Here is a 144,179-nt window from a genome sequence, read left to right as displayed (position 1 = left end):
CCCCACTAAAATAGCAGCGTTGTTTCATTTTCCAGCTGAGTAATTACTCCTAGGAGCCAGTGAGAAGGAGGGGCTTGGAATGTCACTTGGAAATGACTTCCCCCCCACACACCTCCACAATTTTTAAAAGACTTTCCATGCAATGAAGTCAGTGCTTAATTCCAAACAGCACCCAAAAGGTGATCAGTATACAGTATGCAAGAGAAATATCTCTTCAGAACTGCTGGGGGACTATTTTAAAGAGAAAAAAAAAGGGAAAGAATCACTGAATCATAGAATGGTTTGGCTCAGAAGGGATCTTAAAGACCACCTAGTTCCAACCCTCCTGCTGTGGGCAGTTTCCACCCTCTAGGTCAAGTTGCCCAGGGCCCCTCCCATCCAGCCTGGCCTTGAATGCCTCTAGGGATGGGAGCACCCACAGCTTCTCTGAGAACATTTTGCCAGTGCTTCAGCACCCTCCAAGTAAAGAATTTGCTCCCAGCATCTAATTTAAATCTCCTTTCTTTTATTATAAAGCTATCCTCCCTTTTCCTATCACTGTCTGTATATTCAATCTCAATCTTTTTTATAAGCCTCCTGAAGTACTGGAAGACCTCAATGAGGTCTCCCCAGAGCCTTCTCCACACTGAGCAAGCCCAGCTCCTCAACTTTTCTTCATAGGAAGTGAGAGAAGCCAATTTACATTCCAAGTTGTCAAAAACATGAACATACATCCAGGGTCCATTCTAGCTTTTCTGTACTACTAGAATGGCAGAAAATTGTCCCATTAATTCGGGCCAGATACACAGTATGTCAGTTTTGTATTTTTATTCTTAGGATGGTCCATCTTAAAAAGGATGAGATACTATCCAATGCTTTACATTTTACTTGTTATATAAAAAAAAAAAACAAAAACACCTGAGTATTTAGGGTACTCATTTGTGCACTCTAAAAAAAAAAGCCTTCCTTCAACTTTTCCTTTTTAAAAAAAATCTTCCTATTCTGGTTACTGTTAGTCTCACTACCTAGGTTTCTGTTCCTGGGCTTTTTTCCTCCTCAGTATTGAATTTACCTGTTTATGGGATTGGTATCCCTGTCTATCACTACACTGTGCAAATTCTTTCTTCAAAACTCAGCTAAATGCGTTCTAGATTTCATGTTGTTTCATGTGTATATTGCTCATTTACAAATCATGCTTAGGTAGAGTTTGTTGAAGATTAGGAAGATGTATGGGGTTTGCTGAAGACAAGGACTGTGATGTGATGGAAGGCTTTGCTGCATTGTGGTTGTGTTTTCCCAGGGAATAAAGCAGCTTCAGAAGCTTGTTGATAAGTGTTCATTTTCATTTATGTGGTTTAACCCACTGAATGCTTGAGAAAGTAGGAGCAAATTTTCAAACCATCTTCCAAAGCCTCTGGAAGGGGATGTTCACAGTGGTCTGAGGGGATTATAAAGAGGACAGAAGAAATTTATTATACCTTAAAGGTTGCTTATCTACAGCAAATAATAGAATCATAGCATCATTAAGGTTGGAAAAGGCCTCTAAGATCATCTAGTCCAACTGTCCACTTACCACCAGTACCACCCACTAAACCATGTTCCTTAGTACCACATCTTCACTTTTGTTAAACACCTCCAGGGATGGTGACTCAAACACTTGCCCAGGCAGCCTGTTCCAGTCAGTGCCTGACCACTCTTTTGGAGAGCTTTTTCTAATATTCAACCTGAACCTCTCCTGGCATGACTTGAGGCCCCTTCCTCCTGTCCTATCACTAATAGATCACTACAGATGCGATTTCTTGCTAGTGAGTTATTCTGAAGTTGTAAAATGGAGGCTGCCTAATGTTGTTTTCTACCAAGGAATAGGTTGATCTTCATGAAGAAGAAAGGAATAATCTTCCCAGCAGATCAGAGGAGGAAACTGATTCTCTTTGGGCATCCACATTTAGCAGAATATCAGTCAGTGCCACATAACTTTGACATCTCAGCTGGCTTCTAGTATATTTTCAGGCATTTAAAATCTTTTTCCCCAGTCTGAATAACAGTGACTCAGTCTTGCCTAAGCTCAGCTTGAACCATACTTCATCTAGGAACTGATTTCCTGTAGATGTTCTGCCTTTCCAAAAATAGCAATAGCTATAGCTGTTGAAAATAAGCATCTCTTGCACTGCTATCAGCTATACCTCACCTGGGAGTATTCAACAGTGCTCTTGTGCAGCTGTTAAAAAAGATTAAGGATATAACCTGGGGCCCCATGAGCAAAGACTTGGACAGAAGATGCCGTTATCTACCATTCTGAGCTTTGCTTCAAACAAGACGTTGCAAGTACCATTGTGCAGGATCTCCACTTTGTATATGCAGTATTTTTGGCTTATTAAACCCCTGCGCATGGCTGTATATGGGAGTATCAGACTTCTTTCTATGGTAATAATGGGCTGAGTGGCAATAAAGACAATCTCTATTCTGTGTCCTGATGTGAACCCTGACTGCAAGGTCTTCAGAAAACTGGCAGTTGTATACTGTTGGCACGTTAAGGTTTCTGATTTTTTTAAAATAGTTTTGCCCAGGAATGAGATGGCAATAGCAGAGATCTTCAGGGGATAGTGTTTCCTTCCTGAGGAGTGGAAAAACTACTTATTTTCCAAGGAGCTTGGTTGGTGAATCTCTCTGACTGAAGTACTGGCTGTTTCCACCTTTGGCAGGCAAACTTGTTCTTCTCTGTTACCAATACTGAAAGCCATACAACTGTTTTGTAGTTCATGGTTCTGTTTTTTTTTTCCCCCTCATTTTTCTTGAGCTTTGCCATAGGTATATGGAAGTCATTTGGAAGTCATGAAAAAAGTGAATAGTATCTGTTGAAAGATGGAACCTTTTTTCCCCATGAACTTTATCTCACCGGTACCAAATATTGACAACTATTTGCAGCTTCCAGGTCCTCAGTCTAACATCACTGCTGAATTCTTTGGCTTGATGATCTAATTTAGGTACTGAAGTAACTATGCAGGTTGTAATTGTGCTATACTTTTTAGAAAGTAATTTTTGGCTGTCTGATTCATTTGTCATGAGCCATTTCTGAACCATGATGTATTTCCTATCAGTGTGGGCAGTTTGGAATTTACATGTTATTGACAACTAACATCATGTAGTTGGGCTGCTGGTTAAGACATTAATCAATATTCTGCTCCTGTAAGGCGAGTAAACTTTCCAGAGAGGGCGTTCTTTTTGGAGCAGACCTGTTTGGTAAGAAAGCTTTGAAGCCCTGAGAAAGCAGTGGTGAAAGGAGGAACTTAAGCTTGATAATGTCCTGATCTAACCAAATAAGTGGTATGTTGGTTTTGGTCCATCAGCCACTCTTAAGCATTCAGTCAGATGTGTAAGATCTGTACAGCACTTGTTCAGTGCTTTCTGTTTGACCACTTCCAGTGAAAACCTTATAGGTATTATTTTCCTATTGGTCCCCTGTCATTAAAAGATTCTGATGTCAAGTGGCTATTCAGATGCAATCTTCCTATCTTTTATTTGCTGTCTACACATTCTGTGATTTGTTCTCCCAGAGAAATCATGACTTAGTTAACATGAGAAATGGTGTTCTGGACAAGGCTGGCTAGTCCTTGCTCAATATGCCAACATATCTTAGAGAACTGTTAGTACTTCATATGCTACAGCTTAGCTTTAGAGTGAGGCAGAGTTGTGGGGAATTACTTTTTGTATGTGAGTGTATGTGTTGTGATTTTTTTGTTGTTGTTTATTTTGTTTTAAATGAGAGCTGTGACTCTATTTCTGGAAGGTCTGAAACTTACTTCTGTTTCTTGCCACTTGCAACCAATTCCAGTTTTATAAAATATTTTGTAAACTTGTATATTTTTTGTTTCCTATGATAACCAGTGGGACTGAAAAATAAATACACATAAAAGAGCCAGAAATTTGTCACACCTGAGATTACTGCCATTTACAGCATCTGAAAGTTCCTGTTCTTTTCACTTACTGTATCTTCAGCTACTGTTTTTTGTTTTTGTTCTTCAAGTTTAGTCAAAAGCATGTTGTTCTTGTTCTAGTTATCATAGCATTATAGGATCACCAAGGTGGGAAAAGACCTTTAAGATCATCCAGTCGAACTGTCTACCTATCACCAATTAACACTGTTGCCATTAACAGAACACACAACTTTTCTTTTTCAATCTTAATCTCATTATGGTAATACAAAGTTACAAAGGAAATCTAAACAATGGAGAACCTCTATCCAATCATTAAGTTCCACTGCAGGATACATGCTTCAAAAGCCCCATATATGCAGCTGATCTGACAATCAAGCAGTTCTTCTATGACTCATTTTAAACTACTGGATAAGGTATAATAAGAAGCATTTCCCAAATTATGTGAGGAAAAAGAATGCTTCACCACTGGGAATCTCCAGACACTGGTTACTCAATACCCACAAGTGGAGGAATGTAGCTGTGCATCTGCCCCTCAAATGGTATTCTGGGTCAGCAAGAAATTCTTAAGGCTCTGTAGGTGTGCTTTCTTGGACTCTTCCAAAGGAGGAAAAAGACAAGCTAGTTCTTAAGACTGTATCTTCTCTTCCTTTTCTTTCTTCTGTCATCTTCTTGTGCATGTAAACGTAGGGTGCTGATAGTACTGCTGCAGAGACAGCTCTTACATTAGCGAAGGAACTAGTTTGCTTACCTCCATTGTAGGCTTGTAGGTGTGGGAAAAAAATATGAATGGAAAATGCCATCCTGGCTATTAGACTTGACTTTAATTCTCTTTTGGAATATTCATGTATGAGCCTTTTAAACAAGTAATTATTGTGAGCAGTGGAGTTGGAGAATTATTCCTTCTTACGGCATAAATCTCTTTGTCACTACTGTACATATGATCTTCTAAAACTGGATTAAATTTGTGGCTTGGATTTGTGGGAGCTGTTTGTTTTTTTTTTTTTTTGGCTTTGTTATGTAACTACCCTTATAACTATGCCAAACAGCCTACTTGATGGAATGATAATTCACGAGAACAGGAGGGAGAAGAGAGAAGGGTTGAAATGCCATTTCTGCTTGGCTTTGCAAATATGGCACCTCTTACCCACAAAGTATTTGCAAATGTATAGCTACCAGTGTAGGTGGAAGTTGTATAGCATGCTTCAGAAATTATTTCTGAGGCTTGAAAAGAAATACTATGGGCTCAAAAATCTGCATCAACATATTGGTGTTTATTAAATTACCATCTGTCAGATGACACGGTAAATCCAGTGTGAATGCCTTTAGCCCATGGAAAATGTAAGGCAATTTGACATAGCTTTGACTGCAAAGAAAGATGGCCAATAAGCCATACTACCATGTGTTTGAACAAACTGAAAGTGCGAATCCAGCTATTTCCTGGGCCTCAGCTGATTAATGATAGCTTGACCCTTGATTGTGAGTCCTTCTGCACCTTCATCTACAGCCAAATGATAGTCAGAAACTGAAATCTTGAGGGATAGCTAAATATAGCCAATTTTTAATTTAGTTCAACTTCTTTGGCACCAGAAAATCTTTCTGAATTTGCTCTGGCAAAGATGCATGGAAAGATTACTTCTCTGACAATGTAACGCTGATGATTTTATGGTTTTCCATGTAGAGGTCACTTTGACGTAGCAAGCACACAGGAGATACCCTCCAAAATCTCTAGTGTGATCTTATGGGAGAAGATTTCAGAGAATAACTTGAGAAAAAAGGATTCAGGCACTTGCTTTTTGCTACTCAACGTTGATTTCTTTTGAAAACTTGCAAGGAAAATTCTTGAGTTGAAGTGTACAACTTGCACTATGCAGTATATTACTAAATACAGTGCTGTCTTGCACAACGTAAAGTTTGAAAATCACTCTCCTGGCTTCATTATAATGGGAAATGAACAGGAATTAACGTTCACTCATGTATGAAATGACATTTTTCTTTGGAAATTCAACTTCTGATAGATTTTATTTTATTTCATTTCATTTTTAAGGCTAGAAGGGACATTATGATGACCAGTCTAGTCCCATTACATGACAAATTTTGCAAAACCTAGTTTTACAATTCTTGGTTGAAACAAGCCTAGGATCTAAGGAAGGTGAACACTGAAATTTTGAAAAAGGCCATTTTTAAGAAGAGAAGTTGAAAACCATGGGCTGCAACACACACTAACTTTGGAGGAAAGTGAATATGATCTAGGAAGGTCGATCTGAAAGTAATGCCTCCAATTTCATTATGTTGGCCCCTTATGTAAGAGACAGATGTTGGTGGAATGGCAGCAGAGACTGAACCTTCCCACCAATATTCCCTTACATGTTGTTGCAGTGTGACACATGGCAGTAGAGGGGTCACTCTGGCAAAATGTTGTCTGACATGGAAGTGTGTAATGAAGAAAAGGTGTGTCACTGAATTCTTGCGTGTGAAAAAATTGTACTGATTGGCATTCACTGATGTTTGTAGATGACCCAAGAGTGGATGTGAGCACAGTGAAGAGATGGGTGGTGTGTTTCAGTAGTGGTGTGAGTGGATCACCTCCATTGGTACAGATGTTTTCAAGCATGGCATGCAGGCTCCTGTTAACTGCTGGTGAAAATGCATAGATAATAGTGGTGACTGTGTTGAAGAAGAGTGTTTTGTAGCTGAGAATTTGTTCTATCAAACAGTGTTGTTGTGCTCTTTGTATCTTTTGTTGTTTCCATGGAAGTAAAGAGGGGTATTACTTTTGGACCTACATAGTTCTGAACTTTATGCTTTGGCCTTAATTCAATTTTTTTTCCAAGTAAAATCAGCCTTTGGCAAAAGTACCCCAAACCCCTTGCTTATTGGGTAATATAGTTCATTAGTCATTTAAATAAATGTAAAAAGATATACTTGGGAGGCTTGGAAGGATGCAGAGTACCTCAAAGGCACAACAGTTCCTGCTATATTTTGAAGTGCAGCAGTATTATTTTGAAAAAGCAACTGATTGCAAAAAATTCTGATCAAAACCAAGATAAAAGTAATCTTGATCTAGTCAATCTTTGCTAAGGCAATGACCCATTTGGAAAAAAAAAAAAAAAAAAAAAAAAAGAAAGTTTGGATTTAACTTCAATTTTTTATTTCACTTAGTGTAGACACTAAAGAAGGGAATTGCCTGTTTTTACTAGCTGATTCTCTTTCCTTCCTTCTTGGCTCATGTGTCTCTCTGGTGAGTAATGGGGAGGTTGCTTCTCTGGAACACAAGGGGAAAGTTTCAGTAAATTGCAAAAGCATGTTTGTTACTTGGAAGTCTTTTGGCACATTTTTGACCAAAGTTCATGGAAACCTTAAAAATATTCTGAAGAGAGACTTAGAGGCTACATTATCAAAAAAAACAAGCAACTACGCATAGGGACCTGCTCATGGAGAGTTCATTGCAAGATCAAGAATCTAAACTGTTGTGCAGTCAAACAGGTGTGCATAAAATACACTGCTGCATCTGCAGACGAGGCAGTTCTCCCTATCATGGAAACATACAGCTCTCAATTTTGCATGGATGTCTCTGTGTTTTATAAGGGTGGATTAAGCGCATGGTTCTGTCTGAGAATTAAACTCTTTCCTTTCTTCTTTCCCTGACCCTTCTGTTTTCATTGTACACAAACTGTAAGTTCTCCCTGCAGAGCAATTCAACAATTCCAAAATGCTTTGCCCTCAAAGACATCACATTGTGAGGCATGGTTAGTAATAAGCTCAAAGTGAAGACTGATATATTCATAAAGAACCTCGATCTCAATAGAACATCTAAGTCCTGCCACAGTAACTTGGGTTTTATATTCTTGCTTTGGGAAAACTCATTAGAACATAAGGATTTCTAGGGAAAATAAACAGATCTGCAGGATGGCAAAAGGAGGTTTTGAAAGGGAGGGAAGGACAGGATGGATGTTCTCTGGCAGGGTTTGAGGTCTAGATAAATATGCTCAAGCTAGGCTTTTGGATGGCTGGATTACATCTGCAGCTGCTCATGTGCTCTCTGTTTTATGTGTTTGCTTGCTCACTTTAGTCACTCTTCTTAAAAAAAACTCCTTAAAATAATCATTAAAAACAAATATTGTAACTTTCTGAAAGGTGCTAAATCGGCATGCTGATTTATACATACATACATAGAATAGAAAGATCTTGCTACCAACATCTTTCCCACTCAGGCTGGAGAAAACAGCTGTAATAGAAAAAGGAAGCTTCATTTTCCATAGTTCTTTAGGTCTTGGCTTCCCCAACAAGGAAGTCCTATTAACATCTCTGATGATGGCTTATGTGATGCAAATGGACCTATGATGAGAATGGAACTGAGTAGACATCTTAATTTCATACAATTTTTATAAATAGATGTAGGTGATCATTAACAAATTTTAATTGAAAAATTAGCTTACATGCCAGCATAATTTTCCCGAGCTCCTTATCATTTTTTTAACTCAAACATTTTTACCTGTCTTAGAGAAGAATCAGGAAACTGTCTCAGAGAAGGTTACAGCCTGTCTGTCAGTCATGTGTCTGCATGTTTGCAGTTGACTTAATATCTTGCAGGTATGCAGGTATGGCTGTTGTCAGCAGTTTGCTCTACCTTCCTTTGTCCTTTTTTTTGCAAACTCACATAACCTGCGAATTCTGTGAAGACTTTTACTTCACTTGTGATTTACCTAACTATTTTTTTTTAACAAGTCATGTCAGAATACATCAGCATGGAGTTTGTCTTCTATAATATACTTTCCTTGAGGTGAGGATAGGGACAAATGGATGCTGAAGTTATTGAAAAATCAATGTGTGTGATTTAAATGTCCTGTTTTGGGAGTACGTAGGAACATAAACCACAATACAGCAAGCAAAATAAATTTGAATAGCAAGTGAGAGCTGCAGTGAGAGCTCACATAAGCAATCTATCTGCCTAACATGAGAAACATTAATTTTCTAGAAATGCCCCATACGTGCTGACTACAGCAGCCTAACCCTAGAAACATTCATACACAAGATTTTACACGATTCAAAAGAGTAACAACTCTGACACTGGGTGTTGCCTGAGAATTAATGACTGTCCACGATTAATAGCCCTCAACTGCATTTGAGCCATCAGCTCCTCCCAGCTAGTCATTAATCCCTACAAACAGTTCACAAACTCCTGTTGTCCATTTGAAAAAGGGCATGCTGAAAATACACTGTCTTTAACCAGTGAAAAGCTTGTAGCAATATAAACATTCAGTAACTCTACTGCTTGCTTCAGGCTTGTGCTAGGGCAATTTCTGCACTGAGTTTGGTCCTAAATTATGTCTTTACATACCTTTTGATTCCCACAATTAATCACTGCACAGCACTATGGCAAAGGAGGAATTCCATATGCTGCAGTAATAAGAAGCTTTTAAGAAATGTGACTAATAAAGGAAATGTGCAGCTTAAGCTGTGAATTAATAATTGATGTGAATTGCAAACAGGATTTTGCATATGGTGCTTGTATGATTACAGATGAAGCTGAAATGCAAATAAAAGGCTTTGCAAAAAACAGTTGCACAACTCAGGACCCAGCTCCATTCAAGGACGTGCCCTTATAACATGGAAAAGACAGAGCTCATTCATGCACAATTTCATCTGGGCCTCTGACTTTGGTTTTAGAGAATGATTATGGTACACAGAGATGCTTCCAGTAAACCTGCATTCTTATTTCCAGCTCTGTATGTAGAATCGTATCTGCTAACCTTGGAGACATAAACCCTGAGCCAAAAGGCAGCAGTAATGCAGGAAGCTGCAGAACTGGTATTGGAGCTGGAATGGGATGGAAGGAATCAACCAGACACTGCACTGCTTTAGGACAGGAATGAGTTAAAAGGCATGATTTCCATGTCATGGAAAATATTGTCACTTCACAAATTGCTTTCCTTCAGAATGAAAACAGTCTGAAATTTCCCATGGAAAGGAAATATTCTGTAAAAATGTGTCACAGTACAAACAGAAGACATTCCAATCCATAAAATAAGAATTTCTGCCTTCTCTAAGACAGAGCTGTCTATACATAAAACAAAATAACAGAATATCAAAGGTACTGTAAGTCTTTTCATGCCATATGAGACAGTACTGTGACACTACTACATGAGATGTCAGTAAGAATATTATTGAAATCCCCTCAAACAAATGGCTTTTCGTAACAGATACAATTTTTAAATGCTTGTAGACTGTTTTTAATTTTAGGGCAATTTGAAATCTTTACAAAATTAAGTCATTTTGGCTTTAGGTAAAATAAAAACAACAACTTTTTAAAGCTCTTACAGACTAGTGCTTTGAAAAGATAAAGCCATGCCAATCTAGCATGGAATAGCAGTGCTGGTACATCATGTGAACAGGGCAACCAAACTACAGAGCAAAGCGCATTGGATCTGTTTTGAATTGACTCCTGTCATGGTGTCCATCATAATGGTTCTTTTGTGAAGAATGGTGTCTGCAAGTCTGAGAATGTAAAGTTGCTTGCTCTGCGGCCAACCTCTAACTACTAATAAGGGTTAGAGAGAAAGTTTCCTTGGAGGTGGTTCATCCCCTAATTGCTTGCACAGATTTTCTGAAGCTTTTCTCAGATGAAGCTAGTGTTAAGTACTGTCAGAAACAAAGATTTAGGCTTTGTGGACAACAGCAAATCCTCTGCTTCCATGGCCTGGCTGTCAGTGCCCTGGGACAGGTAGAGCTTTTGGTAGAGGTACACTTTGCTGGGGCCAGCTGCTGGCACAGGCAGGGCAGAGCAATGTCACAGTAGCCTAGAGGCAGCACAAGGTGCTGCAGCCTGCTGTGTCTGTCAGATCACTTTCCTCCTCACAGAGGAATCTTTACACTGCAACTTGAGCCCTTGACAGCAGGCACTGGGAAACGCTGTAACCACTTTAAGCCTTGATATTAGTTAATTAGTATTGTGTATCAGAAATGTTGCTATCATTATACACACCAGAACTTCTGAAATATGTAGGTCTCTCCAAAAATAATGCCTCCTAATATCTTTTTTTTTAATACTTGCTGTGAGCATAGTTAAACCTGGCAGCAGCATCCAGTACAAAGTCATCCACTGCTTATTATCAACAGTTCTAATTAATCTCGTCAGCTCAACCTAAACAAAAAAAAAAATACAAAACTAACAATAATTAAAAACAAAAACAAAAAACTTGCAGTCAATCTGCAGAAGCATTCTGTAGCATTTGGTAGATTCTCCCTCCTGCAATATTCTTATCAGTCAGTCTATCTGACAGACCAGAACTGTTGTGAGCTCCTCAACATTGTTTTCTATAATAACAAATCAGCGTTTACAAGATGACATGACAAAACTGCAAAGTGATCTGAAAATACTTCCTTCCAGTGGTTCAATATGTGATTGATAAAGCAAGGCAAATGTGAAACAGGTGTAAGAGGGGTGAAATGGCTTAACTAAGGTCAGCCTGTGTTAAAAGATTAGGGGCTCAAAAGCATCAGTGAGGTGGTGGTGGGTTGGAGTTGTTGCAAGGGCTTGGGGGTATGATGCCGTCTTGATGTAAGCGAACCATGTGCTTGAGTCATAAGTAACTATAAGCTCTAGAACTGGAAGCTATTTTGTTCACGTTCAAGTGGCCTGTGCATGGCTGTGCAACAATGAAACTTTGGCTGGAGAATTTCTACACAGTAGAGACAGGCAACTCTGCCAGGTACTGTAGGAGTGGTGGGGTGGAGAAAACTTGGACATGAAACTGCCCAATACTGACGTGAGATAGGATATCCATATACATTCCTGGCAGATAGCTTATCATTAGTCATTATCTGGATTACTGTTTTCAGTTTTGTATTCCCCAGTTCAAGAAAGACAAGAAACTGCTGGAAAGAGTCCAGCAGAGGCCACAAAGATGGCTTCAAGCATCTTTTGTACAAGGAAAGGCTGAGAGACTTGGGACTGTTCAGCCTGTAGAGGACAGAGGGGGGATCTTATCAATGCTTATAAATATCTAATGATCAGGTGTGGATAGGGCCAGGCTCTTTACAGTGGTGCTCAGCGGCAGAGCAAGGGACAATGGACACCAACTGGAATGTAAGAAGTACCAAAAAAACACAAGGAAGAACTTCTTTACTATGATAGTGACAGAACACCGGAACAGGCTGCCCAGAGAGGCTGTGGAGTTTCCTTCTGTGATGATAATCAGAACCTATGTGAATGCTTTTGTGTGTGACTTGATGTAGGAGAACCTACTTTAGCTGGAAGTTGGAGTAGATGATTTCCAGAGGTCCCATTCAACTCCTATGATTCTGTGTTTGTGTGAAGGAAGTTATACATTTTTTTTTCCCCAAGAGGTTATTGCAGTCTTTCCTATCTCTAACTGAAATCTGTGCTTAATAACTGAGAGCCAACAGTGTACATATGTGGAGGAATTGCTCTGGGGATTGTGACACAGAAGGAGGAAAAATCTGTGACCTACCCCTGCTGCTGCATGGGTTGCTATGTCTCATGAAAACAAGATCAGTTTGCCAAGTTAATTCCCCAAAATCTTTGAAATTTCAAAAAAGCTTAAGTTGATCACAATGAAGTCCACTCAGCTCTGAAATAAGCTCGCTTTGCCTCTTACAGAGATCCTGGAGTGCAAAGCTGGAAGGCAGAAGACAGAGAGTGTGTCATATCTTATAAAAACAAAGTTATGTCAGTTTCTTAGAGAAGACTCGTAATGGTCAATGCTCTTTTTTTCCTGGAAGGCAAAAAATAAATACAATTATTCATCAACTTGGCCAATTACAAGAGGAGATTTACTGTAAAATCTCTACTGGCAAGAGTCCAGCGAAGAGTCATCTGTGAAGATGATGAAGGAACTGGAACATCTCCTATATGCATAAAGGCTGAGAGAAGGTGCAGGGGAGGCCTTTTCTATGTATATAAATATCTGAAGGTGAGTGCAAAGAAGTTGGAGACAGGCTTTTTTTTATTAGAACCTAGTACCAGAACAAGAGACAGCAGGCACAAACTGGAACTTTGAACATCAGGAAGAACTTTATTGTGAGCTTGCTTTGGGAGTCTATGGAGTCTTCTCCTTGGAGATCCTCAGAAGCTGCTTGGACAAGGGCCTGGGCACACTGCTCTGGGTGGTCCTGCTTGAGCAGTGGTTGGGATCAGATGGACACAGAGGTCCCTGCCAAACTGTGCTTTGCTGTGATTCTATGAAAATATTTTCTGTTGTTAGATGTGCTGTCTTAGACTTGTTTATTCAGGACTCCATTTATCTTAGTAATCAACCAAACAACTGCACCAACTGCATAAAACAAAAATCTCCAATCTTGATGTTGTACTAGGGTACGTTTCTTCATATCGCCCTTCAGTTTGAATCAAAACAAAAATATTAGTTCTAAGTTAGTAAGAAGGCCATTCGAACAGTGAACTGGGTTAGGCAATGTGAGAAGTAGTCAGTCCTCAACCTGTTGCTGCAGCTCTGTGACTATAAGCAGGTGCCTTTCCTCATGCTTGTCCAGATGGAAAAAAGGAAAAAACAAAAGAAGCTATGCAAGCTGAAATGACATCTCTTGTGTGGTTATTCAGAACTGACTCAGCATCTGTTAGATGTGGAACTGTAGCCCTGAAAAGTGAAAAGAGGGGCTAGCATGAAATGGCCCAGTGGCTTTTTGACTTGTTTTGAGATGGATCATTTTGAGGACCTCCTTTCTGTTATTTTACCGTTACCTGAAGCACTGCCGAATTTGAACACTAGCTGTGATTGTGGTAGTGTCATGCTTACTTCCTCTTTCTTTAAATAACTGGTTAGAAAGAGACCCTTAGCAAAGTAACTGATTTTGATTGCACAGCTTTCTTGGCTATTTCTTCAGTATTGAAAATTCTCTCTCTCTGCCAGGATTAAATACTGTTTTTTCATGCATAAAGCTGAAACTCATTTTATCAGAATAATATGTTGCTTTCGACCATAGCCTATTTTCACACATGATGCATATACACACATCTTTCTTTTTACTGTGAACGAGAATCTGTATTTTCCCTTTTTATTTCTGTACTTTCATTCTCTATAGAAGCAAAATTAAACATTTGCTGTCACAGTGTATTAGTAGAGATTATACTTCAGTTAGATAATATATAGATTTTTGAATTTGGGAGCTCCTTCTTACTAGGATAGGAGTGTGGATATTAAGGACAGTGATGTCACTGATGTCTGCTATTTTTCCTTCTGCACACATACATGTTTTAAAAGAGTTGTATAGAAATCTTACGGCAGTGAAAACCAACAAAAATGGCCCAGTCTATATTTTCAGTGCTATTTTCAACATGTGGTTATGGCTGCCAGGAACACGGTTTCACCAGGCACACCCTTCTCCTTTTCCCAGCTTCCTCAAACAGTTCCTTGGTGCTTGAGCAGATTCACTCCACGTGGAGCAATTGTGCAATCTTGCATCATCCCTCACACTTCTCCTCCCCATTCTTCTTATCCTCCATGAAAAGATTTGCTCCAGTATATTCAGGACATAACCAGAGACTTGTTTTAATCAAAGGCCATACAGTAGGCATTGCTGTAATCGATTTGCATATTTTCTACCTATCAATTACCTACAGTTTCATTTCTCATGTATGTGAATTTCATATTGGAAATTTTTTTAACAATCTTTCTACCTCTGGCAGAAATTATTGCAGAAGACAAAATTTTGTTGGATTCTTTTCTCGCATGACTTGGAATTCAGCAGAAAACTTAAAAATTTCTTGCTGAGTTATTGGCATAGGTCTGCAGAATTGTAGCTGGAATTAGGAGTAAATGACAGGGATGAATATGGAGACCTTTCTGTGTTAATTTCAGTTAATATTGACATCTGCCTAATTGCTATTATATATTGCTTGTGTCAACATTGTACCTGGTCATTAATACATCTGTTTTAATACACATTCCTATCACACAAGGAAATAGTTCTATTTAATGGATAAGGATTGAGAAACAGAAGTTAAGCAACGTATACAAAGTCACACAGGAAATGTATGGCTAAACCCTCATCTCCTGAATGACAGTGTGGTGGTGCAACTACAGCAGCAGCCATCTGCTTGCCAAAAAATGAGTTGTGCTAAAGGTCTTACCTCAGCTATTGTAAAAAATCAAGGTGATTATTAAATTCTAACGTATTAGGAATGATGAAATGTATAGCCCTCTATGTAGTAATTATGAATCCTAGTTTAAATTCTACCAGTCATATTGCTCCAAACTGCTGCTGCTCAGAACACAGGGTTTTGGATGAAAATCTACAAAGGTTGACGTACCATTTTGGCAAGAAGTGAATGAATACTTTCATCACTGTTATGTAAAAAAGATATTTCCCTTCTGTTAATGTAAAGTGCAATTCTATAGAAAACTGCTTAATAAAATTGTTTAATGAAACAACTTCTTGTGACTCTAGTTACCAGCTGTGGTTGATGTGTGCTTATGCTTATGTGCAGCATTCAGATTACCTTGCTCACAATATCTCGTATTCCCATGACACCGTTGAATGTTTTAGAAATATCCTGGTGGAACACAGACATTGGCTACTATTATAAGATTATTTTCAACAGCTTTGGATAGAATATTTAGATAAATTCAGCTGTGAAAGTACAGTTGTTTGTACACCCTCTTAGACTTAATATGTTTCTTTAGTAATCTATGTAGTGCTTGTATAACCAAGGGCACGGGCTACTGTGCCATTCTTGTTGGTCCCTTGACTCATGTCCCCTCATGACCATGAGGTACAAGCGTGTTGAATTCACCACACGACAGTCCCTCTTACAGCTCCTCCAAAACCTCTTGTTCAGGTTTTGGTTTCAGTTTACCCCTTGCCTTTTTATTTACATGCTCCCACCCAAGTCCTGTGAGGCTGTAGGAGGCCTGCCCATCTGTTCCCTCTGCTGTGCTCCATCTGCTCTCTCACAGCCTCGGTGGGATGCTTGTTGTGGATCCCGGGCACAAGGAGTCTATTTTCATTCTCTCATCTGTTATGTCTCTGGGCAGAGAGCCTCTGCACAACATCCATCAGTCCCTTGGTTGATGTCAGAGATCCTTGGAAGGGTGTTTCTTTTGGTGTCCAAATAGGATTTTTCATTTCTAACCTATGACCATGAACACAATCCCTTTCTTTCATTTGTTGCCCCCCATCACTGTTTTATCTCTAGTTTCTTTTTCTTTTGCTTACACTCTTTGCCTGGAGATTGTGGGAAGAGGGTGTTCAGCTTCCTTTGAGATTGGCTAAAGCCTGTAACTTCTGGAGGAAAACCCACTAGCAACAGTGACCAACTCCAGGCGCACTCAGAGGAGTGTAAGAACAGGACAGACAACCAGCAGTATTTTCCAGATTGCTTCATATCTACCCACTGACATGTAGTATTTCTGATGTATCTGTAGGTCACTGTTCTCCTTTGAATATGATAAATTTGCTTTACTTTTAGGTAGAAGTCATTTGGAGGTATTGAGTAAGATGTAGATTTGGGTACAGGTATTATTGCAAGCCTCTGGGCAAAAGCATCAGGAAATGTTCTGGAACAAACCTTTCTGATGGGAAATGAACACAACTTTTTTTTTTTTTTTTTTTTTTTTTTTTTTTTTTTTTTTTTTTTTTTTAAGTTCTGGGTGCCTTAATAAAAACTCAGCTGATATTCTGTACAGTGAGATGATGGTTCACATTAACTGGGCGTAAGGCCACTTGCACAAGCTTCCTGTATTAGCTTTCATGTCCAAAGTGAATATTCATACAGATTTTCAAACTTCTTTAGCCACTCCAAATAATTTCACATCAAGGAAAAATGCTGAGAAACTCAGCAGTGAGGTATCCATGAGTGATATTAAGTGGACAGTTTCATCCTTTTTGATTCTTCAGTTATCTTCTTGTGGTGGATACTTAGATATTTGGGCATAAGTGACTAGTGAAGAAAAGGAAAAAGCGAATGGAAGCTCGGAGGCTTCAAAAGTGAAAGTATCAGTGAAGAGTCCTTGTGAGTGAAGTAGTGATCCCATGAAGAACATGGAACAAATTCAAATGAGCGAATCAGGGCTAACAGCATGATTACTAGTCTGACTGGTGTATTAAGCAAGGATGAAGAAAGAATTAGGTCTTAGAGCAACTATTCTGTGCTATGTTGTTGCTCAGAGGTGGTGCTGGGGGAGTCCCTGATCCTTCCGTGCTCTAATAGGCTGCTGACTAATGGAGTGTTCACTACACTGGCACAGGGGAAATGAAACTAGAACTTGCAAACTATCAGATTTGCATTGGAAGCTTTGGAAATAATATAGAAGTTGACAGTATCACCCTGATCTTACCTATATTCTTAAAGAGGTTCTAGAAAAACATGCTGATAAAATGATTCAGCACCGAGTAATACGTGAGAGTGTTCCTATCAGGTGTTGACAACTAGCATCAGAAATACATTCTTATCAGCTATCCATAAATCCCATCTTCTCTTTCTCCTCTATTGGGTGTGTGTTCATGAGGTTTGACTAACCTTGGTAAATAATGCTAGGTAAAATCGTAGTATTTGATTTCATGACAAGAGGAGAGTAAATGCTGCAGTTAGTCAGCTTGAAATAAAGTCCTACCACAGCCAAAACGCTTTTCAAATGAGGTAAGTAGCCAAGCAAAGATTGATTAAGCTCTGTGTGAGGTCTGTTGTCTCTGATAAGTACAACTCTCCTAGTATTGTACATCAGTATTCATCTTTATTATTGTCACTTTGACAATCCAGAATTTCTGTTTTGAGCAGACCCATGGTATCTTGTGCCTGTAAAGATACTCCTTGCCTTCAAGATTTCAGTTAAGTACCAAATTTTTTATGTTGCTTGGGTACTTGCTTTATTTCTCAGACATCTCAAGGAGAAGTTCCATCTTTCATGTGAGTTACCTAGATGAGTGAGAACCTGACTCCGGAATGAAATGCTTCAGCTGGATTCTGTTATTGGCCTTATTTAATATATTGAAATAAAATAAAAAAACAAATAATTGGGCAATGTCTATCTGAAAAAATTTTTTACCTAGTCACATAAGGAACAAGATAGATAGCAAAATACCCTGTAGAATAAGTACTAACACTGTTAAATGTTAAGGCTATTGAAGTGTTGGGATCCAGATGGAATCCCCTGGAAAGCTTGATGAACATAGAGTCCTAGAATCATAGAATCACCAAGGTTGGAAAAGACCTCTAAGATCACTCAGTCCAACCGTCCGTCTATCACCAATGTTTCCCACTAAATCATGTCCCTCAGTACAAGATCTAAATATTCCTTGAATACTCCCAGGGTTGGTGACTCCACCACATCCCTGGACTGCCCATTCCAGTGCCTGACCAATCCCTTGGAGAAAAAGTATTTTCTAACGTCCAACCTGAATCTCTCCTGCCACAACTTGAGGCCATTCCCTCTAATCCTATTGCTAGTTACGTGGGAGAAGAGGTCGACTCCCACCTCACCACAACCTCAGGTAGCTGTAGTGATTGATAAGGTCTCCTCTGAGCCTCTTCTTCTCCAGACTAAACAATCCCAGCTCCCTCAGCCGCTCTCCCTGAGACTCCTCCAGACCCCTCACCATCTTTGTTGCCCTTTGAACACACTCCAGGGCCTCCATATCTTTCTTGTAGTGAAGGGCCCAAATTAACATGTTATAAGGTTTATTACCTGTGTTGTGAGAAAGGAAATCACTACACAATTTATAAAAACCTTGGGGAACATGGGTCAATTTACTGTTAGCTCTTTGGCCAACAAGACAAAGTCCCAGCATGCTGACAAATACACTGAAAATGGAAATTAGGTCTAAGCACAACTCTAATGAATAGCGAAGGTCTTAAAATCTGTCTTCTCTTAATGACTGGGTCAGGCAGATTTTACATTTCATCACAGTGACAGGACAGAATCTAATCTGAATCTGATCCACAACACTTAAAAGATTACTCTAGAGGTTCTGCAAAGCATCATGATTAGCAGGACGTAGCAGTGAATTAGCACATGACATGATAAGTGGAGCTAAATAGCACTTTCATTTTCTACCCTAAAAAGTGAAAAGGATAAAAGAGAGTGATGGTGGCGGAAAGCAATTCAGTGTTCATAGAATTCAGCCATATGAACAAAAGATGCAGCTGGTATTTGAGTTGGTGTTACAAAAAATGATGACTTCATATGGGGATGCATTATTATATATCTCATTTCCAAATTACCTAGCTTATTCAAGCAAATCTTACCAAAATGTATCAATTAGATTAGCTCAGTGCATCAATCAGCAGCATTCAAGATGTGCTGACTTCAGTTTTTGTGGTGTCTTCTTTGCAGCATTGTTACTCTTACAAAAAATTGTTTCTGTGGTCCTTTCAGATTTCCAAAGCTGGCTGCATCCAAGTTTTTTCTAGCAGTGGACATTTTGGGTAGTTAGGAACAGCTATTTCCAAAACCACATTTAATTTATTTATTACCTCATCCCAGAACTTATTTTACCCTAGAGCACAACTAAAACATATGTAACTAATTATCCTGAGAATGTCCACAGCTCCCACAGCTCCAGTAAATACAATTCTTTTTTCCCCTTTTCTCATTTTTTTTTTAATCCTGCTATTTTTCATCCTTTCTGATGTCAGCTAAGTCCTACAGAGAAATTTTCACTGAATAAATTCCCATTTGCATTCATGTGCAAATTCATTTATGTTTTAGAATATTGTTTCAGAATATCTTCTTCTCTTCGAGTAATAACCTAGATTTTGGTCCATGAATCCTTAAGTCAGTTTCTGACACTTAGGGATATCAAACCAGAAAGTCACATAATGAAGACACCAAGGCCCAGATTTAGACCGTTTAAATTCCTTTTTAATCTCCATTCCTGGTAATTTCTCTTGGCTACACATGGCTGAAGGTGCAGGGCCTGCCAGGAAGAAATATTAGGCAAGAAGAATAAAGTAAAATTTAGCCAATATAAATGAGATTTTGGGTCTCTGATTTTGATTAAAAAGCAAACCACAAAAACTCTGAGTTCTTCAGGAAAGAAAGTTGTCCTATGAACCTGAAGATTGTTTAAACGCAGCTATTTTCACTGTCCTCCTTCCCAATACAAAAAAGAATAAACACAAAATACTTAGTGAAACGCAGTGGAATCATAGGAGCAATAAAGTCAACTCATTCTGCTTAGAATTCTTTTTGATGGAATATCTGTGAAGTTTGGGTGATAAAGTGAATCCCAATTCTCGGACTGTGATAAAGTGTTTAAAAGCAAACAAGAAAAAAACCAATATAATAAAGTTTGAGGACAGTTTCAGTCAGATGAGTGCTAAAATTTTCTCCACAGATTTTCTGTTCTTCATTGCCACAGAATAGACTCTTCTAACTTGCTCGTGGGAATCAGGAGGGTTGCACATTAGAAGTGTGTTCTGGCCCTACTTCAATGCAGTGTAGAGAACCAAACCTGTTCAGTCGAAGAATTAGAAGCAGCTTAATTCTCATGGAGAGGAGTTCCAAGTATGCTAATTTATCTTATCAAGAATGCTGAAAAATTAGCCTGAAGCAGCCCTCACCAGTCTAAAAAACAGATGTGTGTACCGCAGAGAAGTTAGTAAATACTTACAGGTCTTGTTTACATTACAGAGGACCCAGAAGCTCAGCACATTTCATATTCAGGCTCTTGACCAGAGGTAAAATTCTAGCATCAGAGAAATCAGTGGCAAAGCTCTCCTGAGCTTCAGTAAGGCAAGATCAGCCTGATTAGGCTAATAGAGGACAAGGACTTTTTCAACACAAGAGCAGTTTCATTGCAGTATTCAGAGTATCTGACAATGGAATATGATTCTGTGGCTGATTCCGTTAGCATTGCTATGTGGGAGTGAGTTGTCATTGAAAGTGTTTCCAATCCTGTAAACAAAGAAATTTAATCTTGGCCAATCTATGTTTGTAAAATCCCTTCATATTTTTTCTATGAATATGGAAAGGAATATTTTGCATTCCTGCTTTTTTTTTTTTTTTTTTTTTTTTTTTAATTAGTCAAATGACAACAGTATGTTTTATTCCATAAATGACTTGTAAGTCAGTGTGTCCCCAGAAATATTAATCTTCCAGACAAGAAAAGTGGATTTAATGGAAGACATAGAATAAGGATCTGCCCCAGATTTTTAACTAACTGAGTTTTCATATACTCTGTTGGACTTTTGGGGTACAACTGTCTTTGGGAGTGTGAACTACACTTGAGAAAATTTATACAGAAACTTATCCCACATGTTCCTGCTGTGTGTGTCATTTGTTTTACTTGTTGTCCACTGAAGCTAATGAGCCTATCCACAAGAGTAAACATAAGATGATAAAATTTTCCCTGTTTAGACCCTAATTCACATCTCAAGATGTGTGACCAAATGTCGGACATTCCATTCAGAAGTCCAGATGAACTCATCATAGATAACTCACTGTGTTTCCATCTGTTTCAGATTTGGAGAAAACTATTTGGTTGGAAGAAGAAAAATACATTTTGTATCATTTTAATGCTGAACAGATTTAGTGACATACTTGCTTATTTAATCTACAATATAAGAGAATCTAATGAACTGAGTGAGATACATATCTTGGCTTCAAATCTGTGCTAAGAGACACCAGAGAAGCTCCATTTGACTTAAATGGAATAGCATTTTTGTTAATGAGTGCAAAATGTATTCCGATGAAAAATATGTGCAAGCATGAATATAAATATTTCAAACTATTGGAAATTACTTAACAGTTCATCTGCATCTTGTATGTGTGTTTTTTTTCAGAGGAACAGTACTGTTTAGTCAATAAAGAAGTCTGTTTTTCTCCACTGAAGAGTGACTCCCACTCACAATAGCTGCAGAAATAATAGCTAAGTGAATCTTCCAAATGCTGCTAGGAGAATGAAGTGCAGTGCTGTGCTGTGCATCAGACACTGCTGTTGTGTGTGCCAGACAGGTTACCTTTGATAAAACACAGCCTGGGGCTGTCCAATGCCAAGCACCTCTTACAGAGCTCATGGCCATCTGCAACATATCGGGAAAATAGGTTTTCTCAGGATGGCCCCAGTATGCATCCTTTCTGTTGTACTGAATACACAGAGGGGTAACTGACATAAAAAATAGGCCTCCCCATAGACCAACTTTGCTGGGGAAATTTGCAGCTTCTGGTGACTGTGACTGGAGAAGCTACCAGGTTTCTTACTCCTTTCCCAGCACTGCTGCATCATTTGCTCCTGTCACACGCACCTGGGAGGCCTCAAAGGAGCAATGCCAAGGTGCAAACTGAGCTAAAGCTATCCTGTTGTTTGTCTGTGTGGGAAAGGACCATACAGACAAGGTACAAAGGTGGGAAAGAGAAGTATTAACTGCATCAAGGGTTGAGCCATATTCTTAGTGGTTGTTCCATTTTGCACTGGTTTAAAGCATGGCCCAGTAGAGCTGAGAGTACGTTTTCAGTTACCAGCAGCAGGTCCACAACTTTCTCAGATCAGCGACTGTAAGGCCTTGTTTTATAGTCCCTAGCTCAAAATTCATCTATACTTTCATTTGTTTGCAATTTTTTTTTTTTCTGTGCTAAGTAATGCCTATAAGACACTGCAAGCAATACTGCAGAACAATGCAAGGGTTCAGAAAAAAAATTGAGTCTAATTTTAATTTATGTGTTTGTTTTGTTGTGCAGTTCAGGTTTCTTAAATGTTGTGTTGTCAATTGGCTTCCCTACAGTTGTTCTGTCTTCTAAGTTGTAGGATAAAAGACACAATTCTTAAGCACTGAGACTGGAGTTCCTCCTTCAGCGCAACTGAATTGAGGGAAAAATCAGAGGGCTGCTTCTTTCAAAAAAATTATACAGTATCAAATTGTATAGAAGTTTATTTGGGCATTCTTCTATGAAACATCACGAGTGTTCTGGCAGATCTTCTTGTTAGAAAGTGTCACTTTGTTGTTGCAATCTAACTTTGTAATGCCAATTCACCAAAAATTGACAGGATATCTTTTCCAGATGAAGAATTGAATGGAGAAATCAAGATACGAGAACAGCCTTGGCTTTCTCCCAAGTGTGGGGGAACCAACTTTCCAAGTCCATTGTGATTACTGGAAGCTGTGCATGTCACACTCACCATTTCCTGGGGTAGAACAGAAAGAAAAATGTAGTTGAAAGTCTTATCAGCCACTCTGAAACCTGGCAAGCTTACTCTAGTATTGGGCTATTAAAGCCAGTGCTCTCAGTTATCTTTCTGGTTGCAAACTTGCAGCAGTGTTGCAAGAGAAAGTGTAGGACAGACTGACTAAACAGATGGCAGAATTAGAGAAAGATTAACCGAAGTGCAGGTGGGAAAAGAGAGATACAAGGCAGAGGCTGAGAACAGGAATGTGAGCCTTACATGCTGGATTTCATTCAGAAGCAGGTGGTAGTAGAAATGGGATTATCTTTTGTATCCTTTCCACTGACCCTGACTGTCCTTGTAATCTTCTGGGATCAGGAGACTTGGAGTATTACAGTGTCATAAAGGATTCTCAAATACTAGCAGAAGGTGGACATTTTTGGCCATGAAGGTGAATCTCCTTCCTTCCAGCCTCTGTGATGTAAAATTATGGTCACAACAGGGGCAATAAGCTTTCTTGTTGCTGTTCACCAGGTAGGTGAGATTTCCTGCCCATCAGTTTGAGCAGTTTGGGCATTTCTCAGATGTAATCTCACATAGCACTTCATTCATTAAGCCTGTTTTCTCTGAGCCTCTTCAATCTTGTTAACTGCGATTTTTTCTGGATATATACTGTCCTATACAACAGGCAGAAGAGACATTTGTTATTTGGACAGTGATATAAACGAGCAATATATCTTCACAGAATTATAGAGTAACAGAATGTCTTGAGTTGGAAGGGACCTTAAAGATCATCTAGTTCCAACTCCACTGCCATGGGCAGGGTTGCCACCCACTAGATCAGATGTTTTGAAGCAGTGATTTAACAACTAATAGTTTCCTTTAAAAATAAATAAAATATTCTTTTATAAAGATTTATTAATCATCTTCTAAAAAATCTGGTGTCTACTATCAGAGAGGACGATTTGAACACCGGTATGCTAGTAGTCTTAGGCTTCTGGTACAGGTAACTACCAGTTTCTAAAAGTGTATTTCTCTCACAGAAATGCCTTTAAAAATATATTGAGATCACTTGATGGAAATCAAAATGGAAGTGTTACTATACCGTGTGCCTGTCTCCTTATAGATTTGTAACAATCAGAAGTAAGTGAATCCTGCACTCTCAGGAGGATCAGTTATACAATGCTATCCAGTATTCATGTGATCGTGGGGTGACACTGAGGTCAGCCTGGGCACTGGGCACCTCCTGGGGCCTTTGCAAAAAGCCACTCAGCTGGGTCCTCAGCCCTCATTTGCTGTCTGGGTAAAAGATGTCATGGGCACACTGATGTCATGTAGCAATCATTTCTTCCTTCTGCCATGTGTAAATGGAATAAGAAATGAGAACGTTATGTGAAGAACACTGCAGGGAACACTAAGCAAAAATTGTTCTACAGTTGAAAAAATGTAATTATTAGATTTCCTCTTTCTGCTTCTATAAATTGCAGTGCAAGGAGAAGGGGAAATGTAGAAGGAGGGAAGAAGGCTGAAGTTCAGATTTTAATTAGCCATTTACATTGTAGTTGGAACATAGACCAAGAAGTCTTCTGATCAGAAGTGATACTGCTTGAAGTTGTCTCAAGTTCTTAAAAGTTTAATGCTGAATTTTATTGCACTGTCTCAGTAATGCAATGACCTCTGCAATGAAATGGTCACTCTCTAGTGTGTGGTGTGTAACTTCTTCAGTGTGCAGAGGATCACTTTGCTGCAAATAGCACTTCAGTCTGAAAGGCAGAAAAGTAGTGTTTTGCAAGTCACATTTTTCTTTCCCAGTTCATCTTGTGTTCCCTGTAGTTGATGGAAAAACTACCAAAAACAGTGGACCAAAGAAGGACAAAATGAGGAGATGGATGGAAAAGCTGGTAGTCTTTCATATTTAGTTTAAGACACTTGAACTTTGAGCATTCATGGTCCTGTGACTCTGAGTCATGTCTGTGTTCTCTGAAATATGTTGGCTTCCCTTCCAGCTCCTCTTCTCTGTGATGTCCTCTGGTTCAGTTACTCATACTAAATCACATTTCAAATCTGCTCTCTTGCTCTATTGAGTGCTGCCATGTGTACCACTAACAGAACAGCACTGGTATGGCTGCAGTGCCACGAGATGAGTCCCACGGCTGGAGCATGAGCCCTGTGGGAAGAAGGTTGGTCCAGGCAGGTGGAGCGGGGCAAGGAGCTGCTGTACACTTCAGACAGAACAGTGCATCATGGACCAGCGAGCACTGAGCCTCATCTACACATGTGGCTCACATCTGCCAGGTTCTGAAAGATAAACTAGTGATGACCATTTGCAGATTGATCAGTCCTTGTATACATGGGGATGTAGTTTGGTAGCATTAAGAAGAAGAACTCACCTTACATGCCTTTAACTTGTATTTGCTGGATATATAATGGAGTACTCTAAGTGAGATTCTAAAAATAAGAGCCAACTTTTAAATACAGAAAGTCTTGCACCCAGGAGAGGATGACTTAAAATAGGAGTTCCACCTAGCAGTGGAAGAGTGCTCAATGGTTTTGTTACCGTATGCTATTAGAATGGGGCATGAAATGATTCCAGAAAAACTGCAAGCCAGCTCTCCAAAGCTGAAAGCAGTTCCCAAGCATAGTTAATTAGGAACAGAAAATTAACATGAGAATTGTTCATTAAAATTAGTACTGTTTAAGAATCTACTGCTGTTTTTTCCATGTACTGCATAAAGGAGAAGTAAAAGGAAACAAGACTAAGTTACAAGTCAGTGTGTAGAGATGATAAAGGGAAGTAAAAAGAATAAATGGATTATTTAGAGATAATTCTGTTCCATATTTGCAGCAGAACAGGAATGCATATTGCCCCAGATGGATGGGAAACAGCACTGCACTGTACCATTATCTGCCTGACACAGAGCTGTGTAGCTGCCTTTAGTGTGCCTTGCCATTCTCTGGAGCTGGAGCATTAATCTGACATATGGTGGGCATATGGGAGGAAATCTTCAAATACTGAATTCCAAATGAATGGGCTTGTATATTTACAGGTTACCTACAAACAAAGGTACATTTATCGCCCTGTCACAGCAACGTATCTGTGTACCTATGAGTCTTCTTGGCTATATCACTCAGCACTGCCATACAGTCAGGCTGTTTCGTGCTTGGATCATTTCATGACCAGCTTCACTTTTTAACCCTACACTTGCACGAGTCAAGGAAGCAACAAACTATTGCACAGCAATTAGGTTATTGGTGATAAAAGATCCCCTACAGTTTAACCTAACTATACTGTACAGATAAGTTGAAAGTAAGGGACGGTTTATTCATGTACACATTATGTAGGTGTTAGCAAGTGAGAAGTGACAGGTTGCCATCCTGTGTGGTAGTAAAAGAAAGACACTAAGAAGTGATAATGAAAGAGGAATCAGAAAGAAATGGGGTGCAAAGAAGAACGGTCTCAATGCCCCTTAGATGCATCATTTGAGTAAACATTTAGAGAATACTGGAAAATTGGGAAATTTCCAAAGAGAGATGGGATTGTGCTGTCTACTATTTTAAGATCTAAAAAGAGGTTATCCAGAGGTGTCCAGTTCATATGAAACATATTTGAGATGTATTCTTCATAAATATAATTGAAGTTTCAATCGTGTATCAAAAATGTAAGTATAAAATTATATTGAATTCCATTTGATACAGTTTTTTAGTTTCCTTGAAAAAATTGATTTTCTGCAGTGGGATTTCTTGCAGGATAGCATGTGTGCTGGACGCTGTTACAACAGACTTCCAATCTGATATTTGTTTCGAGGGCATAATAAATTTGCAGTCAGAGAAAAAAAATGACACCTGAATCATTTAGATTCTCTTCACCAATTTAAATATCTTGAAGACATCATAAAATTCATCAAGAAATAAATACAAATACAAGAAAGAAATAAAATACATCAAGAAATCAAGTTGTTTCCCAGAGTTAATTTGGATTTTTCAAAGATTCATTTCTCATCAGTTTCCCACAGTTGACCAATGTCCAATTAAAGTTGACTTTATGTAGAAGTTTTGATGAAGACTTAGGAATATTAGTAAAGGGAAGACGGCCAAAGTCTGTTCTGCCTAGGGATCTCCTCTGATGGGACTCAGGCAGAGACTTGTCTCATCTGGAAGTACTGAAGCTAGCAGACAGAGAGGGAGACCTGGAAGTTTGTCTTCCAAGGAAAACTTAACCCAAGTCAGCACATGAGGCTGCGGGTTTGTTAACTGGTGTGGTATGGTGTGGTGTGGTATGGTATGATGTGGCTGTAGACAGTGAAGTCATAATCAATGCCACATCAGTAGTCATGAATGAGGATAGTGGCAGGAACTGACTGGTACTATTCACGATGAACATTTTTCAATAGGAAAATGTACATCTCTTGGGAAAAAATAATCATTCTTTCAGTTTTCTTTTTAAGAGTGAAAAATATTTCCTCCTTTCTGCTCTTCTCTTTCACCAGGGAAGATGAAATGGAAAGAGAACACAGGAAAAGAAAGCAAACCAGCAAACCTGTAGCAGATAGGGCATTTTTCTGACATGTTTTCTAAGAAAACATTTTTTTCCCTGGCTCTAGTAAGCCTGACAGACTTGCTGTGTTCTGGTGCTTCCTACACCATTCAGATGGCAGCCAAGTAGAAGTAAGGGTATTTGTTTTGGGTTCTTTTTTCTTGTGGTGTTTTCACAGAATTGTTCCGTCTTCATCTTTTTTATTTCCATTAGAACTTAACACAAAGCAAACCCTAATATTTGCAAGCATTTCCTTAGTAACTTGCACTTAAAATAGTAAAATCTCAGCATTGACCTCATTCCTTGCTCTCTGCTCTCCTTCATTTGATATAGAGGATTCTAAGAAAAGGAAATGGGATGGTCAGGCATGGTCCAAGCAAGGGATTAGCTCTGTGAAGACCTGAATCCAGGAAAGGGGTTCATCAGAGAAGTTGTCTGTCAGATGCTGCTGTATATATGCTGTTGAAAATACCACTTTTTCTCTTATTGCAACAAAACTCTATTAACATCACTATTTAACTTCCACTTTTTGTGTTTTCCTTGGAGAGAAAAACTGCCAAAAGGAAATTCTTTTGCCTACGGCCAAGTAATTTTATTCGAAACTCTTGTGTTGGAAAGGGGTTGCTAAAATCCCATTGGAATCTCCCTTCTGCAATGTTTCTGTACAAACACAGCATGGCACTATGTTAAATCACCATGGCTAAATGAGCTCTGCAATCCATGACCTCAGAAAAATAAACTGATCATATGGGTTGTATCACAATAGAAAAGATGAATACAGAATATATCTTCTTTAATTAGGAAATCTTTCTGTTCCAGGTATTCAAAAAGTGAGGCTAATTCGTGTGAGCATATTACATCTGGGCAGACTTAAAAATGCATCAACACAGAATATTTTAAAGTTGCAGCTTCCTAGGGGAAATTCAATAATTTTTTAGGGCCAAACACTGAAGCCAATAGGATTTTGTTCTGTAAAATCAGAATAAAACAAAACAGCCCCATGTTTCCCCTTGACTACTGATGACAGGCACCAGAGCTCCACAAAGGAAAACAGAAAATGAGCAGTAATGAATTTAGAAGTGATGTTGCCAAGTTACAATACTATCTTCATTTAAGTCTGTTCTAAGAATTTTTCCAAGGTATTCACAGGAAATAAATAGCTTATGAAATCAGCAGTATAGTTTCAGTGGAACCATTGACATACCCAAGAGCCCAAGTTAGGGCTCTTTCATGTGAGTGAGACTATCACCACCAGCAGAACTAAGCATGGTTCAACAGTCAGTTGAGTCAGTAAGGTAGTTTGGCAAAAAATGTGGGTACAATCACTTGCTCTGTCTGGATTTTTGCAAGTCTTTGGTACTTCAGGATGATCCGTTGTGTTCCATTGGATACTTTTACACACAATGACCACATCAACTCTTGACATTTTCACATCATGCTAATTTCTAAGGTCAAATTTCAGACACTAAAAGAAAGTCCACACACGAGCAGTCTTTGAAAACAGGATCATCACATTGGCAAGGCAGAGGTTGCTTCCTGAAGGGCTGACTAACTGCACTGTCATGGCTGTTGTCTTACCAGTGCCTGCTGTTCTGTTAACATCACTGGGTTCTTTGGATGTAAAATGAGAGCATCGATAACCTCCTCCTGCCTGGCATATATGTAAAGGGGAAAATATTACAAGACAGACAGGCATGTGGGTGTTTCTTGTAAAGGACGCTGTCTAGCATCTCAGAACTGTCTTTCTTACAACTCCGTGAATTTTGTCAAGTGGAGATGTGATTTCACAGTTTTATCCTTTGCCTTGCATTCATGCTCTCTTGCTCCTCTCTGTCACATCCATGTTTGAAGAGCACAGAATCCTGGAGGAGTGGTGAGGAAGAGACAGACAGCTGTCACAGCTGCCAATGCCGGGGCTGTGTGAGCTGCAGGCTTCAAATGCCACACTGGCAATGCCATTCAAAACAGTCATGAGTCATATGTTGAGTCGCCTGCTCAGGTTGAGGTTTGGATGGACATAATGACTGCTTCTGTACATAAACAAAGAAATATACTGTCCTACAAAGTAGGGAGAAAAAAGCTCTTTGAGGCTGTTAGAAGTCCAGGCAAATCTCTCTGCATCCCCTCTGCCTTTCTGTGGGTAAGATGCCTCATACACGATATATGTTCCACATGACTCATTTTCCTTCTCTTACTAAGATCACTTATAAAACAAAACTTTCAGTCATTAAAAGCAAGTCTCTGGCATTTTGTATTCAGTAAAAGTTAAATGACTTCTCTAAAATCTTTCTGAATTTCTCTACAGTGGGTTTGTGAGGTTGTGTCACAGATCTGACAGTCATAGTGAAAGAGGAATATAGCCTGCTCCATATACGAATGAGGAAGTCTGCTCTTTTACGTAGAGTCAGTATATTGCACATGAAAGATCTGGAAAGCTTGTCTTTTCCACCTCAAGCTGAAAATACCATAGCTCAGCCCAGAAACCTCTCTGCTTGGGAATTACAGAGGATGGGGTAAGGCAGTTCTGTGGCTCAGTGATTCAGGGCACTGCAAGAACGTCGCATGCTGATGCTGTAAGCCAAGCCAAATGAAAGTCTTGTAAGTGCTTATTGTATGATTTAAACACACTCTTAAACCTTTCTGCACTGTTACTCTGCTTTCATCTTACTTTATATTCGCTCTTTTAACAATACGTTTAAGATATTTTAACAATATATTTATATTTTGCATGAAGAGAACTTCATGCAAAAATTGAATAATTAATTAAATGATCTATGTCTAGTGCCATAAAGCAGAACTATGTCAGTTTTTATTGAATTGAATTATATTTTGCCTGCCCTTCCTAACTAATACTGAAAGTTCTCATACTGGAAGATGAAGAGACTGCTCTGAAGCTGAAATTTTCTCTCTGTGAACCATATAGCTATAATTTTAGGCCTTTGAGGAAAGTCTAAATGTCTCTCTGAACAAGTGCTGTAGCTGCTCTTGAGGTGTCTGATTCAAGCAGACAGCCTGTGTGTAATTGGTCCCTCTTGCCCGTGAGTCCTTCCCTCTAGGTGGAATGGCGAGATCTGAACAGGCATCTGAACCTCCATGGCATGTGCGTATGCAGGCTGACTGAACTTTTGCATGGTGGGGAATCGATGTTTCATGTTCATAGGCCTTTGATAAGGATCTTGAGGATCACTGATAATCTTATTGATTGTTCTGTGCCTCTGAGCAGGAGGGAGGAGTTAACATTAACCTGAAAGACAAGTGAGTTGGCTACAAGTTTCTGCTCTTGCTTGTTGCCTCAAACAGCTTCTAGAATACTGCAGTTAGAATACTGCAGTTTTTGCTTTTACCATTCAAGAATTATCTTAAAAAAATAATGAACTCAAAGATGATCCATAGCAACAGGTAAACAATGGGAGAATGTACAGAAAAAGATTTGAGGAGCTCTGCGTATTGGGTGGATGACAAAGTTGAGGGAAAGTCTGCAAATCATGCTCTCTGAAGAAGAAAAAAACATGATGGAAAGAAGGGCTTTGCAATCCAATGAAAAAATATGTAACTAAGTAAATGAGATCTGAGGCCTTCCCTAAAATCCCAACAGAAAAGAAAAGCTTTCATATGAAGTCCAGCAGCTTCATTTTTGGTCTGACAGAGATGAAAGCAGAGGGAACTGTTCCTGCTGCTGGGTCAGGTGAAGGCACTGCCTTGGCAAGATGAGGTGTGGCCATGGCTTTGGCCCAGCAGCAGTGGCAAGGATGTGTTGTTGCATTAAATGTGGAGATGCACTGGGGAGGTACACAGGAAGCCCAGCAATGAAATGCCTGTACCATTGACAGGACACGTGAACTGCTGCAAGCTTCTCCAGAAGCATGGATTGATTTTAGTACCCTTGGTAAAGCAATCCTTTCATCGTGTATTAAGATTGAGTAAATAAGAAAAAGAAATAAAAACTAAAAAGAGTAACAAATCTCTTTTTGGCTTTCAGAGAAAGTACTTTTTAAGTTTATTTTTTAGGTCAAATGATCAAATTTGACAATCTAGAGTCATAGGCAAAGCCACCAACATGCCAGGATACAGTTTGCTCCCACAAATGTCAGACAAATTCTGAAGAGATAAGGAAACTGTCTCCACTCTCATCATAATTCAGAATCAGCATTTCAGGTAAAAGAGGATGAGAGCATTTCAGATCTCTGACTGAACTGTGTATTTTACAAGTGTAAAATGCCAAGTATTTGGCATCTGCTATATACCATTTCAAATGATAATAGATCCTGCCATCAAAAGCAGCGCTGATCAAAACTCAGACAGCACACTGCCAGTGACTGCAGGAAGGGCCTGGCTTATAAAAATGTCTGAAAATTTTCTTGTGAAGTACAGAAAAATGGCCAGTTTTAGAACATTTTTTTTCCTTTTCTGGAAATGATTAGATTTGGTGATGAAAGTTATAACAGAGTGTAGAGACCGGAAAGTTTTTCTGGAATAATGAAGGAACTGCAGAATGGAAGATGTCGTTCCAAAATCTTTAAAGAAACTCCATAGCAGGTATGAATAAATCCATGAACAACTTGATTCACTTGATTCACTTTAAACTTGTTGTCCTAATGGGGAGAAAAGCGAGCTTCCAAAATTATAATCTCCGTATCGAGGAAAACTAAGAAAAATCAATTGCAGAATATTTACTGCCCTTAAAATTTCTCTATTAGTTTTTGGCAGAGTAAAATGTAACTGGTCAAAGTCAACACATAATTAAATCTATCTGAATTCCACTACTTGCCTAAGCTGACATATACTATCAAACTTTTTCATACACCTGTACTACCTGTCTTCCTTTTCTAAATACAATAATTTTGATGTATATTTTTTGAATTTTTTTGTTTTGTAAAATAGTTTTGAATTCTTTATGGAAAAAGTAATTCAGAATAATTACAGGGATAACTACCCACATGGTGCACAAAGCCTACTTTAGTTTGACACGAGTAATCACATAGAACTGTGGTGTTAGTGGGGAAAAAGGAATGTCACTTCATAGGTTACTAGAAGTGCAACAGTTTAAGTTGCACAGCTAACAGTTATCCTTAAATCATAATAGATTGACATTCATAACTTATTTTTCATTAGCAATGATTCACAATAATAAAAAACCTGAAACAGCACCTTTTTGTTTTTTTTAAACATACATTTGACACTAAAGTGAAAGGGAAGCCATTTAATAAAAGTGATGACCAGAAGAGACCATAAATAACCCATTTAGACATCATTAGAGGAAAATTAGAAATAATGAAGAATATACAGCAAAGTTCAATAAGTTGTTTTTGTTCTTTTTTCATGGGAGAGAAAATAAGTGCTCTATTTGTACAATTGATTGATGCTGTACTTTCCACTACATTATCAAAAGCCATCTATAATTAACATACAGGGATGGGAGCTTTTACTGCTCATTTATCCCACCTGTTCAGGACACCTTTCTCAGGAGAGACTAAATTACTTTCTGAAAGTACCTAAAGACAGAGGACATGAATTTCTTTCTCTGGATCAAATAACATGTATTATTATTGTAAAGTGGCCTTCTTCATCAGACTACAACAACAACAACAACAAAAAAAAAGAAGAAAAGGCTTTTGTCAGGCAGAGGAACAAAGTGAGCTGAATGTAGGCATAAGTAATCTCAACATGAATCAGGTGAGAGAATTTCTTTTTTAAAATCAGAAAATATTAATGTTCTTCATTGAGAGTCTTAGTAAGATGCTCTGTGGAAAATCTGTTTGCTCACATTTGAGAATTCAGACTTATACATGTACAGCAGGCACTTGAGTGAATTGTGAAAACTGCTCTTTGAGAGTAATGAAGGAGCTTGTCTTATTTATCACAGCAGAAGAAAGTCTGGAATGTAATGTGATTGCTTTCTGGGAACACAACTGAGGGCTAAGTACCAAGACAGATAGGTGAACTAAGGGCACATATGGGAGACTGATAGATAGATATGGGACCACTATTAAATTTAAACTTGTAATTAGGCAACCATTTTAAATCACCAGATTGGTGCAACTATTTTAGCAAAACCTAAGGGAAGGGTAAAAACATGAGAGATTATGCTGATGCTGGTACCTTTGTACCAGTTGCAGGACTATTTTATCTGGCTCTGGAGTTCAGCTAGCTCATCCTTCAACCCATACTGAGAGAAGCCATTGGCTCTGAAAACAGGCATTTTAAATCAAAGCGACTCCTTCCTGTAGCAGCGGTATCAGAGGCTGAAACAGTCAGAAGCTGAAACTAAACAAATTCAAATCAAAATAAGATGAAAATGTTAATTCTGAATGTAATTGTAGCAATTTGTCAGTTTGCATTTCCTCTAAGTAGAAACTTTGAAATCAAAATGGCATGTTTTCCCTGAAAGATAGTTTTTTGTTCATTCATAGTACTGGGCTTGAATCAGGAACAGATTCATGGAAATCGTGTGGCTTGTATTTTGCTGTGTGTCAGACAGATTACTCCCATAGTGCCTAAAACTTCAGTGCTATCATTCGACTTATTTACATTCAACCTCCTTTTAAAATGCAAGAACAGCGTAAATCAGACTTAATCAGTGTAAATGAGAGTTGGGGCCTACGGTTCAGCGCTTCTGTGAAACAAAAATACATTGTTTTATGATATGTCTTTAATCTTGAATCGCTTTACTTCATGCATGGTGATAGCTCGCAACAGTAGATTATATTCCAGTACTTTTTTGTGTAGCTTCCTTTGCAGAGGAGGCCAGCCTCTAAGTTAACTTCTGGAAGTAACTTTGGAAACTAAATTTCAGGCAATGCTCCAAGAAAAAGAGGCACATGTTAAGGAACTGACATAACTTTTTAACACCACAACCAGCATATTTCTTCAGAAAAACACAGCCAAAAAGAGTTGCCAAAACCAATATTGATCTAGTCCTCCATCCAATCAACAAATGCCATTGTTTATAAGATATAACTTTTCTTGGTAAAAGTTCAAAGCTAAATGCCAAGGATTTAAAAAACTATTAAAATAAGAGGATTTACATTTCCAGAAACTCTGGCCTGTTTTCAGCCCCAGTGAGTATTCGAAGCCATTAGAAAAGTATCCAAAAAAACCTCCTTGGTTTTTATATGGAATCTAATGGTGAAATGACAGCAAAAGAAACATGGGTGCAGGCACATAGGTATGTGTATGGTATAGTTATACATAAAAAAATATTTTAAAAATTTTGTATCCAAAAATGGCACTTCAGATTTTCTGAATCACCGAAATTCAATCTGACGCAAAGAAAAGAGAATTATGCGGTATGATCAAATGAAGTTTGCAGAATCTCCTGTGTATTGATAAAATGTCTGCTCTTCTAATCCAGCAAAATAAAAACTGTGTTGCGTTCAAAATTCCATGAGCTTAGGTTTTAAAATCATAAATCCATTGAATCATTGCATAGGCATGAGATTTATTTATCTTTTCCTTAAGATGCTTCTTAGCAGAATCAGTCAAATGTTCCTGAATTCTCCATGGCAGTAATAGATCCAGAACTAAGCAAACCCAGAATAAGTAGAGCAAACATTTATCTTTTTGTAAGAGATTTTCACAGTTCCTGTCAACAAGGGTGAATTTGGGCTTCGTTTATGAAAGACACCACAGGAGCTTTAAACTACATGTATTCAGGTAGGCTGTACTGCAAAAAGCCAACTTTTCAACTAATCTTCAGTATCCTCAACAAGTGGGAGTTGAGCTTTTGAAAGGTTGGAGCGGTAGTCTGTGTGCTAGATAGCACCATAAGAGCATTCTTGAAATATTAGTTTTACATCTAGTTTAACAGGCCTTTTAGGTAATGATGAAGTGTCCTGTTTAGACATTGAATGGTAATATTGGGTTTGTTTTCATAACCTTTAAATTCCTGGAACCCTAGTGTGGCCATCTGATGGTCAACAGAGTTCTGTGGAGCTCTGTTTGAGGCACTCCTGCTTTTTGCTTAGATTTAAGATTTTGGTGTGGAGGTGAGGTGACTGGATGTTAACTCCTAAGAAAGCACCAGTTTGTCTATTTGCTAGGAATCCTCATTATTTACTGAGCTGAGTAGCAACAGTACTTCCTTCTCTCTTTTGCTATTTTAGTGGCCCATGAGAGCCTCCAAAGAGACATAGCACATCCTCTTTTTTTCCTCTACATGCACAGGACTTAAAGTTTCTGTCCTGTGACACAGCACACAACAGTGGCTTGAATTCTGAGTGTTACATTGAATAAATACTTCTTATATATATACTTCTTATATATATATATAAATACTTCTTATATATATACTTCTTATATATATAAAAATACTCAGGTATTTTTCTATAAACAGGAATGTCTCCAATTACAGCGAAATAAATACAGATTGCATTGGTTTAAGTTAGCTTTTTGTTGTCTTCCCCTTCAAATATGTGACATGTTATATAAATGTGATATATATATATATTTGTATAATAACCAGTATCTGATAATGAGGATGTAAGATTAAAAGCCCAGCATATTACAGAGTAGGAATTTGGTACAAAAGTACAAAAAGGGTATTGTATTTTTAGGTATTCCAGGAGCTTTTGAGGTTTATCTGAGGTTTTCTTCCACGTGGAAAATACAAGAATCTGTGCTGTTTTCTGGTGAACTCTCATAGAAAAAAATTCTAGTTTTCCCAGAAATTGTGTGTTATTGTGGACTTGAACAATACCATAATTTAACTTTTGGCTTTAATGGTCCTGGCATAGATTCTTTAGTAAGATATACATCTTGTGCATCTCTTTGCACAATTTATTAAAATAAAATAAAATAAAACCAGAAGATTTCCCAAAGAAAACCCCTTGTCTCTATGTACTGGGTTTTTAAAATCCATCATTCTAACTTTTAAGTGTAGCTTGAAAACGCATCCTTCTCAGATACTAGTTGGCAGCAAAATACTTATCCCTGATCTGCAGGTGAAATGCCTTATTAAGAGTAACTTGCACTGGTTTGATGGCAAATGTAGATAAGGACAGTTATCAGTGTTGCCTTCTCCTCCACCTCACCATAGCCAGTACTCCAAACAAGAGCACAGGTTCTTTTTGTCAATCCCATGTAAGAACTCTGACCAATCCCATAAAATGAAGAAATATTAGACAGAAGGATGAGACCCTGAGGGGTCAGGATGGATATTTAACAGTAGGTGAGGGGCTCCTTGCCTGGCCTGGCTGGCAGGAGGCAACCCTGGCCTTCTGCAAGGGTGGAAAATACTTCACTGTAGATGAAATGTTTTTCATTCTGTTGTCCTCTTCTTAAAAGTTTCACCCATGGGCAGCTCTGAGGAGATATTGGTAGCATTTTAAGCCCCTATGGCAGCAAGGTACTAATCATCCCATTGGATTCTGTAAGACCTGTGAAGCAGTGATGGATTGGACACACACCACAGGCTGTGCTCACCAGCGGGAGGAGCTCCTCGTGTCGCTGCTGTTAACCTGTCCTCAGCTGTCTACCTGTTTTTATTTGATTCAGGATTCTCTAAGGGGCTCTTGCATAACTGCTTTGCTGTGATGAACAATTATTTATAAGACTACATTGGGTTCATTTGTTCAGCATTTTAAGATGAACTGCTTCTGTATAGAAAAACCTGACAAGCCTACCCGGTCACCTTTGTTTTTTTTTTAAGATCTTCCTGGTTCTTGCTCAAAACTAGGTATACCATCCTTTTTTATTTTCCTCCTCTGATAAAGAAAGCCATTCTGGAGTGGACGTTCAATGACATATTTTGTTTTCAGAGAGATGTTTAAAAATATTTGAAATCTATTGCCAGCAACTATTCATAATATTCCCTCTGGAAAATCTTGTTCCCAGAAGTTGCCATAGGTGACATGGAAGTTCAGGAATGATAAATGTTTCTTTTTGCTGATGATTTCACATTTTCTTCTTGCTGCTGACATTTAGACAAAGTTTTCTGCTGACATTAGAAAAAAAATGATTTTCCCTGTCCAGAAGTTCTTGGCCAAAACATCACTTTTGTGCTTGCTTTCACATTCTTAGGTTCCCAGTTGTCCTAAATGAATTCTTTTTTATTGATCTAATGATTACTAGGTTCAAATTCTCCCTGAGTATTCTTTCGCTTTATGCCTTAATTCTGTAGCTGTAGTAAGAAAGCTCATCTGTTTCATTTCAATGTTTGCTGTAATCTTCCCTTCTCTCTGCCCAGCCACACAATAACTTTCACTTGATTTTAAGTTATTTAATGCCAGGTGGCTACCCAAATTTAAATTGAGGTTTTTTCACCTCCTTTTCAATCTCGAATTACTGATTCTTTCATTCACACTCACTATTGAAAGTGTACATACACCATCAGTTTGGTGCTTTTGTTTATATCCTGCTCTACAGCAGTATGATTGCAATTTCCTTCTTTGCCACTCTTATATTGTCAGGCTCCTCTATTTCACTGACTGCATCTAGCATACTCTATTTTTCTCTCTTAATGTCATGCCTTATTTTCTTTAGTTCTGAACACAGTCAGTTCAGGCTGAAACTTAACGCTGTATAGTGCAATGGCCACAAAATAATATATTTTGTAATGGTCTTTCTTTGTAGAACTACTACTATTCAGTAGAAGCCTTATTAGTTCCAGATACTCTGAGATTTTTAAATGCTGCTAATTCAAAACTTTTGAATTTACTTTTGTAACACCCAGACAATTAAAAGCAGGCTGGAAAACAATGAAGAGATCTGGGACTTGTTATGACACTCTTGTTGTTATAACAGTTCTGGTTGTTTGTGTTTTAAAGTGAGAAAATTGAAAGTTATTGTGAACAAAACCAATGCTTGTGAATGCTAAACTTTTAAATTCATTTCAGTAATAGCATTTCAATGCCTTTTACTGCTATGAAAAAAAAAATCCTAAGAAAACTAGCAACCCATGACCAAAATCAATACTTGAGTACCATAAAGTGGCTGCTAATCAGTAACTATGCAAGAAGTCTGCAATAAAATAGAAAAGGCAAAAGAATATCTGCAGCCCAAATCCTAGCAGATTTGAAAAATTAAACTAGTGTAACTGCAAAAGCCAAGACTCTGGGAAGAGGCAATGAAAACAACCTGCAGAGAAGCCTATGTACCTCTGTAAGTGGGAAGGATTTGTTCCATGTATTGCTGCCACGGGAGAGGAGAAAGAGGACAGAAAGTTTTGCAGGAAGCCTGTGCTTGTTACATGGCTTTTTAACGCTCTCCTTGTTTATGCCCTAAAATGCTATTAACCCATGCACAACTGCTGCTGAAGAAGAAAAACCTCTTACAGTTGTAGTGAAGACTGAGGATAAACACCTTCTTTAAGGTTTATAACTTTATTCCCTACAGAAAAGTCACAACACAGACACCTGCTGACTCTCAGGATTCTGGATTCCTGGGATCAGCACCTGTATGTAACACAGCACAGTGCTGTGGAGCCAGATTCCCATTTCCATGCTTTCTGTTTTGGAAATTCAGTTGTAGTCTGTAGCAAGGAACTGTGCAGTAAAGAGGATTCAACATTATATTTTCTGCCCTCTAACTACCAACACCCTGTAAAAGCTTCTCATCTATGATACAGGATTGGAAAAAGTGGTATGTAATGGGGACACACTTGCCAAGAAAATTAAAATATTGAAGAGGCAGAAAAATAACGCAGTCTCCTAATTTATAGCACTGTAATCTCACAGTGCCACACACCACTCTGCTGTAGCACACTGCTCTGTTCCACCTTCATAGAATCATAAAATGGCCTTGGTTGAAAAGGACCACAATGATCATCCAGTTTCAACTCCCTGCTATGTGCAGCGTTGCCAACCACCAGACCAGGCTGCCCAGAGCCACATCCAGCCTGGCCTTGAATGCCTCCAGGGATGGGGCATCCACAACCTCCTTGGGCAACCTGTTCCAGTGTGTCACCACCCTCTATGTGATAATCTTCCTCCTAATATCTAACCTAAATTTCCCTAAACCTGTCTCTCCCTTCTCCTATCACTATCCACTTTAACAAACACAAAAGAAATCCTATTCTACTGTGTCTTGTTTGTAGCTGTAAGCCTTAAATACCTGGGGCACTGAAAACCCTCTTCATGAAGGCTCAGCTGTGGGCAAAACAGCACTGAAAGTGCATACAGCACTGTTGAAAGTGTATTAGAGGATAGAATTTTCTCACCTCTCACAAAAAGCCTTTTAATATAAAAATAATGAGAACTTCTAGTGGAAAATAGTAATCCAGAAATTTCCTCATTTTGCTTTTCTCTTCAGGCCACTCCTTGCATAGCCCCTACAAATGAAGCAATGTAAATTGGAATTGATTCATCTTCTTGGAGGTATAAAACTTGGTGTGTTGCACTGCATTTTGTTTATAAACTTGACACCTCACATTAGGTGACAGAGAGGATATATAAATAACAGGGAGTTTCCTGCTAAAACAGGAAACTATTTTTAATTTTTTTCAGAAGCACTGCACAGAGGTAGGGCAGCTACAAAGCAGTGATGCTTTGCTCCTTTTCTTCTATCCATCTGACCCCACACAGTGACTACAGGGTCTTCCTGGTTTGGAAAACCCAGTACTCAAGAAGTAAAGCTTTTAAAAATATAAATATTTAACTGCAGATGAAAGTAGTGCTAATGCAGTACGAGATGTTCAGGCAAATGGCAGCCTTGGAGCTTTCTGCAATGACATTTAGGTACATCCTGAAGTAACAGTGTAATCCCAAACTCAGCCAGGTACCACTGGGAACTCGCTTTCCTTCTGAACACAATTCTATATTGTTCAGCTGCATGAGCACAGGAAGTTTGAAACTTAGGAAACTGCACACTTTTCCTTATGCATCAACAGTGACTTTTCTGTTATGTGCAACTGGGCACTTACCTGCCTGCCTGAGAAGGAGATATTTTACGAAACTACCCAGATAGAGCATTACAGATGACATCTTACCAAATTATTGATAATCCTACAGCTGGGCAGTGACGCTACCAGAGTTGTAGGAAGAAAAAAATTACCTCAGTGAATTCCCAATTCTTGTTCAGCATTGCTCACTATTTTTGTTTAGATTAAAGACTGTGGAAAAGAAAAAGAAAGGAAAAAAAAAGAGGAAAAAACTGACTACAATCCCTTCACAGGATGATTTTCTACAGTTTTAGTATAAAGAAGGTGGAATATGTCAGCAGAGCTCTACCATTCCATCTCTTAGGGTAACCCTGTGCAATCTGCTGAATTTTGGACGAATTTCTCCATTTGAATGTATTCTATCTTTGTTGGGGTTTAAATACCCACACTTATTATGCTACAATGGGCAAACACCAGAATATCTGAAAAGGTGAAATGTTGGCTTTTTAAAATTTGTTTATGTGCAAATTAGAGTGGGAGGAAAATTCTGTAAGATTTTCTGTTGAGCAGGCAGAGTGGGGAAAAAAAAGGAAATACGCATATACAAAATTTCCAAATTGAAAGGTGATCTGCCAGGATCACAGCAGCAGTTTTAAGAAAGTCTCTGCCAGCTGAGGGTAAGCAGTAGTTCAATCAACAGGATTCACATTAGCATCTGCCATGGCTTCTGGTCTGCAGGCAGGTTGTGGGGTCCAGCAAGCCAGCTGGACTGGGATCCTGGAAACCCTGCGACCCTCAGCCCACACTGGCCTGAATCAGCAGCAAACCTCTTCAGCCTCCTCCATGGCAGGATGCCTGGCAGGCAGGCAGGTTTTGGCTTAAGCTGGGATTGCAAGCTGACTGTGATAGAGGTATAAGCCAAAATGAAGTTAAAGCCAGGGCTTTCATGGCTTCCTTGCTCTTGGCTTAAGTAGGATTCCAAATAACACACAGCACCAGGACTGCTCGTGTAGGGATGTTGTGGAGCTGCAGGCTCCCAGACAGAAACTGTATGGTGATGTGGCTGCATCACAGGAGGGAACTCTTCAGGTTTGACAACTTTGTAGAAAAATTTTGTAACTTTTTTTTTGGAACTTAACTAGCTGACTTTTAAAGCAGTGCTTCCACCCTGGCTACAAGGATGTGAAGTGTAAAAGGAAAGTAAAGTGCAGTGGATGCAATCCTATGGGTTTTAACTCAGCAAAATAGGCTAAGGATTTTTTCTACTGATCCTAATTATCTCACTGAGGCCAATACTGGGATTTTTTTTCTGATATCTGGATCACAGTATGCTATCAGCTAATGAAGTGTCCTGTGTCACCTGAAAATGAACTAGTAGAAGTGAACTAGTATAAGAACTTGCCTGAATCAGAAATGTCACTATGTCATTTTGCCACTAATGGCACTACCACTCTAGTTCTCTTTTTGTTTCCACTGTTCAAAGGACCATCTTGAGCTGGGAGTGGAGTATATTCTGAAGAAAGACCACACTACTGAATCTGAACTGCAGACTACGTTGGCATACAACACATTTTTAAGATGATACAGCAGTTCCCTTACACTGTAAAGGGTAAAATCTGCCTATCAAAAACATTATGAAACATCAGTGAAATAAAGTGATCCAGTTCAAGACACGTATACACAAATTTGTAAAAAAGAAATCAGATGCTGAAACTGCACTCGTGGATCTTGGTTGAAGGGTAATTCAATATTGTCTGTGAAAGCAACCAATATAATTTTCTCTTAAGGTATAGTACTTGGCTACTTCTTTCTGTGAGAGGGAGACATTTTGCCTTCACCAAGCTAGCTGATAAGCCTATGAAGTAGGTTGGAAGCCCTCCCCCCATGGTAATGTAGCAGTGGTGGCAAATGCAAAGAAATTTCAGAATGTAACATTAATTTTTTATTGACTTGTCTTTATTTCTTTCACCCTGTACGTGAACAAATACTCAAAAAACGTTTCCCTTATTACTTATCAGAACGACTGATTGGTAGGCAAGAGGAAGAGCTGAATTTTACATGCCATCATAGTTCCCTTTTTTTGTTCCCCTTCCACATTTTTAAAATGTGGGCTGAGCTTACTATTCAATGCGGTGCTCTTTACTGACCCAAACTCCACATTAGTCCCTCTTCCCATCTCACCATGCACTCGTAGAGCACAAAGCAGTGGGAAAGTACTGTGGCTGCTTCTTACTGATTACTGCATATTGATGCGATAAAGTGGTTTGAGGGACTATCATGATGAACTCCCACTGACTGCTTTCAGCCCAGCAATATTCCATACAACCAGGCACCAACCCTTGAAGCATTTCCTTCTTTCCTTCAGCTTTGCTGTAAGGAACACTGCCTACTTATCTGCACATCCTGAGTGCTTCTCTGTTTCTTTAAAGCAAGACAAAGAGGCATTCAATAGGAATTTGCCTGTATTATATAGCTTTGACTTCTGTTTTTGCCATTATCACATATCAGCTCTGCTTTTGTTCCCTAGCCAAGTTCTTCTCATATTTTCCAGATCATTCAAGTGTCTGCATCCAGTGCCCCAGCAAGGTTTAATGAACAAGTCAGTATTACTCTATAAGCAAGCAATTATTTTTGATTCATCTCTTTTCAGGTCTGTAAGGGAAACAGTGAATTAAAGGAAATAATGCAAATGAGTTCTTTTGCCATTACCATGTGCTGGCTATGAGCAGGCATCCACAAGAGTCATGAGCATGAAATGAAGATGGGCAAAGGCTCTTCAGTAAAATGATTAACTACTGGTCCACTTCTACTCTTCTCATGCAAAAGAGTCAGAAGAGCAAAACTCAAAAATATTCCTAGTCAGCCTGCAGTAGGGAACCAGGATATCCTCAGCCGGAGTTAGCTCATCCAATCTTTCCACCTATTCCCGAGCACACAAGAAATTCATAGACATGGGTAAGTTTGGGAGTTAGGCACAGATGATTGCTGGAGGTCATCTCCAGACAACTGGAAGAAAAGGAGGTTATCAGGAGTAGTCAGCACGGGTTCACCAGGGGGAGGTCGTGCTTGACCAACCTGGTAGCCTTCTGTGATGTTGTCTCTGGTTGGGTGGATGGGGAGAGAGCAGTGGATGTAGTCTACCTTGATTTCAGCAAGGCATTTGATACTGTCCCCCACGACATCCTTATAACAAAGCTGAGGAAGTGTGGGATAGATGAGTGGACAGTGAGGTGGGTTGAGAACTGGCTGACTGGCAGAGCACAGAGGGTCGTTGTTGGTGGTGCAGAGTCCGGTTGGAGGCCTGTAACCAGCGGTGTTCCTCAGGGGTCGGTGCTGGGTCCCGTCTTGTTCAACATCTTCATCAATGACCTTGAAGAGGGGATAATGGCCACCCTCAGCAAGTTTGCTGATGATACGAAGTTGGGAGGATTGGCTGACACACCTGAAGGCCGTGCTGCCATTCAGCAAGACCTGGACAGCATAGAGAGCTGGGCAGAAAAAAACCGGATGGGGTTTCAACAAAAGCAAATGTAGAGTCTTGCGTCTGGGGAGGAATAATTGCATGCACCGGTACAGGTTGGGGGATGAGCTGCTGGAGGGGAGCTCTGCAGAGAGGGACCTGGGTGTCCTGGTGGATGACAGGTTGGCCATGGGCCAGCAGTGTGCCCTTGTGGCCAAGAGGGCCAATGGCATCCTGGGGTGCATTAAAAAGAGCGTGGCCAGCAGGTCGAGGGAGGTGATCCTCTCCCTCTACTCTGCCCTGGTAAGGCCTCATCTGGAGTACTGTGTCCAGTTCTGGGCTCCCCAGTACAAAAAAAGACAGGGATCTCTTGGAAAGAGTCCAGCGGAGGGCCACAAAGACGGTGAAGGGCCTGGAGCATCTCTCCTATAAAGTGAGCTTTATAAAGGGCTGAGTGAACTGGGTCTGTTCAGCCTTGAGAAAAGAAGACTGAGAGGGGACCTGATCCAGGTCTATAAGTATCTAAGGTGTGGAGGGCAGAATGGCGAGGCCAGACTCTTTTCAGCAATGTGTGGAGACAGGACAAGGTGAAACGGCCAGAAACTGGAGCATAGGAAGTTCCATACAAATGTGCTCAGGAACTTCTTTACAGTGAGGGTGACGAAGCACTGGAACAGGCTGCCCAGGGAGGTTATGAAATCTCCTTCTCTGGAGATGTTCAAGACCTGCCTGGATGCCTACCTGTGCAACCTGGTGTAGGGAACCTGCTTTGGCAGGGGGGTTGGACTCGATGATCTCTGGAGGTCCCTTCCAACCCCTACAATTCTGTGATTCTGTGATTCTGTGAAGTGTCTCACATCGGGATTGGGTCTTGATGAAGATTTGGGCATATACATCTATTTATTTGAAGGTTATTTCTTTTCCCCTTTCATTGGTAAGGAGTACCTCCAGGTATGACATTTCTGCATGACAGTGTCCTAGAATCGTCATCCTTTAGGAAAAAAAAATGCTTGTCCATTTAACAAGAAAAATATGGCAAAAGTTGGCAGTTCCCTACCAAGTTCTGACTGAATAACATCACTTTTTTGTTCTCTTTTCACCTACAGTTTTTATAATCTCCTTGACATTTTGGCCTATAAGCATGACCTTGTTTTCTCTGTATCACTAACAGCTCTTTCTGTCTTGCTGCATTTGAACAAGTGATCTAGCAGTCAGTGCCTCTGAAATGACCACATCTCCAGTCACCTTGGAGAGCAGAGGGAAGTTGCATATGCTGTAACCTGTGAGCAACTTCACTGTGTAATAGTTGATCTTTGGTCTTCCTTTATACAGGGATGACACATTAAAACTAGAATTCCAGATTTAGTCTCCTGGATGTATCTCATTTAAATGTCAGAAGCAGACAGCATGATTTCCTCCACATCAATTTCTGAGAAGAATAAGATTATTGTCATTTTTCATTTCCTTTTTCTAATTAGAAAATATCCTTAAAATAAGTAGTCTTTTCAAAAGGAATTTTTTTTTTCAGTAAAATATCTGTACTTGATAGGACTGAGTAGAATTTAACAGAAAACCTGAAGTGCTCCTGTCCTTAAATGTCTCATAACTGGAAAGGGAGTAGAAAGTCGCTGTTTACACATTACAATGCCGGGAGATGATCCTTCTGTTTTGGTTTTCCATTTGGATTCTGACACCATACCAGAACATGAAGTGAATTTATCAGTGCTCTACTTCCACTGCACCATCCGCATGCTCCTGATGACCACGATGTCAAAAGAAATGCTGATGCTAATAATATTGCATCTTCTCACACAGAATTCATGTTAGAGCTCTTTACTACTGTGATTGCATTTTAGCTTTTTTTCTGTCTCTTTTTTCTTCATCTCTGGCTGCTGCTAATAGAAACGTCTAATACTCATGCTGATATAAAAATTTGAATTTGACTTTTTCTTATGTTGCGTCTCTTCAAGTACAGTTAATATTTTCTCTTCAAAAGTGACTCAGCATTTAAAAAAACAAAACAAAAAAAAACCAAACCCAGTATTGAGTCCAAAAATGTTCCTTATAGAAAAGTATATTGAGTCCTTATATGTTCCTTATAAAAAAAATTTATAACAAAATCTGAGAATTTATGAAGATTGAGCCTGGATTAGCAGGGATTATAGTACCTGAGGTGCTAATATGAGCTTGCAACTTTTATTTCATCCTGGTAAAGGTTCTTGTATTGTCCACACATACAGTGGGGCTGGTACAAGAAGATGAGCTTATACAGCATAGATTTAAACACATTTGTGTTGTCTCACACAGTTCAAGTTAGACTTTCATTAAACTTGCATTACTTTCTATTCCATCTAACATTTTGGTTTCAGAAGAGCTGTGAGAGCTGCCTTTGCTGACCAGGGGAATCACAGAATCATAGAATCACAAGGTTGGAAACGACCTCTAAGATCATCTAGTCCAACCGTCTCCTCATCACCACTGCCACCACAAGCACTAAACCACATCACGCAGCACGTCATCCAGACGCCTCTTGAACACTGCCAGGGACGGCGACTCCACCACCTCCCTGGGCAGCCATTCCAGTGTCTGACCACTCTCTGAGAGAAATAGTTCTTCCTTATGTCCAACCTAAACCTCCTCTGGTACAACTTGCGGCCATTGCCCCTTAATGCTCACCTTGCTATAATTCTGAGGCTGCTGGAGCCTCCAGCATGCATCTCTTCTCATCCCATTCTGGAACCTGACTGGAAGGCAAGAAATGTGCTTAGGTTCTAAGCTTTTTATTTTGGCATTGATTTCTATTTGCATTGCAAATCCATTATTTCATTGTCATTAAAAGGCCTTTATCACAGGAAAATGTGATTGTAGCTCCAAGCAGCATTACTTGTGTTGAACTTGTATAATCCACAGTATCTTACTATGCCTACAGGCAAGCCACACACTACACTCTGCATGGAAGTATCTCCCAGCATTTCATCCCTTGGTTCCAAACATAGTTGTCACTGCAAGTATTCTTCTGGACTGACTCTAATGGAGAAAAAAATAATAGTACAGAAATTTTTTAGGAAGGGTGTTCTGTTCTGTTCTGTTTTGTTTTGTTTTTAAAAAGAAAACAAAGCCTATTGACTGGAAATGATCTGACTGTGAATCTAGCCTCTGCCAGCTTTCTTGGCAGCGTGAGCTGCCAGCTTTCCTTTCCTGTTGTATTTTCTTTTTCCTCTGATAACATATGTAAACAATCAGTAGTACACATCAGAGGGTTTTTCTTGGGCTTACGTAGAACCTGCAGTATAAAGCACACACACGATATGGGATGGCGAAATCTATTCCATCAGAGATATGACTTGCTGTGTTATAGGGCAAATTTGCATTTGTATGATGGTAAAACAGCATGATAATAATGGAATGATTTGCAGTTCGGGGAAAGAGATGCTGAGGACAGGGTCAGATTACTGCAAACCTCTGCCCGAGGCACAGCATGACATGAAGCTTGCGTGGTTCTGGTTTCTCATGGCCATCCTACAGTTCATTCCCATTTGCCCCTCGTAGGCTGGTGGAGGCAAGGAGGCCCAAGAAATTACTCCAGAAGTCAATGTTTTAGTGAGTTTAATAGGGTCTTCACAAGTTTTCTCCTCCTGGCGCACAGAGTCATTCCATAAAGCTGTCAATGAGCTCCAATATCTCTACTTCAACTTCTTGATGCAGATCATGATTACTCACAGCTATTGTTCCAGACTGCACACTCAGACATCGGTATGGGCATAAATATTTCTACAAAGAGACTTATTTTTAAATGAAAACCAAGACTGTGATACAACCAAATAAACCTCAGGATGTTTTTGCCCCAAACTGTGCAAAGTAATGATACAAAGTAAAGATGTATCATATTAAGACATGAACAAGCAGATTATAGGCAAGATAAGCTTAGGAATTTACAAGGAATAAAATAGTAAATTAGGGGCTTTTTTTGTGCTGATGTGGCTACACCTAGAATGCTGTGTACAGTTTTGGGTGACACGGTCCAAAGTTGCCAGAGTTGAAGAAGTGTTTGGACAACACTCTCACATAGAATGTGATTTTTGAGTGGTCATGTGTGGAGCCAGGAGTTGGAGTGGATGAACCTTGTGGGTCCCTTCCAACTCAGAATGAATTCACATAAAAATAAAAAAGACATACATGTAACTACTTTCTTAGAGACACTGAGCCAGTGAATATCCCCAATATTAAAGAAATTACAGGGATACCATCAAATGAACCCCTGACTCAAGCAGCTAAGCCTTCATTATCTTTGACATTGTTTAAACAGAAGTGAACAATGCTATTTGTCACTTAATTTTTAGCAACTAATCCAGATAATTCTCACTCACAGAAATATAGGTTTCATTGTTAAATGTCATTTGCCAGCATATTTGATACGGTGATGTCAGTCAGACAGTAAGGTGAATAAATGGCAAAGTTAAAAACAAGTGGACAAAAGGTACTGTCCCTATACAAAGAAAGTTGCATGTAAGTCCTCCACTACCTCATCCTCCCAACACTTCCATGCTGTAGACAGAAAGCAGGGGCATAAAGAAGAGGCTTGAGAACCTGAACGGTCTATGAAATGTGTTATTCTTTCTGAAGAGCCTTGAAAGTATTTCACCCACTGGCTGTAAAGCCTACCTATTTTGCAGCTGGCAGCAGGCATATATGCTCACATAAATGTTATGCTCACAAGCTCACGCTTCCCCATATTCAAGTCCTCTTTTTCCTGTACACTCTACCTTTGCTGTAAAATGGTATAGCCAAACTATCCACATGCACACCTTCACTCTTACTATAAAACTTAGCATGTGGTAAGACTTGTGCAGTTTGTTTTCACTGGCCTACTCTCCTCAATAAGATAAGAATAAGGAAAAGTCACTAAAAGCTGGGCTGTTTTCATTTCATTTTTTCAGACTGACTCATATGCTCCAATCCTTGTCCTCAGGGAAGATACAAGGAAATGATGTAATTCTTTTTTTTTTTTTTCATGCTTTGGACTTTTTCTTTTGGCATCAACTGCACTGGGCCTGTTTTCTAATTAATCTATATAGACTACGCTACAGTAAAAGCCTGCTCCATCTGTCTCTGTGTACTCACTTGTAGTAGAGAATGTAATGGTTGAGGATAAGAAGTATTGATTTCAATGACTTATCAGGTTACCTATTAACAATTGCTCAGGGATTCTGCAAGCGCTCTTTGGAGACTGAAATAAAAAAGACTGACATCTGTTTGAGACACAGAGTTGTTGTAAGTCCTGCAACTCTAAATTTGTTGCAGGCCAGAGGTGGAAGGGAAGATTTAGGAAGGAAAAAAATCAGAAAACACTCAATATTCAAAATCTGGATGCTTCCAGTCCAGATTGAAACCAATTTTGAAACTATCAGTAGTCTGGCTATGAGGATACTTCTAAGTTCAGCAAAAATTAAGTGTTGAACTTTACAATAATTTCTTCTAATCAGTAAACAAATACACTTTTGTTCTCTTAGGATCAGAATGAAAAAGAGAGAGAAGGAGTATTGAGGTATAGGAGATGGAAAATGTAAATTTGAGTCCTCTTAGACTTGGACAGAAGATGAGCATGGCTGTCTCTGTAAGTTTCCTAAACCACAATGACATTTCAAGGCAAAGCACAAAATAACATGCCAGAAGCAGGTTTTAATTAGCATGAGGTCTGCTGGGAGTTTGGAGCCACAGCTGCCTAACAATGTCCTGCTCCTTAGGAAGCAACATCTATCATTTCTCCAGCCAAATTTTGCCTCTGGTCGGGGGACAGGGAAATTCCAGTGCATGAAGTGGATAGCAGACATTCCAACTTCTGCCTTTTAAAGAGAAAAAAATATTTACTGCTGCTGTCACTCATACCAAATCCTTCATGAGCCCAGGTGTGGCTGTGCTGAAACTGGCATCAGCTGGGCCTCACAGCAGTGAGCGGCAGGCTAGCAGATGCAGCTGAGGAAAAGCAAATGCAAACTCACAGAGGTCCTAAAAGAGCTTCCAGGTCAAAATGACACAGCTCTTGGTGAGCTTAGACACCTCCATAGCAGCTGAGTGTGTTTGCCTGAAATTTCCCCAGTGCCTGTGATTTAAGTGCTGGTGTTCTCTTTTGTGGTCAGCAAAGCAAAGTAACTTTGGAGACAGGTAAGCAGATGGGAGTATAATTGGTGGTGTAAATGTAGATGCTGTCTATTAGTAGAAGCTGAGATGGAGTTCTAGCAATGCCTACTTCAAGCATGAGGACAAATTGCTGTTTTAAGTGACAAACTGCGGATCAGATCCCTGTGGAAGAAATTCAAGAATATTAGAGCTAAGCCAACACAGCACGTTACTCTGGGAGTTCAGTCAAATCACTCTTCACTTCACATTCCTCTCTCTTGGTTTTTTGGAAATGTATTCACTCAACACGTGCCTGATCATTTGTTGAGAGCAAATGCAAAGATCACATACACAAGAGTTAACAGAAACTGGATTTTGTACTTATACAAGCAGCTGCACTAGAAAATTGCCTGAGCTACAGCAACCCAAACAGGGAAGAGAAATTACACAGATGAATGTGGCTGTAATAATGCAGCAATAATTCTTTCAAATAAACTAAAAATCAAAAGGTAAACTATTGTGTTAAACTTTTCCTTTTGATTTTTGAAGCATTAATGTCCCTTTTCTCAGGTGTGAGCTGAGAGTCAAAAATCATTGACAAAATTAAAATTGCCGTTTGGGAGTTCTGACTTCTGATCTCGTGGTCAATACATTGATGTTATATACTGTGTCTGCATTTCTGACATTACCTGTAATCACCTCTGGTAGAGAGAAGAAAGAACAAACAAAAGTTAACTAATTTTTCTGACTTCAGATTGGATGCATTCCAGGTTTTGACTGATGCTTTGGGATAACTTTTCCCTTGACAAATTTGGAAAGAGATTGCAGATTTCACTTTTAATGAAAGTCTGAAGCATGCAGCTCACTTTGCAAGGTTAAACATCAAAATAAGTGAGTCGAAAGGAAAATGCTTTTTTTTGTTCAAACCCTGAAATATTCTTATGTGTTGTACTTGTTGTTCAGAATGTAGGCAAAAACAGAAGTTGATGGTAAAACCTAAGATGGAACGGATATATTGCTTAGCAGCAAAACCAAACTTTTCATGTGAATGAAGTGTAAAATATCAGCTGCTTAAATATCCCAAGTACCATCATGTTGTTACTGGATCTATGTCCTTTCTTCTGCCTGAGGTGCACCAAGAGTGAAAGCTGGTCTGCTGAGGGAAGTGATGAGTACTGTGGTTATTTTTGATTTGAGAAGACAGAATGAACTGACTTATTTTGATACCTAGTATTTGAGTGAGTGAATTTTCAAGCATGTTGCTTTATACGAAGCTTACATGATTCCAGTCCTTTTTTCTTCACGCTTTGTGTTCTCATGAAGTCCTGCCTTTGATCATAGACAATACAGTATGCCTCTAAGTACCTTCCCAAAGTCACAAAAAATCTATGCGGTTCTATGTACATTAATGTTCTGGTTCAGAGCAGTAGGGTGGTTTTCTAAGAAAATCCTCATCGTCCCCACCTGTAGTGTATTTGTGCAGTTCAGAGAGCAGCTTTGGTGCACAGCAGCTTCAGCTTCTCTCCAGGGGGAGCCAGGCCAGCAACAATGTCCAATGAACAGAAAATGCACTCCAAACTCCAATGAGATGTAAGAGTCCAAACCAGCAGGTGGGCCTTTGGAGAGGTTTAAACCACTCACATGGTGAGAACAGTCAGTTGGAGGGATCAAGTCAAAGGCAGCCTGAAGTTCAAACCCCCAATGGACTTGTATTGAACATGCGAATTCTTAGCGCAGACTACTTCAGTGTGGTGATCTATTTCTGTTATGATAAATCACTCATTAACGCAGACATAGCAAGCCTACGAGACATACGCAAAAGAGAAAACAAATCCAGAGAATTACAGAATAGGCTTTTGCACAGTATTTTGAGAGTTATGTTTATGTTTCTTTATCATGCTGATAGTCCTTCTGCAGCCACAGCTATCACCTCCCCTTACAAAATAAAAGGTAGAGCTAAGTTTTTCCAGCTGAAGCAAGATATCTTTAAATAAACATACAGTTCAGTTAGAAATATCCTGAAATGCTGAATTCAAAAAGATGATCTACTATACATGAACTGAGCTGATGAAATGCAGTAAATACTATCCCATTCTTAAACTAGTATGCAATGGGGGATTTCTGAGGATAGACACATGGTAGTGGTTTAACTTTACAACTGCTAAAGAACCTGGAGGTTCTTTCAAAATTATGACACACTGCAACTTGCTAGTAAAAGCTTCTCCAAAAAAAATCAATTTCATCCCATACTATGTACCATTCCTACAAAGACAACCTGATAACTGATCTGAAAACTGGAGATTGTATAGATGTCATGAATAATGCTCAAATCAAATTTCCTTTGGAGAAACGACTATTGTACTGACCAATGCAGTAACATACTTTAAAGGAGTAATTTCCCAAGACTGAAAATAAAAGCCAACTTAACAGAGCAAAGGGAAACCATTTATTTTGAACCTGAATGATAACTGAGAATTTTTAAAAGCTGTTTTATTAACTCCAAATCTCCTGTCTTCAGGGCAGGAGACTTCCTTGGGTTAGAAAGAAAAATTCATTTACGGTGATCAAAGCAGTATGCTTACCAGGCAAACACGCAGATAAATCAAACTTAGCCACTTTCAGTGTAAGCAATACAGGATTCTCCCTGTATAGGGTTTTTGACATGCCTGTTGAAATTAGCAATGACATTCATATTTCTCCACCTCAATTTTTGTGGTGTACTTCTCTGACATCTCAGAAAGTACCAAGAATTCCCAGAAAATGTGTAGACGTTAGTGATCTCTCCCAAGCAATACTCTCTTTTGCAAGTCTATATTACCAAGTCATTCCCAACTTACTGCAGCTATCTAGATTGGAACTGCTGGTGCTGAAGACCCTGTGCTCAGTATGTGATTCACAAATTTTACTTTGACGTAGCTAGAGTAGGACCCATAGACTGAAAGGCCAGGAGTAAGGAGGGGATATAGGGGATCTTCTTCCAGTCCAGTTGCTCGGTTATAAATTTCAGTTCCTGTGTTCCCAGTCTGCCCTTCTTTCTGGATAAGAACAGCAAACAGAGGCAGCTGGGAGATTGCAGAAACACATCAGACACATCCTACGAGCTTTTGGGTGCCCCTCTCAGATGCTCCACAATGCAGCCAGGCACACCATAGTGATTTGAGCTGTCACCAGTACCCCAGTTTTTACTCTGCTATACCTTCTGTTTGCTGATTTAATGAAGTACAAAGGAAAGGGGAAATGGCTTTGTTTCAAGTAGCATTTGTTCTCATTCTGAATTTGTTATTCTGATTGTTATGCACACAAGCCCCTGGCTTGCAGAGGTCGGAACTCTTCCTTCTTCTCTCTGAAACTAAGGATGAGACTGTGAGCTCTACTGTTTGCAATGCCTGTACAGATCTGTTGGGAACTTGGAGAAAGGTTTTCACACAGAGGGTAGTGACACACTGCAACAGGTTGCCCAAGGAGGTTGTGGATGCCCCAGGGGGGTTGAAACTAGATAATCATTGTGGTCCTTTTCAACCCAGGCCATTCTATGATTCTATGACTTGTGAAATTGGGGGACAAAAACAAGCCTGCCTGTGTCCTGGAAAATCAGTGAGAGTGAATATTAGTAAAGTATTTGTTTTCTCAGATCTTGTTATCTCAACCATCTGCTTTGACAAAGCATGTCAAGAGGTGTTGAATGTGACGATTATGATTTATTTTTACCACCACTTTTGCAGATTAGCACATTCTCCTTTTGATTCTGTCGCACTGCCTTTAGCTTGCTCCCACAGTCCCATTTAATTCTCCCTCCTCCCCTCTTTTTTCCCCCTTCCTTGTTTTGTCCCTCTAAGGTTCTTTCATCGTCACATTGTGCTCCTTCAAATGCAGCACACATTTTGTCAATGGAGCCTCTGTAGTGGCTGGAAAGCGAGAAGACCCTGTGCTGCAGCCTGCCAGGCAGCGGGGGACCGCAGTTCTCTCAGTCTCCAGCTGCTTCAGAAGCAGCACTGATTGGTTTCTCTCAGTGCTGCAGAAAAGGCTGGCACACAGGAGCAACAAATTCAGCATGTCCTTCTGGCCTGTTTTCAAAAGATCCACAAGTGCCAGAACAGAGATCGGGAGCAGTTCCATGCTGCCTGCTCAGCTATCCCTCTCTACTTATTGAAGCAAACAATCACTCCCTTTGCCTTTCCATTCTCCCCCCCCCCCCCCTTTTTTCCCCCCCCTTCCCCCCCCCCCCCCCCTTTACTCCATCTACAATTTCTCTCTGCCACGTCTCTTTCCAGTTCACTACTCTAGCTACAGGACCTTCAAGACAACGTTTTTCTCTTGTGCTACTTTTCTAGCCTTGTTTAAGCAGCGGATGAGCAGGAAGAGCTAAGCAGCTCTGTGAGGGCATACATGGCCATTAATAGCGCAGTGGCTTAGAAGGTGCAAAGGAAATGTAATAACGTCTTTTGTATTTAACATAAAGGGCGAAACAAAAGTTTACTAAGTTGATTAAAACAAGACAATCCTTTCAGCAACTTTTCAGAAGATTTTTGTAACTATAAACAATGGAGAGAAATATACTTAAATATTAAAAGCTTTGAATCTGTTTTTCTCCCATATGAAATTTTAAACATCTTCAATATGTTTGGGGAATTCCCTGTATCCTGTACTTTGGAATTATTGCTCAATTTGCAATGAGGGAAATTCAAGGGGCTGAAATACAATGCTAGAAGTGGGTAGAGCAGGCAGTGAGAAGGGCCGGAGGATAAAAGACCAGAAGTCCACAATAACCATATGTATCCCTAGGCTTGCTGCAAATCACTAAACTATTGCTTCATAAAGCTACCTAATTATATTTAATGAATCCATTATTTCCTAATGGCCATTTATCTAGCCATTAGGCATTAGAAGCTTCTTGCAGACAGTATTGCGGAAGCAATTCAGAGAAAAGATTTGGAAGAAGATAGGTTATTAAATTTATAAATGAGTTCAAGACAGATATGTAAGTAATGGTATCTAAGCGGTTTGGGGGTAAAAAGTCAGGCCAAGGCTCCACCAGGCAGTAAAGCAGTTAATCGCGGACCAGAGATGTCACACCTCTTGGTGCAATGTCCTCAACTGGTACAGATTGCAATACTGGATTATTTTTGTTCAGAAAGGCAAAACATTGCACCTTCGCAATTCAGGTTTGATCAAATATCACCATTTCTCCCATAGCTGTCATTCAGACAGCATAAAGAATAAAGCTGGTATAAGCACTGTATTTTGTGTTCTGGCCAATTCAACAGATATTTCATTGTTCCTGATCTGGACCGAAGTTGTATTGCCCTGCAGTCTGGTAACTCACAGAACTACTCTCTATAAAAACACTATGTACAGCCTCAGAGATGAAGGGTGATGTTGGGGCAATGTATGAAAGAGGCAATATAATAAATAATAATAATTTAAAAAAAACAGCATAAAAACCCCACTGTTATTTTAGCAAAGATTTTCTCAACAGCTCATTTCCCAAGTATCTAAACAAAAAGTTTCCAGTGCAGCCAATGGATGCTGTGTGATTTCAGCATTTGCCTCTTAATCTGTAGTATCTAACTGAGTACCCCAGGATCAGGCATTACGTAAGTTCCTTTCATCTAAGCAATTGGTGTAACTCCTTTGTGTGAGAGGTACAGTCCTCCTCCCAGTATTTGCCTCATGGAAGGGCTTGCTCATAACCCATAGTGTAGTGCTCATAACCTCACGTAGCGCAGTGAGTCTTGACAGAAGACTCAGTGGCAAACTCTTTAAACTGAACTCTCTAAACTAAACTAAACTCTCTCGTTCACAGAATGACAGATTTATGAAATAGAAGTTGAGATTAGGGTTCATCCAGAGCACCGTTTCTTTTTAAGTATGCCACAATATGCTGGAGAGGGGATTATTGCACCAGCTTCATCAAAGAGCATGGTTTATCAGGATCATGCCGTAAGAGTAGCAGTTTAATTGTTCAATTGTTCATTTGGTACAAGCTTTGTTTTTATAAGAAAAAAAGTATTTCAGCAGGCCGGAATGTATCTGTTCTTACGTTTTTCCATTTGCTACTGAACATAGGAGTTTTGTAAGATATCTTCTGAATGCTGAAGTCCCTTATTTATGTGCAGAATACACAAAACCAGTTCTAAATTACTCCAGGATTGTCTGAAGGATATGTTTGACCTCTGTCCAGAAGGATGACTTGCAGGCTGAGAAACCCAAGCTGCTGCCTGTGCTAATGTAGACAGTGGATGCTGGAGTAAAGTTGCCAACAGAAGTGCAAGCAAGAGCTGAAAGGCATGACTTCCACCACGCAGCACCTGTCTATTGTGGACTAGGCACAGAAAAAAAAATATTTCTCTTGGATTACTGATGGGAATGACTTTCAGTCCCTACACATTTAGGGCAGATTTATATCTGTTTTCTACAGGTTAAAAGACTGTTCAGAGAATCTCTCTCCAAAACTATAGGCATCAAGTCATTTACACTTTGCATCCACTATGACACTTAAAATGTCCCTTGACTGCTGTTCTGCATCTTATTGCTTCATTCTCAGGCTGTGGCACTAGATCATTAAAAACAACCCTTTCTTTGGTTCTGATCCCACACTGACAGACTGCCTCATTGCGGTACGAACCAGAGCAGTTCAGCTCAGTGCTGAACGGCTCAGAGTAAGTGCTCTGCAAGTACAAATATGCAGTTGAGTCCCATGACACCCTGCAAAGGAGCACAGCAGTGCTGTTCCACATTTTCCTTGCAGGCTTCAGAACCAGCTCTGCTGCTCTGGCAGTGGGATGTGCTGGTGCCAGGAAGGCTGAGAGGTGGAGTTTGGAAGTGTGTAGGTGCAGCTACCTGGAGGTCTCCTGCTCCGTGTTATGTTTCAGGTGAAGTGTGTGCATCCAAGATGCTGTCAAATGCTACATGGACTCAAAAGGCTTAATGCAAAAATACCCAGAGTGAAGCTCTGTAAATATGAAAACAATCAAGGATAGGACCTAACAAGACTGGGTTTGCTCATACTAAAATCACTAATTATTAGATGAAATATCAAATATTATGTATGTGGTAGTGCTGTGACAGACACTGCAGCTATGTGAGGCAGAAAGCACAGCAGTCCGTACTGTCATTTTGCTTGTACAGCATGGTTTGCAGTTATTTGGCTGTGAGCCTCACTTAAAAATGCTCTGGGTCCAGCTCTGCTTGCTCTCTTCACAGCTTTCCAGGGCTGCTGCCCACTTTTCTTACCCTGTGTTGGCACTGTTGCCTGCTTTAGCAGTATAGATGCTAAGAACAAGCTCAGCTGAATACTGCTGAATTTGTCACAAGCCATGCTGATGTCTTTGCTCTGAGCTCCATTGCTGCACTGCATCCCCTTGGATAAAATACAAGAACACAGGGCTTAGCCCAGCAGCAAGCTAGCCCAAGTTGAAGAGAGAAGTTGTGCTTTATCTCTATGCCTCTGCACTGTGCACTAGTGCACAGCAAGCAGACCCACTTCCAACTGCATAAACCAAAGGTCTCCTGTCTGTGGGCAGTCATGGGTTCAGGAAAGCACTATGAGTGGCTAGCTGTACCGCACGCTCTTGCATGGGGTTGTCACACTATCACTGTTGAAGCAGCCACTCTTAGCAGAAGAGATGAATTACTCACTAGTTATTTGGGCTGAAGAGATGGTAAAACTGCTCGTTCAGTTTCAACATCATGCTGACACAGCCGTGCCAGTCCTGTTTCCAGGAACTGTTTGGCTTACATCAGCTCAGGGCTCTCTGTCCCTCACCCCAGCGCACGCCATAGCCTGCTAAGAAGATGCAGAGAGAGGCAAGTTGGGCTTGGTGCAAGCCAAACTGGCTGCCATTACAGAACAATATATCCAAGTTTAGCATTTCTTGTCAGAGCTTTCCCCAATTAATTAACCTTTGCGTAGAACTTTATAAATAGGAAAAGGGGAAATGTGGAAAGCCAGGCACCCTTTTAGAGATGCTGCATCAATTATAAATACAGTGATCCCTAGGTTTGAGCTTATTGGTGACAGTTTTTTTTCCCTTCAATTTGTGTTACGGCCTGAAATCACAAAGCTGTGATCTCTGAGAACCCCCTTTGTAATGCATATCAACTTTCGTTGTGCCCCTTTGTTGGAAATGTGATGGAGCATTGTGGTGCCTGTGTCCGGGGAGCAGGTTCGCTTTATTGTTCTTGTAAATATGTACTGCTGGGCGCAGCTCAGTGGAAGGCATTGAGTTTGTGCATGACTGACGCCGACCCGGACAACTGCTCTGACCCCCAGCAGATGGTGGTGCAGGGACTGCAATGATCTGGAAGTAATAGCATGTGCCATTTCTTTTTGTTTGGAACAGACAGCCAGACCCTACATTTCCCTCCCCTGTGCAGCAACAGCTGTATATACAGTACAAACTGGCAGAGCCCTAACTGTCACTCGAATGTTCTTCCTCTGCCATTAATCATAAAACCTTGGGCACTGAGACTTCATCAAGATTAAACACTATATGAACACCACATGGCTCTTTCTAACGTTCGTAAAATCATGTGCATTGGGGCATAGTTCAGTGGCTTTCCTAAAAAAAAAAAAGAAAAAAAAAAGAGTTAATAATATCCACCACCCCTAGCACTAGACTTGGTAGTGGTGGATTTGCTGTTTTTTTAACCTCTACCCAGAAAAAGCCAAAGGAAGGCAGTCTATCTTCACTACATTTTTAAACTTTTGGACTACAAATAGCCACTACTGTACCTCTATTCAGTTTTTGTCATCAGTTGTTCTTATAAGGAATCAAAATAAGTGTTTGTTTTGCAAATAAGGTATAAAGCGGGTGAAAGTCCACAAGTGATGCATTTTTTCCAAGGCCAGGGGAGATTTATTGCTCCACAATGATAGCAGGACAGTTGGTATTTGTTTTTATAAGTGAGAGGCCAGATTGTTTATAATTTATTGTATCACAACATCTCACCAGAGATCAAAAATAACAAATAACAGCTTATTCAAAACTGAAGTTAATCACTCACTGTACATTTGATCTGTGGTACCAATGGCCATAAAACTGTCCTGATGATCCAGCAGGGAATTTCCTTGGGGTAGTGAATGGAGGTAGAGTAACTGCTCCCTGCCACTCCTCTCTCAGCCCAAGCCAAGATAGCTATCAGAGAAAGGGGCTGAAACACATCTGCTCTCTAAATACAGTATTTCTGGCTGCAATACTGTTTTTGTGAGGCTTTCAGCAGGCAGGTCACAGACAGGCAGCTTCACAGTGCCTGAAATGAAGTACAAAGGTAGGACAGTCTCTTGTCCCTGGAGACATTCAAAGTTGGGCTGGACCAGGCTCTGAGCAGCCTGAGCTAGCTGTAGATGTCCCTGTTGTTTACAGGGGAGTTGGACTAGATGACTTTTAAAGGTCCCTCTCTATCGAAATAGACAAGATTAATTTCACACAAAAGACATACTAAACCTACAAGCCTCTGTCCTAGCTGTCAGGCCAGTCCTCTAAAACAACAAGTACTTTTACTTTGCTTAATTCAGGGCAATCCTCCTCATCTTGCGTGAGCAAAACCTGTTCTGGGTTTTCCTGGTTTGCAGCGTTGTACCATAGCTCTCCAGTTACAGTTAGCCTTCTTTGCTGGGCTGCTGGCCAGAATTTGCATTTCTCATTATCTCTCGTTAGAAATGTCATCCTAAAAGACCTGGTAAAGTTTGTTGAAACCAGCTCCAGTTTGGGCAAGCTGGCCTTTTCTGAAGGGAAATCAATGTTAGAAAATTCTTGTTTACTTGCCACGTGAAACCACCTTCATGTTAACTGACAAATCGTGCTGTGTCTGACAAATTAAGTAGAAAAAACCTTTCTCATGTGTCAAAACTGGGAAAGGGGAATAAACAGATGGAAGGCAAACAAGAAGGAAATTCAGAAGTGAGAACCCTTCTGTGGAAATCTGTAGCTACAATCTTGAAAGCTAAGTACCTGGAAAGCTGCTTGGAAACAGTGGCAGCCATTGCTCATCACCTACCAAGCTTGGGTCAAGGAAAAATTGTTTGAATTTCTCTTTATGTGACATTTAATGAAAATTCTTGTTTGGTCTGAATTCCTTCCAGTTTCTTGATTTTGTTTCTTGTCAACCAGCTCCAAATGGCAAACACTTAAGCAGAAGTAGCTTTACTTTCTTGACTAATCCCATTAGCTTTAATAAGTCTAATCGCATGAATAAAATCATGCATGTGCTTTGCTCTTGGCAAGGTCAGTGCCAGTAATGATCAGAAAAACAAACAAATGACGAAGCCATACGTAATAAGAATGGTTGGCTATTGGGATTTCTAGAAATAGATACAGCTGTCCAAGATATGAAACACCGTTGGTTGTGATAAAAGAAGTGACAGTGATAGTGACTTCTGAATCAACACTGACAATAATTAAAATTATACAGAAATTCTTTAATTAGCATCAGTGACATATCTTCAGTTACCTCCTTAACAGCTATCAGCTCATTACCTTGGTTATGCCTTATCTGTTCATCTATTCATTTATGCAAAGCTCATCAATATGATATCCAAGCACTAATGAACTTTAGCATTAAAAGGTCACTTGTAATCCACTACAAGGGAAAAATTCAAATGGGTATTTTATTCAAAAGTGTCAGCCACTCTTGAACTGAGCAATGAAATATTCTGAGGCAATTTGTACGGAATTTATTTTCAAGTGCTACCAGAAATGGTCCTTCTTTGGGAGCGAGGTGGGATGAGGATTTTGGAAAAAGGGCTACAGCACAACAGAGGTTCTAACTGATATTCTGAGGGAGAGTGGTATGAAAATTAGATAAAGCCCACAGCTACTAAAATCTGTGACTGTTCTTGACCAAAAAAAAAAAAAAAAAAAAAACCCAACAAAAAACCCAAACAGATATCAAGATGGCAGTACTGTAAGATAAGTAGTTTTTGGGATTACATGTTCTTTGACCACGTGTTTAGAATACTTAAAAAAAATCTTATGTTTCGGGAATATATAACTTCCTCAATTTTTAAATAAAGAAACAGACAAAAAACTAGTGTTATCTTCCTGGCTTGAGGTCACTTACAATCTTTATAAGCCACCAAACATGCAAAATCAGTTTAACTTCTTCATCCAGGACTAGCATAAGGCCTAATCAAAATAGCGGAACCTAGCTTTATGTTCTCTGTGAAACAATTAATTTCTTAGCTCCTCTCTCTAGTCATTACAAGGAAAATGTGTGTGCACATATTTGTATTGAGAATTACAGGTTAAGAATTTCTGTCTAAGTTTTTTCCCATTCTGCAGAGCATGTGGCTACATCTGGGACTTAGACTTGCCTAGTTTATAGTAAAATGGGTTGGATTATAATTTCAAATAGGTTTTCAGTGGTAATTTTATCAAGGGGTTATGTGCAGTTTGTGGTTTTCTTTTAGAGTAGGCTGCTGAGCTCTTCTTTATACCTTTTTATAGCTAGTCTGAAGTGCCCTTAAGCACTAAATACAAGAGAAAAACACATATAATCAAGAGTCTGAGTTTCCTTCGTGTTTTGTTGAGTCAAATGAGTTCTCATTCTTTGGTGGCTTTCCCAAAACCACATTTTACTTGCAGGTAAAGAAGTATGTTAGAATAGGCTTTCTTTGAGGGAGCAGACTATCTGAAAAAATCCACTCAGACACTGAATTGTAGGTTTAAGTGTGAGTGTCTCTGCTAGCATAGACGGTATAGCAACACATATCATGAAAATGAAAGAAATGAGACAGTGTCTCTGGTTAAGTGCTTTTTCTGCATAAAGACATCTGTTTTCACATTGGTTCAAAACCATAACATTGCAAATTCAATTTATATTTATATACAAATAAAGTTGATAAAACATCTGGAGCTGTATCATAACCTATAAATCTTCCTTTTTACTTTATCTGTAGTAATTCATAGTCTAACTGACAAATTCAGTCTTCCCTGTCCTGTCTATTTCAGTGGGATGGAATTAATTCACCTTTGTTGCATTCTTCTGAAACATTAAATGGCCATATAAAAAAAAAAAACAGCGTGTTCTCCCATATGTCTTGGAAAAGCAAAAGAGATTTTTTTACAGTTTATCCTGCCATACTCCCCTTCAGTAATCCTTCTGTAATCCCATGTACTGCGGTTTAATCCAGGAACTGGTTCGGTGGGTACACACGCTACCAGTGGCACGAGGCCCCAGCAGCACCAAGGTGTGGCTCTGTAAACCTCGCCTTGGCCGGAGTTTGGGGTTGTGGGTACAGGAGCTGGAGGTCACTGGATGGTGTCCAGGCATTGCCAGGGTGCTCTCTGGTTCAGGGATTCACTGCAGTAGACGTGCAGCAGGTCTGTACAGGGCACACCAACAGCAGGAGGCTGAAGGCACCAGGCACCACTGCAGGCAGTCCCCCTGCAGGAGGATCACCAGGTGCCCCAAAATCTCTGGGCTGGGTACCCCATGTGTGTAGCAGTGGAAAGGAGCACTATGCAGGAGATGGATAGCTGTTTCTTTGAAGAGCCTGAGGAGTACAGATATACAGAGTGCAAATAGAGAATTATATTCATCTATATACTTCATCTAATGGAAAATAACTGAAGGGACAGGGTGAGGGGCAAAGTTCAATACAAAATGTGTCTTAACAGCGTGTTTTAGAAAAGTGTTTAAAAATAAAAGGGTACAGAAGTCAGTCATCAAGCTGTTCACACTGTTAACCTACATAACCACATGATGTTATTACTGTTAACCTCATCTTCCCTCCCCCTCTTCCTTCCTATTGTTTGTTATTCTCACTTCTTGCATCTTGCCTTTAGATTCTAAAAATGCTTGATGCTGTGCTTGCTTGCAAGGCATTCTTGAGTGAAGCACAAGCCTGAATGTGGCTTTTGGGATATACTGTGCTAGGGCACACTTATGCCCTAACTGGCATAATTCTTTGTTCTACTGAGATTATGACACACAAGTGAAAACTATTCAGCAACTTGTTTAAAATTGCTAACTATTCTTCACTGTTATCATCTCAGGACAGTGTAACAAATCCTCAGAGCTACGCTGAACAATATCTTCCATTTCGAGCAGCAGAGGCACTTCTGACATCTAGTTGTCCAGCCAGAAGTTAAGGCAATAACTTTAGCTGGCATATACACAGAAGCTCAGATGTAAGATATGCTCTGTGGGCAACTGCCTGTTTATTTTCTTTCCTAGACACGCGGTTAAACCACATTGTACATCCTGTGCTTATAAAATTCCAGAAGAGTTATATCATAGTATGTACTACTAGAATGTGTGATTTCCATCACCAGATATAAACTGCAGCATCTAGAGAAACCTGTTACTTGCACTGAACTGAAGATTCAGATAAGTGTGATTCTACTACCGACGATGTTTTTTAAGGTCACTGTATTTTATAAATAGCTTGGATTTTACAAGTGGTACTATGAGTTACTTTTTCTTAGAAGCAAGATTAAGGTGGGAAAGAGGACTCACTGTCCTAAGTATGCAACAGATGTTCAGAGACACAGAGTGCTCCTACAGGCACGGATGCAGATTTTTTGTCTTCTAACATTCTCCAAGTCATCCAGGATCCAAGCTGTAGCCAAATGAGCAGGCAGGCAGTACTGTGTCAGGCCCAAAGGAATGAGCCTGGGAAGACCAGAGCTACAGCTGAACTGGATAAAGTTTGGCCTGGACTGGTCAAGCAGGCTGTTGCAATCTCAAGCCCTTTTATTACAGCTTGCAGCCAGTGCTCCCCAATTCTGCCAGGCCAGGGCCAGGCTGTGCTCAGCCCAGTAGGCAGCTCCTTCAGCCTCATGATAACCATGGGGATGAGGGAACCACACGACTTCCCAGATGGAGCTGCAGGCATCTGGACAGACTGCAGACAGACAGACCCATAGACCTAGCTCTGTCCACACCTCTATGAGCCAGAGAGCCCAGAAAGCAGGAGGGAGCCCTGCCCCACAGTCTACAAAATGCCAGCAGAAGAGATTTCCTTCCCTTTCTAAAGGCAGCTGGTGGTTCTGGCACTCAGCTGAAGGAGTGCGGCCCCGTGCCTTATGAATCCCATCCTTCAGTGGCACTTCTGAGCCATGCTTCTCCATTTCTGAAGCCACGTGTCTGGCTCAAAACTAACCCACTGACCTCAGCAGGACTAAAATCACCTAGTATTGAAAGGTTCAACTGTTGATTGCGTAGTACATACAAAAATTTTAATTGTGAAAACTTTGTCTTCACATTTGCCCCTCTGCCTCAGGTCTGGAAGTGTTTACAATTCATTAAAGACCAGAAGGCGAGCGGGGCCCAGTATCCTGAGGCATGAGATGCTTTCAGTTTGCCCTCACGTCAATAGAAATTGCTTGCACTGCTATGCGAAATAGGAACTTTAAGCCATGAGGAGTAAAATTCAATGCATGAACAATACCTAAGAAACCCTCTGTGGTTTTATTATCTGTCTTTCTACCTCGAGATACTTGAGGCTATTTTTTTTGACATGAATAGTATTCCTGGCCTTTCGCACTGCAGATTGTTTATAACTGAAAAGAAAGGAAAAAAAAAATTCAATGGTCATTTGTTTTATAACATAACTGTCAGTAATGGAAAGAATTATTACAATTTCTGTAATTATTAATTCTTCAAAATAATGTGTCTGCATCAGTATCCAATTAATTTGATTATTAATACAAATGCCTTCTTTGTAAAATATCAAAAGAGTCTAGACACGGCATGTTATTGTGTGCAGTATTTTTAGATTTTCCATTTTGATTTAAAACACACTAAAAGAGGGGCCTCAGAAAATGACCATCTAGAGACAGGCCATGGCATATGTCCAGGAACCATTCTTAATGGAATGGAGCTAGCATGAACTGAGATCATTCTTTAGCCTTGGAAAAAAAAAAAAAATTAAAAAAAAGGATGTTAGGAAGAGATTTCTAAAGGGATTATTAGTTGCTCTTCACAAACAACACAGAGGATTTTCAGTACGTATCGTGCTTTCAACAGGAACTGTGCCTTTGTGGTTCCTTCATGGAGCCAATCAATGTCCTTTGATAATTAATGAGAAGAGAGAAATCAGAATTGAAAGAATGGTTTTAATGATAGAAGACAACAGCTGTTCGTACAGTTAATAAAACTACAGCAAACTATGTGGCCAAGCAACCTCTTAAAGCACGATTTTACCCATCTGAGACATTCATTGGATTAGTGTTAACAGAAGACAGTGTACTACATGAAGACATATAGAAGCACCATGTTAATGGTATTATTGAAAATACATTAACTTTTCCTAACTTGGGAGACAGCAGAGGTATGGAGGTGAAGTAATAAAAATGACCCACTTTTTAGAGCCTAGGGGATTTTAAAATCAAAGTTGCACCGGCTTTTGAAGTTACATGTGTTATACTAAATGCATAAAGAGCTTGAATAGTACTTTTTTGAAACAGTGGGCAGGCACTGGAATGGGCTGCCCAGGGAGGTGGTGGAGTCACCATCCCTGGAAGCGTTCAAGGAATGTGTGGATTTTGTGTTGAGGGACATGGTTTAGTGAGAACTATTGGTGATAGGTGGATGGTCGGACTGGATGATCTTGTGAGTCTTTTCCAACCTTGGTGATTCTGTGATTTCTGTGATTCTGTGAATGAAGACACAGGATACAATCTTTGATTAACTCTCATACACAGTCCTCTTACGGACAATCAGATCCTCACCTTGCAATGGTCATGTTGTTACGTGGACAAAATTCAGGCTCCTGTTATGTCAAGACTTTTGAGCAACCAGGCCAGCTTCTTTGTACAGATACATTCCTCTTACAGTACTTCTGCTGAGACTTCTGAGACATCATTACAAGGCTCACTTTATTGGTCAATGCAAGCAGGGACCAAAATTGTAACTTATGTTTTTGATTGTAGGAAACACCAGAATCGTTAAAACAGGCATTTAAAGCTGGTTTTTCAAACAACACGATGTAGGAAACTTGACAGATTTTCCAGTAACCGTGCCTTTAGGCCCCAGTCTCCTACAGTCTGTTTTTACGCCCAGTTTGCAAAAAGACTTCTTTTGGTTTTCATAGCTGTTTTGCGTGCTTGGTATGAAACAAACAGGAGTGACAGAGCATTTGGCCCGCACTCCCAGGCAGTGCTACTGGGAATAACAACACTGTTTTTTTCACTATAAGCTTTAGCAGGAAGCCCACTCTGCCCAACTGTTTCCAACCCAGGTTTCACACTCGAGCAGTGAAGACCCGTATCGCATTACCAGCAGAACTCCTGAGAGCCAGGCCCGCTCAGAGCAGCAGGAGGCCCAAGAGCCAGGCTGGCTCCTCACTGCACACGCAACTGAGACTCCGCCGCCGCGGCCCGCCGACGCTTCGCACGTGGCGGCGCAGCCCTGAGCACGACGTGGGCGGGCCCACCCCCGCCTCCCTCCCAGGGGCGGGGGGATGAGGAGAAGGCGGCCCCTGGTTCTCCTGGACCGCGCTGAGTTGCCTTCGCTACCTGGCGCCCCTTGCTCGCCTACTGCCAGCCACCTCCTCCCCTCCTCGCCCGAGACGGTTTCCTCCCTGCGGGCAGGCGATGCTGCTTTCCCACCCCCGCCCTTCATCGGTCTGGCCGCCCCGCCGGCCGGGGGACACGCATGACCAGGCGTACGAGCGGGCAGAGGGAATCCCCCGCCCCACCCACCACGCTCAGCTCTCGCGAGAATTCCCCACTCTCTCCTCTGCTCACTGTCTGTCCGTGCCGTGTTCTCGCGAGCTTAGCGCGGTTCCCACGCCCGGGCTGTTGTGTCTGAGGGGAGAACCCGGGCGCTGAGTGGGCGGGGCACGCTGCCCCCGCCCCCCCCACCCCGCGCGTGTCTCACGGGCTCGCGCACGCGCGCTCCAGGTGCGGGGAGGGGGGCGCTCTCGCGAGAGTAGGAGTTTTAGCGAGAGTTTGTGGAAGATGGCGCCTGTTGTGACAGGGTAAGTGTGGGGGGTTCGCGGCGCCGCGCCGGGAGCGCTCGGCTTTGGGGGCCGCCGGGTCGCCGGCTACCCGGCTCCCGCCCCTCGGCCTCCCTGTCGCCGCCCTGGCGGAGTCACAGCATGTCTCCGGGCGGCCCGCGGGCGGGCCCTGAGGCGCAAACCCCGGGGGGCTGGCATCCCCCCGGGTGGGCGCACGGCAGGAGGCCCCCCTGGGCCGGGGCAGCGGCTGCCGGCGGTGGGGCTGCCCGGCCGGCTCCCGGCACGGGGTGCCCGCGAGACGGGAGCTTTCCCTTCGCTCCCCTTCTGCCCGGCGCTGCCGGAGCGGTCGGGACCCCGCGCCGGGTCGGTGCTCGTCCCCGCCGGCCCGGGGCGCTGCCTGTCGGAGGGCTTGCTCCCCGCAAGGGGAGGCACCGCGGCCGTTACGGCAGTTACCCCCTCTCGGCCGGCCCGGCCCACCCCGTCGCTGGAGAGGACCCCCGGGTTCCCTCGGCCCTGGCCGGGAGCGCTCGGACAAAGACTCTCGTGGCTGTGAGAAGTTGAGCGCTGGGCTCTGTCTCTGCCCCAGCGCCTGCCGGAGCCGCTGCAGGTCCCCGGCTACGGCCTCGTTGGGCGCTGTTGCGGAGCGCTCCCGGCCCGCCGGAGCTGGCAGGCTGCGGAAAGGACTCCCTTGTCCCGGGGCAGGGCTCCGAGCTCCCCGTTCTCCGCACCGTGAACTATTCCCCGTTCTCTGGGCTTTGCGGAGCTTTCTTAGTTGCCTTCCTGCTTGTGTTGCGTGGTGTTGAAGTGAAGGGCAGTAGCCTTCCTGCCCCACTAAGCCACAGTGGATCACAATGAACGATAGCTGCCGTCTCTTCCAACCGCACTGGGTAATACTTAATCATGGCTAGCCTGCTGTGGTGTGTCACTGTAATAAGTGACGCCCTTGTAGCCACCTACAGCTGGTGAATAATAACAGCCCCACTGCTGCCATACAGCACGGAGTCTCACCTGCAGCATTACTCTGAATATTGCCACCCTTACCACATCTGCACTTCTGCTCACTCTAAGTGCTGTGCCCTTAATTTTGGACTATGCTGAACGCTTGCAACCTTCCTCTGTGTGTTGAGGGAAGGGACGGTGTGTTGAGAGAAGAACAGGCTGTGTCCACACTCCACCTGCTTGTTCCAAATGAAATCCTGACTGGTGAAAGCACTGCTGTTTCTTTCTAAAATGTGGACCTTATTTTATGATTTCACAGTGTGTCCCTGACCTTCTGTCTTCCCTGTGGGGATTACATTGTCTGCAGCATTGGCTATGTGGTTAGAGAGAGCAACAGCCTGCTTGGGGGTGGGGTGGAGCTGGTGGTTGGTGCTTTTGTTCTTGTGAAGAAGGTAGCATTATGGTACTCAGATATTTTATTTGGCTGCAGCTATGTTTCCAATTCCTCATTCTTGTTTGTTGAAAACTAAATTGTAGCTTTTGCTTGATTTCTCCTGATAAAGGCATCTTGCGGCTTATACACGTTTTCCCAATTAAGTGTTCTATGGGGAAACTGGTCTTATTTGTTATGGTTCCTGTAGCGTGCTATTTTAGAGGTTAGAGTTGAAAGAATGAAATAAATGCTCTTAAAGTTTGCTGTGAGGAGTAGTCTGTGCTCTAGTTAGCAATTAAGTTTTTCCACATTTATATTAGTTTACTCATCCTAATATTTGGGTTTTGTTTCCTTTTGTTTGTTGATTATTACAGGTTTGTCAGATGTTCTTATGTTCATGATGTTACATTTACCCTTCTTGGATATACATTAAAATGTTGAGAATAACAAACTACTTTTTTTTTTTCAAATGAATGATCAAATAATTTGAATAGTAGGAAGGCATACCGACATTTTAACAGGAGCACAAACAAGTTGTATGTGGTTTTGGATTTTAATCCCAAAGTTATTGTTTAAAATCTGTCAGTGAAGTGATTCTCTGAACGAGTATTCTCATCTTCTTATTGTTAAGTATTTTTAGCTCTGATAAAAAGAAGCGTGTTAAATCCAATGATTATTATAGCTAGATTGCATTAAGGAGCGTGCGGTTTTTATGTATGAACTGTTTTTGGCTTACAACTCTGGTACCAAGACCAATTATTAGCATTGAAAGTTGATGATTCTCCAATAACAAATTTTATTTCAAAATAATCTGTGAAAACGTTTTCTTCCTAGATTGTTCTGTAAAAGCTGTGTTATTGAACAGGAAAAAGAAGTGCTTGAAATTAAGAAGTTGTAACTGAAGAATGCAGTACCCAAATACTGCATCGTAATTTAATGAGCGGCTTGCCGTTCTTACGGGTGCCCGAACTTGAGATAAAGCATATGGCTTTGCTGTAGCTAGTGTAGGCTGAGTGTAAAAACACAGTTCTTCCTGTGAAAACTGAATGCCTGTGCCTGAATTGTGATTTCTGTAGTGCTGGATGGAACAGTAAGAATTTACTATAGTGATTTTTGGAGGGAGTGGGTACGTTATGGTTTTATTATTTGTAGTGTGTGTTGTATACTTGTAGCATGAAGAGCGTTTTGATCAAAACTACTTGTATGGACAGTGTGACTGAACCTAAATTGCCCTTATCAGAGCTTGATGTAATAAGGTACACAGAAGTGTGAATCGTGAACAGAACTGAAATTGTATTTGTACTATAATTTCCAGTGAAGTGGGTAATTTGTGACTGCAATATGAGAGTTGTCTTTTGGGTTTTTGTCAGGTATTTTTGATTTTACTTGTGAATACTTTATGGGAGCTCATCACTTAAAGACAGTAAAATTAACAAAAATGTTATTTAACCAGAGATGCGCATTTTGAGTTCAAAACGCTTTAAGTAGCGGTACTGCTTTGTATTACTTTGAGAATCTCTGTGCTACAGAAGCATGGCAGAATTTCTGCTCTTAAGAGTTTACTTTTCTGTCACTTTAAAATGTGTGATTCTGTGTCTCTTTCTTGAGTCTGGGATAAGGCGGACATGGACAATAACGCAAGAAGTCTAACCCTAAAACCTTTGCAAAGATTTCTATAGCAGCAAATAACTAAAAACATTTAGAAAGGGTAAGTAAAAGTGGCAAATGCTAGACATAACTTTGTGTACTTGATTATCAGTGAAAACCTGTATAATAGCAGTAAGCAAGACAGTACTTGGATTATTTTTCGAGCAGCTTTTGGAGAAGCCCTGAAAAAGCCGATAACGGAACAAGCTTATCACTGTGATGTTTACCAGAGGCTCCATAAAGTAGGAAAGTGTTTTAGTACCACTTTTCAAAGTTGCAGACCAAGTTGTGTGCCTGATTTAGTCATTGCAAAGTTGTGTGGTTAAGAGGTGTTTCCTGACCCAGCTTCAGGGGAAGGGAAGGTGAATCAGACTGATGATGACACAGGAGAGACATTGGCACCAATGGAGTGAATTTTAATGCAGTGGCAGTGGTCTGGGCATGCCAGGCATCTAGTTGCTTTGTTTTTAATGGGAAGGTGGTGTTCAGAGATGCAAATGTCACTGGCAACTCATTAAACCTGCATGTTTGACAACGTGATTAGAAATTTTAGGGTGAAGTTGACCAGTAAGGGGCTAGGAGCAGAGAGCAGGGCAGATGCTGCTGAAGTACTGTGAAGGAAGGTTTACGTGGTCTGGTGTTAGTTTGCAAAAACTGTCCAGAGAGGAATGTTCACAAAGAATGGAATAGGGTCAGTTCTGGATTGTGGAGGATGGAGAAAGGTTCTTCAGTAGTTCTGATGTGAGCTGATGTGGTCATGAGATAAAATCCAAGCTATTAAAATTGTGACATGGTAGATACTGCCAGGATCCCCAGAGCTGGCTATTTTTATCTTCTTCGGAGAACTTTGGTTTTAGAGCTGATGCTTAGGAAAGAGTCCTGAAAGGTAATGACTTGCAGTGATAGAAAGGAGACTGAAGCAGTGATAGAGAGTAAAGACCTGTGTTTTGTCTGTGCTGAGACCGAGCTGTGATAGCAAGGCGTCTGTATGGAAAAAATGGAGATGTAACCTTAGGTGTTAACTTGGTGAAACACAGCAGATATGAAGTTGAAGGTATGTTTCTGACTTGGTAGCAGGAAGATAATAGTTTCATGTGAATCTTGGTACTAGGCTGAGTGAAGGGGAATGGGGAAGGAATGCAAGACAAACTTATTAAATTATTAGTAAAATAGTAGAGGTGTATGATAATACTTCAGAAAGGTGCACAGGAGAGATGATGAGAATGGGAAGGGGTGAATCAGGAGAAATGGTGGCAAGGAAATCGGGTAACATTTCTGGAAAAGGAGCACTGCTGATAGTCATGGCTGATTGGCATGTCTAGGAGGATATGAATTGTACTTTGGTTCTGAGCCTCATCAGAGTGTTTGGCTGCACGAGTTCTCACTGAGAATGGTGTCGGTGGAGATAAAGGACTGGAAATTGGGTTAGACAGACTGCAGAGGGACATCTCAGGGATAGGATCTTCAGGCTACAGTTTTTACTCTCACTGGAGGTTTACATGTAGTGCTTATTAAGATTTGAGTAATAGCCTGACTGAGGCTATTATACTGTGTCTGCACACATGATGAGTGTTAAAGGTTGTTGAGAAAAACTAGTTTACAACCAAATGGGTAGATGGTTTTGTGTGACTAACATTTAAATCATTATCAAGGAGTGTGTCAGTGTCTTAATTCTGGGTATTGGGAAATGTTTGTAAGCAGCATGTTTTCAAGCGTCTTTTGAGGCTCAGTTTCAGTAGTGGTAATTTTATGAAGTTAAGCTCTTGATTGATTTGGATTTTATTTGCTTTCCTTGTTTACTCATTGTTTGAAGTTGCTCTTTGTCATTTCTTAACTATGATGATACATGATACAGAGCTCAAAGAAATAATTTTTCATAGATTGATTTCTGTAAAAATAATCTGGGGAATGTGCTTGGTTTGTTTTTTTCTATGTAAAACGCAGCGTCCATTACCAGTATATCTTTGCTTTCAGAAAGCTGTGATTCTGTGCCATGAATTACATAAATGAGCCACGGGCTTGTGCGTGGGGGTGGATACTCTTCCTTCCTTCTGAATTGCTAAATTCTACTTTGCAGTAGCAATTCATTCTATCTTTTTTATTATTATTATGAGCTGAAGTAATTTCTACATTTGAAAAGAACACAGAAAGAAGCTACAGTAGCCTGCAGCAGCAGTGACTTAGAAAGGCTTCCTGAAATACCTGCAAGCATCTTCATGGGTAAAGGCCTGCAAAACCAGCTTAGTAGTTGGTAATTCATTCTTAGTGGAGGGTGCAGTTAGGTTGCATTTCGTAGCTACTCTGCATTACATTTGTTCTGCTTTTATATAAAATTGAATAGAGAGATTGTAATTTTAGATCAATAAAATACGCATTTAGCACAAACAAGTATTGTGTTTTATGCAATATGTGACTGTCTATTGAGAATCAAGAATGTAGTTATTCCATATATCAGCTTCACACTTGGAGAAATCACATCAGCGGGATTTAGAAGTTTTGGGACATGCTTTCTATATTTGCAGTACTCATCACCTGAAATGCTTTGGGTGTTAATTGCAAGCACATTGTTGACTAACCTGTATGGCATTCAATATGCTGATTCAGTGCCTCCCGAGCGCATTAACAGAGAAGGTGTACTTCTACATGTATTTTATTTTTAACCTATTATTGCTCGATTTATTTTTTTTAAAGCTTACAATTATAGATGTAAAATTTTATTATTGAACTTATTGTGCTTCACTTTTTTATGTGACATGCTTGTAATCTAGTATTGCACATTTTTCATATTTGTCTTGGACATAATTGCAGAAATTAATGATTAGGATTGTGTGAGATGAGGAGATAGTATGGTCTTCACAGAGTCACAGAATGGCTAGGGTTGGAAGGGACCTCAAGTATCATGAATCTCCAACCTCCTGCCACATGCAGGGCCACCAACCTCCCCATGTAATACTAGACCAGGCTGCCCAGGGCCCCATCCAACCTGGCCTTGAAGACCTCCAAGGACGGGGCATCCACAGCCTCTCAGGGCAGCCTGTTCCAGCACCTCACCACTCTCTGTAAAGAATTTCCCCCTGACATCCAACCTAAATCTTCCCTTCCTCAACTTAAAACCATTTCCCCTTGTCCTGCAGTTATCAACCCTTTCAAAGAGTTGATCCCCTCCTGTTTGTAGGCTCCCTTTAGGTACTGAAAGGCTGCAATTAGGTCACCCTGTGGCCTTTTCTCCAGGCTGAACTTATGGTCATTCCTTTCCAGAGTAAAAACCTCAGAAACAGCTGATAAGTTTAAGCAAAAATTATTAATAGAAGTAGTAATTTCCGTATCATGATGTTCTTATCGAGTTGTGGAAAAGTAAGCTCTAAATTCAGAGTTTGACATTATCTCATTTCCTGGGGTTCTGCTCAGGTTGTGGTGTGCTTTACTTGTAAGTTACCTGTGCGTATTTTGTGGTTGCTGGTATTTTTTGAAATGTTAAGTGCTCTTTCCAGCCTAAAGAAACTTTCTCGTTGCTTATTTCTTTGCGATGTCACAGACCGCTTCTCAGAGGCAGCGTATGGAACACCATTTAAAATGATCTTCTGTGCTGAAAAAGTACTTCATTCACTTCAGCTGGAGTGATTAACCAGATAGTGATATACACGTTCTTGCTCTTGTGCTTGTCAGTGTGTAAATGGTGTATTTGCAACGATAAACTGTTTCACCAAGAAAAGAAAGAATGCAGGATTTCACCACGTACAGTGTAATCTCGGGATTAAAGGCTGTTCAGTAGGAAAACACGAAGACAAAGGTGTTTGTACAGAAGTAAACCTTTTCTCCTTTCTCTTATAGTGGTATGATTAACTTGTATGATGTGACATTTAATCAGTGTGCTCCAAAGCCACGGCTTTTGTGCTAAAAGGCAACAAGTGGTATTGGCAGGTGGTCGTTTCTGACTGCTCAGTGTGAGATTACACCTGTTACTTCATTTAATTTTTCTAGTGAGATTCAAGAGTTGTATTGCAGCAGGTCCTAGTCAGTGTTAATTTAATTATTTATAGTTATGTGAGTAGCTACACAAATATTTTTAATTTTTCCATTGTGAGTACAGAGAAGTGTAGACATTTTTCTGTACGTGCCAGAAAACGATCTTTCTACTGGTATTTGTGATAAGATTGCTTAGTCTGTAGAACGTTTAATCTGCACTTTTTTTTTTTCATTTATACTGGTGGCATATTTCCAATGTGTGGTGCTTTGGGAGATTACCAGCAAACCTGGTATCAGAAGGAAACTTGATCAGGCAGGCATGAAATTTAGAATTTTCGAAGCCTGAGAGAAGGAATCGAATGTTGCAAAATACTGGTGCCTAATTGTGCTGTTACTACGGTCTGGCAAAAGGGAAAAATACACTCTAGGCAATATCCTGCTTTTCTTTTCCTGGCTGCTCTTCTTTTAACTCAGTAATTTAATTTTGTCTAGGAGCAGTGAATCTTGCAGGCAGAGCTTCTTTCGAAAGCCATAGGTTAGGAATGGCCAGTGTAGAAAATGAGGTTAAACTTTTTTGCTTAGCAGAGAAATTAGTGAAAATAAGCTTTCATCAGATTTTGATGCAGTAAGAGGAGTCTCTACTAATTGTTTACTGCTTTCACCAGTGTTGTGGCATGAAGGGGCCTTCAGACTGAAGGTCTGGACAACCATAGGGGGGCTGGCACTCACTCAGAACTTATCCCACAGCGGAGGGTTCTAAGGCAGGCATAATAGAAGAAATAATAATTAAAATTGGTTGTGTTGTTGTTGTTGTTCTCACCTTTTGTGTGAAAGTCCTTCATGTCCTGAACATGAGAAAACAAGTTGAAAAAAACCAGTGAGTTGCCAAGATCAGATGTAGAGTCTGTGGAGAGGTGGAAGTAGAACTGCTGTCTCGTGCCTGGCTCTTGTTGCTCTGTGTGGTTGGAGGCCGCGCTCTGGTCAGTGCTTGTGGGGTTTCACCAGGCGGTGTCCTACCTTCTGTCCCTGCTGCAGCTGTGTTCCAGGGTGAGAGATGGGTGGAAGGTGTCAAGCTTCCTGAGGTGCTGAGTTTGCATGATGAAAAAAATGTGGCGAAGAAGTGTGACTGTATTTGTAATTAATGTGTTTTGGTGAAGGGTGTTAGTATAAGCACTAGAAAAATGCTACTCTTCTGTAACTGAGACAGAAGGGATGGATGGGGCATGACTGGTGGATAAATGGGGCCTGAAAAAAGATGAAGTGGTGCGTGCCACGGTGTGCTGGAGCTGTGTCTTTATACTACAAAAGAAATCATTCTATGTAAGTATTTATTTTTAAGTTCAGGGATACTTTACTACTTTCCGATTCAACCAGCCAACGCTGGCTTCAGTAGTAAGAAGTCAGGAAAGAAAAAGTTTTATTGAAGGACTGGTATTCTTCTGCATGTGTGTGTTTCTTTTCATGCTCTCTTAGTTTTGTAGTAGATACACAGTGACGACTAGTAAAATCCTTCATAATGTAATATCTTCCAGAAGCGTGGGGGGATATAACACAAACTATTTTGGATGTGTCTTTTCTGTCCGAGTATTTTTCTGGCCAAACTTTTTTCTTCTGCTGTTCAACACTTCTATGGACTCGCACTGAGTCCTGGGGTGCTATTTTTTCTGATTTTTTTTTTCCTTTCCGCATTCCAGATTTTTATTTAATATTGTATGATTGATGTTATTTTTGTTTTGTTTACACATGCATTACAAATCTTTCAGTAATGAACTTTGCTGAGCAGTTAATAAAAAGAAGTATTAAGACCAGGCTTCCTCTTTGAAGGAGGCTCAAGGCACACTGTGCATTGTGACAGTCTGTTTCAGTCTGCACAGGTGATACCAAGTGAATCCTAATGATATAAAATTTAGGTATTTGAGAGATCTTTGCCTCAGTGCTGAACTTACAAGTGTTGCCATTGCTTCTAACATTGTTTGGCTGCCGAGTATATAGGGGTGAATGTGGCTCCTCGTTTGTCTGTATAATAGGTAAATATGTTGTATAGATAAAGGAGATAATGAGTTCTCCAGATCTGAAGTATATTTTGACTGTTAAGGACATCAGAAATAGGAATCTTAATGCATAAAACCTTAATAAAATATCTGTTTTAATAAGACAGATGTTGGCCAAGTTAGTGTTCGGTTTTGATAACACAACAAGTTGCTTGCAGTGCTTACACATAGATAGTAGCACTGGAAATACTGAGCTGCGTTAAAACAAACGTCAGAACTTTTCGTTTTTTTTATTTGCAGTGGCAGAATACCTGTGTTTCACAATAGCTAATGGGCAAAATAGAAGGGCAGTTATGAAACAGTGTTTAAAGAAAGGTTTATTGAAGAATTCTGCTCGTAATTGACTTGCTGAAGTGATAAGTCATACTTCAGATGGTAGCAAAGGAAGAACAGTCCAGGTTCTTACAGCTATTTCTGAGGCTGCTAGGAATTTTGAGGCAACTCTTTTTTCTTTTATTATTCCTTGAGCTGTGAGTAAAACCATTTTTCTTTCTGACAAGCTGCAGCATCTTCATGGAGCTTTTGAGACAGCAGTAGATGAAAGCTGATCTTGGAAGCTAACTGAAGTCAGTGTGAGTGTTCACTGAATCTAGGCTGAATTCCTGTATGAAAATAAGATGTATAAGAAAATGCTGGACATATCCAGTAATTTATGTAGATATTTTTTGGACAAATTCATTTTTATACTGCTCAGTGTACAATCAGAAAAGCTGATTGTTTCTCGTCTGCTTTACCTTATTGCTGTATGGCACTTGAAGTTATCAGTAGACTACTCAACGCTCAGCTTGTCAGTTTGCATAGTCATGAAGGTTGTATTGCATCAGTTCAAATCTAGAAGTCCATCTTTTTCAGTTAGAACAGTTCTTTAAAAAAAAAAGAAAAAGCAACAGGCCAACATTTGCCAGAAGTTATTAGGCAGTGATTAGTATTACATCTGCAGAGATAAGAGGCTTCTTTGCTGACCAGAAGTTGTCCTACATGCTTCTAGTGCGTGGCATTCAAGTTATGAATATTGTTGTTCAAGGTACTTTTTAAACATAGATTTTACTGATTGCAATTTTGGTTACTGTTTCTGTTACCTTCAGTATTTTCCTATGTAATGTCCAGACTTCGGGTGTTTTCATTCAGAAATGATCAGTCTTGTTGTTTTTTTTCTTTAGATGAAAGACACTTCTATACTATACGATTTTGTTAAGTGCTGGAATAGGCTCCACAGGGAGGTGATGGAGTCCCCAGTCGTGGATGTGTTTTAAAACCATTTGGATTGGTGCTCAGGGACATGATTCAGCAGAGGGTTGTTAGAGTCAGGGTAGTATGGTTAGGTTGTAGTTGGACTTGATGATCATTAAGGTCTTTTTCAACCTGAGCTATTCTATGATTCTATGATCCTTGCAGTGTCCAAATTATTTTCTTTATACTCTATCCTTTTGTTTAAAATTAGTTGAAGGACATTTATAGCCACTGATTGACATTCCTTTCCTCTAACTCCAATTCAGACCCAATCTGCTTTTTTTGTTATTATGTAGAAAGTGTATTAAAATAATATGTAATTTGTTGTTTTTAGTTATTTCCTCACTTTTGTGACCAGATGTCAATTTATTTTGCTTTTACATCTCTATTTTCTCTCCCTTTTTTATTCTATGAAGTCTGTTTCTGGGCATTCTGTATTCAGTTGCATTTGTTCAGAGCAGAACTTCCAGAGAACTTCCCAGCCAACCATTCTGTTTCTTATTCTGAATCCATCAAGTTCATTGGTCGTGTCAGTTGTTGCTATTGCTGTGAGGCTCATGGTGTGCTTATAGCATCACCACCGCTATCTGTGGAACGAGGAAGTCACTGTTATGACTCAGCCAATACAATAAGCATCAGCTGCTTGTTTCGTTAAATCCAAACCCTGTTTCTTTCTTTTTGGAACTTAGAGCTTGGCCAGATTGGTGTCTTTGATCCTGAGAGAGTGTTTCTCACTGCTGTGCTGTTGTCTTCCAGCTGAAGGCCTCGCTGCCGTAACTTAGAGAACTTGTGAGGACTGGGGAGAAAATAGATTCAAGAACCCCAAGTATCTGTTGTAGCAAAACTTGTATGCAGAGAGGTGCAGAGAATTAAGTTGTGTGGGGAAAGCCAAAAGAAAAATCATAAATTTTAACGAGGTGAAGGGAGGAAGTTTGGGAGGGATAGAAACAGTAGAGGATAGCTTTATTTTGGAGGAGTTCTGTTATTTCTTTTCTCTACCCTTGTCTCTTCTGTCTTGTTAGAGTCCTGTTCATGATTTCATTTCATGATTTAAAAGTGTTTGGGAAGCTATTATTATTTTGTTATCTTCTTACTACTCCAAGAGGGATGGATAAAATAGAACTTCAAATGGACTGAGAGTGGACTAGCAAGCTGTTGCTAGTGCCTTTGTAGGGAATGGATTGAAAGTAGGAAAGAAAGGGAACACTTTGTTCTTACTAATGTATTAGTAAGAACTGCGTTAGTATTCTGATGTATTTCAGAAGCAACAGAAATGGGAGAAAGGATTGTTGTTGAAATGCTGAAAGTAAACAAAGTAAAACTGAGAGCAGTTCTTGAGAGCTAAATTCTGTAACTAAGCAATGTCCAAAATGTTTGTGTGAATGTGTGAATCAAGTTCAGATAGTTTGTTGTACAGCTTTGTTTTGCAGCTTGAATTGATATTTACTCTACAGAAAGTTTATCCTAACATATAATGGGTTAAAAGGGGTAACTATTAGTAAAACTGTAGCTTTTCTTCTTTTGCCTGGATCAGTGCTTGAATACTAGCATTAGTTGTGCCTTTTCAGAACCTTTCAGAAGCAGTATTCATGCAGGGGTGATTTGACGTAGGTGACGTTCAATTGTATTATTTCTCTTCAACATCTCATCTGTCTTTCTCATCAGAGAAGGAATCCTTATTAGTTTGTAGATTTTTGTGATCTACTTGTCATGAACTTTCCTGTTGTTGTTGTGTCACTCATTTTGAAGGCTAACATCAAGGTGTTACTCAAATTGATGTGCAGCAATGGTGCTGTTGGGTTTGGTTGCTTTTTTTTTTTTTTTTTTTTTTTTCAGCAACAAAACTGCTGCCTCAGTTTACTCTCTGATGAAGCAGCTAATGTGGCTCTTCAGCTGAAGCACTCCTTCCCTCTTCATTTTGCAAGAAAATTTAAGTAGGCATGGCCTGCAGATCTCAGAACTGAATAATGGTTCTGGCTGGCCAGTCTTGATGTCTGCAGTCTTTCTCCTTTGATAGAAGGAATCTTTAAAAATTCAAACTTGCAACACAGGGTTACATTTGTAGAAACAGGAAGCAAGCACTTAAAGCTTTGTCCCAGATCTTCATTGCTCCTTGTGACTCTGATCTCTTCCTTTTTCAACTGCTTTCTTAATTTCTGTCTTAGAAGCCAAAAGTAGCTTCGTGTTTTTCTCCTAAGAGTTGAGTCATTTATTGACTTCTCCTTTGCCAAATATCTGTAATGAAATCCACTAAATTTTCTTCTGCCTGAGGCTGTTTATTGCATTGTCCACCTGCTTTTTGCCTTTGTCTCATTCCTCATGATTCCTTATTCTAAATGTGTTGTACAGTGTCTACAGTTAATTGTAGCTGTTAGAAACATCTTGAGGACTGAAATTTTCAAGTGCCCTGGTCCTGGCATGGTATCATATCTGTGAGTAGCTTGTACTCATTCGCAAACCTCAAAACTTCATCTGTTGGGTGGCATACAGGTTCAGAGCAGTGGTGTTTGCTTACCTGAGCTGACAGACCATGCTCAGTTTTCATTACAAGGGCAGTTGGGATAATTGGAGCTCACAGGCTCTCTCACTGCTCCTTGTGTATTGTGAAGAGTAAAGGAAAAAAATGTTCTTAAAACTTAGACATATCTGGTAAAGGAACTGTATTCATGGCAACAAAGCAGAACTGCATGGAACCATCAGAAGCTCCGTCAAATTGACTTTTTGAGAAACAAATACGTGACTAGTTGAGCCTCGTTGTGCTTTCCTCTTTAGTTGCTCCTTGCAGTTATTGAAAGCTCTGTATTCTCATCCCGCACCTGATGCCAGGCCTTGCCTCCCATCCGCTGTAGCATCCTGCTGCAGCCTTCAGATCAGTGCCTGCAGCTGAGCTAGGTGATTTGCAGGCTTTTTAAGTGTTGCTTCAATGTGGAACTGCCTTTGCTGGCATGTTGAAAGTTCTGAGATGGGATGACCTTTAAACTCTGATCATGCTGATGGTGCCTTGTTCCATTGGGGTTCTCCTGTACATCAGGGTAGTCCTGTGTTATAGTTGAATGCTCCCTTAGTCTCTTCTCTGCCCCTCTGGACCCCAAAGCACGTAGCATACATCATTTGCTGTCTACAGCGTGCTTAGATCATGTGAGGGTACGGTTATTAATAAAGGCTGTGTTCATTCCTGGCGTCAGCATTGGGCTCAGAAATCCCCTGAACTGAAAATAGTCATAGACAAGGAGAGTGTTTCAACTAGACTTGTCTGGTTCTTACTCTTCTGCTGTCCATTAATCCTGCTGTTGGAGATGAGCAAGTGGTCTGGTGGACTCAGCATAGCCCACACATTCCCTAACAGTGGGAGTGGAGGGCCTTGAGCCTCAGGTGTACTTTGTCAGCTCTGCGCTACTTCTTCCTCAGTGCTGCTTTTACTCTACAACATCAGAAAGAGGATTGCTGAAAATGAAGGGAAGGGGGCTGAGATGTGTAAATACCGGAGTAGATCCTAATGTGCATTCTCATGTGTGGAGGCATTCTGGTCTTTTCTTTTGCTTCTCTTGAGTTTTCTACTTCTGTAAAGCTGGCTTTTGTTGTCTGACAGTATTTTGGAGGTGGGAAAAATACATTTTGCTACCTCAAATTTTAAGTTTTTGTCTAATTTTTCACTTAAAAAGAAAAGTTGTGGCAACACTTACGGCTTACGGCCTTACTTTTTTACATGTGTTCACGTATTTAGCTGTAGGGAAGTTGGTCTTTCTCCTCCCCCAAGGGAGTTTCCTGTGTATATGGAAAAAGTACAAAGCAGAAGTGAAAGATACCTCAGGCTTCCAAACCTGCTGCTTGCATTTCACTTCTCCCGCTACCCTCCTCCTACAAACAGCCCTGCAGTTCTTCCTCTGTCTCCACAGCAGTACCAACTCTGTAAAGAGTTACTCACCATCATAGCTAATATGGCAGGTAACTCGACACATGCACAGAATTATTGCAACAACCTGTTAGCCACTAGGGAAATTAAAAAATTAAAATAAAAGATTACATAGTGAATTAATTTTCTGGTGTTTAAATTGCCAGAATTTAGACTTTCTTTGGGCTAGTAAATATAACATAATTTGATCCCTGTTACAGGAGGTTTATAATCATAAGTAGATTTAGAATTCAACCCTTGTTGTTGTGTTTTTTTTTTTTTTTAATTTAAAAATTCACTTGAGGCTGGTTCCCTAACATTGTGTGCAACTCAATACCTAAGTTATGTTTCAGAATTCATTGTTAGTGTTCTAGAGACCCTCTTGTTGTAACCTACTGTGCAGCTAACAGTAGGGTTTTATGCTGCTTATGCCTGAGTGAACAGCATGTAGATAACATATTTAGGACTTAGATGATGAAACAGAATATTCTGTACGCACGAAAGCTATTCTGAGAGTACGTACAGTTTCTTGTAAAGCCTTCAGAATTGACCTGAATTTTGTTCAGTATTTCGTGTATGTTATTGCCAAGTAATAGTTTGTTGTCGTGTTGTTCTGCAAACAGCAGGACTATTGAACTTTCCTCCTGTACGATGAGGAGAGTTGGTGGGACAGTACTATGAGCTTCTTCATCCCTAACGGGCAAAGTCGAGTGTGTGGGATGACAGAAACGTGCTCTGTCCAGATGGCACGTGGAAATGACAAATTGTTTTGTAGCTGGGCACTTTTCAAGTTCTGCCTTTCTTTTTCAGTGACATCAGTATTTTGGAAACGTCTGCCCAGACCCTAATTTTTGTAGAACTCAGAGCATGAATTATGAATTATGGGTTCCAAAATTATAGCAAGGATAGATAATCAGTTCTCTAACATGAGATTAATTTTTTAATAAACTGGGAACCAAAAGCAATGTAGGAGTCTTTGCAGTCAGTAGGCTAATAAGCATGTCTGTATTTTCCAGAATGCATTAGTGGCTTGGAAGAAGACACTGCCTGCCTCTCTGTAGTGCTGAACTCTAAGCCACAGTTCCTAATATAGGTCACCCCCAGAATTTGCTTAGAATGAAACTTTTTCTGTTCATTTGTCTTGGCTGCGTGGGCATCTGTACACTTTAACCCAGGAATTCGGCTTCCCTGCCTCATTTCTGGCCCTTAATTATTGCATTTGTCCATGATTCCCATTTTTCTTGGAGAGCTCAATCTGCCTTGTTTGGAGCAGCAGTAAGCAGGAGTGGCAGAAGGGAAATCTCGCCATCGAGCAGCGCATTCCATGTCCTACACTCTTGGCATTCCCTTGCTGGCTATCATTTTTGAACCAGGCAAGGTATAAGTAAGGCAGTGGTAGCTAACTAAACTGCTAAATTGCTAACTAAAATGCCTTCTTAAATTTGGTGGTTTTGTACTTCAAAACAGCTTTGACAATTTACTTTCCCTTCTGGCTGAATGTACTTGAAAGGATGAGACAATGTTTTGAAAAGAGGTTGGGTTCAGAGCTCAGCAGTTGGGAGCCTTTGCAGCACTGCTTAGGCACGCTTATCATGCAGTAAAATCCTCACACACAAATCTGTGCCAGCACAAGCATTTTTCTGGGAAATCTGTACTGTGGCAGACTGGGGCACAAGATCGTGTAGAATCTAAGTACTGTTGGGAAAGCTTCCTTCTAATGTCCTGCTAATGGCTTAGAATGCCTCGGTCTGGTAAATTCATGTTAAAAACGTTCCTGTTGTTAAGTTGGCTTCATAGTTTATAATGTACCTCATTAACATTCAGGGAGAAGTTTTACCAGTAATTTGCATCTGTGTGGAGTTTAAACTTGACAAACCTGAAAAGCAAGCCTACTTGAATTAAGTATGATTCACGCAATTTCCATTAAAAAAATGGACAATAATAACTGTTCTGCATTTTGTGCTCTGCAGATTCTTTTTCTTATGAAAAATAGCTATAAAAGCTATTTTGGCGCAAGAGAAATGTGTAATTGTGTAGAACTGCAATACTGTAATATCAGAGGAAAGGAAAAGAAGGTGTTAGTCTGCTGACAGCTCAGGCATATAACCTAAACTTTTCATTTGTTATAAATGTACTGTGATAAGGAGTGAAGTTGTGTCTTTAGAGTGTCAGTTTAATTGCCCTGTTCAGTAATCCCTGACCCATTTTACAATAACAGTTACAAAAATATTATTGTATTTGATGGCAGGCATTGTGGAAGTTAAATTTCTCTAGCAATTTGTTTTTAAAAATGAAGTTATGCAATTAAGAATAGCAGTAATTGAAAGTCTAGCTTTGATCAGAAATGCATTTTTGTGTGTTTTTTTTTTTTTTTTATTTAAATAAAAGCCCATTTTCTCTTTTTCTTTTAAAAGTCAAGTATTTGTTTAATGGGAATATGAGTTTCTGTCTCTTTCCTGTGTAGGAACACTCCTTTATTATTGCTGTGGCAGTAGTTGAAGTCTAAATTGATGACTTAATCTACCCATGAGTCAATTGAACAAACAAAAAAAACCCACCAAAGCTTTTAGATGTTTTGATATGTTTGTTATTAAAATGCAGTGTTATGAATTGCAGGCAGACTAGCACCTAACTTTGCCATCTTGTGTGACTGTAAAGGTTTAAGAATACTGTTTTGTAACATGCTCCCTGGCTGTGTGCTGCCAGCACAAGCACAGAGGGCTTGACGAAGAATGGCCTCTGCATGATTTAGCTGTCCTAGAAAGTGAAAAAGAGCCTCTAATTCTCCCTCTTTTCTGTGTTTATTGCTGCTGTTTTTATATTCATGGGATGAAGTATTCATAAGCTTAATTACAAAACAATATACTTGAGATTGATTAATTCTAGGATACTGACAGCTCATTTTGCAACTGCACCCAGTTAATGTTAATGTAACCACATAATTCCTGAGTGATGCAAGAAGGAAATGTCTGAAATCTAGGAAAACCTGTAATTTTGTCGAACAGGTTGGTGCCAAATAAAGCTTTGTTAAAAAGTATGTGTGTTCACAGGTTTTGTGTCATCACATCTATTGAAGAGACTAATTTTATTTGACAGTTTGGAACACTGTGTGCGTGAAAACCTGCTTATGAGCTGATACCTCTTCTCTGATTTAACACTGATAATTATTTATGAATTGTTCTACAAATCTAGAAGCAGTGAATGAGACACTAGTTGCATAGATGTAAGCTTACATAACTGCAGTAATTTTCTTTTAATGACTAGGAGGAGCTGCTTCCATTTTACATTTGGAAGCGTTACTGCAGTATGGAAGTTGGAGGAGGAAAAGAAATGACGAGAGGAAACAGAAATGATGGCGTTGTGTGTTCTTTTGTTTTTTGTTTAGTTTTTATAGAACCTTCTAAAACATAGAAGGTTGATGTAGCTGACTGATTTACTGGAGCAAGGAGATGATAGAGTATATTCCAAAGGTATTCTTTAGAAGTATGAAAGTACAATAAGGACTTTTACAAGTGGTTTTTGAAACTTTCACTTTGGGCTGAGAGTTGTATCAGTTCCTAGAGTGAGATCAGTAAATGCAGTGTACAAATTCTTTTTTTAATTATATAATTACATATAAAATGGTCTGTACTTTCTCATGGAAGGCCACGTTCTGCTTTCGCTGTTCCTTTTAGTGGCACTGTGCTTGGTGCTACTACTTAGTGCATTCATGCTGAATCAATAAAGCTCACTTGTCTTTACCCCCCCCACCCAGGGGTTTTGGGGCTGGATTTGAATCAGTGTGTGGGAAGCTGTGCCAGGTGCTGTGCTGGGTGTGTGGGAAGGTAAGGGTAGCTCCAAGGAAGCTGGCTGGTGAGACCTGTGCTTGGTGGTGACAGAGCAGCGCAGCTGTTGCGAAGCCATGGTCCAGCTGAGATTTGGGGCAGCTGAGACATGAGTAGATGTCTGCTTGTCCTGACCGAATGCAGACAGAGGCAGTTGAGAGGTAGTGACTCAGCTGTCACAGAAGAACTTGTTGATGGGCTTGTTGAGACTGTGAAGGTATTAGTGCACTCACTGTCATTTTGCATTCAGTTTTGACTGCAGTTGGGTGACAGTCCCGTACTGTGCGAAGCTAAACTTCAGCTCAGGGTCTTAGTCCACTAATCTCTTGATTATGTTTAAGACTTGTTTTCTTGAAGTCATTTTCCTTTTCAAAAGGGTTAACTTTTTTCAATTTTTAACAACAGATTTGAGTCACTCAAGAATTGAAATAGTGTGGGTTATTCACTTTTTTAACTTCTAGGAAACTTAATTATTCTGTGTTTTATTTTCTTGCACACAGTTCCTCTCTATGAGAGTTACAGTGTCTTCTCTGGCTTCTGTTAAATCAAGTTTGTTGAGATGAGCAAACAACTTTATGCAACCAAAACTCCTGTTTTGCCTTCTGTCTCCTGCTTCCCAGTGCATTAGGGTGTGACAGATGGGTGGGCTGAGCTGGCTCCCTGGGCAGGGCTGAGCTCTGCACGCAGTGTGGTGGAAGCTGGTTGAGGAGATTGGAGCGGTCCTGGCAGCCAGGGACACTGTAAGCCCCTTAGGGACAGATTAGTGTGTTCTCCTTGGGCCCTGTACTGATAGGACAGTACGCTGAAGTAATGAAGCTCCTTAGCTTATGTAGTAAAGGGTAAGAAAAAGCACACAGAAGGATTATTAACCTGTTATTTTATAGAACAGTAATTAGAAATGTTGAGCTGACCAGTGACTTTCCCTGTCAAGAACCACTGATTTCATCAAGAACTGTTCAAAAGAAATACATACATGCCTTTATGGTTAGTGAGGTTAGGCTGGCTTTTTGAGGATCTTCCTCCTTTTTAAGTTTGGTATGGTTCTTTACCACTTCCTTGTAAGTCATTCACAATTTCTGCTTCTGCGAGGTACTTTTGGCATTACTGTGAAGTGGCAATTCAAAGAAAACCATAAACCTATTTTGTGCTTTTTGTTTCTTAACTTACTTTTTATAAGTTGCCTTCTGCACAGATGATGAATGCTGCTCACCCAGCTAGAAATGGGCCGGAAGGTCTCTTTAGAGAAAGGAAGCTGTTCTCTGGGTGCCGCGGACATTGATTCAGACAGGGAGAGAAATCAAGGTTGAGCAAAGCCTCAGATACTATAATGTAGAGAAAGGTTCTTGTATTGTCAGCAGCCTAGTTTTAAAAAGTGTTGTTCTGAGTCCAATTTGTGACTTTTGTCAAATGTTAGGCATCAGAAGCAACAGTCAGTAGGCTTTTAAAAATTGATTCCTCGTGCATCTAAAACTGTTCTGCTTCAGACTAAATCTTGCTTGTTTGTGATCATGGTCAGTTAGTAACCATAAAAAGCACTGTTCTATTACTCAGTAGCTGTGTTCTTGCTGTATTTAGAAAGTTATTTTATTAAAAAGACAAGAGAGCTGATTGGTTTTGTTGTCGTTACTAAAGGCCAGCTGGTAACTTGAATTATGGTTTAGTAGGGGACATAGCATCACTTTCTTAAGAAATAAAGATCAACCTCGGTTGAAATACCTGTTTGCAGATAATGTGCAAGGTGAGATGCAGTGGGAAATTTACAGGGCTGGAGGAAAAAGAGGAATCCTAAGCACTGTACGCTCAACAAAGTAGTTGTCAGTGAAAGCTGTGAATGTGAAACTCTGCTCAGACTATTTTTGTATTAGCAGTTTATCATTATTTTAGTGGCTAACTGTGTGAACAACATGCACTAACTTTATTTTTTCTTAATAGTCTTTTTTTTGAGTGGATGAAGATAAAAGTAATTAGCCTTATATTACACATTCCTTACGCAGTTGCAATAGCTGGGCCAAATATGTTTTAGAGACTGAGATTCTGTTATGCTGATTTTTCAACGTTGACTCTTTCAGCTGCTAAGGTAAACCTGTGCAAATTGCAGTTTTCCATGAACATTTGAGCCAACATCAGGAAATCAGTCAAAAAGAAATAGCATGTGTATTTAATGGAATCTTTATAAATGGAGTCCTTTTTGATGGTGTCTCTTACACTTTGCACCATCTTACCATTTTAATGTTCTAAGTAGATTATTTCTAACTTTTTTAGTATACTTGGGATTTTTGAGGTTCTTGCAACAGGTACCTATAGCAAATATCAAAGCAGGGAAAATACATCTATTAAAACAGGTTTAGTTACTTTCTGATTCCTGAATAAGTTGTCGTTATGGGTTTTCTTGCCTTATTGTGGCATAGTTGTGTGATTTCTCTCTCAATTGGACTTGACTTTGATTTTTAGAATCGTGAAATCACGATATTTACTAAATGAAGTTGTTTTTTTTTTTTCCTAAAGGCAGCTAGACTAGCATAAACTGGTGAATTTGCTTACTATTCTAAGTTGTTCAGAAGTCAGCCTTTTCACTGATGACAGTGCAAGCTGTATTTAAATTGCAGTTGTAGTTCTGTGATTTTCTTTTTATGGGGACTGGAAATGAGAGAGGACAATAATGAAAGCAATGTGGGAGGATGAAAGAGGTCAGAAAAGGGAGAGGGAGTTTCTAATTGAACCAGTGACCTCCAGTGAGAGGGCGTGACTAAATGAACCATTTTTTTTCTATTGCATTTATGTCCTATTATTTGATATAGTGCCAGAAGTGTATATAGTGGTGCACAGTGGATTTGTTACATGCACATAACATGTTCCCTGTGCTTGAGGACTCGGTAAGGATACAGAGCAGTACAGGATCATGCAGTACAGAGATGTGAGAGTGCGTGGTTGGTGGCATTCACCCTGGAACAGGTGGGTCTTTTTTCATTTCCTTCAAGAGAGTGAATGCTTCGTGTATCAGTCAAAAATCCTTGTTTTGTGACTTCAGGGCTGCTGTCCTTCTTGCTGCCAAAGTGCCAGAGCACAGCTTGACCACTCATTGGGTGCTCCTTGCAAGGGAGGACTTCAGGAGAAGCAGAAATGCTGGTGGTGTTCACATCCCTTAAGCATTGTGAAGTGGTGAGGGTTTGATTAATTTTATCTCCTTTTGTAGAGTGGATAGGAAAAGATAGTAGATTGGATGAGTAATACTTCAAAGCAAGTTTTTTGAGGTTGACTGTACGTTACATGTGGATGTGAAAACCATGGCTGATTTTAAAAGTAGATCAAACTTCAGAACGAAGTCTTTATAGCAGTGTTCATTATAGCAGATGCTCTGTTTGGGTTCAGGGCTTAAGTACTGCTGGCTGGTGGAAGCGTGAGCCTGCTGCCATGCTGCTGGTTCTTGTGTTTGTCCTGAATGGTGTGCCAGCCTGGGGCCTGCTGCGTGGAAAGCCTGGTGCTGATGGTTGCAGTGGCTCTGAGGGATGGGACTTCTGAACACTGTTGCACTTCGTGGGAGCAACAGGGAACACACGTCACTTGTTCAGTAGCTGCTATACCTCATACGTTGATCTGATTGAAGAAATTAGAGCCTCTGGAATGCTCATATATCTTTGGTTTTAGATACTTATGTCTTCTAACATAAATCTCTGTATGTTCTTAGCAAAAGAAAGAAATGTATGCTCTTAAGGTGCATGCATTACTGCAGAGTAATGAGTCTTCAGTGTCTTATGTATCTTTCATGGGACTGAATAATGGCCAATAATGGCAATATTTTTGTTGAGGAAGTAGCACAGCAACATCATCTGTGGTTCTGCAAAATGGAAGGAAATAATAGAACACCATAAGAATAGAAGACCATATCATGTTTAAGATATGAGCAGCCTAAGGAATGAAAAACTCCTTTCTCTAAAACGCTGTGTAGATAAAGCCATGGCGTAGGTTAGGTTGTGCTAGGCTATCTGGCTTTATGTGATGACAAACTACAAAGGTTTCAGTGGAGGGCAAAAGAAAAATGCATGTGAGGTGTTGGGGGATGAGAAAATTGACTCTGTGTGGAACTTTGTGAAAGGTAAGGATGTGTGGAATCATAGGCTGAGTGAATAGAGTGACTGAGAAGATAATTATTTCTGTCCTATCTGTTAACAGTCTAACTTTGTTTTGATTCTTTCTTTTTAGTTGATGCTTCTTGTGTGTTGTTTGTTTAGCGCTGGATGTTACTGGTAGTACAACCTTCTCTTTGTCTTTGTGATCTGACCTGTGGATAGTGAACATATTTTGTTTCCTTCTGTACATCTTTCTTTTAACTGTTTTTATTGTTCGTTTATTTGCTGTTTGCATCCATGTAAAAATTAAGTGTGAAATGTTCTGCTTGAACATGAATATTTTTAACTGTTTGTGTTTTTCCCCAACTTAACTGTGTTATGTATCCAGTTTCTTTTGTGTTAGTCACTTAAAAGCTCCGTCCTTCAGGATGATTGAGTTGTTGGATTTTTTTTGTGTCAGTCCTCCACTTTCTGAGTTGGCAATTGGTAACAGTGCTGCATTTCCAACCTCAATAATAATCATCAGTAGAAATGAGGTGGACTTAAGAAATCAAACGTATCAGGTAGCACCAATAGCAAACATGGAAAATGATGTGAATCAACAGATATATTTAATGTGTAATTAACAGACCAATCATAGAAGAAACCACTGTATGAAATTTTGTATTCTTTTCTCTATGCCAGCTTATGCAGGATCACTAATGGCCTTTAATACCTAGGAATTCTCTTTGTGTCTGTGAAACCAACAGATGGAATATTGCTGTCTAGTGATAGATGATCTTTTCTCTAGGGAGTTGTATTTTAACGTCTGTGAGAAAATATGGTTGTGTAGGTGAGTGCATAGAAATATTTTCAGTATTTGCATATTGTCTTCACAGAAATAAGTTCACAGGAAAATAGATTTACGCCTAGAAAAAAAATTCCTGTGTTTTTAAACCTACATCTGCTGGCTTTTTTTCTTATACTGTTGATGTAGCTTCAGTTGTAAGTAGTAAATGTAGAAATTTTCACATGTAGAAGCTAGGAATGTATAAAGACAAAATGAGGCTGACCCGGAATAGTTGAGTCTTGCTATGTAGATTGCAGTATGCTGCTTAACCTTTATGAAATGTTTCTTAGCCCTTCTTGTCGCATTTAATGGCTTTTGGGTACCAACTGTTCCGTAGAAGTTTAGACTTGCTGGCAGTTAAATTTAACCTCTCATCAGACTTCATTGTCACTTCACGTTGTTGGAGAGCAGAGGTTGAAATTTCTTATGTTCTTTCTTTCTGGCTAGTCTGGTGTTTTCTGAAACGTCTCTAGAGATGTTATAAAAACCTGAAGGTCTTTTCATTAGGTTCCTTCTATTTCAAGCCTTGTTTCCCCCAGACCTCCTCTGAGGAAGTAAAACTTTATGTATTTAATTTGGTATTCTTAATCATCACTGTCCCCTAATAAGTATCCTGTACGTGTCTCAAAGCCAATTATTTGACGGCTTTGTTTAAGGCAAGTGAGACTTGCCACTTAATCAGTTTCTGGGCCTTATGCTGTCCTGGATTAGTGATTGTTGTATTTCATGTCTGACAGTGATGAGAGGTTTGTGCTTCAGGAGCAGGAGCTGGAACTGTCGTATTAAACAGCCGCGGGATGATAACTCTTTGGGTAGGTTTCCTTCTGAACCCTTGTCTGTGGATTGTTTCCAGAATCCATACTGAGGGATTACAGCCATCTATTACAGTTTATTAAAGAGTTCCTATGAAATGTTCTGCAAGTGCTGTGATACATGCTGTCATGGAGCCAGACAAAAAATCGGTTTTGCTATTCAGGAAAAATGATAGGCCTTTGCTCTACTGGTCTAAAACACCAGCGAGTTTGAAGGTCCAGTTGGAAATAGTTTGACAGCGGGACATTTGGGAATGAAACTTAACCAATAGAATGAGCACTTTGTGCTTGTTCGAAATCTCACGCTTGGTTCCTGTGCAGAGAACATGTGGTTTTCCTTTAGTTTTCCCATTATACTGGGTCTGACTTGGCTGGAATTAATTTTCTTCCTTGCAGCTGGTACGGTGCTGTGTTTTGGATTTGTGACCAAGACAGCGCTGATAATGCAGCAGTGCTTTAGCTGTTGCTGACCGGTGTTTGCGCAGCATCAAGGCCTTCCTGCTGCTTACCCAACGTCACAGACTGGGAGTATGGAAGAGGCTGTGAGGGAACATGAGCAGGCAGAGGACTTGAACTAACCAAAGATGTATTCCTTACTACTTAATGTTGTGCTCAGCAGTGGAAGAGAGAGAGGGACTTAGGCAGTTCAGACATCTTTTGTGTGGGAGCTTGCTGGGCATCCATCAGCCTGTGGGAGGTGGCAAGTGATTGCCTTTGCACGGCTTCTCTTGTTTTCTTTCATCTTCCTCTACATTTCCTTCATTTATTAAACAGTATCACAGCCCACGAATGTTCTTGCTTCTTATTCCTCTTTACCTCTTCCCCTGTTCCACTGGGAGCTGGGAGAAGAGGGCAAGCAGCTGTATGGCGCTTAACTCCCTGCTGGGCTTAATTTACAATACCCGTGAAGATTCTTGCATGAGGCAAAAATAGAGTTGCTCATGCAAGTATCACCACAGGGATATCTGCTATCATGTGTTTTGGAGTTCTTAATGGTAAGTCAACTATTTTGCTTTTATTTTCAGTAAGGCTTGTCTGATGCCTTGGAAGCATCAGAATTTTCCATAATGTGCTTCTCAGGCCCATTCTCACCTAGCAAGTCTCAGTTTGCTGCTCATGTCTTCCCATTTTCAGTTCTCTTCCCCCCATGCTGGCCTCACCAGCACGCTCTGCTCAGCTGTTACTCCTATGTATGTAATCTATGTATTCAAATATGACAGCTCCCTTTTTCTTTTTCCCTCTCTGGAGACCATTATTTACTGTAAGATCAATGACATTCATGCTATATGCCAAAAAGCATGTCAGACTATAGGCTAAGTGAAGACAGAATTCTTAAGGCAAATTGTTCAAGTTTGTCTGGTTGTTGTGGAAGTTTTTTGGTTTTTTTGGTTTTTTTTTTGAAGGCTAACCAGCTCAGTGAATAAAGGTGAATGGACTTTCTCAAGGGCTGTAAAAACTTTGTTTTTAGTGAAAGGCCAGTGCTGGGAAAATGCAAAGTTCATATTCTAGGCGTGTGGATGCTTGAGCAGTGTAGTGACCACCGGTTTTCAAACTTGAGATTGAAACAGCTTGGAATCTTTTCATAATTTTTTTTTGTTCTTCCAAATGGCAGAATGTAGTTGATTTTAATAAATTATTTGTCCTTCCAAAGCCTTGAAATGCAGTCACTGGTTGGGGAGGGAGGGGTCAGAATAGTTAAGGTTAGCAACAGAAGAAAAGTTGGGTACTGTTAGTTGTGTCATAGAGGAACAGATAAATTTACTTTCTTTGTGCTCTTGTGTAGATGCTAGAAACGCTGGGATTTCCCATTCTTTCAGCAATCGAAAGCTATAATCTGGTGTATCTGAGTGGGGGATTCCAAGTAGGATATGACATTCTCATGTTTTCTGAAAACATTTGAAATGCACCATGTATTTTGTGTTTTGTTTTACCTAACCTGAGAATATTAAAGCTTGAACAAAACAAGGTTAATATTAGTGCACTTCTTTATTTCAGCAGTAGCTTGAGAGGCAGGCAGGTATAGCATGTAAAGGGAGTAAATTTGTTTCCCATTGCTTGCACTTCTCAGTGGAGAAGTTTAAGTAGTGAGAAACTGGGAATTGCTATGTAAAAGATAGATTTGAAAAGAGGAATGACTTGGGTCCTGATGTATGAGTAAAATTATTTCTGTAGTGCAGAAGGAACAAGTGAAATTCATGTAAACTATCATTAGTAAAATACATGGAGTAATAGAATATAAAGTGGTGATTGGAGAAAATACAGAACTGGGAAAATAATAATTTGAACAGGTGCAGCTGTCTGCAGCAGCAGATTACGGCGAGCCTAATGCTCGTGCTCATGTTTGCAATTGCAAGTATGTTGGGAAAACAGTTTGCACTGAATTTGTTCATGAATTGTAGTGGTAACTTGGCTGTATGTCTGGCATTTCAGATCATCACACCTGAAACAGTCGTGGATAGTAAAGTTGAGAAGTGAACATTCAATTGTATGTAGCTTATGCTTAGACCTGCACATTACATATTTTTTGCTTGTTTAATGACCACTAGAAGAAAAAATATATATTTGTAGTTTCCTGCATATTTTTTTAACCATCAATCTGCATATTTTCAAGTTGTAGACAAAGAGGAGTAAGAGTAGTGTTAAATATAAAAAGAAATCCCAGAAGAGTGAAATCCAAGAAAAATCGAAAATAAGGAAAATATTGCAATCGCTGCCAAGTTTGTCAGGTACCCTTGAAATAACTGAACTGGTGTTTTAACACGCCAGTCACATATGAAAGGTTGAAATAGAGGCAGTCATAGCTGTACAGTGTCTGTCATTTAGCACCAAACTGCTGATAATGTGTTTCTTGCGCTTGCAAATCCTTAGCAACACAAAATAAAAAAGCCCTCTGCATGGCAGTTGCTGGTGGTTTTTTTCACTTCTGGTTGTATTGTTAATACAAGTATCTATAGCAAATTGAAAATGTATGGAAAGAGCAAACCAGATGAACAATTAAATGCGTGAGAGCTGCTCTGACAGTCTGAACATAATGCCTCCTGTCTTATGATGTTGGCTGACAATGCCAGAGGCAGATATTGGTTTTATGACAGTAGAGGTTGAACCTTCCCACCAATATTCCATTAAATTTTGTTGCTGTGTGACAGATGGCAGCAGGGGGCAGTCTGTCCTGTGGCATCTGATACACAGGTGTGTATGAAGCAAAGGTGCGTCCCTGAATTCTGCTGTGTGGAAAAATGGGCACTGACTGACATTCATCAATTCTTGCTGAATGTTTATGGAGACCCAGTAACAGATGAACAGTGAGATGATGGGTGGTGCATTTCAGCAGTGGTGACAGAACAAATCATGTTCTTGGTGGTCATTCGCGCCACAAAATGAAGAGCGTCTTGATCAGCTCATCGATGTGTGTAGGTGGTGTGTGATCAGGCAGCTGTGTATGAGCTGAGTGTTGGCTTCTGTTTGTTGAAACAAGATAGCGACATTGAAATATCACAAGCTCTTTATGCCTGATCTCATCAATACTTACACAGGGACTGAGAAAACACCCTATGCATATCTGTCTGGACCTATTAAACCAGTTTCCTGGATCATGTCACTATCAGTGACGAGACATATTATTACCACTACAAGCCTGAGTCAAAACAGCAGTCCATGGAGTGGGACATTTGAATTCCCCATTGAAGAGAAAGTTCAAGATAGCCCTTGGCAGGTAAAGCACTGTCTTTTGGGATAGGAAAGTGGTGATTCTTTTGGATTTCCTGGTAGCTGAACAAACTGTCAACTTTGACTGCACCACAGTGCTGACTAAGCTGAAGACTTGAACTTCCAGAGTCAGGCCAGAGAAAAAAAGACAACCTTTATTACAACACAGTAATGCCAGGCTGTGTTCCAGTTTGAAGACCATGGAGCAGATTGCCAGTCTTGGCTGGACTGTCCTACCTCACCCACTGTACAGTCCAGGATTTGACTCCTTCAGTATTCTGTCTCTTTGTGCTGATGAAAGACAGATTGCATGGGCAATGTTCTCCTAATAAGAACACTGTCATTGCAGCTGTGAAACAGTGGGTCACTTCCCCTGGTGCAGATTTTTATGAGTGTGACATACTGGCTCTTGTTGATTGCTGGCAAAAATACCATAGCTAATAGGTGACTGCTGAAAAAGTATTTTATAGCTGAGAATTTGCTCTTTCAAGTAGTGTGTTGTTATGTACACTGTATCTGTTGTTATTTCCATGGAAATAAATAAGAGGCATTACTTTTAGAGCAACCTATGTAATACACTTGCTACTTCCTGTCTTGTTTCATGTCTTATTTATTTATCTTGCATTATGCAACGTGACTAAAAAGTTGGTATCCTGGATATAATGGCTGCTGTGGGATATATTGTGTTCACTTCAGTATGTGGGATGGTGCAGGAATGCACTGGTTATTAATATCAAGGGTAGGATGCACCATGACCAGTCATTGGTCAACATCTCTGCTCCCTGGTGGCAGTGACAGGACCCAAGGGAGTGGTGTGGAGCTGTGTCAGGGGAGGGTCAGAATGGGGATTGGGAAAAGATTTTTCACCACAAAGTGGTTTGCCACTGAAACAGGCTCCCCAGGGCAACAAGCTGCCTGAGTTCAAGAAGTGTTTGGACCACTCTCAGACATAAAGTTTGAATTTTGGGTGGTTCTATATGTAGTCAAGAGTTGGACTCAATGATCCTTGTGATTTCCTTCCAACTGGGGATATTCTGTAAGGTGACATTATTGAAGAGGTAGAAGCTGAGTTTACACAGTCAAAAATTGAACCACAGTAAATATTTGTGGCTACCTCCTGTTCTACCTTGCCCCATATGGACAGTGAAAGAGTAGCAAAAGATTCACTGAACTCAGTTTGCATCTGTTCAGAAGATTCATGTTGCTACAGGCAGCACCTGTGTTCACAAGGCGATTAGAATGAAACCATTAACTTCAGTTGGGATGAGCAGGCTGGGGGAAGCTGGCATGTGGCTGATGGCGATGCATGCAGTGACTGGAGCTCGGTTTCTGGTCCTGTTGGTGGGCTGGAAGGGGACCCTGTGCGTTTCTGGTTGTGACTCAGTGCTGTCTCTGAGGAAGGGGCCTGTTGGTACTTAGAGGATGGGATTTATTATGTTGCAGTAATTGCAACTGTTCTGTTTCTGTGTAGGTTTGTACAGTTTTTTTTCAGGCTGCAATTAGTGTACTTGCAAGGGGAATTAATCTACTGCTCTCAGAGCTGTGCATGAGTAGATGTTGCCTTAAAGAATGAGCAGTCTTGTCTGTGGTTTCTGTGTGTCACGCAGTTTCAGGTGTCCTTGTGTCCTCATCTTGGATTGGAGCTGTTGGCTGCGGTGCAAGTACCATGTTGTCTCCTTTGCTCCATGTAGGCGCCTCTTAACTTTTTTTCTTTACGAATTAAAAGGTGCAGAGTGATCGAATGTCATTCTACTCAAAGTGAGACAGCTAATCTATGGGGTTTTGTTTGTCTGAAGAGAATAGCTTAAGGGTAATCTGTTGTCTAGTCGGTGAGTCACAGAGAGATGAATCCTCTGCCATATGTACTGCTCCCACATTATGGAGAGGACGGAACCAGAGAGGCGCGGAGGGGTGGGGGCGCACACCTTCTGTTAGTTGGGGGTGGGGGGAGGTGTCAGTGGCTCTGATGTGCCTGGAAGGTGAAGGTCAGCATGCCTGCAAAAGATAGATGGTAGGAGATATTAAGGTTTGGGAGCCTGACTTTCTCATTGTAGCACCTGCCCGTGCGTATGTAACTGATGCTGTTGCCAAAGTTCAAAGCTGTTAGGGATGTTTAGTTAGTTTTCTGCATAACAAATATGGCAGTGCAGTGGTGCAGAGAAAAATGTGAAGTACATGTTTTTTGTGTATTTTAAATTTTAAGACCTACTGGACAAGTTGTGCGGCAAGAATTTGTCGTTGTTTTCTTTTAGCTTAAAATAAGGCAAATAAGTGAGCAATACACCAACAAAATGTGAACGGAGCTTAAGTCAGTTCAGATGCATTTAATTTTATTGTTTAAACTGAAAAGCAAAAAAAAAAACCTTAATTTGTCTCAGTCCTCTACTTAGCTCTTCTGTATAGAGGGACCACAGTGCGGATTTCTTGAGACACGAAAAATAACTTTGAATCCTGCACCCTGCTGAATGTTCTTGTTACTGCCTTTTAGCAGAGACTGTTTTGCTTACCGATGAAAATTACACGAGCTATGTATTTACGCTTTGCGCATCTGGAGAATTACTGATATGAAAGTCGAATGTATCGAGTCAGTCAGGGCAGATGGACTGTGCAAATGGTTAAACGATGCAAGGAGAAGTTCCCCATCCCAGCTCTTGGCCTGGGGAGCCTCCAGCGCTGGCGTAGGGAAGTATCAGAGGTGGGATTTTCATTATCCTGGAAGCACAAAGGCAAAGATACGCCCGCGTATCAAAGAGCTGGGCAAGTTGCAGCGATATTTATGAGCACTGGCAGCAGATGCGTTCTCTTATGCCCCGGTTTATTTTTAGATAGAAAAGTGTTAAGCTAAGCCTGTTAGATGTTTGTCTTAAAGCTGATAAGTGTTTTGTTTTTTTTTTTTCCTCTTTTCTTTGTCCTCATTTTAGCGTGTGGTTGTACTTCCTTAGCAGGTTGAGCAGATGTACATTGCAGATGTATGCTGCTGCTACAGCTTTGCTTTTTATTTTTGCAGGTCTTTTACCTGACTCTTTTTGTTTGTGAAAATGGGTCTGTCTGATGGAACTCAGTCTCAACTAGCGTAAGATAACTTTTAGAAAGCTTGCATAAAGAACATAGCCTCTCTCAAGAGCGATATAAAAGCACTAGAGCTGCCTGAAAGCACTTTATGACTAAAAAGCATTCAATATATAGCACGATATTTCTTGCTTATAATTTGCTATGTTTCACAAGAGAGATTTTTTTGGTATAATTTTGTATGAGCACGCATGAAATACTTTGCCATCCTTTTTTTGTAAGAAGTAGTAAGAAGCAGATTTCTAAGAAGTTACCCTAGTAAGGAGAATTCACGACGACTTGTCAGTTTGGCCTGTTAATTTCTGTTTATAGATAATTGCTTTTTGCCTGTTCTGGTCAATGCTGTGGCAGAGAGCTTCTGATTATTTACATAGTTATGATATCTTAACTTTGTGAAAGCAGTTTAGAGAAAAAGTAATTTGCAGAAAGTGTAATAAAAAGTCAGGAGTGAGATGCTGGAGACATTTTTAAAAATAATTTTAAGATAAATGAAAGACTTGCTTTGCATACAACTAATATAAATGAAATCTTTTTTTATTATTTGTGGATATTCAGCAAGGAAATTTGTTCTGATTAAAAAGCGCCTCTGCTTTTGTGGGAAAAGCAGTTGGAAGGAGGCATAGTCTAGCTAGGAAACTACAAAGAAAACACACCAGTATGTTGTCAGAGATCATAAAATTGGGCTAATGTTTCACTGAAAAACTATGACTAAACATTTTGGTTTTAAATTAACAGCTTCTTCTTTTTTCAGGAAATTTGGAGAGCGACCTCAACCGAAACGGCTCACCAGGTAAGCATTAAAGCAGTTCATTTTTTGATTTTGATTGAGTATTCTCAAGTTACCTTCTCCATCTCCCAAAGGATTTCCAAGTTAAAAAAAAAAAAAAAAAAAAAAAGTGAATTGTTTATCCTACAATTTAAAATGTGAAAGCTTCTGAGAAAAAAATGTAATCGTTGTATGCAGTCAGCAGCCAGAATTAAAAATTTGAAGAGTCAGTAGTTTAATATGATAATCAACATGCCTTTTTTTTTTTTTTTTTTTTTAAATTGTGTTGAATTCACATATCAGTTATTGTAGATCATTCTGTTGGATGTGAATCTGCTTAGTTTTAAATAACCAGGAATGAGCTGGATATCTTTTACTGGGTAAAAGTAATTTGTGAGGCCATACAAAATGGATTCTTTACTGCCAAAATTCAGCTATTATCTCAGTGCTGTCATGCTCCAGGTATGGGCAAAATTAACTCAGTGCTGTCAAGGAGTGGTCTTAACCAGTTTCTGGTAAAGCCTGAACAGAGATAAGTTGAATATAGTACCATCATCAGATCAAAGAGGCTGTGGAATAGTGTGCCTCAACCGCTTCTCGGCTGTTCGAGGAGCATTTGTACTACATGCTGCCAGAATTTATCAAACTGTGATAATACAGTCAGTGCTAACATTTACTGTTCTGTGCCACAAACTGCCCATCAAAAGCAGCTACTGTGTTTCAAATCCTCTGCAGTGTGTAACATTCACAGTTTTTTTGTTTGGTGTGATAGTATTGCTGTATAAGAACATGGAAGCTGATTGTTTGTCTGGCCTACATCTTACTGAATGAAATCACAGAACCGCAGAGTCATTTGAGTTGGAAGGGACCCTTGAAAGTCTTCTGGCCCAAGTCCTTGCAACAAACAGGGACACCTACAGGTCTAAAACCTGGTCTTCAGGTTGCTCAGAGCCCCGTCCAGCCTGATCTTGAATGTCTCTGGCGATGGAACATCTGCCACTGCTCTCAGCAACCTGTACCAGTGCTACGTTACCCTCATTCTAAAAATCTTTTTCCTTTTATCAATTCTAAATCTCCTCTCTCTTAGTTTGAAACCATTTCTCTTTGTCCAATCAAATTATGATATTTATGTAAAGTGTGGCAGGAAAACATAAGCATTTGTGTTGGGAATATTTCTCGTTGCCTTTCTGAATAAGCTTCAGGCTGGCTTGTGTGATTATTAAACTTGATTTCAATACAAAACAGTTCTGTACTGACTTAAAAGCGATTGACCTAACTATTTTCAGGGATATTTAAACATACTGGTATAAGTCATAAATCAATTTTTATTTTGAGCATTAACAGCTGTTGGTGTCACCCTGAAGTTAATGATTAAATTTACCTTCTGTGATTTAACAAGAATGACAAAATCGACTATCTAGTCATGTCATTGAACTTACATTGTCATGAGTTTGATTAGTTAGTGTAGGAACTCTTTTATGTGCAGGATCTTAGCTATTAGATATGCCAGGTAGATTTTCCTACTCTCAAAGGATATGCATCTAGGAGCTACTTGCCATCCTTGAAAGCAGTAACATATAAACTTTGTACTGATAAAGAAGAGCTAGAAGCAAAAGCAGCCTAAGTTTTTTTTTCTCTTGAAGAGAAAAATGCTAAAAATAGGAGTCACCCATTTTTAAGAGTGCAATTTTTCTGTAATGCTTTAAAAAAAAAAAAAAAAAAAAAAAAAAAAAAAAAAAAAAAAAGGTGTAAACCCTTGAAGGCATTTAGTTCAATTATTGTGAAATTAGTTTGCTTTTTTGTTTAGGCAGTCCTGTCAACCTTATAATGTATTCAGCCTCATGCTAACTCTCCAGTGTAACATGGGACGTATTTTTTCAGGCATGTACTTCTTAGAAAATGCCGAAACTTTCTTTTTCATTTTGTTTTACAAGTTCCTTGACAATAAAAATACTACTTCCGTTCATACTGAGCAAGTTGTTTTTGCGATAAGATGTAAATTGCAAGAGTAGAACCTTTCTGGAGAGGTTTGTCATTTAATAACAAAAGAAACCTTGTGAGAATTGTGATATTTTTCTTTTATCAGTGGGAGGAGTTGGGGGGGAACATTCCTGGTTCTCTTAGGAGCTCAGATTGTACAGATATGTTGTAGCAACACATTAATAGAAAAGGCAGTATTTGTTCCTAGCACAGTGCTAAAGAAACATTAGGTAGCACCTAGCATTTTAGTGAGTGGATTGCAGGCTTTGAGCTGCTGTTTAATGGTAGTCAAGCCAAAGGTTTTTAATATGACAGTTGTTATTTAGTGTGACTGTGTTATTCATAGAAAATTTCAAATTCTTAGATGAAAAGTTGCTAACTTACTTAAATGCAGCTAATATGTTAAATAAGAATAACTTCACAATGAAATACATTTCATGCCTTAAAACATTTGTATACAGTGATTGTAAATAGTGTGTCTATATAGTTTAAGGCAGTTCTTGTAATTTATGCTGTCATGGATGAACATCAGTTTTACCAATGTTAAGTAGGTCAAGTTAATCCAACTTTGAGATCTTTGCTCCTATATTCCCCTGCTCACAAAGAATCTAGTGCACTGATCCAGATCTTAAGCAGACGTGGCCAATGCAAGAGTTTACAGAACATCATTAGCAAAGCTGGGCTGTCATTTCTTCCTTTGTCCCCCTCGTAGAATCATAGAATCACCAAGGTTGGAAAAGACCTACAAGATCATCCACTCCAACCATCCACTGATTACCAATAGTGCCCACTAACCCTTGTCCCTAAGCACAACACCTGAACATTCCTTGAACACCTCCAGGGTCAGCGACTCCACCACTTCCCTGGGCAGCCCATTCCGGTGCCTGACCGCTCTTTTGGGAAAGTAGTATTTCTTCATGTCCAGCCTGAATCTCCCCTATTGCAGCATGAGGCCATTCCCTCTAGTTCTATCACTGTTTACGTGAGAGAAGAGGCCTACCCTCAGCCCACTACAACCTCCAGGTAGTTGTAGAGATTGATAAGGTCTCCCCCGAGCTTCCTCTTGTTCAGACTGAACAATCACAGCTTCCTCAGTCCCCTTAATGCCTCTGCTCCAGACCCCTTACCAGCTTAATTGCCCTTCTCTGGACATGCTCCAGAGCATCAATGTCTTTCTTGCAGTGAAGCTCCCAAAATTGAGCACATCTACTTGTTTTCCTCTGTGAAACTGTAGGGGGTTTCTTCTGGAAAAAAATTTTGTTTTTATCTACTGGGATTTTTCGCTGGAGAAGTTTTACAAAGACTCCAAAACATTGGTTTATTGTGGTGTTTCTGACCTCTCTAAAGGGAATTCAACAGTTGGGTGCAGCTTGCAAAAAAAAAAAATTCCTCTTCTGTAAGGTTTAATCTCTTTATGACTTCCTGTTAAATTCAGAGTTTGTTTCTATGGTTGGTAACTTTGAAGATGAGCGTGCTGATGGGCATTCAACCTGCAAAAGGCTCCTCCAGGGACTTAAAAATAATCTGTCAGCGCTCTTACACAGCTAAACCCCAGGGTGTTGAATTTGGCGTGGTACTTTGTGAACAGTTAGATTGATATACGGAAGAATGATAGGGCGTATTGTTCTCTTATTTCTCTCAAGGAATGTCTTTTGGTGTGTCTGAGGTAATTATAGCTTTTATATGACTTCTGTCATCATACAATGATGATGAATGATAGAAAAAATCTTTTTTTTACTTGATTGTATGCAAGAAATCAAAACCTTTCTCTAGAAATCTAGATCAAAAAATGAAGAATTTAAACTTATCTTCATAACTGAAAGAAAACTGACATGGATGACAAAAGTATTAATTCAATGAATAATGTTTATAAAACAAAAGGCAAAAAACCCCACAATATTTTCTGTTCAGCCAATATAGAATGTATGTTCTAACCAAGTATTCATAGCACAGCATTTTATCAAGTCAGACATTGAGAGTGGTGTAGTGAAGGACATTGAAATGATTTTATGTCAGAATTTTTTTTCTGAAAAATGTAGTGGTAAGTATAAATGACCACAAACCACTGCTGTGGTGCTGTCTTGATACATGATAATTGCAGAGTGAAAGGAAGCAACTGTCTTAGGAAAAAAAAGACAACCTCACATCTATCTTGAACTTATTAATATACTGACAGTTGTCTTTTTTTTTTAAATTCCACGTGAATTTTTTGTTTTTTGATTTGTCCTAAAGCTGACCTTGAGTTACTGTAATTATAAATAAAACCAAAAGAACTTTCAAAGCTTATTTTGTCTTTTAATTTTTAGGGAAGCAATGCGAAATTACCTTAAGGAGCGAGGTGATCAAACAGTACTAATACTCCATGCAAAAGTTGCTCAGAAATCATATGGAAATGAAAAAAGGTAAGTCTCTCTCTGACATCCATCCACAATTCCAAGCTAGGGAAACTGAAATGTGTGGTCTGATGTCCATTATATAATTCCTCAGGTTGTGCTGTAGTCAGAAGAAGATTAAATGAAACGAAAGATGTCCAGATAAATGCTACAGGCTTGCAGCACAGTACATAATTGTGGCATTCAACTTAGCTATGCCTGATTCTGCGTACAGATTCTCTATCCGTGGCTGCTTTTTCTTCCATTGGACTGAAATGGCTGTAATGGTGCTTTGATGGATCTGGGATGCATTGAAAAGAGCATGGCCAGCAGGTTGAGGGAGGTGATCAACACCCTCTACTCTGCTCTTGTGAGGCCATGTTTAGAATACTGTGTCCAGTTCTTGGCTCTCCAGTTGAAGAGAAAAAAAAAAAAAGACAGGGATCTCCTAGAAGGAGTCCAAGAGAGGACTGCAAAGATGATAAAGGTCCTGGAGCATTTCTCATATATCTCTCATATGAGGGAAGGCTGAGTAACCTGGGTCTTTTCAGTCTGGGGGAAAGACAACAGGATCTGATCAGTGTTTATAAATACTTAAAGGAAGGGGGGAGGCAAATGGATGAGGCCAGGCTCTTCTTGTTGGTGTATAGCAATAGGACAAGGAGTAATGGCCTAAAACTTGAACATAGGAAATTCCATACAAACAGATGGAAGAACTTCTTTATGGTAAGGGTGATGGAACATTGGAACAGTGGTTGCCCAGTGAGGATGTGGAGTCTCCTTCTATGGAGATATTCAAGACCCATCTGGATGCCTACCTTTGTGACCTATTGTAAGGGTACCTACCTTAGCGTTGGGATTGGACTTGGTCTCTTGAGGTCCTTTCCACCCTCTGCAATTCTTTGATTCTGTGATATGATTTTCAAGGAGGTTCTTACTTATTTTGTTGTTTTCTGAAAGGGATAACTGAAAACCTAAGCTGGGGCCTTTCTTTACCTCCCATCTCAGTAGTAGAACTGTACACCATACAGCTGCTTGTCTAGTCTTTCACTGGTTGGATTTTGTAATTATAGGCATCATCTTGAAGAGCAGAAAGAACCTGTTGTGATGATTGAAGGCATAATCGAACTTTTTTTTTTGCAGACTAGCTTGATGATGATCTCAGTTTATTGTCTAACTTTAAATCAAATATTGAAGGGAAGAGAAATACAAACAGAAGGAAGCCGAAATGATTTCTCCATTTCTCATCATTTTATAATAAAAAAAATAAAACTCCTAACATGTATATTTTTAAAATTTCCATTTTTAAGTCTGGAGTAGATATGATGAGTGTTGGTGGCTATTTGTGGATGACTTTTTTCCCCAAGTAATTTCAAAGTGATTTGAGTTTTGTTATGTTACAATTTGCATAATAGGTAAATAACAGAATCTACAGGAAGGCATGAGAATGAATGAATGAAAAAGATATGCATAGTTAATCCTCACTGTGTATAATTTCACCTAAAATGAGATGTGTGCCAGATGATGATAAAACTAATTTCCAAGCAGCGTGTTTGTAACTTCAGTCTGTTTCTTCTGGGACCAGGGCAGTTAATGAGAGCAGGAACATTTTGCAAACCTGCCCTGTCTTTCATCATTCTAGAAATCAAATTGCATCAAAAGAAGGTATAAAATAAAAAGATAAAGTGCATTTTTAATTTTCGTTATTGAAAGTTTCACTGGAGTTTGGAAATCTTCAAACGTTCTGAAGAACCTCAAAATATTTGCTAATATTTAACTATTTGGAAACTCCTATGTAGATTTCATAGTCAATGCTACCTTAAATTCCCATTGCCTGAAATAATGTGCATACTCATTTGATGCTGCTGTAGTCACTTTGACACATATATTGCCTAAATTTTCAGGTATTGATAACTCTGTAAATTAGTAGTTAGCTTTTCACTGCTTGAAAACTAAAATGAGGCATTTTTACTGCCTCCAATTTCATGAAGCACAATTCAGTTGCCTAAATTTGCACCACTGTGTTTGTTCACAAGAGGTATCTTAGATTCACTGCTCGGAAAAGGAAGCACATCAATGAAATTTAGAGGGTTTCGGAGCTTTGCAAAATAAGTCAGGAAAGCAGGTGTTTGTTATAATATAACGATGACCTGATCGCCGTTCTGGTACAGAGATGGAATAGATGTTTGGAATATGTGCTGAGAATTCTTTTTTCAATCTCTGGTACAGTTCTGATAGCTCTTTGACTGTTACCATGAGTATTGGCATCTTGTTATCTGATGCTCAGCATAAACAGGAATGCTAGTTATTGTTTGCATCCTTGTGCGCCCCCAAGGTATGCACTTTGTGCAACTGATTGATCAGCTGCTTGTTTTTTTTATTGCTTGTTATATTTGTAGCAGAAAGCTCCTTTGGTTTTTCATATTGCTGGACTGAGAAGAACTAGTAAAATTTTAAGGCTGCTTTATTCAACTGATTCATCAGATTTTCACCCTTTTTATGCTAAAAATTTCTTTTCTTTTATGAAGTGAGTTATTTTGTATTCATCTCTATAGACAAACCTACCCGTCTAACAGGCAGAATTCCAGGTTTTCCAAAGTATGGCATGCATATAGTCTGATTAAGTTTTGATCCATAGAGAGTAAGTTATGTTGTGCTCTCTTAGTAAGCAAGCATTAAGTCACAAAAGGCATTCTTTCTCAAGTAATGTATCCTGTAAGTAAATACGGCGTCTGAAACTACTATCCAACTTCTGTTCCACTCTTTAAATTTTGCAAACTGGGAGATGATGAAAAATATTTATCATATTAAACTTCGCATGGCACAGTTCAAAAGTCCAGCACAATAATGGTTTTCCTGTGTTTTTATGGATATAAAGTGAATTACTCTGAAAACTCTCTGTAACCTGTACAGATCTAGCACAGTATGGTGTAGTTTAAACTTAAGTGAAGATTTCCTGTTAGATTGAGAATGCTCCTGATACTTGTCCTGAATTAATGGTGTGCTAGGGAAGGGATGGTTCTTTGAGTGCACCTTGTTAGCCTTGCTCTTTCCTAAGTTAATGTTGTTTAGTTGAATTAAGAAATTCGGTGATAAGAAGCCCAGTGCTGGCCTTGAGCTGAATTCAAGAATTTTTGTCTGATACTTCCTGCTGGGTGGCTGTCATCTTTCAGAGGCATTCAACTGATAGAGGCGCTCAGGTCACCTTTAGACCTAATGAGTGTAGGTGTTTGACGTGTGCTTGTGTTCTCCCACTCATGTGTGCTTACTGTTGGCTGAGATTTCTCTCTTCAGCGGTTATCCTGCTAGTATAAGGGTCACAGTTTGAACAGCACGAACATTCAACAGTTTGAAGGACTGAAGTGTTTTGGATTCCAAGATGTAGTTTGTCAAAGGTTGTGAGCCACATTGGTACTTGTTGTATGCTACTCAGCGTTAAAAAAATGCTTACTGCTGATTAGCCTTGAGAATGTTCTAGCTGCGTCTTGCTGTTAGTGAAGGAGCTTCTGCAGTTTCTGCTCAAATATTTTCCTCCCTGCACTGTGTTGTTGAGAGCATAGTCTTTTCTAGTGCTTACCCTGTGGCTCCACTGCCTTATCCTTAGCGTTCTAGCACCTAGTTATGTTTCATAGGTTTCTTTTTTTTTTAATGGATATTGTCAGTTCATTCTGCTTTCCTAAGAAAGAAAGATGACTGAGTGTTATGCTCAAAATAATGTGGTAATTGACAAACAAATTCTGCCTTGACTGACTCCAAACTGACTGACTGGTACAAAGAACTATCTTCCCTGCTGTTGTCACCCATGAAGTTAAAAGAGACAAGGGGGTAGGTACAGTTTTCTGAAAGATGACCTCAAGAATGTCTTATCATAGAATGGCTTGGGTTGGAAGGGACCTCAAGGATCATCAAGTTTTCAACCCCCTTGCTGCAGACAGGATTGCCAACCTCTAGATCAAGTACTAGATCAGCTTGCCCCTGTCAAACCTGGCTTTGAATACCTCCAGGGACGGGGTTTAAAACCATTCCCCCTTTCCCTGTCCCTGCCTACCCTTGTATAAAATGTATTTCCCTCCTGTTTATAATTTCATTGTAAATATTGGAAGTCCGCAATGAGGTATCCCCACTGCTTTCTCTTCTCCAGGCTGAGCAAGTCCAGCTCCTTCAGCATGTCTTTATATGAGAGGTGCTCCAGCCCTCTGGTCATCTTCATGGCCTTCCTCTGGACCCTTTGCAGGGTCTTGGATATGTTGAAAAAGCTAACCTTTGTGAGCAGAATCCTGTGGTTTGAAAATACAACTGACTATATCAGAAGTAGCTAGGAAAGGCATGAGCTGATTTTAATTTGCTTGCTATCCTTTACAGCCTTGGTAAGTTCAGTAAGGGTGGCTTCTCTACTAATATATCATATTTTCTCTGTATTTATTGGCTTTATTTGACTGAAGGGGCTGGGGGAATGTTTTTCTCTCCTTGGTGATTGTCTAATTAAAAACAATATTCCAGGTGGTGCCAAAGACTCAAATCTATTCCACTTTTGCTTGTTACAGTTAGGGCTCGGAAACCATTAGAGATTATTTTGTTTTTCCCTTGAAGTCATTTGGAATAAAAGAGAGCATCCTTAGATATCTCAGCTTGGTGTTCTTGCCATGGAAAAACATTCACTTTCCGCTCTGAAGGACCAGATCTGTCAGGAAAAAAAGGAGTACCAGCTTGCTTTTGTTTACTGAGTTTCTAAGCTTAGGCTTAACATGAGGTTGGTAATGCTGTGGCCTTTTCTAGGCTAAGTTATCTATGAAATTAGACCCTTGAAAGAGAGCACTCTATGGAAGCCCTTTCCTCCTTGGAGGTAGATCCCCTGATCCTTCCTGACTAACGTCAGTCACAACATCAGCTTAGTTGATAACAACATCAACTACTCGTCATTTTATTACATCCGTTACAAATCATTGGAAGTTGTGTAGGGAAAGCATCGTACATAAACTAGGAGTTCACAAGAGCACTGAGTACATGTTGTCATTAAATATATGAAGTATTTTCAGAGACCCGGTATCCAAAAGTGTTTTCCTGGCTCAGTCTGTCAACCATTGTGTTTTAAATCAGCAAATAGGAGATAATGAATCAGCTCTTGTCCAGAAACACCAACAGACACAGAGCGGGTTTTGTCTATGAAGGATATTGATTAATGGAGGAGCTTACAGAGTTCATCCCTAATAGATATTTGTGGTTTTCAAATCAAGTTGTTAGATGTTTACCTTATGGACAAATGTACTTTTTTGCTTTACTGCTGATTAAATACAGTTATCAGTCCACCTGTAGCACAGAGAAAAGTTAGAAGATGTTATAAATCCTGATAGGCAGTTGCATCCTTCATGATTTTCCACCCTTCTTGTACTAAAAATTCTGACCAAACTCAGAGCAACCAAAGGCAGCTGCCTTTCCCCTTAGCACCTATCATTTTCTTCGTACTGTAGGTCAGATTAATACTTCAGAAGAATTTTTGCCTCCCACTCAGTCTTATTTTAGTTTGTGGTTAAAGAAAAAAGAGGTAGGCTCTGTAAATCAAAAGTTGAAGGAGGAATAGTTTCATTTGTTCCACCAAACATTGTCCTACCATTTTTCCCATCACCATTACTGGAAATTACCTACATGGGCTGTTTTGGGGAGGTGATTTTCTTCTTTTCTTTTTTATTTTTTAAACCTCTTCATGGGTATCTGAAAGCCAACTTGTGAATGTTTATAATCCTGTTTATGTGGAAAATGTTTTATTAATGAGAAACTTTCTCTAATAGTTATTTTAAATGTACCTAAGTCACATTATTTAATACCCTTTAATACCCAATTCAAACTTGGAAACCTGTTGAAAAGAAAGTTTATAATTAACCTTTTCTATACGTGAGTGCTTGTGGTTATAAATACGAAGTGATGGAGAAGGAAAGTTGTTCAGACTGTGATCACTCGCTCTTTTCTTGTTTTGTAGGTTTAGCCTGTCATGAAATGGTCTAAGTGAGAGTTTCTTTCTTTGTTTGGTAATCTCTGTTTGGAGTCTTCCAGTGTTTTTCTCTGTTTTAGTTTATAAAGATGAAAAGCTTGTTTCTTATGGGTCTTTACTGCCACCTCGTGGCTGTAGGTACGTAGAGGTCGTGATTTAGAATAAAGTCGAAATGAAAATCGGTAAGATAAGAAGTTTGGGATTTTTTTGTCTTCTAACCAGTAATATAAATACAAGATTTTATCTCAAACTGCTGCACCTCTTACTTCCAGGTTCTCAAAGAAAAAAGTAAGCCTCCTACACATGACGCAATGGGTATAATAATATAGCCATAATCACTGTGCTAGCTTTTTGGGTTTTTTTTCCCCGTTTTCCTACAACAACCCAGAACTTTCAGCTATCAGTAGCTGATCTTCAAAAAAGGGTTTTTAGCAATAACTATGGTATTTGCATCTAGGTATGGGCTGAAAAAAGTAATATGAATTATGTTGTTTCTGTAAACACCTTACACTTGGGTACTTTATTGTTACTTTAGGCATTGTCATTGTGTACTTTCCCTTGCAAATGTAAATTCTCTTAAGATTGTCTTTCCTATTTGGTAGATGAGCATTTGAGAGAAATTAGGTGACATAGTCTGTGCTGATCTAATTTATGAAATGAGTGCAGGTGAAAAGCAGGGAATGCATTACTGGTCTGGTGATTGAAATTTTGTCATTGGAAGAGAAATACTTGGGTAAGTGTATAAGAGATTTCCATAAGGATGTTAAATATGTCCTGCAGAGACAGTCAGCATTGTCATTAGGAAACCAGGAACAGATGTCAGGTAGCAAAAAATGAGAAAAAGACATGTAATGAGCTAAGGAAGTGGTGTATGTTATATGCTGTTTTATAAGAAACAGTTATTATTATTTACTGTTCCTGTTTGAGGTTGTTTTCAACTTCTGTGCTTACAGCAGTAAAGTAATGCATTCTGGTGTCAGATAACTATAAACTCCAGCATTTTACTTCATGACTGCTTTACTGAAATTACTGTCTTGTGCGACTGCTGGAGAAGTGTTACATTTTATTTTTGAGCTAGTTTGTTGTGTAGGTTTTCGGGTTCCTGAGTCGTCAGGAAACATCTGTTTTGCAAATTGGCAAATTGCTACCTGTTGTGTTGGTTCTGTGTTCTGCATGTTCAATTGGAAGGAAAAAAAATCCCAGAGCCTTCATCTGGCTCATAGTTACCTCCAGAGAATCAAATGCAAATAGTTAACACTGATGCAATAAGCACATGAAAAAATATTGTTTGGTGAACTTTGAGTAGCTCAATTCTACAAACAGATTTCCATTAACTCTTAATTCCATAGTTAATTTTATATTCCATTTATATCCTTGACAACAGTGTGAAGGCAATAAAAGGAACAAATAATTGTTATGGTACATCTCTGGTGAAATGGATTATTGTAATGGAGGAAATACAGCATTTGGTTCTGAATTAAGTTTGAAAAGCAGTCTGTGTGAGCAGTTCCACTAATGAAATTAATGGGTTTTTCAAACATGCAGATTTTTTTGACCTCATATAGAGGTCTACTTTCTACAAATTCCATTTTGCAGGCAATCTTTTTTTTCGAACCATGGAGAGTGTTGTGGTTTGAAATATTTGCTTAGAGATTTAAGCCATGTGGTATGTTATATATAATCATTTTGGATGTGTTTTAGAAAGAGTGAGAAGTTGAAATGCCAACTAAATTAGCAGTGAAAATTTTTCAAGATCACTTGGTGTTTGCCTGCAAGAGTCTATTTTGCTGGTTATCATAACCACTGAAACTTTGAATGGCAGTAGAATCTTTAAAAGCTATTTTTTTGTTTTATGAACAAGGAATAAATATTGGCTATGTGCCCTAACTGAAATGATTATCAGTCTTTGCATTTACTTCTATGGATTTTTACTGTTTGTGTTTTTATTATGACTGTTAAGTCAGGATTTTGGTTTCCTCTTTTTAGAAATCTGTTACTTAAAAAGGCTTCTTATGTCTTTGAAAGATAATTGTGCTGATGGACTGAAGTGGTGAAGTTTATTAAATTTAATTTTCAAAATAAAGCTGATTTATGCTAATAAAAGCTTATGTAGCGTTTAAAGAATTTATCCATGAATTCAGTTGTTCCAGATCACATTTTGAAAATGTACCTACTTACAGGAATACAGTAGGAAATGTCATTGAATGTCAGAATTGCCAAATTAAGTACTACATTTCAATGTCAAATAAGTGGAATAAGAAACTTTTTCAGTTTTCCTTTCGTGCCTCTTTAGTTTTTTTATAATTATGGTATGCTAATAATTCTTTCGCTTTTTCAACTTTGGTTTTAACTAAATAATGTTAAAAACACTGCACCTCTAGGTTAAACTAAATCCAAAAGCACTTAAGGCTGCGGAAGCTTCGAGACTGATACATGGCATTAAGATGCTTTTCTTTTGAAGTTTTTGCTTTAAAATAACATCTAGAATGACTGCTAAGGAGTATAGCATACCTTACAATTACTGCTCAAGGCACCTGATTTGTTTATAAACAGAAAATAAATTTGTGTTTGAACAGAATAGACTCCCTCCTTTTCCTTTGCTAATGATAAAAGCCTAAATATTTAAAAATTGCAGTTGCTAGATTTTCATTAAATTACTTGGTGGTACTGATGTGTCTTAATCATGTTGATTACAAAAGCCAAACATTGTCATCACTTGGAAGACTTCTCTGCTTTCTTTAGGAGAATTTCTTTTTGTGAGGGTAAAAAATGCTTTTATTTCACAGGGATGGAGTTTGTTTTCTATTTCCTTGAAATGGAAACATGCTCAGTGACAGGGCATCTAATGCTGTTTTTCCTTCCTTTTTCTCTTTTTTCGATTTGTGTTTCAGAAAATCTTTAAGGCTAATGAAAAGCATACAGATAATAAAGTGCAATGAAAATCCAGATTGACTGAGAAAGCTTTGGGTCTATAACAGTTTGAATGCTTGTTTTTATTTTTTCCTTAAAAATTGGATGTAATCTTGCAATATGTTTTTCATTTTCAGGTTCTTTTGTCCCCCTCCGTGTGTGTATCTTATGGGCAGTGGATGGAAGAAAAAAAAAGAGCAAATGGAACGGGATGGTTGCACTGAGCAAGAGTCACAACCCTGCGCCTTCATTGGAATAGGAAACAGTGACCAAGAAATGCAGCAGCTGAACTTGGAAGGAAAGGTAGGAGTGTAATAATGCATTAAGACCTCCACAAAGGATGTTATAACTACGCAATGTCTTTCAGGGCATGCATTGGCTTATTGTAATTTCAGTTATTCTGTAGCAGATACTACATGGGTCATTCAAAAAAAAGCCTAGAAGATATACAAGACGAATGGAGTCAATGGATGTGGTTCATGGAATTACAGCATGGTGCTAACTTTTCATCTGTAGGGTCTCCACTCAGTTCAAAACTCCTTGTCTGTCTTACTGGTTTGCACAAATGGATAATATCAAGGAAGCATCTGAACAACATCTGCTGCTGAAGTAGTCACTAAATTCCTTTGCATAAAAGTACATTTTAAGTGCTGCTTTATATGTATAGTACAGTTTTTGTAGAGTAATATAAATTCCTACCAGATTTTTTTAACATATTTGTGGTGACTTAAACAACTGGAGTAAATCTGGCAGCACGTAAGAGCTCATTTTATCTGGTTGTCTAATTATGCAATATTATCTAGCTGATTACTACATTTTATTTGCAGCACCATCTCCTTAGAAATGTTTTATGCGTTACTGCATGTGTGTTGTTTTTTTTCTTCCAAATATATAATGGAATCCATCTAAATTCCATATTGTGTTTACTCTTCATGTTGCTGCCATGGAAGGTCAAAGTCACCAAGCTGGGTCACCACGGATTAGATTATTTGGATTTGAACAGATTCTTTGAATGGTTCTGAAAACTGACTTGTTACTTCCATGAGCAATTACTAACTGTGGGAGTTGTCACAAAATACATGCCATGTCTGCCTTACAGCTTAGAGCACGTGGTTTCACACAATCCTACTACAGGTTGTATGGCTTAAAGATTTTTTAGTATAACTTCTCAGAAACATGTTTGTTATACCAAGGTGGACACTGCTCTTGTATATACTTGTTTCTTAAAATGAAAGATAGCTGAAGTTTTTCTGGAGGTCTTTAATCTCTTCTTGTTGCCTAGCTTAAGCATTTAGCTCTTTGTAACTTTCCAATGACTTCAAAACTCAATCCTCTCCAGTGCTTTCAAGGAAAGCTTGGTTTAATGTTTGGTGGTGGTGCTGGTGGTGTTTCATTTGTGTTTTTTGGTTGTTTTGTTGTTTGTTTGTTTGTTTTTGCACAAGCAGTTTCTTGTGCATATCTGCTGTACTGACTTTATAGCCGTACTCGAATGTAACTTTTAGTGGTGCTCTTACCCTCTCAGATGTGGCTTTGATACAGCTACAGTCTGTAATCACCTGCTTTCCGGTCTTAGTAGGGAGATGAATTACTGAAGTAAGATGCTGGAAAAAAAAGTACAAAGCTAAAAAGTAGTTTATAAATGATTTCCATAGGGAAGGATTCCATACATATTAGAAAAAAAAAAGTCAAGTGTTGTTATTAGTGGGGAAGAGAGGAGAAAGCAATTTTTGATCTGTTTGAGAAACTGGTACACCATTTCCATTCACAATTACATATGGAGCTCCTTGTACTGAGCTAATTTGAAAAAGGGAACAATAATGTGTTTTTACCCACAGAATTATTGCACTGCCAAAACGTTATACATATCAGATTCAGACAAGAGAAAGCACTTCATGCTATCAGTAAAAATGTTCTATGGCAATAGTGATGACATCGGTGTGTTCCTCAGTAAACGAATCAAAGTCATCTCCAAGCCTTCTAAAAAGAAGCAGTCGCTGAAAAATGCAGACTGTAAGTATTTTACAGTTCTTTTCTTTCTGTAGCAATTTTTTCTCCATTTTGTTTTTAATCTATTGAGATGTGACAACAGTATAAAATATGAAACTTTCAATTAAAACACAGCAGTATATTTTAAAATGTTCCTATATTGATTATGCTGTCTAGTTTTATACATTCACAATTATTTAGTAAATACAAAAGATCCACCCAAAACCTTTATTCTGAGGAGTAAATCCTTATAAACAAATTCATAAAGAATGTTCTGTCTCAGCTTTCTAAGCTGTTGAATCCCTTAAGCTGCCTTGATCTGGTGCTTAGGATGTTTTGATCAGTAGTGAAGAGATAACTTTCAGATTGTGGTAGGAATACTTCCATGTTTCCCAGACTGTACCTCTTCATGTCACAGCCACCTTCTTTCTGTCTCATGCCATTTTTGTGTTTTTATTTTTAATATATTTTGCATAGTCACTTTTAAATAATTGGTGAAGAAATCTGTATGATGATATTTCACCCAGGTTGATTTGCTTGCCCCATTTTTTAACTGAAGATATCTCTGGTGCTATTGGGAGCGTTTTTGCTTTTTCTCCAAAGTTTTTGCCTGCTACCACTGGAGCACCTCTAGAGATGCCGTTATTTTTTTTGTTTTTCTCTCTTCACTAGTGCTTTAAAGGGCTCTTCCACCTGTGTTGGGCTGGAACCCATTCTCCTATGGAATGTGGATCTCGGGGCTGCTAGCTTGCCACATGAATAAAGGCGGTCTGTTGCTGTGCAGTTTACGCCCGTGGGCTCAGAGTATGCACTGTTGACTTTGTATTCAGATAGTTTTGATGGGCAGCGAATATGAACTAAGCGTTTTCAGTAGTAAATGTTAACAGTAGAAGAAACGTGCCTGTATTGCTGACAGTGATAGTAGCTGAATTTTTTTAGGGGCGCAGACAGCCTTTCGCCCTCTTGAGTCATGAGAAAGTTCAGATCTGAGAAAATTTCAAGTTGCATGGTTACAGTTTTCTGTATTTGTCTGTTTTCATTTCAATTGGTTGTGATTTGTAAGAATAATTTTTCTTTATACTTCAAATGCAGTGACCACTGAGATTAGTCTTAAATATTTCTCAAGGGTAAGCTAATGCTTCTGTTCAAATAATCAATTATTTGAAAGCTGTGAAAGGAGAATTTTCAGCTGGCAAGCACTGGCCCATTTGGCCAAGTGGCAGAATTTAGTGAACTAGCATGCCTTTGGAGAACAGCCTCTATATTTTCCCTCTTATAATTTTGTAACTCTTTTTGGTCTGTCACAAATATAAGTATCAGATAATTCAATCAGTAATTGAGAATTATTTATTGATTTCCAATATTCATCGACTTATTGTATTTGTGACTTCTTACTTTTCTTTGTAATAATAACGAAGTAATTTTATAATCTGAAGTCTGTATGTATTCCTTGCAGTATGTATTGCATCAGGGACAAAAGTGGCACTATTTAATAGACTTCGATCCCAAACAGTTAGCACCAGATATTTGCACGTAGAAGGCGGTAATTTCCATGCCAGTTCACAACAGTGGGGAGCATTTTACATTCACCTCTGTAAGTAAAAATGAAGGAATATATATTTTTAACTTCCCTCCCTCCATCCGCACAAAAAAAGTCCTTTGTTTTTCTTCCTTATTAATTGCCCAAGCACAGATTTGTTTTGTTACCAAATGTATATTTGATGTAGTAGTGTGGTATTAAGTGTTCCTCGTACTGAGAAAAACATTTATTTAAGCAAGTAACGTGGAACTTCCTTTTTCATGCAGTGGATGATGATGAATCGGAAGGAGAAGAATTCACGGTGAGAGATGGCTACATTCATTATGGGCAGACTGTCAAACTTGTATGCTCCGTTACTGGCATGGCACTCCCAAGACTGGTAATGTTTAATTCCTCCACTGTTAAAGTTAACTTGTATGTGGCTGCTTAGTGTTATTTGTAATTGGGTTTTCACTCTTTACAGTTGTGGCTTTGTACATTTCGTTTTAGTAATACGCATTTTATATGAAAATGACATTTGTTTCAATCAAAGCATATTTTTATATCTGCAGATTAATGCTAAAAGAACAGCTTGTAAGTTAAGCACAAGGAACTTTTCAAGACTCAAACCTACCTAAGTAGGTTAATCTGCAAGCTGTCATTAAAAAAAAAAGGTCTTTTTTAAAAACAGTGATGTAGATCCCACTGTAGCAAAATACTTTATTCATTATTCAATATCAATACTTCAAGGCTTTGCGACCAGTAGGACAATTTTGTTTTTTGACTTCAGCCTCGATTTGAAAGTATTCTGATTTGAAGCTAGAAGATAGTTAGCTAAGAAATCTTTGAACACTATGGCTGCTGCTTCTGCTGATGTTTTGTAACATGAAATATTAAACTTTTTTTCCAGAAGTTGAGATAAAATTCCAGTATTCCAACATATTTCCACCGCCTGTAAGGGAATAATTTAATTTTTAAAAATAAAATAATACTCTGAACTAAGTCAACATTTTTTTGTGCCAGTAACAATTGTTCTTTTCAGTTGGTCATTTAAATGTTACTTAAAGGTAACTGTTAAGATAACCAGTGATTGTTGTATTTGCAGTATTATGTTTAAGGCCATCTCAATACATTTAGAGTAGATCCTTATTTCTCAACTGGTTTGGTTCAGCAGCCAGTCTGCCATAGAATGTTAATCGATACTATCAGTGTTGGAAGTGTGTGCTTCTGTAGAAGACTACTGATAGTTGACCTACTTTTCTTTCATTGTCAAGAAACAAACCAAAAGTAGATTTTGCTGAATCTCAGACTTTTTTTTTCTTGCTGTTGGAATGAGGAAAAAGGTGAAATATATATGCATACAGCATTTTGAGGGAGTAGTACTGATTGCAACTGGAATATTGTGTTCTTGATGAAAAATTATTAGAAATTATGAATCTGATGTTATTAACACAGGAGGCTTGGAAACTTGAAAATTAGGATTGTTTACTTCCTGTACTTAACATTACATGCATAATCTTCAGTGTAATCTTCAATGTAATGAGGTACAGAAATTGTCCTAAATGTGCATACAACTTTCATTCACAGATAATTCGAAAAGTAGATAAGCAAACAGCATTATTGGATGCAGATGATCCAGTATCACAGCTCCATAAATGTGCATTTTACCTTAAAGACACTGAGAGAATGTATTTGTGCCTTTCCCAGGAGAGAATAATCCAATTTCAAGTGAGTTGTTTAACTTATTTTGATAGATGAAAAGCATGGTTGCAGACTTTTCCCAAATATTTGCAAATATAGATGAATGCCAGTTTTGTAGTTGGTTTTGAATGAGAATATTTCTTTTGAAAAATCAGCAAATAGAATTCATTATAGCCTTTCATGATGCACTTAGCAGTGTTGAATTGTCTTCCTCTTGGCTAAGTGTAAATAGTAGACTAAAGCTGCAGAAATTTGATTTGTCAATAAATAATGTGCTAATTTGTCTTCAGTAATTTTTCTTCATAGGTGGAGAAAATTATTCCCAGTGAGTTACTTTTATGGGAAACAACCCGAAGAAATAGCTGCCTAAAAAAATAATAGCTTGCATTTTGCTTTGACATCTCTTAATATGCCAGCAGGCTGCTTTAGTCTTGTGTGTGTTAGTGTGCTTTTAGCAGACTTCTACTGTGGTAATTCCAGACAATAGCAGGAGTGGTAATCAGATTTAATCTCAACTGAGAGATCTCTTTAAAAATCCAGGGCTGCTCAAATAGTAAAGGGTATTGAGAGAGAATACTGTATTCCAAGAAAGGCAACAAAAGATCAGGAATTTCTTAGAACAGTTCTAGTTTCCAGAGGAATAAAGGTAGAAGCAGGGAAGTGGAAAGCTAGCATTTTTAAGGGAGGGGGCAAGAAAGATTGGTAAAGTCTCAGGTAACTTCTTTCCACTATCACACTTTAGGATAGAATACAAGAAGCTTTGTTAGTATTTCAGGAAGCATTCATAACCTAAAGGTCAGAAGTGGACAAGGCCTGTCGTTTCTTCCACTAGGAGATAGCAGAGATATCTATCAATGTATTTTCTTGTAAAGCAGAGTGGATCTTTGCCAGGAAGAAAAGAGAGCAATGAAACAGGAATTGCAGTGTCTCAGAGTCAGCCTTGCTGTTGTTTGATCTTTTTCTAACTACTTTGTGGGAAGGGCTGAATGAACTAGAAACTCCTGCTACTCTGACAGCTGCTGGAAATGGCTGTGGAACTGCAGGGGCATAGTAACACTCTTTGGTATCATGATACTTGCGGAGCCCAGTCTGAAAAGAGATCCAAACTTTCCATGTGGAAGGATAAAAGGACACCCCACTCTTTTTTTATTCTGCTTGTTGAATAAAATCTGTTAACATGCACATCAGACTGTAATCACTTTTTGGTAACTGGAATCATGTCAAAATATAAAAATATATATATAAAATCTTGCTGCCAGTGTCAGGAAAGACTTCTCATTTTATCTGTTTCTTCCCTTGGACCAGAAGACAAAGACTGGGGAAGAAAGCACATGTGCCATCTTTCACTGAATATTGATCGCTGAATCTAGTTTCTGAAGTAGGTGTCTAGCCAGTCTGTGCTCACTTTGTGGAAGAAGAGCCACTTGTTCATGAGTGAAAAACCACAATTCTTTCATGAGTGAATGAAAACATCCCTGTATAAAGAAATAGAAGACTTAAAGCAGAAGACGTATATTAAGCCAGCAGTTCAGCATGAACTACTAAAAAAGAGCTGAGATTGTTTACTGGAGTGTACCAGTCAGATCTCTTTTCAAAGACTCATACACTGCAAGCTACAGAAAGGATTGTAAATAATGCCATGCTTGATCAGAGCGTAGTCAGTGTCTAAGAGCAGCATTAGTAGATGCTGTTTATAGAAACAGGCAGACCTGGTCATTTTATGAAGATTCATAGATTCATAGAATGTTTTGAGTTGGAAGGGACCTTCAAGATCGTCTAGTTCCAACCCTCATGCTGTATGCTCAGTTGCCACTAAAAGATCAGGTTGCCCAGGGCCCCATTTCTTCCTGACCTTGAACACCTCCAGGAATGGGACATCCACAGTTTCTCTGGCCAGCCTGTGCCATTGCCTTAACCCCATCTGTGGCATTTTCTTTCTACTTCAAATCAGGTGTTTAGCAGAAACGATGGAGCTAGCCAAGGATCTTGTTCACTTCTGATATCTGTGTTTTTGTTTGATAGGAGTTAAAGCATGTATGTCCACTCATGCCAGCAGGAAAATGTCCTTTGTCAAAATAGTATACAACACTTTCTCTTTTGAAGTTGGGCTAGAAATTTTTACATTTCATATGCTTCTAATAAAAATATCGGTTGGCTATTAAGCAGGGAAAGGTCAGTGGTTAGTGTCCTCACTGTGCTACCTGTCTTGCAAGCTATTTTATAGTAAAGGTTTTTAATCTGATCGTATTAGAATAAAGAGTCTGCCTGAACTCAGCTTTGATCCTGACTTCATTTCAACTAGCCAATTTGTGTTAGATTTGTGAAGTTTATCTAATGTTTTTTTGAGAGTAAAGTAATATAACTGATTGGATGGATGGTTGTATATCAAGATGCCCCTAAAACTCTATGTAAGCAAGCAGAATTTAGCTATTAAAAGTTTTCTAGTCTGTTTTTTTTTTCTGTGATTAACCTGAGCACAACTTTCGTATTGCAGAATAATGGAATTGTTCAGAGTGGGCTTTTGCTGCCATAAAAGAAACAGTACACAAAGATGTAAAACTAATGCTACGTGATTTACAAAGAGATAGCAAAAGTTTCTAGCTTATTTGCAGGGTCTTCATTTTGGCTTCTTCCATGTCTTTGAACAAACATTGGAATACTAGCTTGTTTTTTTTAATCTTTTTGTAGATAAAGAACAAGTTCTTGTTCTTAAATAAGTGCTTGGTGCTTGGCCAGGTATAATTCATAACATGAGAAATATTCGGTGCTTTCTGTTGGAGGTTAAAGATGGAGAAACATATAATGAAAATAATAGATATTGTTACTGACTGAGGTGCTTTTTAGCTCTCTGTCTGTCAAACAGTTCTACAGATCAGACTTCAAACTTACTTTCTTTTTAAGGCCACTCCATGCCCAAAAGAACCAAATAAAGAAATGATTAATGATGGAGCTTCTTGGACAATCATTAGCACAGATAAAGCAGAGTACACATTTTATGAGGGGATGGGACCTGTCCATGCTCCAGTGACACCTGTGCCTGTTGTAGAAAGTCTTCAAGTAAGTGAAGTATTTGTTTATTTTCATAAACTCTTTCACATGAGATTATTCTTATCATAGTGATTTAAATGTTACAGTGCTTTTGTGGGCTACTGTAGGAGAAGATTCCTATCAGCTTTATATAAGATAACTACATTGCAATGATTTTGCTCAGCTACATTTCAGAATGTGTATCACATGAATACTAATAATATTGGTCACATGAATAATAATAATAATAATATTGCTCTATACATTAAGAATTTTATTTTTTAGAATACTATGGTGGTGACATCTTTAGGACTTTCACTTCCCTTTTGGTTATTTAGAAAAGCATTTTGACTCTTGAAACAGCCACTTACTCATCAAACATTATGAGGCTGAAACTGTGTTAAGAAAATGTGCTATCTGCTGTTGAGTAACTTAAAGCTCTCCTAGTGTTCTCTGGAAGATGTTGTTCTTTGTTTAGTAATATCTTTTTGAGTTTACTTTTTTACAGTTCACTTATGTAGGTCTGCTTATTTTTATTTCATCCAACTGATACCAGTAGCACATTTTACAGTTCATACGTGCACTAAAAAGAATTTTTCTAGGGTATTTTTCTTCTTAATTAAAGTGTTTCTTTTTTGTGGGTTTTCTTCTTTTATACTCGTCCCCTCATCCAGTTGAATGGCGGCGGGGATGTAGCAATGTTGGAACTTACAGGACAGAATTTCACTCCAAATTTACGTGTCTGGTTTGGGGATGTGGAAGCTGAAACTATGTACAGGTATGGTGTTTCCTACTACTTGTATGGGATGTTTTTCATAGTGAATGCTCATTCTTTAAGGTTAAGTTTTGTTTACTAAGTTGACTCTCCTGTTTTTCAGATGTGCAGAGAGCATGCTATGTGTTGTTCCAGATATTTCTGCATTTCGAGAGGGTTGGAGGTGGGTCCGTCAACCAGTCCAAGTTCCAGTAACTTTGGTCCGTAACGATGGCATAATTTACTCCACCAGCCTTACCTTTACATACACACCAGAACCAGGGCCACGACCACACTGCAGTGCTGCTGGAGCAATCCTCAGAGCCAACTCAAGCCTCATGGCTTCCAGTGAAACAAATGCAAACAGCGAGGGAAGTTACACAAATGTCAGCACAAATCCAACCAACGTCACATCATCTACAGCAACTGTAGTTTCCTAACTACCGTTGTTTGTTTGGACTCTAACTGACTTTTAAGTGCTACGTTCAAGAGAACTGAACAATTTTTGTGGTTTCATGGGAAAACACCTTTCCATTTTAGATGATGGTATTTCGAACCTGGTTACCTGCAAGTGCTAATCTTAAATATAGAAGCCACAATAAAAAAAAAAAAAAAACAAACATCCAAAACATAAGAACTTTATTGAAAATCTATTTTTCAGCTGTTTTTTTTTTTTAATGGGCAAGAAATAAAAATGTGGCTGGGATACATGTTGAGCAAACTAGAAAACATGAACACAACATAGTTTTTATGGACCAAGGAACTTGTATAAGCTTTAGTATAAAAGGTACATTTTCACCATACCTTTTTTGTATCACAACATATAGTACACTTTTGTTACCAAATAGTTTATATTTTTTGTTCTCTGAGCTTTTGCTCCGAAGTATATTCAGGTTCCAAGCCTGACCATGCTTGTATAATCTAATTACCATACTCTTCCAGTTTTAAAAAAAAGTATATATATTTTTGGTCTGTGGCTGGAACTGTTCCTTTTTTTAAACTGAAGTCTTGTGACTTTTTATGAACTGAAATTGTTTTTATTTCAGCAAGTAGAACCTTGTAAAGGCCAGCATATTTTTTTTAAGATTATATGAAGTCTGTGCAAAAGCTTTAAAAAATGCCTCTGCCTTGCCTGCAATACATGCAATGTATGTTAACTTTAGTGCTCTGTTTTCAGTCATTGTTAATAGTTATTTCTGTTTTCCTTTTTTTTAAATATATATTTATAGTGATAATTCATGAGGTTCTAACATTACATGAGTTTTGTTTTTTTTAAGGGTGACATCTCAAGCAGTCATGTTAATGATTGTTCATGTCACAGGCATACGTTGGTGTTTTTGAAGGGTTGTTACTGGGTTACTCTCCCTCTTTCTTTCACAGTCATATTGCATCTGAAAATGTTTCAGAATCTGTTCAGGTTTTTCTATTCTTGTACATAATTTGTATTAAGTGTAAGTTAAATGTTTTATTTCAAAAGTGGAATGTTCCCAATAACTTCATTTGGCAGCATGTCTTCTGTCTTGTTGGCATGTAACTAAAATACCATGAGAAGTATATGCTACAAATAGGATTGGTAGGTGATGCCCTTGATGGCTAAGAGTCACAACAAGCATGTTTTTCTTCATAGTGTTTGGTAAATTAGGCCAAACTTAAGTGTACTTGTACTGAGAACGTGCTTTCATTGTGAGGTGATCATACCATAATAACTGAAGTAAATTTTATTACTTAGGAATGGGCAAATAGAAAATCATAAAAGCACTATGAAGATGTCAACTCCTCCCATCCTTATTTCCTATGGGTTTCTCTTTCCCTGCCAACAGCTTGTGCAACATTCAAGTCTTCTCTCCATCATAAATTTAAGGCTCATTTGCACTTTGACTTTGTTGGTTGTTGTGTTTGTTTTTCATTTTGACTTTGCTGTGTTTTAGCTCTCCTTGCAGACCTGCCTGTTTCGTCTGTAATTGAAAATAAATCCCACTAGTTCATTCATAGTCACAGAACTAGGCATAGAATCGTAGGACAAGTTCTGATAGCGTGATCTTGAAATGCCAAAATATGAATTTTATGGTGTGTTCAGCCTTTTTTATTCCCTGAAGCATGAGCCACAACTGCTGTGTAAATGTGAACCTGTGGCTTCCTACACTGCGTTGCTTTCAAACTCACCTGTTGACCATTTTCATAGGGTTTTTATTTCTGACCACTTACTCCAGTTCCAACACCCACCAACATTTTAAAGCATTTTCACTGCACCATATTTGTGTACTCCGACGCTCCATTTTACCTGTTTGTTTTAGTGCTCCACTGTGAGAACAGTGTGGTTAAAAGAGGAAATTGGTTGTAAAACATATTTAGCTGATAGTTTAAATCAGTGCCACTGACCTTCTGAAACGTGCTTGTATCCTACCACAGGCCTTCGTATTTGCTCTGCTGTATTATGAAACAGACTCCCATGACATAGTCACAATGCTGGTCCTTAGCACTAGTGGATACTGCCTCACCTCATCTCTGTTTCAGTGACCAAGGGCAGAATTCATTGTGGCCTTATCTCTGTTTTGAACTGTTTACTGGCATTTACTTGCAGATCTGTTTACTTGTGTATATGGTGTAAAGCTTCATGTTAGTCTTGTTGTGGCAGGAATCATTTCACAGTGTTTTTGTTTGAAGCACATAAGTATCTTACAGCACTGTTTAATTCAGAAGCCACAGATTTTCATCGCTAATTAGACTGAGAATTGAAGTGGTGCATATATTGAATTCAGAAGGGTACCCAAGAACAAACCACGATATACACACAATAGGCAAACCATAGTGAGTCTTTTGACCTTCAGAGGATACTTTAAACAGCGTTTCAGAACTTGACACCTGCTTTTGTACTCATTGTTTCAAAATTTCTACATGTAAATGCAATACCTTTTATATTCAGTTTATTTGCAATAATTTTGCCCAATAGGTATATTCCTTGACTTGTAAAGAACCTAACGACCTAGCCTTATTTCTGCTGTTCTACACACTACAGCTGTCTGGGTGAAAAACAGATTACTAAGTTGTGCTTACAAGACCATTTAAAACCCCATTTTTCCTTTGGGCTTGTGGCACTGTTTTTGCCAGTAGTTACTTTGTAGTACAGAAATGGTCTTCCAAGTCCTTACTATTGTTCAGATGTCCTGTTGTTCAGACATATAATCCTCCTGAACTTTTTCCTGTTTGGGGTGTTACTGTTACATTTATTGGCCTTGTGAGCTTTTAACCAATTTTCATGATATTCACGATATCTCAACGTTTTGATACAACTACTTTTAGAATGTTTCAGTATGAAACAATTATAATTGTTCAAGTCTAGCTGTGAAGTCTGCTGTTAATTCTGTATACATAGAAACTGAGTCTGTGTTCAGAATGTTGTTATAGTTCTGACTGTAGGATGAAAAAGCAAATTAAGTGCTCAGATTTAGCTCTGCCTTTTCTTGTTTTCTTTTGTTTGGAACTGCATTTCAGAATTCAACACTAGCATAGTCTTTAATAACCTGCTGCTGCTGTTTTTCTTTCCTAATTATTTGCCCTGAGGGCATCCCACGATCATGTTAGTAATTCTATTCTGTACTTCTTTTCATTGCACAGACTTGTGAGATCAGAATGGTTACATGAAAAGACGTGAACTTAAGTTGTAAATCTGTGAATTCCCGTATACAAAACATTAATGCCAAGTAAAACAAAATATCTATGGGAAGTAAACTGCCCACTTGTAGATTAAGTGACTCCGTAGAGGTGTCCATCCTGAAACTAGATGCTCTTCAATTATTAACCATATTATTTACTTTATTTCAAAAGCAGCTGTGTTTATGAGTACTGAACAAATGTGTGTACTTGCCTGTGCCAGACTTTTGACTTTGTTTTCAAGCACTGTACTGTGGGATTGAGTGGCAGCTTTGTTAGAAGAATTATATTAGGGTTTCTACTTAACCCTTTTAAGACTGAACTATTTCTTTCCTTTAGAGGTTATAAAGGAGCTGTTCTAACTTTGTAAATGTTCTATGTTCAATGTTGCATTCGCCCCGTATGGAGGTGCTATGCTAATATCATTAAAAAAATAATAATAATCCTGTAGCATGTATATACATTCAGTCTTAAAAGGGTTATTTTTACAAACTGTGCACCTGTAAAGTTTCTTAGCAATAAGGTAGAAAAAATGAGCAAGTTTTTACTATAATTTTGTAGAGTTAACTGCTCAGTTCCATATTTCATCAAGAAAAAAAAAAAAACCCTGCAATATGGGCAGTTTTGAGGATTAAATAAAAGTGAAATGTAAACCACGTAAGTGTTTTTTGTCAAGTGTACTGTGTGTGTATACGTGCATATAATATCAGGCTGCATTTTTTCTACAAGGCTAAAGATACAATGCCATGTTACTGTTGATGTGACAAACCTAATTGAACATCTGTACGATGATTCCGTCAAAGTAATTACGATTGATCACCTGTTGAACCTTTGCCACGTTTTTGTGGGCTTTTTTTTTTTTCAATTTTAACTAAAGAGTGTCTTTGTTTCGGGGTTTCTTGTTGCAAATGAACAGTGAGGTCATCTGTGGAACCAGAACGACGTAAAGAAGACCAAGCCCAGGAGTGGAAAAGTCATCAGTAGTTGTGAGGCTATGCACACTGGACTCCACTTAAACGGGATATGGAATGTCCACCAAAAAAGCTGGCTTCCAAATCTGAGTCTGTTTCGTTATGGCTTGTATAATTGCTGGAGTTAGATAAGAAGCTGTTTTTTTTTTTTTTTTTTTCTTCCAATAATGTAACAAAAGTTCACTTTTTTATATTATTTATTAAATAAGAAAAAAAAAAAAAGTGTTTAATTGTTTAACTTTAGCAACTTTATTATTACAATTAGCACTGACCTGAGTTATTTTCATCCTTTTCTTATCTACAGACTTTCAGGCATTTCTCTGTTAATAAGACCCATAGAAATTTAGGAGGCTATTTATTCCTTCTTTTTGAGGTACTACTCTGGAAGGGTTAAGAGGAATAACTAGAATTGATACCTTATTTTAGCTTCCAATCACAGTGGAGAGTTTAAAGAAAAGTTTCTAGGACTTACAGAAGGGAAATGGATGCAGCAGCAAAAGAATTTGGAGTGGCAGAAATGTACCACTGCAGAAGAACTACTGGTGTGGTACAAAACTTGCTTGACTGTAAGACTGTGGTGGGCCCTGGAGTGGTTGTTAAGATGTGGAGAGAAGCAAGAAAGGGAGAGTTTTGATGACATAAGCATATTCTTCTGTCTATAAAGAAATATTTCAGATGTATTTTTGAAACACATAAAGGTAAATGCAATTCTTGGCTATCAAACAGCCAGAAATTCAGCGCTGGTAGAACTTCTGCTGTTTGAAACAGAGATGATATGATCAGGTTATACCTCAGAACTGTTTTGAATACAGTTGAAGTCTGTTTCTGGAGTGATAAACTGGCTTTTCTGGAAGAGAAAAGAAATCAGATCTTTTCTGAGGCTTTGGTGAAAAGAATGGTCACTGACTGAGCATTCCTGTTGGCAGAGTTGGAAGAAGTAGGGTTGTGTTCATCTTGTATGAAGAAATACAGATTTAGAAGAGTAGTGTCAGATTGTAGGACTAGAGGAAAGGATTCATTTGGGGGTTTGCATGGAATATCTGTTATTTCAGATCCGGGACAGGGTTACTCTTCTCAATGCCCCGTGCTTAATTAGCGTGCCCACAAAGAATATTTATTTCTGATAAGCACGTGCTTCTGGGTGTAGCATGAGAAGCTACACAGTGTATTGCTTATTTTAAAGTATGTTTGTACTGAATATTAATTGTGCAATTCGTTTTGCTTGATAAAAAGTCTTCTCTGCAGATGAAAGCTATGCTGTCTGAAGAAGTGGTGATGCTGCACTCTGAATTTGATATCATGCCTTCATAGTTGTACTTGAAAAATCTTCACAGCTGTGTTAGGGAGAAAAGCACAGATGTATACAGCCTATGATTTCTGACTGGAATCTGTCTCTTAATAGCTGACTAGCCACAAACGTAATTTACTCTTAAAATCTGTACTTAATTCTGTCTGGAGCCCCAAGGTTTGTTTATTTATTTATTCCAATAGCAGAGCTTGTTTTAACTTTGATAATTTCGATAGAATTGTATCTGTTCAGAGCTAATGCAGCCAAGGTGCTGTGAAATGGCATGTGCTAAAACAGTGCCATTGGTGTGCTCACAGCAAACCTGACAGCAAAGGGCTTCAAACCTGTCGTTGGTCTCCGTTCAAGGTAAATTTGTGTGGTACTTTGTGTGTGTTACAGAGTTCAGTTCCGTGTACTTTCTTGACTTGCAGAAGGGTGCCCATGCAGCACTACGTGGATACGCAAAAATCCCAAAGAAGACAAATGTTCTGTTAGCTTCTACTGTTACCTTTAATCCCCAGTAATTTATTTTAATACTTTCTTTAATTGTGTTTTCTGGTATTTGTACTTTTTCAGTTTGTTCTTAGCTGTGTGTGCTTCAAGTTCCATTTGAGCACTCGTTGCCAGCAATCTGACTGTGGAGACTGGGAGAGGGCAGACAGGATTCGTGGTGGCTGAGTTTGGTGCCTCATAGAAAGTAATTGGGAATTGCAAACAAACAAAAAACAGGAAGTGTGAGAGAGATTCAGCAATATCTTTTTTTACTGTGCTCCTTTTGGTTCTAATTAAGTGTTTCTATGTTTTGTCTTTGAAAGCAAGAGTTTTCAATAAGGATTTCTCACAAGTGAATATAAGTCTGTGGAATCTCTTTGCAAGAGTGACAAAGCGAGCTGTGATTAAGTACAGGTGCTGAGATGTTACAGTCCAGCAGTCTGCTGTAATACGAACCAGAATGTTGTACAAAACCATTACAAAGAAACAAATACTGATCTTCAAAAAGAATTAAATCCAGTATTGACAAAGGAAGCAGCCAGCTTCTCAGTGAAGGAGGAGGTTGGTTATCTTTGCCGAGTGAAAATGTCTTGAGTCTGTGCTGTGCACGAGTGACCTCAAATTGTAGTGTTTCAAGCCAATCAAATTATTTCTGAAGGGCCTGATGTGGGCTTGTGTGCAAGTGCTCTGAGCACCCTTGTGCTGCTCCATCCCTCTCTTTGCAGGGTGCTCTGGTTTGAGGGGACATCTGGTGTTTGGGATCTGCCCAAAGGGATGAGCTCAGTGCGTGAGTCTGAAGTTGATGTCAGCTTGCCAATTTTGCACATCCAAATGCTTTAGATTTTTAAATCAATTTTTGACAAGCAGTTTTAGCTTGGAAATGTAATAGATATAAAGATCAAATTGTATGGTCCAGGAAAATGGTCTGGTTTTTATTTAGCCTGCAGGTAATGCTGATAAAGATTATTATTTTTGTTATTTTGTGAGGAAAAATCCAGTTAGGTGAATGTTTAGGCTTTGGGATTATACATTTTGATAAAGTTCTACTTGTGCACATTTTTTTCTCTCAGCTAATAAGTAGAATGATGCAGAACAGGAGTTACCAGTATAAATGTGTTAAATTAGAAAACGAAAATACCCTTCTCTCACAGGAAGTGAGGCTGGCAACGCAATAGATAAGGTGGAGTTCATACCTGTATACGATTAGCTTTGCAGCAACAAGGAGATTTCATGCAGCCAGAACTTCCAAAAATTGTATGGTGAGAATTGTCTTTGCAGCTGGTTCCTCCAGCTGTCTGCAGAAAATGTCTGAAGCATGGGTAGCACTTTGCCTTTCATTTCTTGGTATTTCAGTCGTTTGGGAACCTGTTTTCCCTTGTGTTACGATGTAACTTCTTTCTTTCCCTCACCCTTTTTGTCCTGTTGTGACAAGCACAGTCTTTGCAGCTGGTCTTGTTGGAGTGAACACCAACCACATTGATGTCTACCTTGTTATCTTCAAGTAATGCATCATTTACGTACCTATGAGAATGTCCCTTTTTAAAATGCTTCAGTGCTAGTCAGTTGGTGAAGTGCTCTGAAAGTGATGAGTTCAGTGCAAATCAGACATTTTCCATTAGCCTGCAGAAAATTCACAATCCCCATGCAGTGATATCCTGAAGCGAAGGCCATTTGCCCGGATCCCAGGCTGAGGCTGAAGCAGTGAGTTCAGACCTTCAGTTAAATGTAAGTAGCACCAAATCATTGCATGGGGCAGGAGGAGACAGGTAACAGCAGGGTGGGAATGCTGGCTTTTAAACCAGGTAGATGGAAATTCCAGGGCAGGTAATTGAGTCATGTATTAGATGCAGCCATTCAATCTGAGTGATACCTCTGATATAGGCAGCAGTCCTTTGGCTTTTTGCACTGACCAACGATGATCTTGGTTCAAAATGAGGAATGATTGCTCGTGAAACCCTTCTGCCAAACATGAGTTAAGGAGTTGCTGTGATGGGCCGAACTTACGAAACGCTTAATTCTGAACTCTAATAGTGAAAATTGGGGAAAATTAAAATAATTTAATAGACAAATTATAATAAGGATATAATAAGCTGTTGGGCTCCAGCAGAACTGACAACCTTGTTCTCTGGCAATGGGTGAACAGCCAAGAAGATCAGGTATAAAATACCAAATGATGTATGAGGTATTTACTGGGGGAGCTCAGACCCAAGGTCAGATTGTCTTGAACTTATCTGATCCTAACCAATTTCATGTTTTACTGGGTCCTGTACAGAAAGTAAAATGATGTGGAAAGGGGTTGGAAAAGAAGGAAGTCTGATTGAGATACTTGCTTTGAATGTGAAGATGGACACAATCTCCACTCCTGTATCACACTGAAGTACAGTGATTGTTGCTGTAAGGTTCCATCATCTATATCCCTGCCTTTTTCTACATCATGGGCATTGGTAAAGTCTCAGATCAGTGAGGTTTAAAGTCTGTCTTCCAGGTAACCCTTCAGTGGGTGGTAAACTGAGAATTAAGTCCCTATTCTGAAGCAGGATCACATAGAACTAAAACCAAATTCTCTCTGTTCTGAAACCACAAATTCTGTCTTGGACTAGATATGTTTTTTTTTTGTTTGTTTGTTTTTTTTCATGCAAAGAAGGTTCACTGTCATTGGTTCATTTCCTTCTGTTTAATTAGGTATTTCAGTAGGAAAATTCTTGATAAACTTTCATTTCACTTCCCCGTTGAGCTGTATGTTCTAGGAGTGGATTATAGCCCTGCATTGGAGAAGTCTGAATGATTTGGTATTAAGGAACCATCATCTGCAGTGCTTTCGGCCCACAGTAATGATCGGGAGACAGAAATGCCTAAGAATGGATTTGTGTATGAGGGAAGCTGGGCTACTGCACTCCTACCAGTCAGGTAGGAGACTTCAGTTTCTGCAGCTTCCCAAGCCCCATCCCCTTTGTAAATGAGTTGATGGTCGACAGCCCCTGCTGGAAGTGCTTGAGCAGGATTCTGGACTGATGCAGTGCTCTGTGATGCAGTGCAGTGATGCTCTGACCAGTGGGAGCAAACAGTTGAAAATTAATATGAATGCCCAGGGAAAGGCAAGCTTTGCTTTATTCTGCTATCCTTACCTGGACAAAGTTCTTGCTGACAACAGAACCTACAGAACAAGCAGGACTGGATGGGATCCCAAGCTGGGTCTGGAGCAGAACTGGCTCTTGGAGCACGCAAGGTTTCCAAGTGGTCGGTGCCACCTCAGGTGTTCTGCACTTCTACTTGGAATCTTTCTTGTAAGGTTTATTCCTTTTCAAGGCTCACCAAAGTGCAACAGGAGCAATCGCTTTTGTTTTCCGGAAATACTCGGGCAAAATTGCTGACAATGATTTGTTGTGAGCAAGCTGGGTGTGAGAGCACCGGCTGTGTTGTGCTGCACGTGGAAAAGGAAAATCACTGAAACCTGAGGCTGGTTGTAGGAGGGATAAGAGGTTTAGAGAGAGGAAGTTAATGCTGAGAAATTGGCAAAAGGACCTCAAGCCACATAGGAAATGTAACAGTTAAAAAAAAGAAAAAGGTTTCTAAGCAGGCAGGTGAAGAAAGGTAACGTTTACCAGTCCGGTTTCTTTTCAAAGCCCTTCCAACTGCTATCTAAGATAATGTTCACACAGATGGAGAGATCCCACAGCCACGGAGAAGCACTCGGAGCACAAATGTGTTCCTCTGAGAGGACCAAGGACAACGTCAGCAGATAACAGCTCCTGGCTCCAAAGCAGTGCCTGAAGTTGCGCAGATGGCTGCATTTGGGCTCCCAGGCAGATGGGGAAAATATCAAAGTTCCTCGGTTTGTTTTATGGAGCACTAGATTAGGAAACATTGCTCAAACTAAATTTGGAGGGAGCGCAGACGCAACATGAATCAGTTATGAAATTGCATTTTGGTAGGTTTATGTCAATTTAAAGCCATGCTGCTCTGGGTGGAGTTAGCAGAGTAATTTAATGTACGTGGCACTGTGGTCTAACCAAATCTCCATTCGCAAATTGCTACTAGTGATGCCAACTTGTGGGAAGGGGGCATGTAGTGGGCTGTCGGTCAACACAAGCACTCAGCTCTGTGTGAAAGGGATTTAGCAAAAATTGTTGGAGATGGGGCAGGGCTTTGGTTTCTGGGAATGTAGGATTCTAATGCTCACAGTGCTAGGTTAATTGTTGGCCTCGATGATCTTTGGAGGTCTGTAATTCTGAGCCCATCAGTTAGACTAGAACAGAGCAGTACCACACAGTGCAGTTCAAATTCCTCAAATGAGGGAATGCGTGGCACCCAGCTGCCTTTTCTCTCATCCACGACATGGCTGCAACAGCTCAGAACCGACAAGTGGTGCAATGATCGTCTCACATTGCCCTTTCTTCCTTTTTATAATTGCAATTTTATTTATTTTATTTCCAACTGCTTTACTAGGCTGAACTTCTCATTCACGCCTGGCCCTCTAGCTTCTCTCCCAGCGCTGTATTCACTTTTTGCAGAACAACCTTTCCAGCTGCAGGAATATCACCCTCAGTTTTGCCTTCATTCACTGCATCTCTGAATATCCACTGCTCCCATTGATCCCTTACAAATCTCACAAAAGCAATACAGGACAAACGCAGCCCTGTGGCTTTCTCTCTCTCTTTCCATACCGGACCTGGAGCCCTGTCTCCTTCAGCTCTGCACTCAGCAGAGAAGTCTGTCTCTTCTTCAATAAATATTTGACAAACTGATGCAGCAGGGAAGTTATGTTGAATGTCAGTAAACATTTGATGTCTTGTGGAAAAACCCTGCTTTCAGTAGAAATTCTAAGAAATTCACTACTTTGCAAAAAAGCAAAGAAATGCGTACAAAAGAGAAGGGAAAGAAAAAAAAAAAAAAAGCTTAAAAAATAGCAGGGAATGCAGAGCTCTGCCTCACAGTCTCCCCTGGTTTGTATTGTTTTGCTTCAGCTGGTTGACACTATTTAAACAGGTTCCTTATTTAATAAACACAAGGGCACTGAGATATGTTTTCTGGATCCTTTTCCTAGAACTGAAACCTCAGCCAGGGCTTAGATACTCACAGAGCTTTCTCCTCCTAACAAATCCAGCATGATGGCCCTGCTTTATAGCTAAGAACTTGCTTCTGCTTTCCTTGTATGTTCCTTCAGCCCTGACCATGTCCCCACAGGGCTGTGCCCACTGCAGGCTCCCTGCACTTGCAGCGGCCTCCCAAAACGAGGGACCAGAGATCTGTTGAGTTGGGTATGGCATATGTGAAACCTAGAGGGGAATGCTGGGAGGGCATCACTATCCTCATTTTCTGCTGTAATAACTGAGTTTTGAGTCGGGTTCAGAGCAAGGAATCAGCTCTAGTCACTGCCTGTCTTCCTCTGCTTAGCAGCGAAATGCTGAAGAGGTCAGGTATGGAAAAAGTCCCATGGCAGGCTTGTAAGCTGCTCAGAAGCTTGGGGTATTCTTGTCTGCACTAGGTGTGGTATTGCCTGCAAATCAGCAGGGGTGATCCTCCCTCTCTGCTCAGCACTGGTGAGGGTGTCTGGGCAGGGTAAGGTGGATGGATGTTAGGGAAAGGTTCACCCGAGGGTGGTGGGCATGGCACAGCTGCTGTAATTCAAGAAGCATCAGAACAACATTGTCAGACATACGGTTTGATTTCTGGGTACTTGTGTGAAGCCAGGAGTTGGAGTCGGTGATCCTTGTGGGTTCCTTCCAACTCAAGATATTCCACAATGCTACGCTCTGTCTGAAGAAGGGGAGGTTCAGGGAGACCCCATCAGTGTCTATGAATGCCTAAAGGGAGAGTGCAGAAAATAGAGGGCCAGGACAAGCAGCGCCAGGTGCAAACTGGTTTGCATTCCTATGCTGTGCAGGTGCTGGCACAGGCTGCCCAAAGGCTGTGGGACCCCTCCTTGGAGATGGTCAGAAGCCATGGAGGTGTGGGCCTGAGCCCCCTGCTCTGCTGTCCATGCTGGAGCAGGAGTGGGACCAGGGGGATCCAGAGGGCCCTTCCACCCCAGCCATGCTGTGGTTCTGTGTCTGTAAGAGCAAACACAGCATTCTTAGCAGCAGAGCAGTTCTCCCCCAGGTACTGTCGGCTCCCAGATAACAATAAACCCTGTGGCTTCAGCTCAAGGTGTCATCCTTCTCTTGGATGTGAACTGGGTAAGAAATAAAATAAGTAACTGCTGAAACAGGAGGAAGTCTATTAAAATTAAATAGTGTATGCCTGCAGAGGATGGTTCCTACTTGGCTCTTGCTTCCTGCTGGTGGTAATGAAGGCATTCTCTCATCTTGCAGTACCGTGGGTAGCCAGCATCTCGCTAGCTTGGAATGAGTGCCTTTGTTACACAACTGGGAGTGGCACCAAAGAAAACTCTTTGTGCCATAATTATCTCTGAAGATGCAGATAATAACTCCAAGCAGGGATAATTTGCCATTAGGCAAACAAAGCAGAAGCATTACCATTCAAGAACGTTTCCTTTGCATTTTTCTTCCTTGTTAGGCTGCCTTGGATACCTACCAAGTGTTGCGGAAAAAAAGATAAAACCACAGTGCCAGAAATGGGAATTTTATAGACCACTTAGACAGAAATTCTGGGATTTTTTAGGCACTCACTAAAATGGTGTGGAGGCTGCTGATGAAGAGCCAAGGAATGGCTGTATTGGATATGTGTAACAGAAATTAATGCACAAAGAAAAATGGATAGGAAAACAGTGGTCAGAGGGTGAGTGGGTTGTTGTCCTATAGGCACAGCAAGGGTGTGACATTCCGTTGGTCTACGTCATGTGATGCTGTAAGAAAAAGATGATAGACTCTCCTTCATGTAGTCGTTGCTCGGAGCCAGTAATTTTGATCTTTCTTTTCTCTGAGAACAGACGACTTTCACCACTAGGAACCTTACGTGTAGCTCACCATCCATTCAATTCAGGCTGAGAAAAAAGTCCCAAGAAGTGAAAGAGAGGTGAGTACTTCCTTTGAATCTAGTGACACTCCATATATACCTTGATCTGTACAGAGAACCATCAGCAGTTGCCCAAGAGAAATGGATATCTGAGAAAATAAAGGGTGCAATCCTTCACCTGTTTGTCTGCTCCTGTCTGAAATCATCTGCTCCAAGCTGTAGGAGGGCTGTGATCAGTTGTCATTCAAGGGAGGCAGTGTGCGAGCACAGGCAGGGCTGTGCAGCTGTGGGACAACTGGGAATGGGCAGGAGGTGGGGAGAAAGAAGGAGAGAAAAGTTTAAGCGATTTATGGGCATTTTGTATCTGAAATGTGGTGTTTGAGTTCTTTGCTGTTCGTCTGCCCCATCCAGGAAGTAGCTTGCCTTTGGTACCCCTGCTGCAGGTTGTCAAAGTAGGCTTGTGGGATGGGATTTCTCCCTCAAACACCTATAAATAAATGATGTTCAAATAAGGCAACTTTAGGTTTCCTTATGTGACCAACCTGTTCTGCTCATACTTTACTGTTGAACACAAATTTCCTCTGAGAGCAGTATGTGAATTAAAGGAGTTGGGAGGACTCCAGGGCTCTAGTGAGGGGAAGGCACCATACTGAAGCAGGGAACTTTCCTCTGAGGTGCACAAAGCGTTGCAGAAAGCCTGAAGTTTCCAGTGCTGGTAAATGGAATAAAGATGACAAAATGGTTCTGTATGAAGGAAGGGGACGGAATCTTGGACAAGGTCTGTGGTGATAGGACAAGGGGAAATGGATTCAAACTAAAAGAGGTTTAGATTGGATGTAAGGAGGACAATTTTTACAGTAAGTGTGATGGGGCACTGGCACAGGTTGCACAGAGAGGCAGTGGCTGCCCCATCCCTGGAGAATTTCGAGGTCAGGCTGGATGGGGCTCTGAGCAACCTGATCCAGCTGTAGGTGTCCCTGTATGTTCCAAGGGGAGTTGGACTAGATGGCCTTTGAAGGTCCCCACAACTCAAACAATTTTATGGAAATGACTGAATTGCAATATTGAGTTTAAGGTTCATTTCTCTGGGAGCTAGCCAAAAGAGCTGATGTTCTTTTTATGCTTTAGAATAAAATGCATGTTTCAGAATAAAACCTATGTTAAAACTTATTCTAAAACTTACATTTCAGTGTGTAGTTAGCAATACTCAGATCCAATGTACCATTAAAATATGGTTTGCCGTATATAAGCAACAGCTATAACAAAGCCAGGCTTTCAAATGCTGTAGACTATTCAAAAAGTCTCATTTTCTGCCCTCACTCTTCCACATCAATCCAGAAGCAGCCGAGCTTGTTCCCTCAGTGTCAGCAGAAGGACGGACTTGCAGAGGGTCTCATCCTGCAGCCTGAGGTGGAGTAAAATTTTCATTTCATCGCTATGAATTAAATCCCTGAATAATTTAATTCAGTAGGTATTTGCAAAAGGTCAGATAGATGTTGGTAGTCTCAGCAGTTCCAGGAACAGTGCTGCTTTATTAACGTGGCAGGCAAAACGTTGTTTCTATGGATTGTGCATAAATAGTGTTTACAATTTTATTTTAATTTCCTGTCTCTGAGCAAGCTGGATGCAAAACAACCCAATAGCTGAAGTTGTACACTAAATTATATGGGGAAGGCACCGTGGGCAATAACTGAGTGCAGAACATGGCTCTGGGTGCTTGAAACTCAAATCCTATTTCTAATTTAAAATCATTCTGTAAAGAGATCAGATTTTTCTGATTAAAACTTTGAGAGTGGTTATATTTAATATCCACATCTTTATTCCACGCAGCACTCAAATTTAATCTCTGTCTAATAAGAAATTTTTTAAATGATATTGACTCAGCTAGGAGAGGGAAACATCTCCAATGGGATATTTTCACAGAACAAAATAGATTATCTGGCTTCTCCGGCCTGGCTCCACCAAGCACCCAGCCTCACCCATACCCTGCACAGTGAAGAGATTGAATTCCTTGCTTGGTGGAACAGCAATAATTACAGCATTAAAAGATTTTCCTGTGTTGAGTCTGTTTACAAGTATGTACGATTGGAAAAATAGCTCCAAAGTTAAGAAAATCCCCACACTGTACTGAAAACTTTCAGTCTGTGCTCATTTTTTTGTGCTGTTCCTGCTCTCCTGTGTCTCGTGGCTTCTATTTTACTGTGTGCAGTACCTGACCAGGAGCGACTGGGAATGCATTTGTGCAATGCATTTCTACTATGGGCATCGTTCCAGGCCTTCAGTCTTATTCAGGGTGACAATTTCCACATGAGCCTTCGAGGCTCAGCTCACATCTGCCCTTTACATGCGTGGGTGCTCACAGCTGCAGGGAAGAAAGCTGCTTCTCTGTGCTTGTTCTATGTTTTTTATTTAAAACAAAGATACATTTAAATGATGGTAATTTATCATAGATACTTGCCAGGCGAAGAATGCTTTCCATCCTCGTTTAAAGTCATCAATATTTATTTTCATTTTATTTAGAAAAAATAGTTCTACTTCAAAGCATTATTTTCACACAGACAAGCCCGTTCTCCCGACCCCAAAATGCTTTACTTGACAATGCACCAGCATGATCTCGACACGTCTTAGCTCAACTAAAATAATGTGAAAAAAGTACTTCAAATGTAACCGAATGATTTTGATTGTAAGGCAGAGATACTGACGTGGAGACTGAAATACATGTATTTGTGTTTGAGGAGAATCTATTTGCAGCTTGGAAATTTTCAGAGATGCTTAGAAGTGCAGCTGAATACTGAGCTAAACTGTTGATGTTAAGGACACCAGTTTTTTTACAGGGGAATTTATGACAAATAGACCATCTTCAAGGCTTTTTATGAAGTCCCTTATCTTCAGAGAGCCCTCTTCCTCCTTTGTACTTTTGAAGGGAAAATGATATAAAGCTTAGACAGAGACAGCATCCATGAAGTTCTCACAGCGTTTTACTGTCAGCTGAAGTGTTTCATTACCTTGGAACTAAATCATATCAACTAATGCCACAGCCACTTCCAAGACCAGACGATGTCCACTCGAATTTCTGTGGGCCACTTGTAGCCCCTTCTGATGCAACTCAGGGGGGTGCAGACATGTTCATGTGTGTGTAAGAGCACTTGGAGAGCGAAGCCCTTGTCGTCTTTCCCTCCTCTTCATCACCAACCTCTCCTCTAATCACAGGCGGCTTCTGCTTAGTACAGCAGGTGAAAGTGGCTAGAAAACCCATGCGGAAACGCTTGTTCATGAAGCAGTATATGATAGGGTTCACACAGGCAGAAGTGTAGGACAGCAGGTGGATAAAGGAGATGGGAGCTCCCGAGAGATGCAGGTCTGCTGAGGCGGTGTCAAATGCGCGCCAGGCGTTCACGCTGAAGATGGGAGTCCAGCAAATGAAAAACAAAACCACGATCACCATCAGCATGCGGATGACAAGTTTCTTGGCCATCAGGTTGGCAGAAGAGCTGCTGCTTCTCACCCTGTCTATTTTGCTGTTTCTCATAGCAGAGAGTTGTTGCAATGGCACTTTCCTTTTCCTTTTGGCTTTGTGCAGGTAGCACCCATCTCCATCCTCGTATTTGGCGATGCTGGTATTTCCTTTTCTTTCTGTACACATAAAGGAATGCTTGAATAGTTGGCAAAAGGTCTCTGAATGGTGTCTCAAATTACAAAAAGAATTGGTTCTAGGCCTAAATGAATATAACATAACTCACAGCTGAACAAGACAGAGAAAGCACTGTCCCAGTTCTGCACCACTCATGTATCAGCTGCTCTGTCTGCTGGCCCATAGTATTCTCCCATCATAATTGCACACAAACTGATGCAACAGAAGACTGTTTGCTCCAGTGTTTGCTTACGGTAGTTTTCACAGTAATATGCTGCTGCTCTAATTTGACAATTTTGTTGTAAACTTTACTGACAGAAACAGTCCTCATCCACGGCCTGAAAAATATCCTGACATTTCTATAAAAGTTTTAAATTTAAATCATCCCACCTAGAACAACTGCAAAAAAAAAAAAAAAAAAAAAACATAGGTGAAGAATTACTGGCAAGAGAATAATGGAATCACCTCAATAAAAAAATAAATGCTCCTGGCTGAAACAGATTATAACCATCATTTTTACAAATAGAAAATTTTGCTTATTGTGGTCTCAAGGTGACTGCTCGCATCTTCAACTCTAAGTTAAAAAATAACTGAAATGCATTGTTACCTCTTGACGATCTTCTCTGGCTGGTATCAAATTTTATTCCTCTGTAGAGCTCCAATGAAATGAGGCCATATGCAACCATCATTATTATCCCAGGTATAAGAAAGAGTATGAGCAGCAGGAAGGTGTACCTAAAGAATCAATAAATGGACAGAGACTGGGGAATAGTGCAAACCTTGTTGTTGTTGTTGTTGTTGTTGTTTTAATATGTTCCTGGCCCCTTGCAGAAGCCACAGGAGTTGTTGTTGATCCTCAGAGGTGCCCTGGTACTGGCTTCCAGTACTGGGCTGAGATGTAGCTGGTGTGCACTTCCTTCCCATGGCTGAGGCACCTATTGGAGGGATGGTGCAGACATCACTGGGGCTCCCATCCCTGGGTCTGTGCAGAGCCCCTGGGGCTGGAAGCCCCTTCTTTAAGGTGAGTGCCTTTCCTTTGTTTGCACATCACTGTCTGTTGTTCTCCTATGTAATGCACTGATGGCAGCTTCTCTAATGTGACTGAAAAATGGGGAAATCATTCTGTTTAAACATTCAGGAGCCTACATCTCTTCTGCTCCTCAGAACTTGTGTACCAGCTCGTTAACACATCGTAGAACCTGTAGTGATGCCTGGGAGGAAAGAAGTTTGACCTGCATCCTTCCTCCTCACCTGCACTCACACTGACAAACTCCTGAGGCTACTGAAAGCACTGGTATGGCTTTAATGTGAGTGGTGCATACTTTAATCTTGTTCCTACTTCCGACTGACCTTCAGGAGTGGAAAAAAAACCCATCAAATTAAAATCTTACATCTTCTCAGCACCAGTTGAAGTACTTGATCATTGTGCAAGGACACAATGTCAAAATGATATTGCTGCTTGATGGTGCTGCTGTTTACTTAGCCTGCCTGGAGGTGTACCACCTGGAGCTCTACCACTCCCCTCATTTCTCTTATGCTCTTCTCTACAAATAACCAAAAAGGCTGAGTTCTCAAGAAGGGCATTTGCAGTCTCTCCAGGGCTTCAAATTCTACTTATCTGCTTCAGAGGACGTTTGGATGCAAGTATTAGCAGGCAAGGTAGCATCACACACACAGGAGGGAGCCTGTGTACGTTTTTTTCTGAGATCAATGAAAATTTCTCTGAAAATATTGAAGTTTATGCTTAAATGAGTTAAAGCAGAAGTATTCTGACTTGATCAGTGACAGATGCTTTCTTTATAGCGGGGGCTTAGCAGACCAGTGGGAGAATCATTGCCATGTTAGGTGTCCTTCCTATGACAAGGCAGAAGTTGTGTAAGAGTCAAAATGTAAGCAGCTTAAAAATAAGATTCTTTTTCTATAAATAAGCTTGAGAGAAGTGTACATGTTTCCTGGTGGCTAATGCTTAATTTTCAATAGGCTTAATGCTACCATGAAATCCTGTTTTCTGCCAGATAATTATGCATTTGCTTAGAGTTAGATAAATCTTACCAAGACTGTTGAATGACATCACTTGGCCAAAGGAGCCGACACATGTTGGCTGTGCTATTGTTGTACTTGGTGAAAGGGACCAGCTTGCTGTAAATTGGGTATGGTGACATGATGGTAAAGGAAACACACCAGGTAGCAGCAATCACTTTCAAGGCATGGGATTTTGTCTGCCAGACCCTGGACTGAAGAGGTTTGCAAATGGCACTGTACCGCTCCAAAGAGATGGCAACCAGGTTGAATGTAGACACACTTACAGAGATACCTGCACGTAGAAAACGAAGTGAAAGGTTATTCTCGTGTTTAAAATGCTTCTGCTGTTTACAAATAATCTTGCTAACTTTCTGTATAAACGTGGAGAGAACACAAATACAGCAAGCTAGTTGTAAGCAAAATTATTTGTAAATAACGTGCTGATTAAGTTGGTGAAGAGTGCATAGAAATTGGGTCTAGGTCTCCATGCCGACACTCCTGCTCATTGCTCTACTGCCAGAAGTCCAAGAGGAAAGATTCATTCATTCAAACTGTGAAATTCTGAAAGCAGAAGGGAAGCACTTTTCTTTCTAATTCTTTTTCGTACTGCGTGGTTTGTGCACCAGAGTAATTGTGTTTCATTTCAAATCAGCATTTGAAATAGTGGGATTTTGCTAATGCTCTTTTAACACAGTGCTGCAGTCCCTATTCTATTGCTTTAATTTTTTACTTGTCCTGCTAGATTGGTGATCTGATTTCCTCATTCAACTGAATTAAATACTTCCATTTTTAAAAAATTAGATGCTAATGGAGTTAAAAAAAGTAGTAGAACTGAAACTATGAAGAAAATCTTTATCCTTCAAGTATCCCTAATTTCTCCTGCTCGTATGTTATGAAATATAATGCAGTGGTCTCTGTTTCTTTCACTGAAGCATCTCAGTTTACCACTGCAGGATTATAGATATTTTTGCTTAATTTTGCAGCAATTTTTTCTTTCAGTGTATGAACTTTAATTTTTATGAATTCTCTGATGCCAGTCAAAAATAAAATACTGATGTCTTAATGTTTTGCTTTACTCAAATGACCTGTAATTGAATATGTCTTCTTACATCTTACAATTAAAGACTGAGAGCAAAGGTGATAGAATGGTTGTCAGCACCTATTTATCAGTAGAAGCTTCTTAACCTGAGTTGCTAAAGGGAAATGTCCATGTTCTGATTCTTAAAAGAAGACACCTTCGTAGCTGAAACGTGCAGAATCAGAAATATTTCACTGGATTTTTATAAACTTATAAATTGTGAAATAAGAGAAAGATGACATTGCTTAGGTAAATTTTTATGACATTTATGGCAGTAATTCATTATAACTGTTTAAACACAGCCTTTAGTTGTACTGGTTTTATCTACAAAAAGATGTTGATTTCCCATTCCCAGTTTAGGTGCATACTTCCACATTACATAAAAGTTCTCAAGGGCGTAAGTTAAAGGGGCACAGTGCAGGCATTTTGAAACTCCTGGCTCAGCCTCCACAAGCAAAAGGGGTGCAGCACAGCATACACAGGTGTGACTTCCTGAAGTCAGACTGTAAGAGCTGCATCTGTACAGCCTGCATGTTGTGATCTACTGCTGACCTCAGATCTGACCCGATCTGTTCTTACAAAGCCCTTGCTCTAAAATCCAGTTCTGCGAATAGTACCTACTTCTGCTTCTGACTATTTTTGTCCTTCCAAGTACCACCGCTAACAAAAATCTGTGTAGTGAGGACTATACAGACCGTCCTTTTTGATGGATGATCTGGACACTGCTAATAGTTCTGTCAGTGATAGGTAAGCAACTGTATGTGCCAGGTTCCTCATTAAAGCTTATTTGTACAAAACACTTCTCACCTGATACAGTCAAACACTTCTGTGTGCAGTTAAAATTAACCGAGTATCTCTGTGTTTTGCTGGAAACCAGATCTAAAAATACCTGCCCTACAGAGTTGTTTCTTGATGATTTTGGTAACTGCTCAATGGCAGATAGAAAAAATCAGGTCATTAATGAGCTTCTCACATATCCCACTAGTCAATATTCAAAACAAGAGTAAACTTCTAAGACTTACCCATGAAGTAAGTGGCAGTTTTGCAAACAGTGCTCCCAAAAATAAAATCTTTCAGCAGGTTGGGAATAAGGGTGAATGGCATGCAGAAGAGGCAGAGCATTAGGTCACTGACTGCCAGGGACAGCAGAAATATGTTGGTGACTGTTCTCATCTGTTTGTTTCTTATCAGCACAGTGATGACCAGAATGTTCCCCAAAACACTGAGCAGAAATATCAAACAGTACAGCAGGATCCGGATTATCTGATGCAGATCTGAAAACAGTCACAGAGAGAAATCAGGTATGAATTATATAGATCATAGACTATTATATGATTCATTCTTTAATCAGTAGGTAAACCCTTTCAAAAACCTGCCTGGTTTTAGTCTTGCTGAGGTTTATGCCTTTATACCAATCAGTTGAAGTTCTGAAATTCTTAAATGTATTTTGGTCTACTTCAATTGTATAACTTTAAGGTAGGACACATACAGTGCACTTCTGAAGGCAAACACAATTTCTGAAAAGCATGTTCTGTTCAAACTGCTTTAAGTGCACTGCTCATTCACCACAGAAATTCCTCCTTTCTTGTGAAAGCATGAAATTATACAGCGACCAAAAACATTTTAATACAGTGATGATTATTTCAATCTCATAGTGTTATAATTTCATATTTAATCTCTTTTACATGTTGTGTCAGACCACATAACTTCGGTGCTATGGATTTTCTCAGAGTCAAAATTGTGTTACTCCGTGTCCTTCATAGAGCTGTTTACATTTTGTACCCGATATTCCTACTGTCAGTTTTCCATTCTAACACAGTTTTGTTCCATCTGGATGTTTATCTTGGAAAACCAGTACATACTGAAATCTTTCCTGCCTGTTTCTCATCCTTACTTATCAGCAAGTAGTTGATTTTGCATTCCCCCACAGAAAAAGCCTTGTCTGGCTGTTTTGTTCCGTGCTCGCTTCCAGCGACAACTCAAACTGCCTGAAAGAATCTATTTTCTATACCTACCTTTAGAAGAATAAGGTGGATCATCCACACAGTAAAAAGTCTCATTTTCCAGGAGGATATCACACAGCAAAGCAGTGATATTGGTACTGTTCTCAAGGAAGCTAGCATCAACTATTTCCATCCTTCAGGATCCACAGGTTAGCTGCTACGAAGAAGGCTGGTTTGTAACTATCTGCCCATTCTTTCAGTAAACAGATATCTTCTGAATGAAGTCTTCAAGAGGAATACGAGAGAGGCAGAGGTGCAAGTAAGTTCTTTAACCATCCGTCAGGAACGCTCTGGTCAGGCTGAAAAAGATTTATGCCATACGAGGCAGTTTAGAAAAGCAGGGCAAGCATGCAGACATACATTCACACATATGCACACATGCACACATCCCCTCCTGTACTTTTTTAGATCCACCCTCTTTTGTTACTGGCCTACTGTTGGGATTATAAACAGACTAGAAAAAGATTACAGTGTTAACCCCTTGCAAGGTTGCTTCTGCTCACGTCTCTGCAACGTTTCTCAGAGGGAGGTTGCTGTGCCACAGCCAATAAATCACAACCGGTGAATGATGAGAGTGATAAATCCGTCTCTCAACCAACACCACTTAAAATGTCCACAGGAACTAAATAAACAGGCAGAGAAAGGAAAAATAACACCAAGTTTTTGCATGCCTTACGTGAAAGTGATTTTTTCTTCACATTTTTCAGAGCAAACTGAAGACTGGGTGTGTAACTGACTCAGGAAAACAAGAGCTGTTACATCTGTCTCATTTAGCAAAGCGCTAACTTTATACTGAAGATTTTCGTGTCCCTGATCCAAAGCGCAATAAGGCCACAAATGCCAGTGTTCCTGGATTGAGCTCTATGGACATATGCCATTAGAACTGTTGGCTAATATAAGCAGAAGCCTAAACATATTTTCCGTGCATGGGCTTCTATTTGACTTGTAAACTCAAGCTGATAAAATACTGCACGTTAGTTACACATTAGTGCAAAATGTAACCTTGGCTGTTTAAAAGAAGCCCTTTCCTCTGAGTTCTGCTTTGTGAATACGTAAACACTGTCCTCTCTGGTGCTCCACAGTGTCCTGGACTTTCAGCATAGCAGTGGATTTAAGATCTCTTTTTAAATACACAGGGCAATAATAGGCTCCTAATAGCACATTCCTAACCCCTTGAAGTTGGTATACAATGACTGAAAGTCCTGAATTTCTTCTCCACCCTCTCCAACTTTGGCTTACAGTGCCATATTTGGAAGGGGTATGCAGGAGAGTAGATTGAAAAGTTCCGATTTCTAAATTACCTTTTCTGCAGCAATTTTATTATAGTAATTTCCTTTACATGCTCTTGTAGTTGAATTGTTGTTGTTGTTGTTGTTTGGTTGGTTTGGTTTGGTTTTAATCTGAGACAAAACAGGACCAAACTTGCAGACAGGGTGTGCAAAATGTCTCATCAGAAGGAAACATTAAGTCCAGTAGAATTCATTTTTAGCCTCAAAGGTATATCACACAGGTAGGAAATTAATCTTACTTTTATCTTTCTACTTGTTGCTTTCAAAAAATGATATTGAAGAAATAAAAGTTGAATTTTGTCTCCATTTTTGCAATAATTGACCATTAAGCTTGAACTTTAAGTGCTGAACTCTGAAAAATCTTGCTCTCTTTTAGCTGCCTAATTCATCTGTAATTTTTTTGCATGTTTTAAGGACTGCCTTGATGGATGCTATTAACCAGCCACTCTCTTAAATGACAGATTTGCCTATTTAATTAAACACAGATTTTTTTTTTTTTTCAGATTTAGTTTTGAATTATAGCTCAGATTATTTTGAATAACCGTTCAGATT

At 39.6% G+C, this 144,179-nt stretch overlaps 2 protein-coding genes across 5 annotated transcripts; one reads left to right on the top strand and one right to left on the bottom strand.

The window, feature by feature from the left end:
- The first annotated feature begins 29,992 nt into the window (after positions 1-29,992).
- Positions 29,993-121,292, top strand: RBPJ (recombination signal binding protein for immunoglobulin kappa J region). 4 transcript variants are annotated; one of them, XM_042871931.1, is made up of 12 exons: positions 66,807-66,843; positions 97,225-97,290; positions 98,038-98,076; positions 102,339-102,434; positions 111,438-111,603; positions 113,136-113,310; positions 114,743-114,880; positions 115,093-115,205; positions 116,393-116,533; positions 119,408-119,563; positions 120,208-120,311; positions 120,412-121,292. In XM_042871931.1, exons 2-12 carry the CDS (start codon positions 97,256-97,258, stop codon positions 120,725-120,727), a joined length of 1,479 nt encoding a protein of 492 aa, XP_042727865.1. In that variant the 5' UTR covers positions 66,807-66,843; positions 97,225-97,255; the 3' UTR covers positions 120,728-121,292. The 4 variants fall into 4 exon arrangements, with proteins under 4 accessions (XP_042727867.1, XP_042727865.1, XP_042727868.1 ...); XM_042871933.1 differs by lacking the exons at positions 66,807-66,843; positions 97,225-97,290 and adding an exon at positions 29,993-30,123; XM_042871934.1 differs by lacking the exon at positions 114,743-114,880.
- Positions 121,293-136,011: 14,719 nt separating this feature from the next.
- CCKAR (cholecystokinin A receptor) lies at positions 136,012-142,505 on the bottom strand. The gene is made up of 5 exons (XM_042871698.1): positions 142,351-142,505; positions 141,358-141,609; positions 139,288-139,549; positions 137,843-137,970; positions 136,012-137,237 (listed from the first exon to the last, which is right to left on the bottom strand). The coding sequence occupies exons 1-5, from the start codon at positions 142,469-142,471 to the stop codon at positions 136,711-136,713; spliced, it is 1,290 nt and encodes a 429-aa protein (XP_042727632.1). The 5' UTR covers positions 142,472-142,505; the 3' UTR covers positions 136,012-136,710.
- Between the last annotated feature and the right edge of the window lie 1,674 nt (positions 142,506-144,179).

The sequence above is a fragment of the Lagopus leucura genome, unplaced genomic scaffold (genome assembly GCF_019238085.1).
Source record: "Lagopus leucura isolate 7727_CA_CO unplaced genomic scaffold, USGS_WTPT01 Super-Scaffold_100004, whole genome shotgun sequence".
NCBI classification, from domain to species: Eukaryota; Metazoa; Chordata; class Aves; order Galliformes; family Phasianidae; genus Lagopus; species Lagopus leucura.
The sequence above is the reverse complement of the archived record's forward strand: the minus strand, read 5'-3'. Positions and strand labels throughout refer to the sequence as shown.

Coding starts and splice junctions, on each gene's coding strand:
- RBPJ (XM_042871931.1), top strand. CDS start 97,256: ATGGGTCTGTCTGATGGAACTCAGTCTCAACTAGC. Junction 113,311..114,742: donor GTCGCTGAAAAATGCAGACT/GTAAGTATTTTA, acceptor TATTCCTTGCAG/TATGTATTGCATCAGGGACA. Junction 116,534..119,407: donor AGAGAATAATCCAATTTCAA/GTGAGTTGTTTA, acceptor TTTCTTTTTAAG/GCCACTCCATGCCCAAAAGA.
- CCKAR (XM_042871698.1), bottom strand. CDS start 142,471: ATGGAAATAGTTGATGCTAGCTTCCTTGAGAACAGTACCAATATCACT. Junction 137,971..139,287: donor GATGTCATTCAACAGTCTTG/GTAAGATTTATC, acceptor TTGATTCTTTAG/GTACACCTTCCTGCTGCTCA. Junction 137,238..137,842: donor CCAGAGAAGATCGTCAAGAG/GTAACAATGCAT, acceptor TTATGTGTACAG/AAAGAAAAGGAAATACCAGC.